The sequence below is a fragment of the Pelodiscus sinensis genome, chromosome 24, assembly GCF_052426305.1.
Source record: "Pelodiscus sinensis isolate ZL-2025 chromosome 24, ASM5242630v1, whole genome shotgun sequence".
NCBI lineage: Eukaryota > Metazoa > Chordata > Testudines > Trionychidae > Pelodiscus > Pelodiscus sinensis.
This window is the reverse complement of record NC_143075.1, coordinates 14,975,723-15,117,949: the sequence shown is the minus strand read 5'-3', so window position 1 is coordinate 15,117,949 and position 142,227 is coordinate 14,975,723. Positions and strand designations below refer to the sequence as shown.

General features: G+C 53.6%; 1 protein-coding gene across 2 annotated transcripts; it reads right to left on the bottom strand.

Annotated features, from left to right (window-relative positions):
* Positions 1–46,503: 46,503 nt before the first annotated feature.
* DISP3 (dispatched RND transporter family member 3) lies at positions 46,504–117,870 on the bottom strand. Of its 2 annotated transcripts, none has more exons than XM_075906184.2 (21): positions 117,774–117,870; positions 81,392–82,325; positions 79,677–79,896; positions 77,776–77,912; positions 76,385–76,519; positions 75,949–76,109; positions 74,823–74,962; positions 73,228–73,373; positions 70,037–70,198; positions 69,423–69,584; positions 67,545–67,667; positions 64,630–64,766; positions 63,740–63,921; positions 61,293–61,423; positions 61,009–61,184; positions 58,932–59,058; positions 56,478–56,623; positions 55,807–55,966; positions 55,299–55,412; positions 53,528–53,694; positions 46,504–52,570 (listed from the first exon to the last, which is right to left on the bottom strand). In XM_075906184.2, exons 2-21 carry the CDS (start codon positions 82,314–82,316, stop codon positions 52,208–52,210), a joined length of 4,014 nt encoding a protein of 1,337 aa, XP_075762299.2. In that variant the 5' UTR covers positions 82,317–82,325; positions 117,774–117,870; the 3' UTR covers positions 46,504–52,207. The 2 variants fall into 2 exon arrangements, with proteins under 2 accessions (XP_075762299.2, XP_075762300.2); XM_075906185.2 differs by lacking the exon at positions 117,774–117,870 and adding an exon at positions 117,188–117,592.
* Positions 117,871–142,227: the final 24,357 nt, after the last annotated feature.

Below are 142,227 nucleotides of genomic sequence, written 5' to 3'. Positions count from 1 at the left end.
TGTGTGTGTGGGCGGGGGTGAAGAGAGAGAGAAGCTGGACACAGGGAGAGTGAATGGAAAAGATGGCCAGCAGAGGAGGGTGGGGAGGAGTAGGAAGAAGGTGGGGGAGGGAAGGGTGGAGTACAGCAGGGTGCGTGTGCAGGTGCAGTGGTAGGATAGGGATTTGTGTTGGTGCCCTACTCTCTAAGCCAGTCTTCAGGGAAATCTAGGGTGAAAGGCAGATACAGGCACTTGCTGAGTGACAAACAGACAAATGCTCGCCAGCAGCCACGGGAAGCAGGCAAGAGGCACAGGTGGTGACAAGTAGCACAGATGCCGGCCAGAGGACGCCGGAGGAGCAGGGGTGGCTGTGCAGTTGGAGGCTGGAGAGAAGTAGCACTTTGAAGTAGGGATGTGTATAGTTAGTGGGTGGTGCTTACTGGTTATGGTTAACCGGCGGCCAGGCTGGAGCAGTTAATGAGTTAAACATAACACTTAGCCAGTTAATTGATTAAACAAACCAACCTTCCTCCATCCCACAGAATGAAAGAGACGAAAAAAATGAAGCCGTGCAGAAACATTAAGGCTGGATTCTAAAGCCAAAGCTGGATCCCTTTGAAAGGGGCTGAGGTGGGGAGGGGCACTGCCAGGAGATCCCGCTGCTTCCTGGTTTCATAGCTCATCCCTGTGTCAACGGCTAAAGGGCCGGTAACTGAAGTGCGACTGGCTTGATGTGCATGCTGCATTTTGTGGGGGTCACAGAGCCCAGCACACAAAAGTAGGATGGCTGGTTCTTGCTCCGTTGGTGCTGGGCTTGGCTGGATGCCCAGTGCCACAGTCCCATGCATCAGCAAAGGTTATGAGCAGAGAATGCTGCCAGCAACCTTCCTAGCCAAAGGCCAGCAAGTCCTGATTCCTGAGTAGCCCCAACAAATAATAATTACTCAGATAAAATAAAAGAGCTAACGCGCGCCTGAACCAGCATCTAGCGGGGCAGGGACATTTAACTGGCAACGTGGTCTACAATTTTAAATGTCAAAGGAGACATCATCTCCGTGCTTCCTGCTGTTTGCAGCTATAAGCTGGCAATTTCGGAGGTTACCGAGAAGCGACAAGGAAATATCAAGGAGGTGCTTTGCATATCCACCCCCTTTCGTCTCCCTGCGACGTAGATTGGCTAGAGGGACGAGACCAGGAGGGTCGTCAGTGTCCCCTGTAAGCTGTGAGCTTGGACAGCCATCTTGGAGCCCAGCTGATTAAAGTGCTCATAGCCGTGGCAGCATGTGTTTCTGTTGGTGGTGCACATCTGTCCATGCCTCGGTGCACGTAAAATTTATTCTGCATACAGATGGAAAAATTAGAGGGAACATTGATGGGGATGTGTCCATATCTGAAGCAGGGGACTACACTCTGCCAGCTCCCAGCTGGGCAGGTTCGCATGCAAACACAGTGGCCCGTTGCCCCAAGTCCTTCACTCTGCCTGCCTGCTTCATTCTAGCAAAACAGGAGCAAGAAGAACACTTGCAAGTGTCCTGGTGCAAGGGGAGTGAAAGGGGGTTCAACAGAGCAGAACCCACAGCCCATCACCCACATGTGGCCAGTTCAAATCCAGCTGGGTGGGTCACGGCACAGAGCTGTTGCTATGCATCAGGTACACGGTGTGAAATGAGTTTGACAGGTCTCAAGCTTCTCCCCTAGTGCTCAGGCATTTATACCATAGCAAGTGGAGCCAGAGAGAACCGCCCCCTCCCCTCCATTTATCCCTGTAGATGGCCAGAGATGAAGCACAGTGGTAGGGGGACCAAGCAGGGTCAGCTGCTCTGCTTGGACTAGACACATCGACGGCACAAGGTTCCGGGCAATCTAGGCCTTTCCTTAGCAGCAAAAAGGTCCTGGTTTCTTTCGGCCCTCTGCAATCACCCCCCAGCAATCCTGCTCTTTTGCTATCTGGCCTGCCCACCAGAAGCAGCCCGGGCAGCGTGTAAGTGCCAAGCCTGAGCCAACGGCGCCCAGCAAGTCACATCAGGCGGATTTCTCCTTCGTCTGCTCAGGGAACATCCCCGATCAGATCTCAGTGCAGACCGTCCAGCTTATCCAGCCATGAGATTAGCGCCTCCGTTGACCGCAAACCACTGACCTTTGAGTGGGGCTGCTCAGCTGTGACTGGCCCAGTCTGTGTTCCCCGATTTCTGTACTAATACCTGTGTGAATTGGAGGCTGCCAGACAGACGGGTAAAGTTCAATGGCCACATTTGCCAGGTGACAGGGCACAGTCACAGCAAACCCCTTCAAACAGGCGATTATCAGCAAGAGGGGGGAGAAATGCTTGGGGACCGGGCGCCGTAGCCCTCCATTGGATGCTATGCAGAGCTGCACCCCCTCTGAGAAGCACAGAGGAGGCTGCACTGCAAACAAACAGTGATCCTGGAGCACAGGTCTCATGCAATTCTCCCACTTCCGGCACACTCTCTAGGCCAGGGATAGTCAATTTATTCCTTGTCAAGGTCCACATTTCTTGCTCAAGGCCCAGACTCCAGAGGAAATCATTTTACAAAATTATCATGAGTCAATAAAAGAGATTTTGGGGTCCTTCTCAAGTCCAGCTCTGGCCCACACTCCACCCATTAATCACCCCTGCTCTACGCCCTGTAGGTCAGTCTTGGAGAGAGGGACGGGGCCACTTCCTCATCTGAATCTTTCCCCCTTTTGACTAGCCCAGGGGTGGACTAAAGAGCCTCTGCGGGCCGGATCCAGCTCACCAAGGGGTGGATCTGGTCTGCAGAGGCCCTGGGCTGGAGGAGCACAGGAAGCCTCCTCCCGCCCTGCCAGGAGCTTTGAAGTGCCACGTGCTGCTCACAAAACGGGGGGTGGGCAGAGCAGAGGAGGCTTTGCATGCTCCCCTGCCCCAAGTCCAATCAAGGCCTGGGGGCGGGGGAGCTGCATGAAGCTTCTTTCGCCCTGCCCCAGCCCTGCAAGGAGCCCGCGGCTCTTCAAAGCACCATGTGCTCCTTGCAGAGCAGGAGGAGGCTTCCTGCACTCCCCCACCCCTAGGCTCTGATTGGCTTGGGGGTGGGGAAGTGTGCCAAGCCTCTTCCAGGGTATGGGTGCCTAGTGGGAAGGGGGGGAAAAAGGGGCAGGATTGGTCTGGGGGTGGAGTAGCCCTGCCCCTTCCTGTTTAGGCCCCACCCCTTCCGGGGTGGCCCAGAGCTACTTCAAAAATTTTTGAAGTGGCGCCCGGGCAAAAATTATTGCCCACCCCTGGACTAGCCGGTCCGTGGGGAGAACACTCTGCGCCCCCTGCTGCCCACGACCAGTGCACTGTCTGGCTGTTCATGCCATCTGCCCAGCTTTAATATGGGGGAGCCACAATCCACAACCAAGCTAGCAGCCTAAATTTCAGGCCCCCTCTTCCAGCCAGGTCCCCACCCTTCTCGTGCTCACGAGACACTCCCCCTGCAGTCAATGGAGTCACACAGGCGACAGATCAGCGCAGACGCCAGCCCTAAGCCTTGCTCAAGCGACTGCCAACAAGCTAAATGAAGATGTAAATAAAACATCAACATGCAGTTGGAGCAGTGTCACATCCTGTGCACGGTGTCACATTAGTCACTCAGTGTGTTGCTGGGTATTTAGACAGAGGCTGACGATTTGTCTCCACGAATGGGACTAGAGAAGCGTTCCCTTTTGACTGCGGAGGACAATGACATTAAATCTCGTTTCGTTGATTGCCTTCCTCTTGCTCTCATCTGCAGGGTCTGGAATTGGTTACTTAAAAACAGAGGCGGGTTTATCAGAGTGAATATAGTGACCTTTGTAAGTGAGAGGGGCACAAGCTGCCCTACCCATATATTCTGCCACCACGGGACAAACTCTTAAAGCATGTGATGAATCAAAGCCTAAACACAGTCCAGTCAAGCACTCACTTATGTGCTTCTAGGCTCTTACTCCGTGATTATCATGGAGTGTGTGCAAAGATGGGGGAGGGGTCATGTATCAAGATCACAAAACCATGTTCATTTAAATACCTAGATCCATTTGTACTGATTGACTTCATTAAGTCAAGGGGACTTAAGCATGCACTTAACGTGAAGCGTATATTTAAATAGGCTTTGAAAATCTGGGGACATAATTTGGCCTTTGCACACATTCTCCCACACTGCCCACTAAGGCACGGACTACACTTTGAGAGTTTTATTGGAGTAACCATGAGGGATGTGATAGCCAATGAGACGTGATTTTTAACCAAAGTTATGCCAGTAAAAACACTAGTGTGGGCATACAGTGGGGTGGGTAAGAGGCTAGCAGTGGGCCGGATCTGGCCCACCCAATCCAGCCCACAGTTGCCTTGCTGGAACCCTTAGACAGAGAACAGCTCAGGCTTTAAAAAGCCAGCTGTTCTCTGTTCAGGATGGCCGGGGAAGGAGGCTTCTCATGCTGTTCCTGCCCCCTGCAAAATCTCATAGCTCCCATTGGCCAGTCTCTCAGTTTCTGGCCAATGGAACTGAGACTTTTTGCTGAGAGCAGGGGTAGTGTAGGAAGCCTTCTCCCTCTGTCCTCGACCCCTCTCCCCCGTCCCATCCCTCATGCCCAGAATGGAGCCACAAAAGCAGCAAGCCGCCTGCAGCATAGTCTGCCTCAGGTTTCTGCTAGTAAGCACCTGCCAGCCAGAGCCTGTCTCTGGCACCTCGGCCCTTCCCTTCCTCAACCTCCATCCCAGACCCTAGAATTCCTAAAAGAGTGCAGCCCTCGACCACTTTCCAAAATCACGGAATGGCTGCCTGTCAAAAATTATTACCCACCCCTGGCATACACCTATACCAATATATGGCACTTAACAGGGGTACATCTTATTTCTCTTTGACAAACCAGAGTAAGGCCTTGTCTACACTAACTCCCCCCACCTGTCGATCTGATCTATGCAACTTCTACACAAATTGCATAACGGAAGTCAACGTATTTACCACAACATCTTTCATGAAGTAAGGTCAGCAGGGGCCGCTCTCCTGTTAACGCTGGCTCCTCTTCTTGTCCTGGTGGAATACCCAAGTCGATGGGAGAGCGCTCAGAGATCGATTTATTGTGTCTAAGCAGATGCGATGTTCAACCACCAGTGGATTGATCGCTGCAGCATTGATCCACTGCATAGTGAAAACAAGCCCTAAGGACCTGTCTACACTTGCCATTTAAAGCAGAGAAAGTCCCTTTTTTGGCTCAAAAAACATAGGAGCATCAACAATTGCTCATGACTTTTTGGAGTGAAACTCAGAAGTTTCACCACAAAAGAAAACCACCTCCATGAGAGGCATACAGCTCTTCCCAGCAATGCTTTTTGGCGAGGTGCAAATGGAGACACGTTCTTGCTGGTTTATAGCTTTTAGCCTCCATGCAATATCCCACAGTGCCTAGGTGACCACTCTAGCCAGCATCTCTGCTGCTCTGACGCTAGGTGAACAGATGTCCACCTTTCCCCTTGTAAAACCATGAGAACTTTGAAACTCTCCTTCCTATTTTCTTGGCAAGTGCTCACTTATCTGGCCAGGCAACAATGCCTGCTCCATGGAGCAAACAATACCCTTCTTGCAGCAATGCTGAGCTACTGGAACTGATCAGTATTTGGAGAGAGGGGGCTGGGCAAGGGCTCAGGATGCCTTGCAATCACCCCCCCACACATACACCCAACCTATTGTCAGAATGGGGAGAGCTGCACTCAGACACACAGGAATATATTTTAAATGGGGGTGCTGAGCCCCTCTATTCCACTTTGAGAGCAAAGCCCCAGCACAGCAGGTGGGACCCCAGGCATGGGCCGGCAGCAGAGCTCCTGGCACACGGGGTGGCAACCAGGAACCTGGCACTTGGGGCTGGCAGCTGAGAACCCAGCATGTTGGGGACAGCAGAACCCCTGGCCTGTGGGGCTCGAAACGGGACCCCAGCATGCAGAACTGGCAGCCAGGACCCTGGGTGCAGGGCCCGCAGCAGAGGCCCCCATTCCATGGGGCTTGAACTGGGACCCCACTAGGTGAGGCCCCCAAGGCACATGGAGCTAGCAGCTGGGACCCCAGGTTTCTAGGCCAGGGGCCCAGGAGTGCTGCAGCAACCCCCGCACTCATAGTTCCCACACCGATGGCTGCAGTGTGGGACAGCTGACCCTCAGGGTGCCTCTCTCCTCGGCAATAGAAGTGCTGCAAATGTAAACGTCCTAAGGGAATACACAAACCAGTGCTTCTCTTTTACCGATTCCCTCTCACGGGTGCAAAAACTCTAAGTGTAGACATAGCCTAAGCTCTACTGGCACTGGAAGTTTTATCCTGGCACTAGAGGATTTACCTGGTATTGCTCAGGTCCTCAACTCAAATAAGGTTTGTTTTTCTTCATCGAAATCATTGTTCCGGGGTGGGGCTGGGAATGAGGGGTTCAGTACGCAAGCTGCCCCAGGGAGAGATGACAAACCCCAAACCTTTCTCACCACAGCAGTTTGGGGCCAAGGGAGAAGCACCTCCCCAAGGCCGTTGCAGCTCCAGCAGGCACAGCTGGGGAGGGGTGCATGTCCCCCAGCTGGAGGACAGAGACACACAGACAAACTCTCTGAAATATATAGCAGATAGCTGTGCCTTTCTCCATCCCAGCCCTCTGCTGGCTCATTGGGGTTATAGCTGTCTCGATCCCCATCTCCAGCCCCATGCTGCCCCCTGTGGTCATTCTACAGTATTACTGTCCCTCTTACCAGAGCCCCCCCCCCCTTTCCATGTTATGAGAAACAATTGGATTTCAGGCACATCCCATTGTCCTGGCACAACCAAACCCTGTCCATGCTTTAAAGTTAGGATAAGAAGAAGCTTCATACCAAATTTGGTGGTCCTCGGTCTTATCGTTTAGAAGGAGTTCTTGAACAAATGGACTCACAGATGGACAGAGACAGATGCTCATTTCTAAAATATATTATAAGAATATGTCTGGCATGTAAGAACCAGTTATCAGAGTAACTTTCAAACCACCCAATAATTCTCTCCTTAACCATTTCCTCCTGCTTGCCCAAACCACCTGCCCAATGAGACCATCAAGGAAAAGCTGAGAATGGAGTAGCTGAGAATAAAATGTATGTAACATAAGAACGGCCATACTGAGTCAGACCAAAGGTCCGTCTAGCCCAGTATCCTGTCTGCCAACAGTGGCCAAGTGCCCCAGAGGGAGTGAACAGAACAGGGAATCAAGTGACTCATGCCGTCACCCATTTCCAGCCTCTGACAGGGGCGAAGCGGATCATTCCTACCCATCCTGACTAATAGCATGTAATAGTATTAGACAATCACTCCTGGGCTAGGGGCAGAGTGAAGATCTGTATCTGGTATGCCCCCAGATCTGGAAACACCTGGCTCAGTTTGGGTTATTTTGGTGGGTTTGTTGTTTTTTTTTTAAATCGTAGAATCATACAAACGTAAGGCTGGAAGGGACCTGCAGAAGTCATCATGTATATGTCTATACACACACAGCTGTTTGCAGTATTTTATATATAAAATATGAATATTACAACTAATTGACCTCATTAAAATATTTCTAATGTTGGATTTTTTTTAATTGAAAAAAAATAGCTGCTTTTAAGCAGCTGAGAGAGATTCAAGCTCTTCCAAAATTCTAAATTTTAATATTAGTTTAAAAAGCATGTACTAATTACATAGTTTAAGCATGTCCCCCTCTTCCCCACTTAATATTTTTATAAAGACAGAGACATACACACATACCACTGAGAATCAGCAATTCTCTGCTTGACAGTGTGATGCCCCCAGGAGCTCATAAGATATCAGAGCTCAACCCTGCTGCAGCTTGCTTAGAGACAAGTGATTATATTTTACCAGCACTAACTCCAAACTACGCACGTCATAACAAAGGGAATCAGGTATTTGAGGCAGAGGAACAGGAAAAGCAGCACCGAGCCAAAACGTTAACATTATACATTTTTAAAAATAAGGTCCCCTTAATATACTGCATAAAGACAAGACATGATGAGAGTGCTACCCGGCTTAGAGATTTTATTAGTATAGATTGAACCTCTTTAGTCCAGCACCCTTGGGACCTGACCAGTGCCAAACCAGAGAATTTGCCAGACCACAGGAGGTCAATATTATCTCGCAGCATTACCAACCCTTCCACTGCTTACTGGGATCTTAGGACATTTTGGGGTAAATTAGAGCTAAACAACAGTACAGAACACCGTGAGCCAGGACTAATGGCTGTAAACAAACTTTACGGGACCATGGGAAACTTGGCCACACCCATGATAAGTGAACATCCAGCTAACTCAAATCATGCCGGACCAGAGAGAGCCGGACTAGAGAGGTTCAACCTGTATTCATTTGCAGTAATATATTGCAACCCTCACAGGGCATGTCTACACTGCAACACAACACCTACAATTTCTTGGGACTGCTAGCTCCAGTGGCAGGGCAGAAAACCGCAGTACAAACATGAGGGGTCAGAGACCAAGTGCCAAATGTCTATCCTGCAATTTTATAGCCCCAGAGCCTCAGCCGGAGTCAGCTGACATGGGCTAGCTGCAGGGGTTTGCGTGCAGCATAGATGTGTACATGGTAAAACTCTAAGGCTATGTCTACACTGCAGGCTTCATGCATAAGAACTATTTTTTGCAAGAGTTCTTGTGCAAAAGGTCTTCCACAAGAGCATGTCCACACTGCCACGTGCTTTTGCACAAGAGCATCCATGGCAGTGTGGACACTCTCTTGCGCAAGAAAGCTCTGATGGCCATTTTAACCATAGGCGTTTCTTGCGCAAGAAATTCATGTTGCCTGTCTACACTGCCTTCTTGTGGAAGAGCTCTTGCACAAGAGGGCTTATTCCTCATGGGGAGAGGAATAACACTTCCGGAAGAAGCTCTGTTTTCTGATGGGCTGTGTCTACATTGGCAAGTTTTTCCGGAAAATCAGATGATTTTCCGGAAAAACTTGCCAGCTGTCTACACTGGCCACTTGAATTTCCGGAAAAGCACTGACGATCTAATGTAAAATCATCAGTGCTTTTCCGGAATAACTATGCTGCTCCCGTTCGGGCAAAAGTCTTTTTCCGAAAGACTTTTGCCCGAAAGGGCCAGTGTAGACAGCATAGTTGTTTTCCGCAAAAAAGCCCCGATTGCGAAAATGGCGATCGGGGCTTTTTTGCGGAAAAGCGCGTCTAGATTGGCCACGGATGCTTTTCCGCAAAAAGTGCTTTTCCGGAAAAGCGTCCTGCCAATCTAGACGTGCTTTTCCGAAAATGCTTTTAACGGAAAACTTTTCCATTAAAAGCATTTCCAGAAAATCATGCCAGTGTAGACATAGCCATGCTGTACTGTAAATTTACTTGCACAAGAACACGCATGCAGTGTAGACGCTCTGCAAGTTTTTATGCAAAAACAGTTGTTCTTGCGCAAAAAGCCTGCAGTGTAGACAATGCCTGTGAGGGTATAAAACTCATGCCACACAAGCAGTAATATTTGGCACTTACAATGGTTGTGACTATTTTCTTCCACTATTTGATCTGAGGAAGCGGGTCTGGCCCACGAAAGCTCATCATCTAATAAACCATCTTGTTAGTCTTTAAAGTGCTACACAGTCCTGTATTTTGTTTTTGCTGTAACCCGGTGAGTCAGCGGCAGCGAAGAACTGAAGCCAGAGTTTCATACTCCCAGAGACACTGGTTTGAATGTGATTTCCCTTACTCAGAAGTGACAGGGCCATGGGGGTTACAGAAGAGTCAGGCTGTGTGAAAAGGAAGTTTCACTCTTAGTTGTCTACGGTTAGACAGAAATGTTTGTAAAATTCAGCAAACCCAGCCTCAGTTCTGAGCTAAGGAGTTTGGAGGGCTCCCAGTAGGCACAGTAACCAGAGAGACAGTAGGAGGGGCTGGAATGGTTAGAATAGGTTTTGATGGGCAACTATGAATGGGATGAAGCAGACTAACCTTTGGAGCATCGTTTGGATGGATGTCACTGAACAGGAGTAGTGGGAGGGGTGGACTAGAAGGAGTGAGCATTACCATCAAGACTGCCAGCTCCCCCCCCCCCCCCCATCCAGGTAGCGCCACTTTTCCATTGTCCTGATCCCAAGACACCCAGCCCAGAGAGGCAATACCCACCTGGCTCATCTCCAGCTCAGCTCAACCACTACCTGGGGTGAAAGATTAGGGTTCTCCTGCTACCCCCTCCTGGACAAGGTTTTTCCTTCCCTACCCCGCCCCCTTTACATTTCAAAGGCTGAAGGGTTTTTTTTAAAAGATTAATTAGCCTTGATGGCCTCAAGGTCCCTTCCAGTTCTAGTATTCTATCATTGTAACAGGGGTGGTCACTGAGCGGCTGGGCTTTGCAAGAGCGAGCAATGGATTTATTAGTGTCTTATCCCACGCCAGGTGACAGACCCCTTAGCAGCACAATCGGCCCTGAATCAGCCGTCCCTCACTATTTAGCAAAGCACTTGTTCACAGGCTTAGATCCCTAGACTTCAATGGATACTAAGCACGTGTTTGAGGGGCTGGCTAAAATGGAGTCTTGACGATTAGGGTATTAGTAGCTGCTGCATATTTATTTGCTACAAGGTCATGCATTTGATGGATTACATTCTTCTCACCCTTCAAGTTCTACATCTTTCCTCGGGCCCCAGTCTTGAAATCCCAGCTTCAGAAGGGTTGCTGACACGCTGCCAGTTAAACACGTGCTCTAGGGACTTTTCTTACCGGATCTTTGGGGCAGGGACAATGTGGAACATTTTCAAAAGCCTGTAAGTGACTTAGGAGCGCCAGTCGCTATATCCCTTTTGAAAACGGAATGTAGACACAGAGGGATGTTTTCCAGAGACTCTTTTTCCACTAGGCACTCTCCAAACAGACTGCAGGCATGGGAGGGGGCAGGAATTTGAGCACTCCCTCCCTCACCTGCTCAGTACAAGTGTGCTGTGGATGGTTCTAACATGCTCCCAACACAAATCAGTGGCTTAGCTTTATTATTACTAATGCCTGGAGCTCCCTGATCTGGTACCCTCAGGACCTGAGCGGTCCCAAACCTGGGTCTTTGCCAGACCAGGGGAAGTCAATGCTCCCTAGCTACTGCCGGCCCCACTCCCACGCCCCCACTGCCAAGAGAGGACTCCCTGGCTGCCAGCGAGGCCCACCGGGTCGGGGCTCCCCAGCCAGCACTGGCCCAACCCCTACAGGAATCTCAGCTGGCTCCCACTCTCAGGGCTCTTTGGTCCTGCAGTTGCTGGACCAAAGAGTCCCAGGTTTGAGAGTTTCAGCACGTAGCAGATTTACCCAGCATTGGTCAGATCCATAATTCAGGGATTCCATCGAGTGTATTTTGTTTCTTCATCCTTATAAAACACAGTGAATGACAAGAGTTTTACCAAAAACAGAGCTATAGTCAATTTGATTTCCAATAACTTTTTCTTCTAGTTTTCAAATCTTAAGCATTGATTTAGTTGTGCCAAAACAGATCCCGATCCCATGTTACGTCTTTTCTGTAAGGGATATCGAGAAGCCATCCTTTCCCAAGGTCATCCTGTTTTTCAGGCTCATCCTGTATGTCTTTCAACATTTGGTCAGTCAATTTTGAGGACTGTACTTGATTTGGTGATTCTGTCTTGTGTCTTTTTGGTTTTATGAGAAGTAGTCACATTCCAGGCACATCCTGGTTTCCTGGCAAAAGCAAGCCCTTATGTTGCTTGAAGTTATGAGAAGAGGAAGCTGTATACCAAATTCGGTGGTCCGTGTTCTTACCATTTAGGAGTTCTTGAACAGACTCACACGTGGACGGATGCACCGACAGACAGATGCACAAACTCTCTAAAATAGACGTATATCGTTTAAAGCAGTGCCTTTTTGTGCTGGTACACACTGGTACAGCGTACTGTCACCTTTTTTGGGGGAGCACTCGCCGCTTTCCCCTGGCACAGTCCCCAGCTGGCCCTGGGAGCACTCACGCTGCGCTGGAAGGAAACTTGCTCGGTACACGTGGCAATTAAAGGGGCTAAGACTGCATTTTAAAGGGTCCAAGACTGCATTTTAAAGGGGCCAAGACCGCATTTTAGCCCAGATCTCCCTGGTCCCTCCCCAACACTCTCCCACCCCCACACCCAAACAAATTTTTTTGAAACCATCTGGCAACCCTAATACCGGCACCTTTTTTGTTGTTGTTTAAAAAAAAAAAAAAAAAAAAAGAGCACTGGTTTCAGTCATTTTGGATATTGTTTTATATTAACGTTCTATCCAGGCAAATTCTGAGCTGTCTCATCCTCGAATCCAAGCCTCTTAGTACCTCTCCTTTAAAAGCCATATTTGCTGAATTCACAGCCAGCCCGTCCCCGCACACCCGCCTCCCCCACTCACAAAGCAATGCTGGAGGCTACCAGGAGCCAAGGCAAAAAAATGAAATGTCACAGCCAACCTTTCCAGCTATTGTACTGTGGAAATGAATTGTGCACATTCAGCAGTAGCTGCGCTCACAGTGAAGGTTAGTTATTAAAATGCACCTTCACTGCCTATTTACAATCCAGAGGAAAGCCGCAGGCTCGAAGGTTTGATATGCATGGCCAGCTCCTGATTTCAGTTACACCAGTGTAAAATCCGGAGCAGGTTCCTCCAGTTGGACCAAATCATTCTCCCAATTTGCACTGGAGTGACCAAGACCAGAGCCTGGCCATAAGAGAGTATAAAATACAGTTTTACTTGTAAAGCCACCTGTCCTGCAAGTCATTGCACACTAAAAATAGAATTAAAATACAATCAGTCATAAAAAAAAGTCACCTCTATTAACATTCAGCAGATCAAGCCAAATTGAGTGCAGGGAATTCAGGTAGAAAAAAATAAAAAGAGGAGGGAAGGTGATAAAGAGAGGACCCAGAGAGGCTGCATCAAACATGCCTTTTAAATCATTTCACCTGAAGGTAAGGAGAGGGAGGAGGAGAGATTTAGAACGCAGGGAAGAAGGAGGAGATGTGATTTCCGCACCCTGTGGCAGTGTCCTCCTCACCTCTCAACCTCCCGTAAAATGTTTTGACTCCAAAACATGGAGAGATGTGTGAATGTGGGTAGCTGTCAAGAAGGGGACAAATCTGGCTAAGCCCTCCCCTCTGAAGGGGAGAAGGGCCAACGCACACTGAAATCAATGGGTGCTTTACCATTTGTTTCCATGAGTGCAGGAGGAATCCTTGTGGAAGAAGGATGCCATAATGCTTGAGGCACTAGCCAGCGACTCTAGAGAGGTCAGTTCAATTCCTGCCTCTGATTCCTCTGCATGATCCCAAGCAAGTCATCTCAGGCCAGAGTCCAGTATCCAGTGCATCCAGAGTCTCAGCTCCACCTCTGTAACCTGGGGAATCAGCCTGCTCCGTTCCCCATCTCATCAATTGCAAGCTCTTCAGAGCAGGAATCTCTTTCCCAATGCAGGCGTATCACACCAAGCACAACCGGGCTGCAGTCTCAGCTGGGTCTGTGAGCACTACTGTCAGCTAAACAATCAGCGTGCAACTTGCAGAGCACAGTGTTTGGAGGTCAGCTGGGAGCACTCCGGTTGTGTTGTGTTCCAACACCGAATGGGTCTCCAGGAGATTCTTCCCAGTGACACAGAAAGTGCCCTTGCGAAGTTAACGACACCCACCTTTTTTTCCTGGCTCTGGCAGGATTCTCCCTCTCCCCTCCCTGCCCGCAGCAATTGTCTTTTGCTCAACAGGGCATCACAGTGTTTAGAGATTTAAAAAAAAAAATCCAACCCTTTATAAAACAATGAGTTGTGCTCCAAATTTATGAGTGTAATTTGCAGGGCCATTAAAGCAGGAGTGTCGTGGTGGGACACAACGGTAGTTGTTTGCATCTCTGTGAACGCGCCAGCGCAGGACACACTGGGAAGATTCCTCCTGGTGGAGGGGGAGGAAACACTGCTGGCCTACATCTTCCACCTGGAAGAGTCTCTCCAACTGAAGAGTGCAGCACTGGCCTTTATCTGAGGGCAAGCAGCGAGGATGCTGAAATCTTAGCCACGGGTAGCAAAGGAGACTCAGGCTTCCGGGGCCCTATGCAGAACTGTAAAACTGGTGCCTCTAAATCCAATGGCAGCTTGCGGGGGGGGGGGGGGTATAATCTTGACCCTCACATTAATGAAATAGTGATAGAAATGTAGCCGTGTTAGTCTGGTGTAGCTGAAACAAAATACAGGACTATGTAGCACTTTAAAGATTAACCAGATGGTTTATTAGATGATGAGCTTTCGTGGGCCAGACACTTGATCTGAGGAAGTGGGTCTGGCCCACGAAAGCTCATCATCTAATAAACCATCTTGTTAGTCTTTAAAGTGCTACATAGTCCTGCATTAATGAAATAGTTTTAAAGCAAATTTTAAAGGCAGGTCCTCTCAACTAACACAGGAAATTCAGAAACCGGCAAGATATACCTGGGGTTAGCAAATGCCTGGTAAACAGCTTCATTCCCATTTGAATGGCTCTTTCACAGGTTCAGTGCTCTGCTCCTAGCTCTGGCCGGCTTTTTCAATGAAGTTAACTAGGTCCTCTCTGGAGGAAGCAGAGCCACAAAAAGAGACTAGGAAGAGGTGGGTGGACATTAAGATCCATGGTGCCCCAAAGTTCTGGGTGTCCTATGCAGCTGCATATTTTGCATATGGGTAAGGACTGCTCTGGAAGGACTCTTTATAAAACGGTACAAGATGCATGGGGCTGCGACCTTAGTAGGCGCAAGTCACTGAAGCTAGCATCCATCGTGACCTGAAGTCAATAGAACTACATTGGTTTCCGTCAGCCGGGGATCTGGCCCATAATGGATCAGAGCAAATACGCACGTGTATATACCCCACCCCCAGCCCTCTGTTGTGGAGCTAAAATGAGGGGCAGCTGTGTCAGGGTGTGTCATTTACACTCTTTGACCAATGGACAGCAGCTGGGTGGGCCCAGATCCCCAAACCGGGACCTTCATTTTAACACGTGCACACAGAACCGTTATGTGTTGCCAGTAGCAGAGAGGAGACAAATTCTAAATAACTGGCAGCATCTAAGTTATAGTGGGAGAGGTCTACGTTGGATATTAGGAAAAATTATTTCCCTAGGAGGGCGGGGAAGCATTGGGACAGGTTCCCTAGGGAAGTGGTGGAATGTCCACTCTAGAGGTTTTTAAGTCTTGGCTTGACAAAGCCCCGGCTGGGTTGATTTAGTTGGGATTGGTCCTGCTTTGGGCAGGGGGCTGGACTTGATGACTCCTGATGTCTCTTCTAGCTCTAGGATTCTATGAAGGAGGCCAGTAAAACAAGGCAGCAAGTGCACAACGCATCTCAGCAGACCACGAAAGAGCTGCAAATAGTAAAGTCCTTTTTGATTAAAGAAGCAGAGCACAGCCAACCAGGCATCTAAAAATTGCCTAGCACAATGTGCCACCTCCCCTGGACACGTAGACCCCCCCACGTGCCCTGGACAAGTGGAACGTAGGGAGCAAACCTATTCCACAGGGAAGAGCCAGACTGAGGCTGCTGCACAAACATCTTCTCTTCCGATTACAGCTGCAGCAGACAGCCCAGGCTGGCTTTCCTCTGCGAGATGGATATAAAACTCATTGAGACCGCCCCCGGCAGCCTGCCCGGCCATCTGCCTGCAGCATTAGCCAGGGTCATCTGCCCTCTAACAGGGCCATTTTTCACCAGTTGTCTCAGCTGCCTCCCGTCCTCTAGCCAGAGCTAGAACAGAGTCACCCAGGCCCAAGGCACCCAGCAAGGGAGGCAGGGCTGTAACGAAGATGGCCCTGGCTGCAGGCCCTGCTCTGACTGCAGAGATGCCAGGCCCAAGCGCACTCTCGGGATGAGACAGCAGGAAGGAGACACAAGGATGGGGGTAGGGAGCTGGTTACGCAGGCAGGGGGTCCCTCTAGGTCAGTGGCTCTCCACATATTTACCATTGTGGGCCGCACACACAGCTGTGTGTAATGGGGGCCAAGTGGCAAGGTACTACCTGTACAGCCCTGAGGAACACACGGCTGGAGCTGTCCAAGCAGGCCACCAATGGTCCACAGTAGGACTGTCCCTGGGCCGGGGGAGATAGGGAGGCCAAGGTCATTTTAAGAAGGTCACAAGAAGCCAGTTAGTGACCATGACTCCAGCCAAGCATGCTACAACACCCCTCTCCCTTTGAAACACAAAACCAAACATTGTTTGTTTAGGTATCCGGCTTTCCAAGGGGATTTTCCCTGCAGCGCTCAGGTTACAGCCATCCAGTGATGGAGGCATTCCTAAGGTTGCCAGGTGTCCAGTTTTCGCCCAGACAGTCGAGTAAAATGTCTGGTATTTTCTGTTTTTCTCAGACAGAAAGCTGGCAGGGGGAGCATGGGGATTTAAAGGCGCAGTGCCTTTTTTTTTGCTTAATAACTTTGGTCTCCTGTTTTGTTTTTTGCTCAACCAACTTTTTCCCCTCCATGTTTGGTATTTTGTGTAACAGTATCTGGCAACCCTAGGCATTCCATCAGGGTTGTGACTGGTTTTCCGGATGGGACAGGAGAAAAGAGGCCAAGGTCAGATTCTCTTGACAGCATCTCTGGTCCCTACCACCACTTGCTCTCCAGAGCAAGGGCAAAGTTTGATGGGCTCCATGGAAGGCAGGCAGCCTCCATACCATGCGGGGCCCACTTGCGCAGGTGTTTAGCCTCCTGCAGTGTGCAGGGTCCCCTGGGGGCACAGGAGGGACAGGTAGAGAGTTCTTCTAAGGATCATCTGCTCGGTCCTATGATCAGCGTGCCCTCTAACTTCTTCCATCCATACGGGGAATACATTTTATTATGTGCACTAAGGCATGTGCAGATGTGCACCACCAGTAGGACACATGCTGCCGGCTGGGGGCGCTCTGCTAATCTGAGGGCAACATTTGAATTGCTCCTGGGCGGCTGCCCAAGCACACAGCTTAGACGGACCATGCCCATGTTACCTGCTGGCCACAGGGCTTCCCCAGCTATTAGAGTGCAGTTGCTGCTGCTGGTCAGAGAGAGACGATTGCTTCCAGTGACCAGCAGAGATGCTGGTGCTGGAAAGAGAACCAGCCCCCCTGGGACATTTCCGAAGACTTCCCTAGGAGAGTACGTGCCCCACTCCCCGGGTCTGGAGCAGTGGCAGGAGCCAGGGGTCAGCAGTGGGGAGACAAATGCCTGCTGGAGAAGACATTTCAGAGAGATTCTCCCCCCTCTTTTTTCCCTCCCCTCTTTTCTTCCTCTTCCACCACCCTCCTACTCTCCCCTTCCGTCCGTGTGCCTGTGCTCTTCCGCCCCACGCTCTGCCTCCCCTCTGCCCACACCCTCCCCTCCTCCCTCACAGCCTCCACCACCTTCTTCTTGCCTCTCCCGTTCTCCCTCCCTCCTGACTGTGAAGGGCACCACAGCTATAAAACGGAATGAGGCTGCAAACCGCCTAATTAAATCTCTTCCCTCTGTTCCAAGGGGACCAGCCATCCCCGCCGTTCCCTGCCTCCCATCTTCAGGTAAAACCCATCATTTCAGGAAAGCCATTCATCATCTTTATGGCCGATTCCACAGACAGCTCTGGCCTAGCCCAAGGTTTCCATGAAACAATCCACTCCCCTAACTCGCCGTGAGCTCCAAAACAGCGTCCCCCTATGGGCTGGAGCCTCGACCGGCATCAAATCAGCGGAGTTCCATTGAAGCTCTTCCATAGCACATTTCACCCGCAGATCTCCAAGTGCTTTACAAAGGAGGTTTTTAACTGAAGGGGAAACTGAGGCACAGGCCAGCTGCAACTTGCCTGTGGTCACCTAGAAGGCCAATGAGAGCCAACAATGGCAGCTAGATCTCCCATAGCCCTGATCACTAACCCACACTGCCTCTGCCCTTGCAGATTAGCACCGTCTGACAGCTGGCCCTTGGAATTGGACTCTGTATGCCACTACACACTCTTGCAGCCCCATTGGATTTCAGCACGGGGCGGGGGGGACTTGCCACGTATTTTCACTACTGTGTTAATCAGCCTGGATTCTATTAGCATGAACTAAGAGGCAGTTGCAGGCCAAGAGTAGAAATGGAAGCTATTCATTTAGAAGCGGGGGGGAGGGGGGAGAAGGTAGGGGGGAGACGGGGAGAGTGGCTTACTTCAATGGGGGGGGGGGGAAAGAGTGGCTTACTTTAATTTGAGAATGAAAGAAAATGTTTGAAAATTGTCCCCCCAAGCACAATTCTTAAGTAAAAGTCACTGGAGTCTTATAAGAAACGATTAGCTATTCTCCTGAGAGGAGCTGGGTATTAAAAGAGATGAGCCTTGATGGAGTTAATGGTTTTTTCTTGTTACCAAGATCCCCAATGACAATGAGAGTTCATTTACATATCTAGCCACTCAGCACCAACCCTGCATTAACTAGCCACCAGTCCTGACCTGAGAGAGAGAGAGAGAGCGCAAGACGGGGAAAACAGAGCAAGAACTGAAGTTAAATATAAGTATCCTTCCCATTTTTCTGCTTTCTGCCTCCCAGTTTTGCTGTCAGCACGGCCGCATACCATCCTTTGAGCAATACCACGTGGCTATGTACGCGGTACTTCTTCACACAAGCCCCAATCAACCTGCAGAATTCATTTCCAGGGGATGTTTTGGAAGGCCAGAAGTGTAACTGGGTTCAACAAAGAATTAGGTAAGTTCATGGAGGATGGGCCCATCAATAGCGAACAGGCAAGATGGCCAAGCATCTGGCTGAAGGATGCTGGGACTGGATGAAAGCGGATGATGCATCAGTCCATAATTGCCCTGTTCTGGTCATTAGATATATCTGGCACTGGCTACTGTCAGAAGAGAGGACGCCAGGCTAGATGGACTATCGGTGTGACCCAGCATGGCCATTCTGATGTACTTCAATGCTTTGTTTTGGGGCCTTGAAGGTGAAAAGGGACAGTTTAAAACCAGGTGGTGACACCGAGAGGAGGTTTTCTTTAAGGAATAGGATCTCTCTGGCTGGGTCTTATTCATCGTTGCAAGGTATTTACCTTAATGCAAAATGTCAATTGCTTGCAGGATACTCCTATAGCAGTAGCTACCCAGAGGCCCTAGTCACTGGTCTACCTCTCCGAAGATCCAACACTTTCGGAGGAGGGCTGCTCCCAGCCATGGGGAGTCTTGCCATGTGTCCAGGGGTTGGATCAGGTGGCGACAACCCAAAACATAAAAGCTCAGTTACCTAATGAAGGCTTTTAGAAGCTCAGCATTCCCAGATCTGCCCCAGGGCGTTTTCACGTATGAGCCTCCCCACGCGTCTCACACCCAAGCGTTAGGGCTGTTAACACAGGGCAGTACTGTCTGCCGATGCACTCCCCAAATGAAGGAAACAGCTCTGACCCAGCCAGTCCTTCTCCCTTCTGCCCTGCCCCAGAGGGGAAGTCACTAGCCCGGCTGCTCCCCAAAGACAGACACTCTTTATATACTAACAAGGCAAAGAAATATCAGCAATGGTAGCCTACAAGTACTGTGACCCACCACGCACCATCCTGCATACTGCCAGAGCGCCGAATTGTGTTCAAGACAGACAGTCCCACCAGATCACAAGTCCTGTGGACATGGGATTCAGGTCTAAAGCCAGAAATAAATCATATGCACTTTAAAGCGGAGAAGCGGAGAAGACCAGATACTGGGCTAGATGGAACTCTGGTCTGTCCCAGTCTGGCCACTCTTATACTTCAGAGTCCAGAGGAGAGGGGCAGGCAGGAGGGTGAGCCTCAGTGGCTATGTCTAGACTACATTCCTCTTTCAAAAGAGGAATGTAAATGAAGCAAATCGAAAGTGCAAATGAAGCGCGGATTTAAATATCCCACGCTTCATTTGCATATTCGCATCTGAGCACTTTTTTGAAAAAGGGTGTTTTGAAAGTGAAAGCGCAGTCTAGGTAGGGTTCTTTTGACAACAAAAAGGCCCTTTTTCGAAAAAACCCGTACTCCTGAAAAAATTAAGAGAATAGGTTCTTTCGAAAAAGGGGGGTTTTTCCCCCAAAAGAACCCCATCTAGACTGTGCTTTCACTTTCAAAACATCCTTTTTTGAATAAGCACTCGGACGTGAATATGCAAATGAAGAATGGGATATTTAAATCCACGCTTCATTTGCACTTTCGATTTGCTTCATTTACATTCCTCTTTTGAAAGAGGAATGTAGTCTAGACATAGCCACTGAGGCTCACCCTCCTGCCTGCCCCTCTCCTCTGGACTCTGAAGTATAAGAATGGCCAGACTGGGACAGACCAGAGTTCCATCAAGCCCAGTATCTGGTCTTCTGACAGTGGCCAATGCCAGGTGTCCCAGAGGGAATGAACCTAACAGGGAATGATCAAATGATCCCGCCTCTGTTATTCATTCTCAACTTCTAACAGACAGAGGTTAGGGACACCATTCCTGCCCCTCCTGGCTAACAGCCATTGATGAACCATGAATTTATCTAGCACTTTTTTGAACCCTGTTACAAGTCCTGATCTTCACAACATCCTCTGGCAAGGAGTTCCATAGATTGACTGTGCGTTGTACGGACTCAGGGTTCTGCTTCTCCATCTCATCTACAAAGCCCATTTCTTTCCCAGTCCCATGCCACTTTTTTAAAATTTCCTCACCATCATCTCCTCCCCACACCCCAACTTTTCCTAGTTGCTTTAATTGACTTCCTCTAAAACCCACTGTTATATTTCACACAAAGGAAGGGAGAGACATATACAAATAAATTGTATTGCATTGTGCTGAGATGGGGCTTTAAATCATTAAGCTCCTCTTCATACACATCTTATGGCATCATTTTTAAATGGTAGGAGCATGTCTCCAGATTTATGTGCATCGTTAAGGTCTAATTTACATTAAAAAATCAAGCTCAGAGCATTCCTTATGCCCTGGAGGTACAACAGACACAAAGAGGACACCTAATACATTAAGAATGTTTGGATAAAACTTATATAAAAAACTCTTACATATGCTAATAAGACGAAAGACTATAATTATGAGCTGAATTGTGTACTCTCAGCAGTGACTCCATGAAATAAGGGATAAAATGTTTCAGCGTCCTTGAAGCTTAAACATATTGCGAGAAGATATTCCCTCATAAATCTATCCTTGCAAATTATTTTCAACACCTGCGGAGAACTGGGATGCATTTCTCGTGGTTTGCATAAAATTTCATCTTTAGCGGGATCACCCCTATTTGAAGGCACCTCCCTCACCTTGTAAACAGCGCTGATATAAAATTAATTGTAGGAGTTCTGGTTTGCATCTCTCTAGTAGCTTTCATGGGAACAGTGAGCCTGAAAGGGGAGGGGAAAGCGCAAAATTCTCTCCAATTCCCCCTGGTCTCCAAATACCCAATCTTTTTATCCAATATAAATTTTTAATACAGGAGGAATTTAATTTTGTTATACAAAGCTGGGAAGCAATAGAGTTTGTGTAAACAGCAAGCCACCGGGAGATTGCACTTCACAAATATGTACTGCCAACAAAATCCATTTCCATGGCTGTTTAATTCACAGGTCACTGTCCATGGCGCTGAAAGTAAAATCCTCAACAACTCTCTAAATTAAACCCAAGTCTGTATCCATGATACTGAATAATAAAGGCCTGCCACTGCCCACTCAGTGACTACAAACTCAGTCAACTGAGGAGAAGGTTGGGCATGTGATTATACCACTTGACTCAAAGTACAGGAGTCTCTTCCCAGATCTGTTTGAACGACACGTTGTGACCCTGGCCCAATCACCTAATTACCTTTTGAATCTTTAGGCCTAACTCCCACTGATTTGAATAGGAGTTAGGAACCCAAACACCTCTAAGGATTTTGGCCTTCAGCTCCTCAGCTCTGTGAAATGGGAATGATAATTTCTTACTTCCTAGAGAATCAATTCTTTAATGGACAACGTATCTCCCTACTTGGCAAGCGTGCCCCGATTTCAGTTTTCCTGTGTGAACCCGGAGTAAGGCCATTTAAGGCAATCAAGTTACTCTGCATTTACCTAGCAGGATCAGTAAGTCGCCCACCATAACTGACCAAACTGAGAGATTAGTTACTCACACCACAGCAGCGCCTGGATGTGCCAAACTTCCATCCCTCTATAAACACTCAGTCTTTGCCTGGGAAAGCTTATTGCTTAGACAAGATAGAACAAAGGAGAGAGGTACACAGCGGTGAAGCGATTTACCCAAGCTAAGTTGCAGAGCTGAGGAAGAGACCTTCATTCTATTAGCTCCCCGCCCTGTGCCCTCTCCACTGGACCAAGCTGGTTTTGCAGCATTACATTTAGCTTCTCAGCCTTTAGGGGTGTGTCTAGACTACACCTCTCTGTTGACAGAGAGATGTAGATTAGGCACGTCAAAATTGCTAATGAAGGATTTAAATATCCCATGCCTCATTAGCATAAACATGGCCGCCACTTTTTTCGAAACAGTTTTTTCGAAAAAAGGCAGTCTAGACACGGATCTGTCGAAAATGAAGCCTTTTTCGACAGATCCTGTATTCCTCAAAAAACGAGGTTTACAGGATCTGTCGAAAAAGGCTTCATTTTCAACAGATCTGCGTCTAGACTACTGGTTTTTTTTGGGGGGGGTAGAGAAAAAAACTGTTTCGAAAAAAAGTGGTGGTCATGTTTATGATAATGAGGCATGGGATATTTAAATCCCGGCTTCATTAGCAATTTCGATGTGCCTAATCTACATCTCTCTGTCGACAGAGAGGTGTAGTCTAGACACACCCTGGGTGACAAAATAATGCATGGCCCTACAGAAGAATGGACCTAATTTCTGCTTATGGTCTGCTAAACCTCATAGCCTTGGGCTGATCTCTCGTTCTCAAAGACTCAGAAGCCACGGAACAACCGGTGAATTGTTTTAAATGCTGTTGGGAAGTACCGTCCGCTGATAGCTGTGATCGCCGGGTGGCTGAATAGCTTTTCATAATATCATAAAAGGTAAGGTTATTTAACAATATCAGATAACTTCAGGTAATGGGCTAATGCATCCGCTTTAACAAAGCAAAAGGAAGTTATTTGCTTTAAAAAATATGCTGAGACTATGGTATGGTCACAAGTTCTCTCCCTCTCCCCATTGGCTCAACCCATAGACACAGTCAGCAGTTTCTATGTATGCAGATCAATACAGCTTTCAAATGTGACCATCAGTCCAATTATCGCTTCAATTACAGAATGAACTGTCAGTTATTTCAACCTTCTCCCCTTTATTAAAACACACCACGCCTGTTGCCCATTTTAAATGATACCCAGGGGAAATAGTTAACCCACTAATTTGAAATCAATTTAAAGTACATTTGCCTAATGACATGAGAATTGTAAATTATCTATAAATTGTTAATTTAGGAGAATGTCACACCAGATTTTTTGTTTTATTAATTGGCTTTTCCAGATGCATGTTATTTTAAAGCTGTATAATCTACGCCTCTTGGTGAGAAAACATTAGACCTCCTTAATAAAGGGGCCTCTTAAGAGCAAGAGTAAAACAAATGTAAACCCACTCTCATGATCATTATAATGGGAGGGTTTCTGTATCCAGCCTGCTAATTAGAGCAGGGAACATCATGGGAAGAAAAGGAAGGTTCTGTGAATCACTGTGCCTGTTTTTAATCTAAGTTGGTTTCCGCCACATTGTGTCTTTTTGATGCACTTCACTCCCTTGCTGAAAGCCAATGCAAGGCCTGTACCCAGCATATGTCCCACTCGTAAACAAGCATCGATCTCTGCTCGAGGGGAGGAGGGGGAATGCCACCTCTCAAACACTGGAGTGACAGATTTTCATAGAAAGTGAACGTCAAAGTTCTCATCGAGGGCCCAGATCTCAAGCGCTAGACTGACAAGGGGGAGCTGTTATTCACAGGCATACTCCAACCCACTTCCAGAGATCTGTTCCTGTCAGTAAGGTCTTCTGAGCCTGGCCCTACAAGACTAGCCCCTGTTGTGGTAGCCAACTGTCTCATGTATCACAGTCATTCAGTCTTGCTCTCACACACGCCAGAATTGCTTGTGCACTCCTCCACTCAGACCAGTCGTAACTAAGCAACATAGCTCAGACCTGGAGTATGTCTGTCAACATGCAGAGCAAAAAATATGGAACCTCTTGACTGAATAAGTCTGAACAGCAAATAATGGGCCGGAGTGGTGCGGAGACTCTCAGAGTCCATGAAGCGAGAGAGGCGACAGCCACCACATCAAATTATTTGTTGCAAATCCTCTGCTTGGCTCAACTTCTGGTGACCATATGCAAGCAGTCAGGAACGAAAGCTGAAGCTTTCAATATTCTGGATGGGAAGGGAGGGAAGTACAATAATTTAATTTTCGCTGTAATTACAAACATTCAGCACATTGTTAAAAAACACTGGATGTGTTGGCTATTGATTCTTTCTCATTACACACTTTCAAAGGGGAAGAGAACTGCAGGAGCTAGCCAGCCAGCTGCCATGCTGACAATCAGCAGACGCAGCTGGGCTAGTCTGGGGGTGGACATAGGGGAAATGTGGCTAAGATACCTGAAGTTAGAGGCCTCGGTCCATAATCTGGGTCTAACTAAGCAGGTGGATTTTCTGGAGCACAGAATACTCTGCAACCCTCAGGTTAAGCTCAGAGCCTCTGAACTCCTGGACATATAGTGGGTCCCATTATTTCTGTTCCAGAGGTTTACACACCCCTGGACTATCTGAGAGAGCCATCTAGCAGGGCAGGGGACAAAGTGGCTAATATTTGACACATGTGATCTGTTCACCTAACTTTCTCCCCCGGAAAGGACAGAGTTTAGGATCAGGTTTGGATTTGCTTAAAAAAACAAAACAAAACCTTGCGTGCTGCTCTGCGTTTATGCTGGAGATTGCACGATCACACCTTGCACTGGGCATGGAAAGTGAGGAAGTTTTTGATGGGCTGTAGTGCCTGGAGGAGTTCATCCCCTAATCTCCGACCAGCCATTGAGAAAACTCCACCTCCTGCACAAACAACCGCTACCCTCATGGGGAGAAGGTCCACTGGGCCCGAGGAAATGAGTGGTCTACAGGAAATGAGTTGTTACAGGAGCATGCAACCCTAGGCAATTATTCAATGTCACAGCCTATACATGCAAGATCACTGTCACTGGTGCTAGCCAATGACTCTTTGTTCCTCTTCACATGCTCTCTGCAGTCAGTTCAGGATCAGTACCGTGGGGAAAGAAAGGGACAGAGGTATGTATGGCCCAGAAGACTTCACAAAGGAGGCCTCACATGTTAGAAAAAAAATTCAAGCCCTTTCCCATGTTGCGTTGTCCAAATGATCCAAGTTTGCTGTTCCCAGCTGTTTCATTCAATAAGTCAGAATTGCTCCAGTCTCCTCTGGTAGAAATCCAGAGTCACTTCAAAGAGGATACTCCAGATTCACTCCAGTGTCCTTGCGTTACAACGGACAAGTCAATTCTCAGTGTGTGATGGGATTATCACTCTCCCATTTTTTCTCCAGCTGGTCTATGTAGGACAGGGGTGGCCAATAATTTTCACATGGGGGGGGCCACTTCATGAATTTGGGTACATGGCTGTGGTCCAGCTCTGGACCCCCGGAAGGGGCAGGTCCATAGGCAGAAGAGGTGGGGCCAAAGGCTACAAAGAGACACTTTGGCTATGTCTACACTCATGGCTTCTCGCGTGAGAAATATGCAAATGAGGCTCAGCATGGAATATCGCTGAGCCTCATCTGCATACCTAATGAGTTGCCATTTTTGCAGAAGAGGCTTTTGAGCGAGAAGGAGCTGTCTACACTGCCCCTTCTTGCGCAAGAAAAACCCTCTTGCACAATGCTGTTATTCCTGAAAATAATTGGCATAATGGCATTGCACAAGAGGGTTTTTCTTGCGCAAGAAGGGGCAGTGTAGACAGCTCCTTCTGGTGCAAGAGCCTCTTCAGCAAAAATGGCGGCTCCTTAGGTATGCAGATGAGGCTCAGTGATATTCCATGCTTAGCTTCATTTGCATATTTCTCACGCAAGAAGCCGCAAATGTAGATAGCCCTGGTGTGTGTGAGAGAGACTGTGGCACAGATTGAGTGTGGGGCAGTATGTGATAGTAACCAGGGGTGGCCTGTGCCTATAGGCAAACTCGGCAGCCGCCTAGGGCGTCAAGTTAAATGGGGCGCCAAATTCCCTTCCACTTCCCCTTCTCCTTCCTGTAACACCTGGCTTCAGCCCCAGAGGAGGAGCACAGAGGCTCCCCTGCGCCGCAGGAGGGGTGAGTCGGCCCCGGAGGAGGAGTGCGGGGAGTTGGCCCCAGGGGAGGCAGTGCACGGGGTTTTCCTCGCGCCACGGGAGGAAAGGGGTCAGCCCCGGGGGAGGCACGTGTGGGGGCTCTCTGTGCCGTGGGGGGGGTAGGCCCTGGGGGAGGAGGCACGCGGGGGTTTCCCCTGAGCTGCAGGGATGGGGGGGTTGCCCTGGGAGAGGCACGTGCCGGCTTCCCTCAGGGGTGGGGGGGGGGGAAATCCTGGGAGGAGGCATGTGCAGGGGACTTTCTCCCCCCACTGGCACCCTGTTCCCTCTCCCCTTTCCCCAGCCTCCCCGTCCGCAGCCACAGAACTCCATCCCCAGCCCCTCCCCCAGCCCCAGAACCAAAAACCTCAGCCTATATCTGCCCTTGGTGTGGGGGGGGGGGGGGCACCGATTGCATGGTTCGCCTAGGACGCCAGTTGCTGGCAGCTAGTCTAGGGCCGCCCCTGATAGTAACTATGTGTATGTGGCACAGGCTCTGTGTGTGAGACAGTAAACAGATTGCATGTGTGCTGGCTGCTGCTGGGTGTTTCTGAGAGAAGCCATGCACTGTCTCTTTAAGGGAAATCGGTCCTGCTCTGTTGTCCCCCCTGCCCTGAACTATCCTCTGAGTCACCTACCATCCATGCTTCAGACTAGAGCAGCTCTGCTGCGTGTCTCCCTCTCCCCAGTCCTCGCTCTGCACAGATGGGTACAGGGACAGAGCATCACCCTGACTTCGGCACTCCCCTCCCTTCTGTACAGCTAACAGGAGAATCCTGGGAGCAGCTTCGCTGCAGGATGGAGCAAGATGGGCAGAAGAGGCAGCTGAACACAGGCTGCCAGCTGTAACTATACACGCTCTGCTAATCAGCTGGGTGGGCCAGAGAGAAATGTTTGGCGGGCCGGATCCGGCCCCCATCCTGAGTCTGACCACCCCGATGTAGGATCTGATCCAAAGCCCATTGAAGTCAAGGGAGACTCAAATTAACTTCAAGTCCCAGAGGGGAAGCCATGTTTGGTTTTACAGATAAAGACTATGAGGAGTCCTGAGGTGCCTTAAAGGCTAACAGATGTATTTGGGCATAAGCTTCTGCGGGTAAAAAACAATGTCAGATTCATGGAGTCATCTGATGAAGTGGGTTTTTACCTGTAAAAGCTTTTGCTCAAATAAATCGGTTAGCCTTCAAGGTGCCACAGGACTCCTCGTTTTTGCAATTAATTTCGGTGCACTCTGGAACAGAGCTTGGGAGCAGGAATGGTTTCTCACTGTGTATTCATGCAGCACCCCGTGGCACCTTAGGATGGAATATACACACCTACCGTCTGAATCCATCCTCACTGACGTATGCTTCATCCATACCAGATTGAGTGACAAGGCCTCTCACCCATGAGCATATCTCCCAGACAAACGCTTAGTAACTTCAGCTCTATAAATATGCGCCGACGGCGGCACGTTGAGAAGGAAGGTTCTGCTGGGTGGTTTGGAAAGCTAGGTGGAAAAACAGGGACCTTTTCCCTGCTCCTGAGTAGAATGCCAGCCAGCTCCTTGGCTCTATAAATCAGCGTAGCCTCATCAACTTCCACAGTGCGATGCCAACTTCACACCAGCTGAGGAGTTGACCCCTAGCTTTCTTTTCGCTAGCAGCTCCCAACGATGCTCTGGCAGGTTGGATGATGGATATAATTTCATTAAAAGAAAAATTGCCAATTGAATACTGGCCCGGGCCCCCGTGAAACCAATCCAACCAGAAAAATGTCTGCCTGCTGATGTGCTAATATTTTTAGTACGCTTTCATTGGCTCCTCCACCCTGATGCATAATGAGGCTCCACTGCATGCCACGTTCCATAGCCCCTGCCCAGCCTGATGGCACTGTTCTGTGTTTCGGACGGAAGAGCAGGGAAGGGAAGGCTGGTTTCCACCAGCCACTGGTTTCCTTGCCCCCGATGTCACTCCAACATATTTAATCTGGTGTCAAGTCACAGCACCACCTGTTCTGAGCATGTTTCTTTTTGAGGGGGGAATCCAACCACCCCCATGCTAGCTGCTCCTGAATCAGAAGGAGTTGCAGTGTGTGCATGGGGTGAACAGTGCCTAGCCACACCTCCTAAGGTCAATAACCCCCAAACACCCACAACTTTCACACCATTGTTGTAGGGCCGGACCCCAAAGTCCACTGAAGGGCCTGCTAGATTCTTAGGTAAAGTTTGGATCTGGCTCCTTGTCAACATACCCAACCCAGCCTGTATCTAGTTGTAGCTAGATACAGAAGCAGATGCTTATCTCCAAACTAACTTCAGTAGGGTTGCCAGATGGATTAACAAAAAATACCAAATGGGCCGCACCACACCGCCCCCCCCCCCCCCCCCCAAAAAAAAACCCACACCAGGAAAAAATTCTGTTGAGGAAAAAAAAGGCGGGGGGGGGGGGAGGGGAGGGAGAAGAGACCAAAGTTGTTAAGCAAAAAAAAATGTTTTAAAGGAGGCTGCCCCTTTAAGATGGACACCATCTTGGGCGCCATTTTTAAAACCCCGCAGCTCCATCCGGTAAGCACAGGAAGCCAGGGGTGGAGGGGAGGGAGCCGGTGGTGTGTGGGGGCTGTTGGGCGGGGAGGTGCAGGAGCGGCTTCACAAACTGTACTTTTGGGAGGGCCACAGCTGGTGTTGAGGGAGGCATCACGTGGCCAGCTCCCGGGTCTCTGCTGGTCACATGGGACAGAGCAGCGTGCGCTCCACTCCCATCCCATCCCATCCCATCCCAGCGTGGTGCTCAGCAAGTGCTCCCTCCTGCCTCCCTTCACTACGACTCTGCCGCACTCCTCACTCCCCCGCCAGATGCGGCAGGAGAAAATTGTCCCCACCGGGCTTCTGTCCGAGGGAAACAAGAATTACTGGACATTTCACATGTGCGGTATTTCGTGCTTTTTTTACTGGACGGAGCCCGCAAATACCGGACTGTCCGGGTGAAAACCGGACACCTGGCAACCTTAAGTGTGACGCTATGTGGCATTACCCCATATTTACACAGGTGCAAATGAGAACGTCGTCTGGGTCAGGCTGCTTCTACAGGGAGGTTGTCAGCTAAAAACACCACACAAGAATTTAAAGTGATGCAAACCATTACACGCACGCGGCTCAGGAACTGAGTGTGCCTCCCCATAATGCAATATGGCTTCATGTCTGCAATCCAACATCACCTCAAACCTAATCCTGCTCCCCCTTGAGGTCAGTAGCGTAACACCAACCTCCCCCGTCTTTCCCCCGCTGCCTCAGTGGCATAGCATCAAGCCCCTAATAAATATCAAAGGCAGCAGGGAAGTTAGATGTTCTCCTCACACTGAGCCAACCCAACTCACAACCAGCTGATAGAGGCCTCCAGGCCCCACCAACCCAAGGAATCTGGGGAACCACAAGTCTCACCCACAATGAGTCAGTGACAGGTTCCTGTTGGTCTTCTTGAGGGAGGAAAACATCTCAGAGTTACCGTTCCTCCACAGAGCTGGGTCCTGCCTCCCTGCTCCCATGGTCATCCCACAGGGATGCCTGTCCCTTCCACAGCAGGCTGGCCCTGTGGTGCCAGCTTCCCCACTCAGATGGGGCGAGGCTGCGTGGCTTGTGACCTGCAGTTTCACCCCTCCGAGTTCAGAGTGACCGACAGACCGAGAATTACACCACCAGTGCAAGTGAGAGGAGAGTAAATCCAGTGGGCCTGACGCCAGAGCTGTCTCTGGCCCTGTGCAGCTAGTTTCATGGGAACTAATAGAAACTGCTAAGCAAGCCCTCCCTCCAGTCTCTTTACACTGGTCCTGTCTCTGCTCCACTGCCTCAGCTTCCTTTCTCTGCTCTTACCCCTTCCTCCTCCAGCCCCTCTCCCCAGCAAGGGGTCTCAGAGAGAAGATGGCATAACTAATAGCCTGCCGCAGATCCAGTCCCATGGCTGGCACCAAGGAGCAGGGCCGGCTTTAGGAAGTGGGGGCCCAATTCGAATCAAATTTTGGTTGAGCAAAATAATAAAAAACAAAAACAAAACAAAAAAACCCAGCACACAAAGGAACAACTCACAGCCCTTTAAATCCTCAGCTACAGGGCAGAGTCCCGCCTTCCGACCAAAAACCATGGACTGACTCCCCCTCCCGTGGCGCACAGAAGCCACCACACTCCTCCTCCGGAGCTGACACCCCTCCCGCAGCATGCCCGGCACACGGGGGAATCAGGCGAATTGCCCTAAAGACGGCCCTGCCAAGGAGAACATAAGAACGGCCATACTGGGTCAGACCAAATGTCCATCTAGCCCAGTATCCTGTCTTCCAACAGTGGCCAATGCCAGACGCCCCAGAGGGAGGGAACAACAGGTAATCCTCGCATGATCCCTCCCATCAACCACCTCCAGAGAAACAGAGGCTAGGGACACCATTCCTACCCATCCTGGTTAATAGCCATTGATGGACCTAACCTCCATGAATCCATCTAGCTCTTTTATTTAACCCTGTTAAAGTCCTAGCCTTCATGCATCCTCTGGCATGGAGTTCCACAGATTGACTGTGCGCTGAGTGAAGAAAAACTTCCTTCTGTTTGTTTTAAACCTTCTGCCTATTAATTTCATTTGATGACCCCTAGGCTGTGTCCAGACTCAGGGGTTTTTTCGAAAAAAGTAGCCTTTTTTCGAAAAAACTTCACCTGCGTCTAGACTGCAGCCGCGTTCTTTCGAAATTAAATCGAAAGAATGCGGCTTTTCTTTCGACGGTGGTAAACCTAATTCCACGAGGAAGAATGCCTTTTTTCAAAAGTGCTCTTTCGAAAAAAGGCGTTCTTGAAAGCAAACAGGGCTTTTTAGAAAGAGAGCATCCAGACTCACTTGCTGCTTTCTTTCGAAAAAGCGGCTTGCTTTTTCGAAAGTTCCATGTGCAGTCTAGATGCTCTCTTTCGAAAGAGGCTTGCAGTCTAGACATAGCCCTACTTCTTATATTGTGGAAATATGTAAATAACTTTTCCTTATTCACTTTTTCCACACCAGTCATGATTTTATAGACCTCTATCATATCCCCATTTAGTCTGCTCTTTTCTAAGCTGAGAAGTCCAAGTCTTTTTAATTTCCCTTCAGATGGGACCCGTTGCAACCCCCTAATCATTTTTGCTGCCCTTTTCTGAACCTTTTCCAATGCCAATATATCTTTTTTGAGATGATTCGACCACCTCTGTGCGCAGTATTCAAGATGTGGGCGCACACCATGGTTTTACAGAGAGGCTTTAGAAGGTTCTACAGTGGCTTCTCCCTTGGTGGAATGAATGGCCTTTGCTTAGTCTCAGGGAATGACAGGTGGCTTGATGTTTATTTTTCCACGTGCTCCTTGAGAGGGAGTGAGAAAGAAGAGACTCATCCCCATCCATCAGGTGCTTCATTGTTTAGTAATAAGACTTATTACCCCCTCGCAGCAAAATAACATTCCAGCCCGCGGCCCCATTTGTTCTGATGGAGCTGCCTGGGACAGCTGTTCATGTCAGGGCTGTAAATACGCCCTTCGCGGGAAAGACAGCACCTTTTACAGCTCTAATAAATGGGCCGGCAGGCTCCTGTGCACACTGAGGGGAGGGGAGTGGGAGCAGCTCATGTCATCACATGGCTGGCTGGATCCCTCGCACCAAGAGCGACGAGAGCTCACAGAAAGGTTCACGTGGAGATGGGGACAGGCACATCGACAGCTGACCGGGCCACTTGCTGCTTACAAGGCCCCCTTAACCTAGCCTGTGGCAGCTCTCAGCTGGGGGAGCAGGGTCATGGGATCAGAGTGGGGGCATGGCAGTCAGAACTGCAGGGGGCTATTCCGGGCTCTGATGGGAATTCACCTCTCTGCCTCCCTCTTCCCCTTCTTCCTAGGAGCATGCCATGCCAGCGTCCCCTCCTGTGCTTGGAGAGCCTAGGGTTAACACTGCTGCAACAAATCCTCTGTATTAAAGTAGCCACGTGTCACTGGTCAGTGAGCCCCCAGGGCCGGGCATACAGAAGCACAGGGGGGTCTGAGCATCTCGTTAGCACAGAGGAAGCATGGTCTCTCATGCCTCCCTACCCACCCACCTGGAGGGGGGGTTCTAACCCCTTTGCTTCTCCTGAAGGTGTCTCTGGGGGCAGACATACTACGGTAGGACAGTTCTGCCCACTTTCATGGGTCACCCTTGTTGCCAGCAGCTTGTGCCGACTCGGATGCAAGACCAAAGCTTCCTTGCTCCTGCTCCCTATAATCACAAGTGTCCCCCCAGGCCAGGATCCACAGGCCTGCCATGACAGTGTAGACGCAGAGGCCTGCAAATCCGTGGATAACCACAGCTCATTTTTGCGGATACAGGGCTCTATGTATATAGGAGAGTGGGGAGAATCAAGGCTCCCATTCATTTGGTGGGCCGGCAATAGGCTGCTCTCGCTTTGTTCCCCTTCCCAAAGCAGGGGGCAGGTATTTTGGTTCCTTCTACCCCTCCCTGCCGAGACGTCTCTGATCATCAGCTCTCTCAGTGACCAGAGTGGAGGGAACAGGTGGTGGGGTTGGGATGTGAGAGGAGGAAAAACCGTGCCTGAGAACTGGAGTGCAGCAGGCTGGGGCAGTGGGCAGCTCCCGCTGGCTGGGTGCCATTCGCCCACAGAATGTGCCTGGCATGTGCTGCAGGTAACAGCCACCAGCTCTTACAACAGGCCCCACAGCAGCACACTCCGGCAGTCAAGGCAACGTCCTGCCAACACCCGCCACTCTCACAGCCAGCGCCAGTTTCCATCTGCAGCCGGGTGTGAAATGAGTGGTCACAAACAACCCATGTGCTCCAGCCCTCGCTGTTTGGCCACAGCAACTTGGCTTTTAAGGTCACATTCTGGCCCCGAAATGGCTCAACGCGCTAGGAAGCAAAAGCTTTTCCTCAGCCTAGAGGGGGACGGTCAAGCACAACTCCAGGTCAGCTGCAGTCTTGCTAGGCTGTTACTATTACACCCCTGGGAAGGGGTTCACTAACCTCAAGAGCCCCTCCTTGTGGTCAGGTGTGGCTCAACCGCCATCTGCCCACATGGTGCCTGCCTACCTCTGGTTGCTCAATTGTCTAGGTGCTTTCTCTTCGGTCACTTTTATCCACCCCTTCTGGGCGCAATAGAGTCCAACGGATCAACAGCCCAAAGCCCGTACAGCAGTCTGACACCCCTCACTTCAGGGGGGTTCACCCCACTTTCCTCAATGGCTGGTAGGGGAACACAGGCCCTCCCCCTCCACTCTGGGCTCCAGCCCATGGACACTATAGCTGTTACCCTTCACATCTACTCCCCCGACTCCTTGCTGCTTCCCAACCACTTCCCCTCTCTTCTAGCCCCCAGAGAAACTTAGCCTCTAGTGAAGAGAAGCTGTTCTGGCTTCATCAGCAGGCCAGCTCCCTCATCATCATCAATAAACCCTGGGTCCCGCAGGCCAAGGGCCGACAGCTCTAGTAATGGGCCTCTTAGGCCCACATTAGCCCCTTCGGAGCCCAAGTGGGGTGCACACCCCATCGCCATCCCATTCTTGAAAAAAGAGGAAGTCCCATCGCCTTCTAAGGATGGTTTTGTGGGAGCAGCCCTGGATGAGGATGTGGGAGATGCAGGTCAGATCCTTGACTTTCCTGCGTGACAGTGGACAGATCACATCATCTCTCTGACACAGTTCCTCATCGACAGAGCAGGGATCTCAGTTCTTCTCCCCCTCGGTTGGCTTGTCTATTTAGAGCAGCGGAGGGCCACGTGTGGCCCATTGGGGTTCTATGCACCACGTGTGAGACACGTTGCTTACCGTGGCCCACGTGCAGCAGTGTCAGAATCCGTGGGTTTCTGTCCATACAGGTTTTCCCCTACTGGTGTTGTTCGAGTGACACACACACAAAGCAAGGGCACATGAAGGGAGGTGCGTGCTGACTGGATGCAGAGGGACACGCACGTCTCACACACTCAAAGCGTTGCTGCGGTGGACTCGGCACACCCCACAAGTTCTAGGTACACACGTGCAGTTAGTCGCCTTCTCCAGGAGACTAAATAAGAACTAGATAGATTCATGGAGGTTAGGTCCATCAGGGGCTATTAGCCAGGGTGGGTAGGAATGGTGTCCCTGGCCCCTGTTTGTCAGAGGACAGGGAATGGATGACAGAAGAGGGATCACTTGATCATTACATGTTCTTTTCACTCCCTCTGGGACTTCTGGCATTGGCCCTGTCAGAAGATAGTTGCTGGGCTAGATGGATCTTTGGCCTCATCCAGTATAGCCATTCTTACGTTGAAACCGCCTTGGTCACAACAGTCTTGCGGCCCCCTGAGATGGAGGACCATTCATGCAGCCCACTCACTAGCCTGGGTTGCCCATCGCTGTTTTATACTGTGAGCTCTTCAGAGCCAGGACTGTTTCTTACTACGTGTAAGTGTACGTACAACTCCCTGCACAACAGGGCCCTTGACCTCAGCTGGCCTCTAGGTACTCATATGACTAACTATAGGTAACATGCCACATTTAGAGCCCACGTAAGGGAGTCTGACTCCACACACTGGGTCAGACCAGGCTAGTCCTCGGCCCTCGGCCACTGTAACAGCGCTGATGTCAGAGACATCACCTCAGGAATGAGTCTGGCCTGCAGCGTCTGCAGCCCTGAACTCAGCTTTGCAAGGGGGGACCCAGCCACGCAGGTTAACGAGAGCTGAGTTTGTTCCTAAGACGCTAGCCTCTGTAGAACATTCTTAGCAGATCACAGGCTGGGGAGCAGAAGTTATTCAAAAGCCAGCGATACAATTCTCAGGGAGCAGAGGGTCCAGTCCGAGGGGGGAAAGGATTAACGGCTTAGCTGGCTGGAGCTCATGAACTGGCCTCACCAGAAAAATGGACTCTCAGGCTACATCTATACAGCTTCCCTCTTCCACAAAAGCCTGTGCAAACGAAGCACAGGTTAGCATATTGCCGCATTTCATTTGCATACTTAATTAGGAGCCTTTTTTGCGCAAGAGGTTTTTGCACAAAACCCCTTCTTGCACAAAAACAGTTCCTAATGAATTATGCAAATGAAGCACGGCAATATGCTAATCCGCACTTCCTTTGTATAGGCTTTTGCGGAAGAGGGAATCTGTGTAGATGTAGTCTCAGGGTGAGGAGGGCTCTGAGCTGCAGGTTTATGACAAACTGCATGCAGGCCTGCCATTGGACGGGGGAGGGGAAAGGAGCAATTGCTGCTGGCCCTTTAAATTGCCACTGGAGCACCAGGCTGCACGCTCCAGGTAGCCCTAAGGACTTGGGGGAGCACCACATTCCAGGCAGTGCAGAGGCCTGACTGCCCTCAGCCCCACTCTTTCCAAGGACTCCCTAAGAGCTTATGGTGTATCAGCCACCCTCAAGCTCCAGTTCCGTGTCACCGCCATTGCTGCCACCAACTTTCCCATCAAAACCAGGCTCCAGAGGCACAGCCAGCATCAGTGAGCAGCAGATGCAAAGAATGCCAGAAGATTCGGGTTGGAAGAGACCTCAGAAGTCCAACCCCCAATCAAAGCAGGACCAGCCATCACACTTATTTCCCTTTCACCATCCCCTACTACAGAATCAAACTGGCCCTGTTCCTGCAGCTTCAGAGAAAGTATGGTCCACGCTCAGGTTGGCATTTGTGAGTCATTAGTTCAGACACCGATTGTTCATTCTCGGCCCTCCACCTGCTCTGCTCTCAGACAGTAGGTGGGTCTGTGTTACCCCACTTGCATTTCAATAGGACTGATGGCAGAGTGAGTTACTGGTCCTTGGGAGAAAGGAAGGTAGAGAATTCATGAGATTAGGTCCCCCAATGGCTACTAGCCAGGATGGTGTCCCTAACCCAGTTGTCAAAGGCTGGAAATGGGTGACAGGAGAGGGATCACTGGATGATTCCCTGGTCTGTTCACTCCTCCAGAGACATCTGGCACTGGCCACTGATGGCCGACAGGATACTGGGCTAGATGGACCTTTGGTTTGATCCAGTGCAGCCGTTCTTATGTTCTTAGAAGCATCGTGCCAGTGCAGAGTGCTACACTCAGGAGAACTGTCCCCCTCCCCCTGCTCTGGTCAAAGCTACAATGGCCGTGAAAGTGACTGGAAAAGGAAAGGGGGAGGAAACACAGTTGTAGAAACTTCCTGATATGGCTTTGACATAGGGTTTGTACCCGGACCAATTCTACCTCCTGCCTCAATTCCAGCCTCTGTTTCCAATAGGAATCAACATCTTTCATCCAGCCTTCAGCTGTGTAGCAGGGGCCGTCCAACAGCGGATGCATTTCAGCCCAGCAACAGCTGCATTTTACTGGTAGATTAAGCCCTGCTCCTCCCTCCCCCGTGGGTCATTGTGGATGACTGTGAGATGAAGCATCCTATGCATGTCTCTCCAAACCCAGCAGCAAAACTCTGAACTGCAAGCAGTCGCCATCCCAACTCACAGTTTGGACTTTGAACCCTTTGAGGACCCCACAGTACAAGTCAGAGGCCCTGCAGATCCACCAGACAGACAGACAGACAGACTAGGCTAGGTCTACGTTTTATCCTGGCTCTGATTGCTTTTTCCCTGACAAGATGACAGCTTAGCTGCTAATATTTCAGCAGCTGGCCTCCCTGCCCCTCGCCTGCTGTGTACAGAGCTACGCCATAGACTTGCGTGCCTTGCTGGAAGAACAATAAGCTGTCTGGAACTCAAGACAAAAATAAAGACAGGCATTCTGGACTGGCACTCAAATATGTGTTGCAAACCCTCCAAGTTTCCCTACATTGCCTGCCCGCTAAACATCAGCCACCCAAATCCATGGCCTTCACCCGTTCCTCTCCAAATACTTCAGTGCACGCAGAATAGCTGAAACACAAAGCCGGGCTCCTTCGGAGAGGGATGAAATGGAGAATTACAAGGGCAAGGGAGCCTGAAAGCCCCTGGGCTCTGTTGTTCTGCATTCAAAAGCTGTTTGTACCACTGAGAAGCGTCATCTAGGCAGCCACGAATTGCCAATGAAAGAAAGAAAGTGAATCATCCTCTTTGACTGACCTTCATGTCAATCAAAGGGAGCAGGTGCTTCCTGACTTACTCCCATGCTGATAAGGAGCCATCCAGGACTGTCTGGGAGCAGAGGACTGACTGAACTTAGTAACTCATTGTGGCCGATAATTGCATCCTGTGACGGACCGGGCCGTGTCTGGGCACAGCTGAGGGCGTCCACTCAGGGCGAATTGCTCAAATCTGGGGCTCCTTACAGCCCCCAGACTGGTGACCTCTCCAAACAGGCCACAAACCAGTCCCACAGAGCGCTTCAGCAGCCTGCCTGAAGCCTCACGAGCAAAACCCCTCCGACACCCCAGCAATATCCATGCCCCAGATGGCCCCGGGCCTATACACAGGTGGGGGGGGGGGGTCCTAGTACCCAATCCCACCTACCCCGAACAAGTTCTGTCCGGTTCCAAGAAACCAGCCACAGATCCCTGGTCAATTTACCCTCTGGATCTTACCCACAAATCATGCTGGGCCAATCCTTTAGAATCTATATCTAAAGGTTTATTATCACAAGCAAGAAAAGCATGAGAGTAAGGTTGTTAAAGAATAGTACATTACATGCACCGAATCTCCCAGTCCTCAATGCAGGCTCTAGCAGAGATGTTACAGCTGCTGGTTTAAAAGTTCTTGTTGCACATCCTAGCATCAGGATGGGTTCACAGGTCTTCCGGGCTCTTCGATCCCTGCAATGCTGCCTCTGGGATGAAGTGCTGAGCTGAGAACAAAATGGCATCGACTACATGGCCTCTTTATACCTCCTTCCTGGCCTCTTCTAGTATATAGCCGGTCACCTGGACAGAGGCCAATCTCTGTGTTCCCTGCTGGCTGCTCTCAGGTGACAGCCCCCATTCTTTAGGTGTGTCCTTGGCCCATTGAGAGCCATTGTCCCCCAGGGCCTCGGTAATTAGCATGTCCACAGGCCCAGCCCTGCCCAATGCTCAACCACATGCAGGGAAATCTTCAATGTCCATACAAGTACATGCTAATAGTTGCATACACAGACATTATACAAACACATGAACAGCGTACATAGGATTATCAGATAATAAGCTTCTATTCAATACCTCACATGGCCCCCTTCTATACCATTTTTTGGGGCCAACACCCCCACCTATGGGTGCATCAGTGATCTGGCTGCTCCCCTCAAGATCCAGCAACGTGACACATCCCTACCCACCAACTCTATTTCCTTCCCACCCCTACTACGTACACTTGTGGAGGTGCATAGGGAGTGGCTGTATATTTACCAGAAGGGGTGTATGCGCACACCCACAGACAGAGTTTGTATAGGTCTGTTTATGGGCAAAGGAAAGGGACCGTATGCTGCAGGGAAAGAGTCACTGATGTTAGAGTATGTAACAAATGCTGTGATGACCAGCATGGCCCAGGGCTCACCTGTAGCACGTAAGGCAGAGAGACCGTGTTGCAGTGGAAGTGGAAGATTCATCGCCCTGTATTTCTCTGTATCACACACACGCGAATGGCAGGAGAGCAAGAGCAGCAGGGTGGAGGGTTTGAAAAAGAAGAGCTGGGGAAGAAACGGGGTGGGTCAATCTAACAACCACCAGAGTGAAAACTGTGGATTGACAGTGGGGGAATCCAGGGCGGAATTTGTTCCTAAATGTAGCGCTGTCTCTCCATGCGTAGGGCTACTCCCATTCCTCCCACAGTGGGCATATTACAGGGTCCTCCCTAAGGTTGCCAGGTGTCCGGTTTTGAACTGGACAGTCCAGTATTTGAGCTTTCTGTTCGGGAACAAGTTGAGAAAATAGAAATGTCCGGTATTTTCTAAATAAGATGTCATGTCGATTGTGATGTCATGTCAAATGCGTCCGGTATTTTTGTTGAAGCCATCTGGCAACCCTAGTCCTCTCCTGTGCATGCCCTGTCCAGCAGAGGCTCCCAGAGGTACTCCACATTGGCCAAGATCACCGACTGAGTGCTTTCAGAAATCCCGCCCCACGGCCTGAGCCAAAGCATCCTCAGCAGGAACCACGCCTTTCACACCCAGTGGTTTCAGCTGGGGCTCTCTGCACGTGCCCCCTCCCGCCTTGCACCTAGGGTTGTCAGGTGTCTGGTATTCACCCGGACAGTCCGGTATTTTCGGCTTCTGTCCGGTAAAAACATTCAGAGAATACTGGATACCTAAGATGCCCGGCATTTTCGCCTCCGGGCCGAGGAAAAGGAAAAAAAAAAAAACAGAAAATACCAGGCACCTGGCAACCCTACAAACACTCGGCACCCAGCCTCCCCCGGCTCCCAACACCCCCAGCCCCCCGACCCCAGCCTCCCTGCTTACCTGGTTCCTCAAGGCTGCCGGCACAAAATGGTTGCCGGCCAAAAGAGCTAGGGAAAGCGCTTCCCCTGGGTCTTAGTGCTCAACCACTCCCCTGTTCCTATCCCTGCACTCACTCTTAAAGGGGACATGCTTTTAAAGATGTTTTAATTTTTTTTGCTCAACAACTTTGGTTCTCCCCCCCCCCCTTTTTTTCCTTCAACAGAATTTTTTCCTGTTTTTTTTTGGGGGGGGGGGGGGGGCATGTACAGTATTTTTGTTTCAACCGTCTGGCAACACTACTTGCACCTCCCATGTTGTACAAACCAGGACCTGCTCCGAGTTACACTGGTGTAACTCACTCTTCCCAAGCAGGATTGTCAGATACCTTCACAACAAATCCTGAACATAGCAGGGGGAAAAATTGGTTGAGGGAAAGAAGGTAGCAGCACCTTTAAATTCCCATGCTCCCTGCTCCCCCTTCCCTCCCAGCCACGGCAGGGAAAGATGTCCCTGCCAGCCTTTCGTCCAAGAAAAACAGAATATACCGGACATTTTATATGTCCGGTATTTTCTGGGTTTTTTTTTTAACCGGACAGAAGATGCAATTACCGGACTGTTTTCCATTGATTGAGTGGATTATCATTGTTAGGATTTGCATATGCACAGTGGTTCAGTAGAGTCTACTGACAACACTGACTGTACTTGGTTTAACAATAAACCTGGCTAGGCACCTTCAATCCTTATCTGGTTTGTGGTCTTTGGGGGCTCTCTTGGAGTCCTCTGTGGAGACTAAGTGCACAAGTCAACACGGCACACATCACTGAGCACACACACAAGCATCCTTGTGGTTATAATCATCAATCAACCCAGAGACCTGTGAGGACACCTTGGCAGTAAATTCTTACTCCTCTGAACTAACTGCAACTAGGGCATGTGACTTTCCTTCCTCAGGCCTCAATTGTCTCCTTCTGTAAAATGGGGATAAAAATGCTTCCCCTCCTTTCTGAGGGGCTCGGAGAGCTATGGCTATAGAGTGCTATGAAGCCAGATGGGTGTTAGCTGTATTTGACATTCAGAGGATGCCTGGTCTCCCTCGGTGTGTCCACACTGCAATGAAAAACCTGTGGCTGGCCCATACCAGCTGACCCAGGCTCATGCTAGAGGGGCTCTTTACGCTGTAGAATGATGCTCAGGCTTGGGCCAAAACACCTACAACTAAACAGTCCCTTGGCCCAAGCCCCGCTCCAGCCCACAGCAGGTTTTTCATTTCACTGTAGACATAACCCCAGAGATCAGGACCCTATAACAGCTGGCTCTTATGCCCCTGTCTCCCCTACAATCCAGCACCCCATGCCAGGTGAGGTGCCAGGTGCTCCTATTTAGCTGAATGGCATCAGGTGCTTCAATTAACTCAATAGCCACAATGGAAAGAGACTTGGAGAGATTCTCAGCCCAGCAGGCCCTGTTGGCTCAGTGGAACTGCCTTTCAATAGGGGAAGCACATTAAAGCACTGGAGACGAAACACGGTGCCCCTGCCATTGTGCATTACCTCAAGGTCCCCGTACTGTGCAGCAAATGGTAAATCAGTGGCGCTCCACCTTTCCATGCCACTGTACCCCTGGCAGGAGGCAGATCTCTCTTGCATGCCCCCAAATTGCACTTCATCTAAAAAGGTGCTTGCTTATTAAAATCAGACCTAAAATACAAAAAAGCGTCACAGTGTACAGGTACTGAAGTGGCCGGCTCTCTTGTTTTTACCACGTATAGGAGACCTTCGCCATTTGCAGTTCTGTGTATTCGCAGAGCTCCTGGCCTGCGGAGGGCAGCCAGGGGCCAGGTACTGTGGGGAAACGCGCCACTAATACCAAGAGCCATACTGAGTTTCCCCTCCCCCAGGTCCCGGCTCCCAGCTGCTGCAGTGAGTTCCTGGCAGCTTTCCCCCTCTCCCCCAGTGAATTCAGGATACGTCGGGAGCAAACTGCAGGGACTGGGAACCACAGCTCCCAGTATTCACAAATTCCGCCGTCGGTGGTAGATGCAGGATGCATCCAGCGTGAATGTGGAGCGTTTCCTGTAATTCTAAAGCAAATCAACTGGAATGTAAATATTGTTGACACATTTCAGTGTATGGTATAGAGGAGTAGAAACAAGTCACCCTCTGTATGAAATGTTGGTTTGCACAGCCTTTGCTCGTGCTTTTACGTAGCCTGTTGTAAAATCAGGCAAGTCTCTAGCTGAGTTGACGTGCCTCCTGGAAGATCTCGGTACCTCCAGAGATACTTACCCCCGGCTGAGAACCACCCACCTAAATCCTGCTGCAGTCCCCAAGCAGCAGGCTGGAGCATCTATGGCAGCTCCTGGATCCATTTGAAGGAGACAAGGGTTTTTATTGAATTAAATATGAGGATGAATAACTCCATCAGCACTGCCTATGCCTGCTGGTTTTTAATGCTGTTCAACTCTGTTTAGCCTACGCTGCCCCCTACATTTTTAATTTGCAGCCGGCTGCACAAGTCAGAGGTTCGTTCTAAGCAAGTTTGCAAGGAGGAAGCTGTGGAGTTTTCAGCACGAGGACAGATGGGGCAAGGGGCGGCCAGGAAGGAGGGAGCAGCAGTTTGGGGCTGCACGAGGAGGACAATCATTGGATGCCGAAGTGAATCAAGAGTGAAATGGCTAACAATGCCGATGCTGAAATCTGCCGCACTGGATGTCACTCCTCCGGGAGCCATGGTGTTCAAGCCCCCTTCGGACTCAGGCAGACTCAGAACCACTCGATTCACATTTGGAAGCTTTGCCGAATGAGCTTTGAGGATAGAAAGCTTAGGCTCTGGAGCACAAGCCTTCAGCCAGAGGCCGATTGCACCTTCGGAATCACGCAGAAAAGGGGCCCTGGTTATGTTTTCATATCTAGGGAGCAGCTATGCTATTGGCGTACTTTAAATGGCTGGATACAGCAGAACCTGAGTTATAGACAGACCCGTCCATCACACCCCTCACTCGGAGCCAGAGGCACACAGTCAGGCCTCAGCAGAGACCAAAAAAAAAAAAGCAAACACAGTCCAGTGTTAGACAAACTACTAGAAAGGGAAAGGGACAGGGAAAAGGACGTTTCTCTTCTGCATAGTCAAGTGTCAAAGCTGCACTAAGTCAGCGTTCAGCTGTAAACTCGGGAAAGAGCCAGGCATGGCTCAGCGTCACAACGCTTGCAGAGCTTGAACCACCTCCATTCCAGAGGGGCTCAGATCTCTGAGGTTCCACTTAACCAGGCCCTCCCCTGGCAGGGCAGGGGGCAACTGCCCACGGGCCTGGGCAATTTACGAGAGCCTGGAGGGGCCCTTTTAAATCCTCCAGACAGGCTACAGGCATGGGCAGCAGTTGGAGCACCCCTTTAGGGGAGGCTGACCCCCAGCTCCCTTCCTTCTACCCAAACCTTCCCCCGTGGCCAGAGCTGCAAGACACCCTCCCTCTGCCAAACCAGCCCCCACCCCCAATCCAGAGACGTTACAGCCCTCCCTGCTCCATCCAGAGACGTTACAGCCCACCCCTGGCCAGCACAACAGCAGAGCCGCCCCTCCCTTCCCCAGACACAATCTGCTCGGGGGGAAAGCGTCTCTTCAAACATACTTTTGATACGCCCCAGGCAGATTTTGGAGCATCTGAGTAGCAAATAGCACTGGGTTGGGTCTGGGGAAGGAAGAGAACAAGCAGGTGCAGCTGGCATGGGGCTCCACCAGGCAGGGGAGATAGGGCTGAAACCTCAGCCCAGAGGGGTCCTCTGGTCCGGGACGAGGGGGGAGGGGAGAGGAGTGCTGAAGGATTCTCTGGGAGGGGGAGGGTTGTGGCTCCAGCCAAGGGAAGGGAGCAGGCAGGCAGCCCATTGATTGTTCTGTCCCGGGGCCTGGAACTGCTGTCCAGGGCCTGATTAACACCACAGCAGCAGCTCCAGGAGGTGGCTGCTGTCTGCTCACAGAAGCAAAGTCCTTCCACATGGACAAGTGCAGGAAAGAGGAGACGGGGGCGAGACAGGAAGGCCCAACATGCAGCACGTTGTCAGGACGTACCCAGCGCACCATCCCCTGGCCCTCAGCAGGAGGGGGCCAAACGGGTGAGGAGGTGCTGCCAAGTCAGCCCAGGAAATTCTGACCTTTACCATTATGACGGGGGCCAAAGCCTCCCCTCAGCCCTTGCTTAGGCAGCGCTCCCATGGACATCGAAGCCACCCCCCAGCTGCCACCCTTCTGCCTTCACCGGAACCTCCCCAGGCCCCCAGCGAGGGAGATACACCCGCACGGCTGTCTCCATCCTGACACCCTTCACAGAGGGACCTGGGTCCCACATCACTGCAGGCACCAGCCCAGCCGACCCAAGAGCCTTGCTCCCATCCCCTGCCCTAGCCCCCCAGCGAGGGAGCCACTACGCCCAAGCAGGTTTCACCAAAGCAAGGGGTGAGCCAGGAACTACTCACAGCCGCAGAGCAGCAGCATCTGCTTTCCTCCTTGGACCTCCAGACCGCAGCTCCCTCTCTGGCTCAGCATCTGGCCACCTGCTTCCATCACATGGGTGGGCAGAGCTGCAGCCACACCCCTAGGCCCTGGGTTTGGCTCCTCCCACTACCTGCAGCTAACCAGGCCCATCCCCTTAAAGGGACCACACCCTGTTCAGCAGGGAGGAGTCGCATTCTTACCGTAAGCCAGGGCTGGGCCAGATCCGGCCTGCGGACTGCATCCTGCTGCTTTCTGTTTATATCCTGCTGCCCGTGCCACCGAATTTCCAGGCAGTGGCTCAGACAGCAGGATCCTATTTAAATCCCAGCAGGGGATAGAGCCGAGAGGCTTCTAAGTAAGCACAGCCACCGCAGGCAGCTTCCAGGCAACACAGAAGCCACGGAGCCAAGAGCCGCGAGCCCTTTCAATTGCTGCTATTTAAAGGGCTTGTGGCTCCCCACCCCACCGCTACTGCATTGCTCAGCAGTTGCCTGGGGTTGCTGTGGCTATTTAAAGGGCTTCTGGTTGCAGCGCTACCCTGGAAGGGGCCCGAGCTGCAAGCCCTTTACATAGTCACAGCGACCCCAGGCTGCTTCCGGCCACACAGGAGCTGCGAGTCCTTTGCTTTGTCTTTACTTCAAAGCGGCCTGCCCCAGACAACTCTGGGAAGCTGTAGATCTAGCTCTGGCACGTCAGACAGGTCATTTGCTCTTGCAGTGTGCCTCGGTCTCCCCATTCAAAGCAGGGAAACCTCTATTTCCCAGGGCGCTAGGGGGCGGAGCTGAGGTTCACAAAGTGGTGGGAGACTTGGATGAAACAAGAGGCTGCTGTTATGCTCCATGTTCCATTGTGAGGAGCTGGGTGAAAACATGTAATGGGCGGAGTCTAACCCTCGTCCAGACTGAGGTGGGAATGGGTCCTCCGTGCCATACCATTGTAAGAGACAGTAAAGGGGCCACGCCTCACATGAAGCCTTCCAGGGTATGTCTGCCCAGCAGTTACACAGCTGTGGCTGGCCCATGCCAGGCAGCTCAGAGTTGCAGGTTGTTTCATTGCTGTGTAGAAGCCCCGTGAGCCCGACTCAGCAGGCATTGGCCAACTGCTGGTTTTTCTTCGCTGTGTGGCTAGACCCCTGGGCTATGTCTACACTTGCGGCTTCTTGCGTGAGAAATATGCAAAGGAGACTAAGCGTGGAATATCGCCGAGCCTCATTGGCATGCCGAATGAGCCACCATTTTTGCAGAAGAGGCTCTTGCACCAGAAGGAGCTGTCTACACTGCCCCTTCTTGCGTAAGAAAACCCCTCTTGAGCAATGCTATTATTCCTGAAAGTAATCGGCGTGACGGCATTGCGCAAGAGGGGTTTTCTTGCGCAAGAAGGGGCAGTGTAGACAGCTCCTTCTGGTGCAAGAGCCTCTTCTGCAAAAATGGCGGCTCATTAGGTATGCAAATGAGGCTCGGCGATATTCCACGCTTAGCCTCATTTGCATATTTCTCACGCAAGAAGCTGTGAGTGTAGACAGCCTGCGAGCGCGCTGTGACCCTGGGAGAAACAGGAGCAAGAGGCTGCTTTTGGGTCTGCTGTTGGCTGGACGGAGTTGGGGGCCAAAACCAAAGCCCACTCACTGCTCCTTTTCATCTTGGTTTCCTTCTCCGTTTAGAGGCACAGGACTTTTGTACGTTCCTTGTAACTAAACAAGACTGCATCTAAGAAAATACCAGACTCCATCGATTTCTCCTTCCAACCAGCATGTCCCCAGGGCCCTGAACTTTGATGAGCGGCTCAGGTCAAAAAGGAGCAACAATGTTTTACTTCCTTTTGAGGAGATGGGTAACATTGGGATGGACTTGAATGGGTGGGAGACGAGAGGGCAAAGCAGCACCACTGCTCATGACCAGCAGCCCTTGAGCAGGTAACTGGGTAATAAAAGACGAGGGACAGCAGCAAAGTCCTATGATAAGACTCTGGTCACTGCATAGGATGGTCATCAGCCACCCCTTGTGTTGGGAATGGATTTAGGAGACCTGTCTTTTCTTACCAAGATCCCCAACTAGAGTTAAGCATCCTCCTCCCAGCCGGCACAATCCATGCAGAATTATAACCAGCTATAGAGCTTGGTAACCCACGAGAGCCGCAGTCACTGACTTCAGAGCCAGAAGGGACCAAGATGATTATCTAGTCTGACCTCCTGCACACTGCAGGGCACAGCACTTTATCCACCCACTCCTGTAATGGGCGCGGAACTGCTGGTGGAGATGCTGAAGGCCTCAGATCTTGATCTCATCCTGACACTCGTAGAGCTGGTCACCCCAGTGCAAGGGAGTACCATGTTGGTGCGAAGCACTAGTAAATCAGAAAGCAATCCGGCATGCACGTTGCACTTGGGTACATGGTGACAGCTCAGACAGGGAATCTGACCCAGAGTTTAGGGGATCCCCAACTGTCGCCAAACTGTGGTGCAAGCACTGAAACAGACCGACCAACCGAGGCACCAGTGTGAATGTCAAAATCTTTTATTTACAACAGTCTCCAAAAGTCAAGGAACACCGAAAGTAGTGCTGGCAGGAGAGGGCCTAGAAAAGTAACGCGGGTACATGGCATCAGGGATTGTGCTACGTCGGAGAGCCAACACTCTCGCATCTGCCCACAATAACGTGAAACACGAGGCAGCCCAGCCCACAGCTCTCCACCCACCCTCTGCTCCAACTTCCCAGATCACACGGGCTCCTGCTCCCCTTTCTGTGCCCTCCCTGCGGCCTTTCCTGCCACGGGGGGATTGCCATTGGCCCAGGTGCAGGGCAGAGGGAGAATGGGGCCCCGTGCAGGATAGCTGCCTGCTCACAATGGAGAGAAGAAACCAGATCTTGGTGGATGTGACCCCAGGCAGCTCGGAACCTAACCTGGGGCAAATGGCAAATTAGCTGATGTTCCCCCCCCCCTCCCCCCCCACACACACGACTGTGTTAGCTCGGGCCGAGCTCTGTGGCACGGAGCCTCCAGGCGGATTAAAACACGTGAGCTGAATCGTAAATGCTGCCCACCGTGAGGCAGGGTTTGAAAAAGAATAACCGGGAGGCTTTGCGTGTGCCCTGCTTGGCTGTAAATCAATTGGCGCGGCTAAGCTACTGGTGAGGGCGGGAGGGTTTCTGTCAGTTGCCGCGGTAAACAAACAGGCCTTTTAGAGCCTGCCAGGGGAGCCGGATTCTCCAGCCAGAAAATTCAGGGCCAGAAAAGTCTCTAGAGACCGGGAGCTCCCAACACAAGCCGGCTCCAGCGACGCCACAGGCGGCACTCCCAAGAACGACCATCCCTTCTGCCCTCTGTGGGCTGTTGGCCTGTCCCTCTCTCCTCGCCCAGCCAACGCTGCCGTGGTTTTCCCCATTCCTTTTTCCTACAGGGTCTGGCACCAGCCTTGCCCGATGTGACTATGTCCCATAGGACAGTGCCAGCACCAAAGGGCTGTGCCCTCAGACCGGGCAGGAAAATCCTCCAAAAGGGAGTTTGGACACCATGCCCCACTTGGCTCCACGTCTGAACCTGCCACCAGAGGAACTTTTATGCCCATCTCGATCTGGGCTGGTACTATCAGCCCAATGCAGGGGATACCCAGTGACTCAAGGAAGGCTCCAGACTAGGGGTGAGCTCTGGTTGGGTTCCCAGCTTTGCCACTCACCTAGGCTGTGTCTACACTGCAAGGTTTTTGTGTAAAAACAGCCACCTCAAATGCATGTTTGTGCAAGTAAATCGGCAGTAAAACGGCAGAACAGAGGGCTTTTTGCAGTGTAGATAATCTCCTTTTACAAGGCATCGCCTTGTTGCGCAATAGCTGTAGCGCAAAAAGGAGGAAGTGTGGATGCTCCGCAGGGGTTTCTTGCGCAAAAAGAACCTATCTGAAAAAGAATAGGTGATCTGATGGCCAGTCTGTGAATGACCATCAGAGCTTTCTTGCACAAGTATGTCCATGCAGTGTGGACGCTCTCTTGCGCAAAAGCACATCGCAAAAGCAATGCGCTTTGAGGTGTGGACGTGCTTTTGTGCAAGAAATTTTGCACAAGAACTCTTCCGCAAAAGACTTCTTGTGCAAAAACCCTGCAGTGAAGACGTAGCCCTAGTGTATGACCTGGAATAAGTGACTTGCCCTCAGTTTCCCCTGCTCGCCCCCATTCACCATAGACTATAAGCTCTTTGAAGCAGGGACTGCCTCCTAGCGTGTGTCTGTCCAACACCTAGCACAATGGCGTCCTGCCCAACTTGGGGCCGCTTGGTAGCGTGAACAAAAGTTGCATTCATACTGCCCACAGTACAGCCGTGCCATTGTAATACAAATAGCAATATCCATCGGTGCCCACCTACGGCCGAGCGATAGGAGGCACCTGCTCGCTGCTAGGAAGGAGTCGGGTTTCTCATTTACGGGAGGTTCCATGCTTTTGGAAGGCTTCCTCCTCCCAAACTGAATCATAATGAAAACTCCCAGTTTTGAAATTTTCCCATGAAAAGAAATTCTGGAAAAAAAATAAGTTGGAGCCAATTGAAATGTTTCATCTGGGGAAAGTCTAATCGTTTTGTTCCAATAATGGCCTTTATAGGATAGTCTATATAAAATTCTTACATTTTGTAAAAAATTGGGTTTTGAAACAGAAAAATCAAAATGGTCCAGGCTGCAACAGTGGAACCAGAGCGTGCATGCCAGGGAGATCAGCGAGAGGTAAAAGCGAGAGGGGCCAGAGATGTTGCAGCTGGGCCCCTGAGGGAAGAATGGCTAAAAGCAGGCTGAGACGTGATTATCACCAAGTTTCGGGGGCAGGGCAATTTAGAGGCTATGAGCTGGGTGGTCTAGTGGATAGAGCACCGTCCCCTGGGGAGTCAGGAAACCTGCATTCTATTCCTGGCTCTGCCACTGGCCTGCTGGGTGGCCTTGGGCATGTCCCTTCCACAGCTCCGTGCTTCTGTTTCTCCCCACTGTCCCTCGCCCTGGGTCTTTCCCCATAGAGGATCTCTCTGTGGTAGGTTTTGTCTCCCACTGGGCACTTACATGGCACTGACACAACGGGGCTGCAGCCTCCCCACTATCTAACTTATTCTGCTTTTTGCTCTCACTTGTCCTTCCCCGTCTAACACCTTCCAAAGCCACAAGCAGAATGTCACAGCCAGCCCCTGACAGCCTGCCAGAGCTGGGATGGGCAGAAAGAAACAATGGGAACTCCTCTGGATGCAGGCCCCAGCCCTCCTGCGGATTGGCCCAAGGGACCATCTCTCAATTAATGACGACACTTTTGGTGATTCTTAAGACCTGCCCACCCTTTGTGACACACACACACAAAGCGAAGCGCCTGCTCCCCACAATGCACAGCACAACGTATGGACAGCCACTCATCTTGCGGGGCCCTGGATGTCCGACATGTGGCAGCCCTGCCGGGGAACCCAGCACCTCACCAGATTGGACCTGAGAGATGCCAGAGGTTTCCGGCTGCTTTGTTTCACCTCCTGGGGGCGGCTGAGCTGGTGATCCTGGCGTGCCGTTCCCAGACATGACTGGAGGGGGAAGGGCTCGCACCAGTCGTCTTTCTATAGGCTGCGTAAATGAAGACCACGCTGGGCTCGCATTCGCTCTGATGCGCCGTTTGCAGGGCTAGACACAGTTCTCTGTCTCAAGTCAGACATGCCAACCCCTCTCCCCCTCCGCACAGTGGGAGTGACTTTCTCCAGGGACTCTCTGGGGTCGTCTCTCCCCCACACATACACTGGCCCCTTTTCCGCTTGTCTGATCGCTGACCTGGAAACACATGAACAGGGACTTTAATCAGCCTCAGGAGGCCGATGCATTTGCTCAGTTCACGTCTCGCTGTCAGGCCAGTCATTGCTTTGGGGAGACGGTTCAGTGCCATCTCCTCCATGCTCTCCCGCTGTGTCGCACGCACACGCCTGTGTCCCAGCCACGCTGCCACGGGGCTCAGTGCACGCCAGTGACACGCCGAGGGCTGGTTAATTAAGCTTGGTGTTGGGGTGACAGAGCAAGCTGGGGCTCGGAAGCAGCACAGGGAATCAGGGAGCACAGGGCTCCAGAGCGCGGGGGTCAGAGACAAGGAACCTGCCCCTGCTGCTGTCTGAGCTAATGAGGACTGACTAATGGGCCCAGGATCCATCGAATGCCCAAGCAGCTGTGGCAGGAAGAGACAGCTCAGCTGGCAATGCAAGCCCTGGGTCGGATTCTGCTCTCGCACCAGGGCGGCTTCTCTGCCTCCAGTAGAGTGGCTCCTCATTTCCTCTGGCCCCGGGACCACAGACAGGCTGAGCCGCCCAGGAGACATCTGGGAGCTGAATGGATAGGGGGTGAAAGGGATGAAGGGCCCAACCCTGCAAGCAGAGGACTGCTGAGCCCTGCCGTGCTAGCCAACGGAAGCCGAGCACCTGGGACGGTCTGGCCCTACATCCAGGGGGAAATCATGCACTTCACAAGGCGCCAAGAAATGCACAAAGTGAATTTAGCACGGACTCCACCAGGGACCTGACCTGGGGGCACTTTCCCAAGCAACGTGACCACAGGCCCAGGGAGCAGACTGGTGGGAGGGGGGACAGGGGATCCACCCCCCTGAGGCGCTTACATTTGAAAAATCCACATTGCAAACCCGCCTCCCCCGGGGCTTCGGCATCTGCCAACCAGGGAAGAGCCCAGCCCCGCTCCTGCTGTCGCGCCTCCTGGTAAATTACGTTTGGTGCAGCTCCCCGCAGGCCTGCCCCACGCCCCTTCTGCCAGAGACCAGATGTGGTGCCTACCGATGCACGCCTGTCGCGCTTTCCTTTTTAAGACGATGATGGAATCAGCGATGCCTAAAATGTACTCGCTAATGGCACCGCTTTGCAATTTCATTTCATAGGAACCATCTGCTCCAAGCCGGCAGCTGCCAGGGGCTGCACCGAAGCTGCCACGACGGATGATTCCCCCTCCCCCCTCCATGGGATGCGGGCTTGGTGCATCATTGCTACCCAAGGCAGAGGCTGTGGTGTGGGGTTGGAGGCTCGCAGTTCTCCCCCTGGTGGCGATGGGAGGTGTTACACACGCAGAGCAGCACAGGGCAGGGACGGGAGCGGCAGGCGCCGGCGGCTGTTACTGCCGGAGCCGCATGGCCGGGCCTGGAGAGACAGGGCAGGTCACTGCTCTCCTGCTCGCTGCATTGCTGGCTGCGAACCCGCCCGGGATCCAACTGCCCAGCGCGAGGGAGGGAGCAAGGCGGGAGCGTCGGTCCATTCGCTGAAGCCGGGTTTGGCTCTGTGGTGCCTGCCGGGCAGAGGGGGAAGATGCTACCTGCCGACAATCTCCCAGCTAATGACCCCAGGCTGCTGCCCCAGAGTGGCTCACTGGGCAAAATGAAGCGAGCCCAGGGGTGGGGACAGGTCAGAGTGTGTATCTGGGACTAGTGAGGAGGCAAAGTGGGAGGTGGGTGGAGACGCTCATGGCCCTGTGAGCTTCACCTTCGCTCCAGGACAAGGGAACAAGTGCCCAGCAGGCTCATCCCCCGCACACAACACAGGCGCAGGAAACGGGACCCCAAATCCCCACTGTGCTCTCCAGGCTACTCCTGAAAAGGACGCCCTGGCAGCTGCATCCAGCCAAAGCAGACAGAGAACCTGACGCGACAAGCGAGCTCAGCCCAGAACAGCCAAACCCAGCTGGTGTCCGCTAGAGATCCCCAGAGCCTGGGGCTCGCACCAGTGGCAGCAGATGCTTCCTTAGGAACCAACTCCCCTTCGAGAGCTCCAATGCCCCCACCTCCCTCGTCTCGGAGGGCCAGACCCTCGGTGGGTGTAAATCGGCAGAAACAGATTACCCCTGCCAAGGATCGGGCCCAGGGGATGAAATTCACAAGGCCTGCCTCTCACTTAAGTCCTATTTTGAAGGATGAAGTGGAACGGGGCGTATACATCACGGGGGTGTCCTAGAGGGGACGGGAAGCCAGGGTCTCCCACCCCTCCATTGGTTAACGGAGAAGGCGGGACCCTCCCCCCTCCACACGCCCTCACTGCCGTCCATCCGTCACCGCCAAAATAAATACAAGTTTAGAGCAAAACACAGTAGAAAATAAAGTGCCTCTGGAGTTGAAAAAACGTCCAGAAAAAAAGGGATTTTTTGTTTTCATTTCTACAAAAAATATCCTTTAAAAAAAACAGGGCAAAAGAGAGGCGGGGGCGGCTCAGGGCAGGGACTACAGGGACGTCCCGGTGGGGAGGGGGATCTTCACGCCGCTCTGTAGCAGTGCCAGGCAGATGGCCAGACCCAAGACGCCGGCCAGGAGCACCCCCGCCAGGGCCTTGAGGAAGGAAGTCCTGCTGCGGGTGAAGGTGCTAGGCCCCAGAACGCCCAGCAGGGCGGTGCTCACAGTCAGGGTGTACAGGATGGAGACGCCCGTGTTCAGGGCCACGATCTTCCCGAACTTGGCAAAGGGAGCGATGATGCAGAAGAAGAGCGGGATGGTGGCGATCACCGTGGTGACGGCGCTGGAGACGATGGCCACGCCCACATGCCGGACGGCTTCGATCGTCCTCCACTGGCGGCAGGAGGCGGGGTCCTGGCAGGGCAGAGGGCAGTATGAACGGGCGGCAGGTGCTTGCACCCAGGAGGGCTGGGGCCTAATCTGCCTGGGGAGTGTAGCCAGGAAGCTCAATGGTGCGCGTCATTCGCCCACAGCCCGGCCTGATCCCAGCAGAGACGAGCCCTCTAGGGCAGCATCTGGTCTCAGCTACCCCTGCGTCCATTCGGAGGGACCCCCAGATGCCAGCGGAGTCCCTTCCAGTTTGAGGGATGGAACGCTGACCCTTCCATTGGAGATGCCCCAGCACCTCGGCCCAGTCGCCCCCGGGAGCGGGAAAAGCCTGCACAGGCCACAGACGCGTTAGGAGGCACCTCATGGCCCTTCAGCTGTACCGCCCCGAAGACACGGCCAAGCGCAGCCAGGCAGGGCCTGTGTCTATGCTGCACTACACGCCCCGCAGGCCCTGCTAACTGCCTCAGGCTCGCAGGGCCAAAACCAGCACAGAGCCCAGGCGCCAACACCCTCCCCTTGCAGGTCCCCAGCCTGAGCCCGGACAGCAAAGCTATTTCCAGCCCCGCAGCCAGAGCCGGGCGTCGGGGCTGCGGTGCTCTGGAGGCTCTACAGACACACCCATAGCGGGAGGGAAGAGAAGGGTGAGCTGGGCTTAGAGACCACCCAGTGCAGGGCCTGTCCTCATAAGGGCAAAGAACCGGGAGAGGCCGGTCCCAGGGACACGGGCACCAGCGCGCAGCAGGACACTGCTATGAACCCCACTGGGAGTCGCTGCACAGCTGAGTCCCGTGTCAAGGCCTCAGGGCACTGCCTGGGCACCAGGGAGCTGATCTGGGGCTGATGGGGCAAAGGACTCGTCCCCCCCAGCGCTGGTGCGGCCCAGGGAGGAGGTAGCCTCCCCAGCTCCATGCGAGGGGCGGCCGTGGCACAGCTCCATGGGCCCTCGCGTCCGCGTGAGGAAAAGGCCGGGGCGGAACTCACCTCTACCTGGTGCAGGGGCAAGTTCTCCCCCGCCAGCAGGTAGCCCTCCACCAGGTGCACGCAGTAATCGACGGAGGAGCCGACGAGGATGGAGAGAGAAATCGCCTCAACGGCTCCCATTTCCCAGCCGGCCCAGTACATGATGGTCACCACCAGACAGACAACCCCTGCACAAAGAGGCCAGAGGGGAGCAGTAAGTGAAGCCAGACTTTGGGCTAGATCAAGCCATAGATGCCTGGACCAAACCGGATGCCAGTGAAGTGGCTACAGTCCTGGGACCCAGCTAGTCTCATTTCTACCAGCTGATCCCTTCCTCCCCACATCAGACGGAGAGAGACGTTGAACTAGACCCGGGCTCGCTGCCCTCCTCCCACGGCACAGACGTTTGCCGAGCGTCGGAACGTTCTGACCGTCGGGCTGGAGAGCCAACACCTCAAAAATATTCCAGCATCTACAGGCCTCAGCATTTTCCATTTCAGCCCAAGGACGTACGTTTTTCAACAAGATCAACATCAAAATGAAGTCTTTTTTCCGTCTAATCAGCTTACATTTCAAAACAGAAAGTCCCTTTCCACCAGCCCACTGGAAGGTCTCATTTTGTTACCATTTTTTCTAGTTGGGAGTTTTCGAAATAGCCCCTGGTCCGCAGCGGCTGTCTACACATCTGAATTGGTTTGGCAAAAAACATTTGGCTTAAAAATTCCCGAGCATCTCCGCTGAGCAGCTAAGGGCAGAGAACCCAAATTGTGCGCTCAGGTGCTAGGGTAATGGGCGGGGCACTGACAGGCAAAGGGGCGGGGCCTCACATAGAAGGGGCGGGAGCAGGGCAGCCAGCCCTGAGCGTTGTCTGGCATGTACCATGCCAGCCCCCAGCGCCACCCAGAGTGCGGCACGTCCTGACTCCAGCCATTAGCACTGCCGGCAGCAATTTTAACGGCCTGGGGCTCCAGCCGCCACTGCTGCTCCCCTGAATTACCATGCCTGGGGCAACTGCCCACTTTGCCCCCTCCTGTGGGCAGGCCTGTTGATGCGGGACAGTAAGAGAGAGACAGACTGCGCATGGGGGTATCCAGCCGGAGGGCCACTGGCAATCTTGGAAGCACAGCCCAAAAGGGAAAGGGGGCGCCCCCCTCACACAACCCTCTGGGTGTGCTTGTCTGAGTTACGCGCGTTTGGTTTCTACAAGAAAGTGATGTTTGTTTGTGAGTCATGAGTGGGAGGCACAGTCAGTTTAAAACGATACATTTGCTTTTTTAAAAAGGGAAGTTTAGCAACATGCTCGGTCCATAATATCGTCAAATCACCAGCCAGGGAGCGGGAGGCTATTTACAAATTTGTTTAAAATACTAACAAACCCACTAAAATATTCAGTGTTTATAATCCCCCACTGAGGAGCTTTGGAAAGGCGAGCGATTGTTATGCAGAACACGTGGGCCTTAATCACATTATTATACATCCGAGGCAGGGCTGGAGTTTGTGTAGCTAAAACCGTTATTTAAACCAGCAGAGGAGCTTGTGTAGAGAAAACCAGATAGAAAAAACCTGCTTTTAAGATGGGGACCCTTCGCTCACATGGGTCCAGAGTTTCCTCCCACTCACCCCCGGGGAAATGAGGAGAGGGGCCAGGTGAAAGGGGGATCGGAATCAGACCCCTCGGAGTCGTGCTGCTGTGCATCAGGAGTCACACCGGTGCAACCCCGGGAGCACAGCCGCGCAGGTGAGAGGAGAATCAAGCCCAATTTGGAGCTGAACGCGTCTGGGGGCTACCTACCTAAAATGCTGAGCAGCACTGGCAGCAGCAGGAGCAGGTGGGTGGTGAACACGGCGACCGCGGCCACGCAAATCACCAGCGAGAGGATGAGACCGTACAGGGCGCTCTGCACACCTGGAAGAGAACAAGCGGCAGGGTTCCAGCCCCGGAAGGCAGCAGCTGCTGAGCCGAGCTGTGGGGAGATCATGCCCCTAGGAGCTAGCTCGAACTGGGGCAAGAGGGAGGATGAAGGGGATGGGGCAGTGGAGTGAGAGTCAGGGGAGCCAGGTGGCTGGGTGACCCTGGGCAGATCTCTTCTCTTCAGGCCTTGCTTTCCCCTCCCAGCCTGGCTCTAGTCTCTTTAGCCTGTGAACTCCTGGGGCAGGGTCAGCGCTCGGGGGGTGTTTGTTCAGCGCTCGGTGGGGGCCACAACGCACGCAAATAAGAAAGCCATGGGGGAATCTAGGGGAGGACCCCGGGGGGTAGGAGGGCAGGCTGCAGAGGGGTGAGAGGAGCTGAAGGTCCCTACCTATGATCTCCATGAAGATCTGTTTCCAGTGCTCACAGGTCTGGAAGCCGCGCCGGAGAGCGGAGCTGTCTGGGAAGAGCTGGAGCTGCTGCTGCAGGAAAGTCTCCCACTTCAGGTAGTCGGCGTAGGTCTGGAAGGAAGACTTGCCCTTGTAGGTCGTCTGCAAGGAAGCCGATGGGTCAGTCTGTGGAGGGGCTAACAGCCCCAGTGTCCCCCATGCACACCTATCCCCCCTGGACCCGGCCCACAAGAGGAGCAGCTGAACTGGTCTGCAGACCCCCCCGGGACAGGCCGGCGAGAACGGCTCCTTCTGGGGCAGCACGTCCGCTCCGGGCCCGGCTCAGCCAAACCCTTGGTGCGGTGCCCCGGCTGCCGCAAAGCCAGGCTGCTGGGCCCGCCCGCGATCACCACGGCCTGGCCGGCTGCGGGGGCTGGCGAGGAGGCAGGGGGGTTTGCAGCTCCCAGGTCGAGTCTGCAGCGTGGGGAGCGGAGGAAAACCCTGGGGCTCCCCAGGCCCGCTCTGCAGCCTGCGCCCAGCCTGGCCTCCTTGGTCGGGGCTGCCTGGAGGGCATGACCGGCGGCCGTAGGCGCCCTCGCTCATTCTCAGCTCCAGCCAGCCCGACGCCCATCTGCAGCGGGGGAAGGGACGGGGAGCACGGAAGCGCCCTCACCGATTCAAAGGCCATGGAGATCCACTGCACCTTGCCATCCTTCACGCCCACGGCCCCGTGGGAGAGCTGCCCGGGGAGCAGGTTGGGCTCTGGGAGGTTCTTACACTCAGGGTGCAGCATCTGCAGAAAGGAGGAGATGCTGTAGCCTGGGGAGAGAGAGAGGGAAAGAGTGGGGCGGGGGGCGGGGCACACAGGAGCAAGGGGGCAGAGAAGACAGAGTTGCAGTTCTTGCTCATGAACGGCTGCTTCTCCCATCGCCTGTGTGGCCCTGGCTACAGACTTGGATTCTTAGCACCAGCCGGTGCCTTGCGGAGGCCGAGAGCAGAGGGCATTTGCGACCTCCCAGAATGGGGGGTAGGCCAGTGACCCCTCCGGCCTCAGCTGATGGGGGTCGGCACCGCTCGCCTAGAGCCAGGGCAGGGCACCGCATTATGCCAGCCTAGGATCGGGGCCATCCGTAGGCATGCACAGAGTACGCGGCTGCGTAGGGCACCTGAGAATGTGGGGCACCAGATGTTTGGGTGCCCCTATGTAGCCATGTGTGATCAGGAGACCACAGACAGCCCTGCCCATTGTCCGCTGGTTCCCCGCTGGCCCAGCCCTTCCCCACGGCTGCTCTCTCAGCCACCAGCTGCAGGGCTGCCTTCGCCCTGCCCCTTCCTCCCCCCGCCATGTGCTCAATTGGCCAGCTGCCAGCAGCCTGGCTGGAGGGGAGAGGAGCCTTCCACCTCTGCAGCTCCGCAATGACCCAGGGAAGCCCTGAACCGTGGCAGAAGCTGTGAATGGGGGAGGCAGGGAAACCACAGGGCGCGTGTGTGCGAGGGAACCTCCAGCCCTGGCAGAAGTTGTGCGCAGGGGGATGGGGCAAAGGAAGCCACGGGAGGGGGGTATGAAAGAGAAACCCCGAGCACCGACAGGAGCCACGTGGGGCAGCCTTAGGTAACTTGTGTAGGACTCCGGGCCCTGCCTAGCTTTCCACCTTCCTGCCCTAGCTGTGAGCGGGTGGGACTGGCCGTCAGAGAACCCCGCTCCCCCCGGCCTTTACACTGGTGTGAGAAGACAAAGGGAGACAACACCCCAAATCGCCAGGACACGTTTGCCTGCTGGTGAGTGGCAGGTGTCAGCAGGCAGGGGGGCACCTCCACGAATGTGGGCGGCCTTGCCCTCCGTTCTCGGGGTGCCTTTCTGTGCTGCTGCCTAAAAGCATCCTGGGACTCCTCCAGATACGAGTTAACTTGCAGCTACAAAGAAACATGCTGCATCATCTCCACCTCGGGCTACTGCCCTCCAGGCCCGGGGACGTGTGTGACATGCCGGGAGAGCCACTACGAAGCGATGCCACGGACCCACGAGAGTTAGCGGCTCAGTCTCCACTCCATGGGGACTGGGACCAGATCCTGCTCTCCCTTGCACTGGGGTAAAGCGGAGGACCCCACGGACATCCTGGAGGGAATGGACTGGATGATCTAGTCCATCTCCAGACTCCCTGATGGAGCTTCTAGGAACGAGGCCACAGATACACACAGCCCAGGGAGATGGATGAAGCTGAAAGGTACCTTGAGGCTGCGATTCCTTCTGCAATCCCTTCTTGCCTGGCTACGGCAGGGGCAGGCAAAATGCAGCCCATGGCTCCCTGCCTGCCCCACCCCACACACTGCTCAAAGCGAACAGTGCAGGGATCACGAGCCTGGGGAGCGGGGCAGCCTTTCCACACTGCCCCCATCTCCAGCACAATCTCGCAGCTTGCAGAGACTGGCCAGTGGGAGCTGCCTGGACTGTATCTGTGGGGCAGGCAGCATGCAAAGTACCCACCACCGGGGCTTGCTTGGAGCTGGAGAGCCAGACCGAGGGACCTGCTGGGCTGCTGGCTGGGAACCACTTAGGTAAGTGCCTTCTGGCCACAGCCTGCACCTGGTACCCCAGCCTCTCCCTCCCCAGCCCTACATAATCCAAATCCTCTGCATACCTGCTCCTGCACCCACACCTCCTCCCAGACCCTGCACCCCCTCCTGCACTCCTCCTCCCGGTCAGACTCCTCTCCTACACCCGCGTCTCCTCCCAGACCCTGCACAGCTATGCACCCAGCCTCCTATCTTGAACTCCCTTCTGCACCCAATCGCTGTCCCAGACCCCACCCCCTCCATTAGTATCATAGAAGAGTGCAGCCCTTGACCACGTACCAAGTTCTGGGAGCAGTCTCCCATTAAAAATGATTGCCCACCCCTGGGCCAGGGCCAGGTCTTGCTCACCCCCAGTTCTGAGCACAGCTAAAGGTTAGCAGCTGGGCCCAGCATCTATACATGACTTCCCCTCCCGCAGCAGACAGGGCGAGGAGGCCGGGAGTTCGGGTTCGCAGATAGCAGGACCGGCTCTTCCCAAGCCCAGCCGCTGCGCCTGCTTGGTGCATAGCTGTGCCCGTGTCCCCGGGATCAGGCCAGGCGGGGGCCCACATACCTGAGGGCAGGCACTGGGCCCCGCCCGGCTTCACCAGCTCCGCGTTGCTGGCGATGGCCTTGCAGATGCGGCACAGGTTGCCAATCTCTTTGAAGAGGTCAAAGCTGTCGTCGTAGATAACGCTGCCCTTTCACAAGGAGACACCACAGCGAGAGCGAAACACGTGAGGCACTTGCCCAGGGCCTGGGGGAGTTGTGGGGGACTGGGGGGGGGGGGGCCCGGGCCTGCGGCTGAGCTCACGACACCAACTGCCCCTTCTCCATACCCCACACTGGGCACCCAGTCTGGGGCCCCAGCGTTGGGCAGAGAGAACAACCGGCATCCTCGCTCCAGGAGCCGGAGTCCTGCCTTGGGAACCAAGAGCAGTGGCATGAAGAGGCAAAGTGGGTGGCTGGGCAGGTGTCGCTGGGGCACCCCAGAACCCTGCCTGGCTCGCAGCAGCATCCAGACAAGTCCAGCGAACCAGCCCGAGCGCCAGATGGGTCACAGCTCTGCCCCACAGGCTCTTCTACACGCAAGGCTACATCTACACTGCGGGTGTTTCGCGGAAGAGGAAAATGCAAATGGAGCACTCATTTGCATATCGCACGCTCTCATTTGCATATCTTCTTCCGATCCTTTATGCGGAAGAGGTTTTATGTGACAAAAAGCGCCGTGTAGACGGGGCCATTTGTCGGAAAAAACGCCTTTTGCGCAAGAGCCTGTAAACCTCACTTTCGGAGGAATAAGGGATCTTGTGCAAAATGGGGTTTTTCCTGACAAATGGCCCCGTCTACATGGCGCTTTTTATCGCAAAAACCTCTTCTGCAAAAAGGATCGGAAGAAGGTATGCAAATGAGAGCGTGCGATATGCAAATGAGCAGGGCTTGACAAATAATCCTTATCCATGGGCGAGTAGATTACAACCCGGAAGAGCCGGCGCAGAGTGACCTGCGTATGCACAGAACCGCGCAAAACCGCACGGCTGGTGAGTGGGGCTCGCCGCCGCTTGGCAAGCCCTGCAAACGAGCACCCATTTGCACTTCCTCTTCTGCAAAACACCTGCAGTGTAGACGTGGCCCAAGACTCAGGCCCCATCTACACCCCAAAGGAGCCCCCCGTTCACTAGCCTGGTGTCGTTAGAGTGGCACATGCCCTCCCGTAAAAGGGTACTTGCAGCTGTAGCATTAATCCGTGCAAAGGACGAGGAACCGTGATCCTGCTATCGCTGCGTCCACACCAGGGGCTGGACTGATTCAAACCATCTCCTACCCAACCTCATGCAACAGGCACAAACCCGGGGCAATCACACCCCCAAGCTAGACAAGGGGAGCGTGGGCAAGTGGTCGCCCACCACAGAAGCACTGGCACATCACGCGGGATCGGATGCTTGATAAGCAAACTGACTCCCGCCCCCTTGGAGGAGCAGTCCAGACAGCTCCTGGTCTGACCTCCCGCTCTGTCCCCTGGCTGCCTTCCAAGCGGGGCTGGTGGGCAGAAAGCGGCAAGGGCTAGTTCTGCCCATACTGCTCCCCCACTGTACTAGGGGAAGCCACCCGGAAATAGAGGGAAGCGGATGTTGGTTGGGAAAGCGCCATCCATGTGCCCGGCTAGCAGACGGGGGAACTAAGCTGCACACTGACAAATCAGACTGAGTCATCTTTAAGCTAATCCCTCTCTGCAGGCCAGCCACGAATGACACAGCAACGGCTAGCACCCCTCCCCCCGCCCGTCAGCGAAGTGTCCCCTCTCAGCCTGATTTTGGGAGCCCCTGTAACATCCACGACACCCCCCAGAGAGGTCTCAGATGTAAGTGGTTGGCCCCTGGGCGTAGGTGGGGTTTTTCTGGAGAGTGTGAAATAATTTCAAGGAGGGCCCCCGAGTTCCATCTGGAGTAAGCTCACAGATAACGAACAGGCTTTCTTAAGGGCCTCATCCCAGCATGGCTGCTTCTGCTCTTTTAGCCGGTCGGAGGTGGGGAGCGATTGCTGGAGGGGGAGGAGTGCAGGTGAGAATTCGGGGGATTAGCCCCGGGGAGGTTTGCCTGCATTCACCACCCCAGGGCTGGCTGGGCCCACAGGCAGGAAAGCGGGTGTACCATGTCTCCGATGACGTGGTTATCTGGGTGTCGGGTGTGATTCACCCCGCGGATGCCGAACACCACAAACACCATGGCCCCCGTGTCCACCAGCGGCCGCACTGCCGGCTTCCCGCAGCCCGTGTTCCCGCACGGGTTGAAGCCCGAGGTGGCCGAGAGCTTCTCCTTGGGGGACGCTGCCAAACAACGAGGGGACGGTTACAAGCCAGGAAAGCAAGGAACCCCCGACGAGCCCTCCCAGCGCAGCCAGGCCCACGCGCCCCCGGCAGCTCCCCCCAGCTCACCCTTCTCGCTGGGCACGTAGAGGAAGCCTTTGTTGGGTCCGTCTGGGCTGGAGCTGAGAAGGCAGCCCGGGGGCGCCACGCACACTCGGCCGTGGTACGGAGGCTTGTGTGACTGGGCGAAATAGAGTTTCCTGCGAGGCAAAGAGCGGGGCATGAGGGAGAACCCAGTGCTGCTGCGCAGTGGGCGCGAGAGGCCGGCACACAGCGGCTCCGTGTGGCAGCACCCTTGGGACACCAGCGTAGGGGCGTGGCAATGGAACGGCACGGGGGGGGGGGAGCGGGAAAGAGGGGCCAGGGATGAGGGAAGGACGGAATCTGGGGAGAAAGTGACTCCGAGGGGGCATGAGTACTGCCCACGGGCGCAGAGCCAGAGAGAGAAGGGACCGGAGGCCGGGAGCCCAAGAGAGGGATTTTCTCTGGCACCAGCAAACCCACCACACTAAGACCGTCAACGATCCCGCCCTCTTGCCCCCAGGGGCCTTTGCAAAGGTGGGGGAGGATCCCAGAGTATGTCTACACTACCACCCTAGTGGAACGAGGGGTACCGGTACTTCGGAATAGGAAGCCTAATCCGAACTACCTAGTCCGTGCCGCGTGTAGCCGCGGGCACAGAGTCCGAACTAGCGGACATTTAAAAATGGCAGCGCCCGGCAATATGCAAATGAAGCCTGGAAAATTCAAATCCCGGGCTTCATTTGCAACTCCGGTTGTCTACATTAACCACCCTAGTTCGAACTAGGGTGGTAGTGTAGACATACCCCCAGGGAACTCCTGACTTCACAGATCCACCTGGCCAGGGTGCTGCAGCCATGTGCAGGCTGGAGAGACCAAACTCATTCCCTCCTGTTCCAAATACACCGGCCACTGCCACTTGAGCTAGACTCTCCATTAGCCATAGGTGGCGTAGGCATAAGGGGCTATGGTGCCTGGCTGAGTAATTCCAATTTGACCCAGCAGAGGGTAGCAGCACACAGCATGTAGCGGAATTAGACCCATTTTCTTGATGAGGAAACCGAGGCACAGAACAATGAAGCCTCTTGCTCAGAGACACACAGAAAGTCTGTGACAGAGCTGAGAAGAGACCCAGGATTCCTGTCTTCCCCTCCCTTGCACTACCTGTGAGGCAGCGCCATTCCCTGGCAGCTGAGCGTTTACGGCAAGGATGGGGAACCTTTTTCGGGTCAGGGACTGATGACCCACAAACAAATCAGTTGGGGACCACACAAAAGTGAGAAGCAAAAAAAAAAAATACAACCCACCCCACATTCCCCTCACACCAGAGCCTGGGGGGGGGACGGGACACAGGCTAGTAGATTTTCTGGCCCCCCATGCTCTGATACAAAGCCAAAATGAGTTCAGGATGTGAGAAGAAGCTGCTGGGAAGCAGGCTAAGGGGGGGGAGGGCTGGGCGGGAGGTAGCACACAGGAGCGGAGTAGGGGCGGGAGGTAGGGCGCAGGAGCGGAGTAGGGGCGGGAGGGCTGGGCGGGAGGTAGGGCGCAGGAGCGGAGTAGGGGCGGGAGGGCTGGGCGGGAGGTAGGGCGCAGGAGCGGAGTGGGGGCGGGAGGTAGGGCGCAGGAGCGGACTGAGGGCGGGAGGGCTGGGCGGGAGGTAGGGTGCAGGAGCGGGATGGGGTGGGAGGGCTGGGCAGGAGGTAGGGCGCAGGAGCGGAGTGGGGGCGGGAGGTAGGGTGCAGGAGTGGAGTGGGGGTGGGAGGTAGGGTGCAGGAGCGGGATGGGGTGGGAGGGCTGGGTGGGAGGTAGGGCGCAGGAGCGGAGTGGGGGCGGGAGGTAGGGCGCAGGAGTGGAGTGGGGGTGGGAGGTAGGGCGCAGGAGCGGAGTGGGGGCGGGAGGTAGGGCGCAGGAGTGGAGTGGGGGTGGGAGGTAGGGTGCAGGAGCGGGATGGGGTGGGAGGGCTGGGCGGGAGGTAGGGCGCAGGAGCGGAGTGGGGGCGGGAGGTAGGGCGCAGGAGCGGGTTGGGGTGGGAGGGCTGGGCGGGAGGTAGGGCGCAGGAGCGGAGTGGGGGCGGGAGGTAGGGCGCAGGAGCGGGATGGGGTGGAAGGGCTGGGTGGGAGGTAGGGCGCAGGAGCGGAGTGGGGGCGGGAGGTAGGGCGCAGGAGCGGAGTGGGGGCGGGAGGTAGGGCGCAGGAGCGGGATGGGGTGGAAGGGCTGGGCGGGAGGTAGGGCGCAGGAGCGGAGTGGGGGCGGGAGGTAGGGCGCAGGAGCGGGATGGGGTGGAAGGGCTGGGTGGGAGGTAGGGCGCAGGAGCGGAGTGGGGGCGGGAGGTAGGGTGCAGGAGCGGAGTGGGGGTGCAGGGTCTTGGCGGAAGGGGGGGCCACAGGGCTGGAGCGCAAGCTCCCCAATGCTGGTGGGGGAGCCCCGAGCCTTGAGGGCCAGATCCAGGCAACCCAGGGCCGTAGGCTCCCCACCCCAGTTGACAGGGCTGTTACCGCGTTCGCTGCTGCTCCTTGGCCGCGACGTAGAAACTGAAGTCGAACTTCCAGCCTCTCCTGGTGTCGCAGGACAAGGCGGTCATCATCCACTTCCGGGGGCTCGTCTGCTGAAGCAGCCCTACTGTGGACACACAAGCTGTCAGCTTCTTGGTGAAGTTACCGAAAGGAACTCTATACACCTAAGCAATGGATTAACGAAAACAGACACTTAACCGCACAGTGCCGCAGCCAAGCCACGGGTCAAAGAGACGTTAGACACCGCCCCCTTCCCCGGAGCCCTCCCCGGGCCAAGGGAAAAGATTCTGCAGGGGGGAGCTAATCCATTGCCACACAGACCTCACCCTCCGGGGCCTCGGCCTCCCGCCCAGACCGAGGGCAGCTGGGGACAGCCAGAGCTCAGCTGTCAGGGAGCCCCCCTACTGCAGCTGGAGCGACGAGCGCTCAGCCCCACTGCAAAGGGGCGATCTCCACTGGATAGCCCCCAGGCTCCTTGTGCAGGCTCCACTCAGCTGCCCTGCCTGCTCCTGGACGGGGGGTCAGGAGCGAGAATTGACCCCAGAACGGCTTAGAAACCTCCTGTGGGCCAGTTCATCTGAGGAACCCCCGGCAGGCCTTAGCTGCCCAGTAACCCTCGCCGCTCCCGCCTGCTCTCCAGCACCGGCCCAATCGCAGCCCAGCACTGACACGTGGCGTCCCAGCAACGCCGGGTAGGACATACACAGTGTCCCTGTCAGGGCTGACTGGGAAGCCAGCGCTGCGAGCTTCCTCACAGCAGTGCCCCATTGATGCCACCTCTGAGCTCCTGTGACCTGCCTGTGGGGCAGGAGGCTCTCAGACGCAAGCACCTCGCATGGTGTGCGAGGGTCTAACGCATCCACTTAACTCACCTGGAAGGAGGGCACCTCCCCATCTCCCGGGGACACCATCTGCCAGGGGGCAGGAAGGCTGGCGTTGAGGGAGAACCTGTAGACGGCCGGCCTGCCCTGGCCTTTGGACTTGGAGACGTACACAGTCCCCTGGGGCTCTGCAAAACAACAGGGGCGCTGGTGAAGCCGCTCGGCTAACGCCACAAAGCAGGGGAGCGAATGCAGAGGGACGCCCGGCCTAGCCTCTCCCCAGCGCTAGCCCAACACCACAGCCCGGCGCCATGGCCACGGGCTCTGAGAGCGTGGGGCCGGACCCTGCGCTAGCCTCCGGCTGGCCCCAGGGCTCCAACGTGCAGGATCTGACCGGCTGGCTAGTCCATCCTCCCACCTGGGGGCAGGCTAACACCTCCCACGGGCTGCGTCCAGCCGGCAGACCGTTTGGATCCGGCCCAAGGCAGCCCCGCGGGACCCGGGGGCAGGCTCCCTGGGTGCCATCCCCTCCCACCGCTCAAAGCAGACAGCCGCTGGGGCCAGCACGTGTCTCTCGCTCCGCGCCCTGCCCCCACCCCCAGCACCGTCCCAATGGCCGAACACTGGTCCATGGGAGCGCAAGGTCAGTGCTTGTGAGCACTGGCAGCACACGGAGACCCGCTGCTCCCCTCCCCCCGGGGTGCTCAGAGACACACACGCTGGCCCCAGCATCTGGCTGCTTTGAGCGGCTTGAGGGGCCACAGCACCCAGGGAGCCTGCCCAAGGGTTCAGCTAGGCTGCCGGCCAGGAGCTGCCCATGCGCCTCCCGGCCAAAGCCTACACCTGGCATTCCACCCCCTCTCGCACCTCCCTGTCCCAGGCCACATCCGCCTCCTGCACCCAAACCCTCTGCACCCCTGTCCCAGGCCACATCCGCCTCCTGCACCCAAACCCTCTGCACTCCTGTCCCAGGCCACATCCGCCTCCTGCACCCAAACCCTCTGCACCCCTGTCCCAGGCCACATCCGCCTCCTGCACCCAAACCCTCTGCACCCCTGTCCCAGGCCACATCCCCCTCCTGCACCCAAATCCTCTGCACCCCTGTCCCAGGCCACATCCCCCTCCTGCACCCAAATCCTCTGCACCCGTCCCAGGCCACATCCCCCTCCTGCACCCAAATCCTCTGCACCCCTGTCCCAGGCCACAACCCCTCCTGCACCCAAACCCTCTGCACCCGTCCCAGGCCACATCCCCCTCCTGCACCCAAATCCTCTGCACCCCTGTCCCAGGCCACATCCGCCTCCTGCACCCAAACCCTCTGCACCCCTGTCCCAGGCCACATCCCCCTCCTGCACCCAAATCCTCTGCACCCCTGTCCCAGGCCACATCCGCCTCCTGCACCCAAATCCTCTGCACCCCTGTCCCAGGCCACATCCCCCTCCTGCACCCAAATCCTCTGCACCCCTGTCCCAGGCCACATCCGCCTCCTGCACCCAAACCCTCTGCACCCCTGTCCCAGGCCACATCCCCCTCCTGCACCCAAACCCTCTGCACCCGTCCCAGGCCACATCCCCCTCCTGCACCCAAACCCTCTGCACCCGTCCCAGGCCACAACCCCCTCCTGCACCCAAACCCTCTGCACTCCTGTCCAAAGCCACAACCCCTCCTGCACCCAAACCCTCTGCACCCCTGTCCAAAGCCACATCCGCCTCCTGCACCCAAACCCTCTGCACTCCTGTCCCAGGCCACATCCGCCTCCTGCACCCAAACCCTCTGCACCCGTCCCAGGCCACATCCCCCTCCTGCACCCAAACCCTCTGCACTCCTGTCCAAAGCCACAACCCCTCCTGCACCCAAACCCTCTGCACCCCTGTCCAAAGCCACATCCGCCTCCTGCACCCAAACCCTCTGCACTCCTGTCCCAGGCCACATCCGCCTCCTGCACCCAAACCCTCTGCACCCGTCCCAGGCCACATCCCCCTCCTGCACCCAAACCCTCTGCACTCCTGTCCCAGGCCACATCCGCCTCCTGCACCCAAACCCTCTGCACCCGTCCCAGGCCACATCCGCCTCCTGCACCCAAACCCTCTGCACTCCTGTCCCAGGCCACATCCGCCTCCTGCACCCAAACCCTCTGCACTCCTGTCCAAAGCCACAACCCCTCCTGCACCCAAACCCTCTGCACCCGTCCCAGGCCACATCCCCCTCCTGCACCCAAATCCTCTGTACCCCTGTCCCAGGCCACATCCCCCTCCTGCACCCAAACCCTCTACACCCCTTCTCTTGTACACCCTCCTCCTGCACCCAAGCTTCTTTCCCGCCCTTGTCCAGGCTTCCTGCATTCCTGCCCCAGGTCAGAACCCCCTCTTGAAACCCCCTCCTGCACCCCAATCCTCCCCAGATCTTCCTCTCCAAACCCTGCACTGCCTCCATTCATATCATAGAAAAGTGCAGCCCTTGACCTCTTACTCAATTCTTGGAGTGCTCCCCCCCATTGAAAATTATTCCCCAACCCGATCCAACCCTGGTGGGTGCAGGCGAAGGAAACAAGCGGGTTTAATGACCTGCCCACAGCCTGGCAGCAAGTCAGTGGCAGAGCTGGGACGAGGACTCTGCTGTTCCTGGCTCCCAGTCCCACACTCCGACCACTGGACCACACTGCTGCTTTGTTGCATTGTTCTTCCCGCATGCCTGTCTGCTGTGCAGCTCTGAAGAGCTGAAGCACCAGGAGCAATGAGGGGCAGCAAGTCGGAAGAGGGGGAAGGTCGTTCCCAGTAGCCGGGCACCCCCAAACCATCCAATGCCCAGCATCCAAGGAATGCAGTAGAGAGGTGTCTGCGGCAACATCCCTTTTCGGTCTGCTCAGAGCCCACCCCTGTCATGTTCCTTCCCAGACTGGATCTCAGGCCCAGCCTGAAATCGGGGACAGGACAGATTGACTGCCGGCCAGTCCCTTGCTCACTCACCCTGCTGCACAGCATCAGCCGGGCCCCCTCTGCTGCCCCAAGGGGGCCCCGAGCCCCGTTTCTTCTTCTCCAGGGAGGTTCGGATGTTGCTTTGCAGATTGTGGGGCTTTTCCTGAAACAAACCTGTCCCACAAGGTTAGTCAGGGAGGAAAAGGCGAACGGCATTGGCAGAGTTTGGCAAGGCTGCGCACCGGGGCTGCTAACACACCGGGACCCCATGGCTCAGCCCCACTGCCCAGGCAGGTAACACACCGGGACCCCATGGCTCAGCCCCACTGCCCAGGCAAGTAACACACCGGGACCCCATGGCTCAGCCCCACTGCCCAGGCAGCTAACACACCGGGACCCCGTGGCTCAGCCCCACTGCCCAGGCAGGTAACACACCGGGACCCCGTGGCTCAGCCCCACTGCCCAGGCAGGTAACACACCGGGACCCCGTGGCTCAGTCCCACTGCCCAGGCAGGTAACACACCGGGACCCCGTGGCTCAGTCCCACTGCCCAGGCAGGTAACACACCGGGACCCCGTGGCTCAGTCCCACTGCCCAGGCAGCTAACACACCGGGACCCCGTGGCTCAGTCCCACTGCCCAGGCAGGTAACATACTGGGACCCCGTGGCTCAGCCCCACTGCCCAGGCAGGTAACACACCGGGACCCCGTGGCTCAGCCCCACTGCCCAGGCAGGTAACACACCGGGACCCCGTGGCTCAGCCCCATCTCCAGCCCTGCTGCCGTCTCTTCCCCCTGGGCAGGTAACACGCCAGGACCTCCCTCTGCTCAGCCCCACCTCCTAGGCAGGTAACACATGGGGACCTTTGTCTGCTTGGCCCCACACCAGTCCCCGGAGGCGGCAATGCAGAGAGGGGCTCTGCAGAGAGCGAACGTCTCCGTGTCTCAACCCACGGCTGTGCTGGGGCGGCCCGGGCCTCAGGGGAAGGCGAGTTCCCACAGAGGTGCCCCCATCCGGATCCCCGCTGACGTGGGCATTTCTCACTCGGGCAGGGCAGAGCGGTCAGCTGCCAGACACAGCCTGCCCGGAGCGCGTGCAATTTGTGCTTTCCTTCCCCCAGCCCCAGGGCCGGCAGGCTGCCACCCCTGCCCTACACAGCTCCTCTAGGTCTCCGAGCTGCCAAGAGACACAGGCTTCATAGAGACCGAACCCACCTTCTGGGGAAATGGGCCAGGCCACGGGCAGCCCCGGCTGTCCAGAAAGGGGTGGTTTCGCTCACAAGTGTGGGGCTGACACCGATCCCGAGGGCAGGAAGGGAACATTTGCACCCCAACCCCTGGGTTATTCCTTCCTGGGCCTCCGCGCTGGGCTCGCCAGTGGGGCTACGTTTACACTGCCAGTTTTTGCGGCTGAAGATATGCTAATGAAGGACCCATATGCATGAGTCACAATCTCATTTGCATATTTTCTGCTGATCTGTTTCTGCACTAGGGGTTTTTGCGCAAAAACAAGCCGTGTGGACGTTTCCTTTTCCTTATGCCTCAGACCGATCTTGCGCAAAAAGGAAACGTCCACAGGCTTGTTCTTGCGCAGAAACCCCTAGCGCAAAAACGGAATGGCAGAAAATATGCAAATGAGATTGCGACTCATGCAAATGAGTCCCTTGTTAGCATATTTTTCTGCCGCACAAACTGACAGTGTAGACGTAACCGGAGTGTGAGGAAAAGGGGCACGACGCAACAGGAATCGGTGTCCCGCCTGGATTCTCTTGGGCTCGTCTAGCGGGCGAGGGGGCCGAGAGAGCAGCCAAGGAGGGCTCAGAAGGCGGCACGAGACGTCAGCCCCGCTGGGAGGTTTGCACGGGGAGTGCAGATGCCCTGCGGCTACTTGCCCCCTCCCTGCCCCCCTCCGACCCTCGGGAACTCTCACCTGAGCAGGTGACGCAGGAGATGCCCTCGGCGCTCAGGTTGTATTTGAGGTCCAGGAGCACCTGGATGTTGGTGTCGGGCCGGAAGAGAAGAGGCGCCCGGCTAGCTGGGCGGAGGCGGCTAGCGAAGAATATGGACAGGATCAGGATGGTGACAAAGAGCCCTGCAACGAGAGGCGCGGCCAGCACATGGGACTTGGCTCACCCACAGAGCTCTCACCGGCAGGGAGTCCCCAGGGATGTCCATGGCGGGGTGCTGGGGGTCTCCTGGGCTAGCAGGGAAGCGACAGGTGCTGGATGCAGAGAGAGCCATGGGGATGCCAGGCAGAACACAGCAGCCCCATGTCGTCCTGGGATGCCACGTGGCTGGCGCAGGCCAGAGGGGAGCCCCGTGCCAGCTGGAAACGGGCAGTGTCCTCTGCCGCACCCAGAGCTGTGGGGAGGAATCTATGTCCTTCTGCTTGTGCGGCCATTCCCACGAGGCTGGAGGGGTGAGGCAGCAACCCTGCGCCCAGCCTCGGCCTCCCCTTGCCAGGATGGCTGAGGAATTCTGGGAGCGCTGCCCAATTCCAGTCCATGGGATGCCGCCTGGGGGCGGGCATCCGGCTGTCCTTACCCACAATCACCCATCTGCTCCTGCCCGCTGACCACAGCGCCCAGTGCTGGAGGAGCTCTTGCAGGTGGGCGATCAAGTGACCCCTTGGGACCTTCTCGGCCGGGAGCAGCAAGTTCTCGGGCAGCGCTGACGCCAGCGGCACGTCCCCCAGCTCCAGAGCCACTAGGGGAGAAACAGGCCAAAGGCAGGCTCAGTGCTTGGCTCAGCCCCCAAGCCCCTCGCAGGGGCCCACGAAAGGCAAGTTCTCCTGGAGCTCAGAGGAGCCAGGCAGATGGACAGACTGAGGGATATTCCAGTCACCTGCACCCTTCAGTGCCTCAGACCCACTGCCCGGGCCGAAGCTGGACAAGGAAGGGTATGTCTACACTACCCCGCTAGTTCGAACTAGCGGGGGTAATGTAGTCATCCGCAGTTGCAAATGAAGCCCAGGATTTGAATTTCACGGGCTTCGTTTGCATGAAGCCGGCCGGCGCCATTTTTAAATGCCGGCTATTTTGAACCCCGTGCCGCGCGGCTACACGCGGCACGGACTAGCTAGTTCGGATTAGGCTTCTAATCCCGGGCTTCATTTGCAACTGCGGATGACTACATTACCCCCACTAGTTCGAACTAGCGGGGTAGTGTAGACATACCCGAAGTGTCTCCGTGCCTCTTAGAGGCATGTGCTCAGCAACCCTCCCCCGCCCTGTGGCTCTCATCCACGTGGTAGGGGCTGCACAAACTCTTATGAGATGAGCTGGTGGGAGGGGACCAGAGGGGCAGGGCGGTGAAGTGGCTGAGCGAGGGCACACGGCAGGTCACTGGCAGGAAAAGAAGCCCTCAGGGCCTCGTCTAGTGCCCTACCCCCTCAGGCACATACCACCCTGGCACAGGCAGCAACCGCCAGCCCCCGGGAGGCGTGGTTTGCCCTGACAACATCTTGGGGTTTAGCATTTCCAGGGCTCCCCCTCATTCTTGGCTCCGACGGGGAGGAAAATGTTAATGACATACTTCTCCACACCTAATAGATTTGACATCCATGAAGGTCCCCAGTGAAGGTCTGGGTGAGTTTTTAAATTCTAACAGATAATTCAGCAGGTCTGTGGGATCTTCATGGCCTTTAACAATATTTCAATGGGCCCCCAGCACCCGTGCAAGATAGGGAAGTACCATTATCCCCTTTTTACAGAGGGGGAAACGGAGGCACGGAGAGGGGCAGCAACTTGTCCATGATCACACACTGAAACCAGCAGCGAACCGGGAACAGACCCCTACTGTCCCAAATCCCAACCTTATGCTTTAAGCACAAGCTCGTTCTTTCCCCGCTTCGGCCTGAACTTTGCCATCAAGATAGTACACGTGTGGATCCAGGCAGGATCTGACCCTGTGCAGCAGGGAACTTACCAACCTCTGGGTCTCCCCCTTCCAGGATCACCCCACTGAGATCTGTGGCCACAAATGACCAAAGAGGAAATGAATCCCTATTCTGCCACTAGCATTCCCTGGAAGCTGGGCACTTGTGCAGCTGCTCAGGAGAGATTCAGACGTCACCCAGCTGATTAGCAGAGCACCCCCGGATGGATTTTGTGTGTGTCTGGGTGGTGCACATTCACACCAGCCTTCGTGCACATAAAATGTATTCCACACATGGATGGAAAAAATCTGCACATGGATGGCAAATATTAGCGGGAACAGTGACTGACTCCCTAACTGACTCCCTCTGCTCCCACTGCCTTTGCTAGGGTGTGGGGGTGATCAGCAGCGCAATCCGTGCTGCAGAACGCTGGGGGTCAGTGAGAACCCCTTCCCACATCGCAATCCCCAGCAGCTTTACAAGAAAACAATGGTCCCGCCTGGCGCCTCCTGTGCCTTCACCCCCGGGCTGCGACCCCCAAGGCTTTTCCGGGGCAGCAGGCGCTCCGGTGCCTTTAGCTGGCGGGTGAACAGCTGCATTCGGTCTCCACCCGACTGCCATGGGTGCCCTGGAGCCCACAAAGAATCGGCCTCTCATTTGCAATTGGCAAGATGGAGCTTTCTCCTGTGGGGTTAGCGAGGGAGCCAGGTGCCTTCCAGCAGCCCTGGCAGGCTCCACGGGGCCTCCACACAGAGCCACGTCCTCGCCTCGCTCACGAGCCCTACAGGAAACTCTCCTGCTGTTTCGTATGGTCCAGGGACCTGGCGGACGAGCTATTTCCATAAATTACCATCCCGCGCTGCTCTGGCATACTGAGGAGGTTCAGGGCTTGCAGCGGGAGCCCAGCAGCATGTTAGGAGCAGCCTGACCTCTGCTTGTTCTGGGACTGCGAAATTCGCCAGCCCGGGGCGGTGGGGAGAGGGGTTGGCAGACAGAGAAGGTTTAAACCTGCCCTAAGGACACAGCTGTCACCAGGCCAAGTCTGTCACCATCCCCAAGGGAGTGTGCTGAGTGTGCTCCGGGGCTGCGGTTTCAGCCAGGCAGCGCTAACAGCCAGCTTTCAAACCCACGGGTACAAGGGCCCTTCCCAGTGAACTAGCTCCCACCCTTCACTCCAGCCAGGGCGAATTGGACAGTCTGGTGATTGAGGCCATCAGGACTCCTGAGTTCTCTTCCCCCTTCTGAGCTCATGCAAGTCACTTCCCTGCTCTGTGCCTCAGTTTCCCCGCCGGTAAAGTAGGGATAATAGTACTGGCCTGCCCCACAGCTGGCCGTGAGGCCTCACTCTCTATGCCTGTGAAGTGCTCGAAGGCCTCAGACACAGAGCGCTGTAGAAGGACAAAGTACCTTTTGTTCCCATGTGCCCACCTGATGTTACATTAAAGACCACAGAGGGGACTGGGATTTTAGCTGAATAAAGCTTCTCCATCAGGAGACTTGAACTGCTGCCCAGGTGTGCTAGGTCAGATATTTTCTGGCCCCCTTCATAGGGTCATTAGTTACTTTGGCCAAAACGGTTTCCTAATTGGAGCCCTGAAGCATAAAAACTGCCATGCCTAAAGTAATATTCAGGCAAAGACTTCACAGGCATTAGGGAATTCGGATTCACAGTGTCCTCCCCCCACACCCCAGGTGGTAGCAAAGGATCGTTCGGACCAGTTCACATCTGGGGAAACTGAGGCACGGAGCAGCCCAGTGACTTGCCCAAGGTCACCCAGCGGGCCAGTGGCAGAGCCGGGAGGAAAAGCCAGGACTGCCACTCCCTTGGGGGTTGCCCCATGTCCCCAGGAAGACCTACCCGGCTCCTCTTCCACACTGAGCAGTGGGATGTCATCATCCAGGTACGGGAGCGACCCTCGGTCTGGACCGGCTGCATCCTCCGAGGCGAGTAACAGGTCGTCGGCGATGGGCAAGGCGCTCGTCTCCCCGCACCTCTGACTGCAGCTGGACGGGGAGGGAGGCAGCGGTCGTGAGCCGCTCTGGGCTACGCACCCTGCTGCCTGGCCCCCATCTGAGAGGCAGGCAGGGCTGGCAGTACAGCCTGTTCCAGGGACCTGCTAGGCACGCCAATGCCAACGCCTCGCCGACCCCATCCACTGCTCAGGAGCCCGGGGGGGAGGGAGGGAGAGCTTGGCTGCTAACGCAAATCATCAGATGACTGGGCGAGATGTGCAGGGAATTCCCCGCCAAGGAACGAAACCAGCTGGCTGCTGTACAACACCAGAGGGGGGTGGGGGGAAGCCGCACTGAGATACAGAGATACAAAGCTGCGTCCCCAGGTCCCTCTGCAGGGCCTGGGACAACGTCTCTGCAGGTGTAAGAGGCAGAAACCCCTTGGGAGTCCATGGGGCTGCCCCCACTGACATCAGCAGAGAACCTGGCTGCTCTGATTACAAATCTAGAGTCAGTCTGCAGCAGCCACCCTGTGTCTACACAAGCAGAAATGAGGAGCAGGCCCTTGACTCCTGGTCTGATCCCAAAGATAAAGAATCAACCTCCTCTCCCAGCAAGGGCAGAATCCTGTGGCCAGTCTGCCAGCCCCACTGCCCGGGGCGGGGCACAGCCTGGTGCATTCACCTGCTCACTGTCCGCGTCCGCACAAGGGTGAATGGCCACACCCGCCAGCCGCACACGCAGTAGCTGACAAAGCCCCGGCGTGCAGGACGTGGGATAAAGGACGCAGCTCGCTAAGCAACCCCTCAAGCCCCCGGGCTGGGCAGAGCCCAGCATTCCCTGCTGCCCCCAGCAGCAGGGGACGGAAAGAGCCCAGGGAAACCTGGTGCCATTTCCAAAGGGGAAATGCCCCTCGTGGGAAGGTGCAGCAGAGCGTGTAGATCACACGCTGCCTCCTCCCCACCAGCTGGACTCCCACTAGGAGGAAGCTGCCTTCTCTGGTATCCCGAGTGGAGGGGATCACATGCAGAGCGGAGGCAGGGCGTGTGGGGCGAGGCTGTTGCTCGGGGAGAGGGCTCGGTCTCCGCTAGGCGCATGACTGGCTGGGCTGCCTGATACTCAGTGCCGGACAGGGCCTGGTGCCCACACGCAAGGGCACTTTGGATGCCCCGGTTGCAACACCTGTCGCTCAGGCCTCCGGAGGTGGCAGCTGCTTTGCAATAGCCACCTTGACCTAGATCCCACAATGCACTGCTGTGCCACAGGGCTGAGCACTGCGGGACGGCAGCTCCAGCCTTCCCAGGATGCAGTGGTACAGCCACAGCCGCACGGCACTGATACTCTGCCATGTGGCTGCCCTAAGCCATGGCCAGGGCAACCCAGCGACCAGCCGTCCCATGGACTCTGTGCCCAGGCTGTAGATCCCTTGCCTGGCATAGGCAGGCTGCTGGGGGAGTCCGTGCCCTGTCACTGACCAAACAGCCCCGTGAGGACACCCACCTGGCCTGGCAGGCGCTCTCCAGGGGGGCCACGTAGAGGGTCCATATTCCAAGGGCTGCCGGCATGGTGAAGAGCACGGCCACCCAGCAGCAGGACACAATCAGAGACATGAAGAGACCGAAGTCGTGCACCGCCGGGATCTGCGGAGAGAGCGCTCAGCTAGGAGGGGGGGGCGGATCCCAGAGACGTTCCAGCAAGAGGCCCCACTGGGACAACCCAATGGAGGGGAGCGAACCCAAGAGGGAGTAGGGGACCGGAACACGGGCCGGTTCATGCTGCTCAAACGCCAGGAGGCCAGCTGCCCCCGGGGAATGCGGCGAGCTCGGCTAGCGCCAGCCTGGGGCTCAGCTGCATGGCTGCACACGATCGCAGGGCACTGTAGACACGGCCCATGTGGTCAGGGCGCTCCGGCGGCGGGGGCCTCTGCATTGCGAACAGGCTGGGGGAGGGAGCTCTCCCGCGTCTCCGGCTCTGGGCACATGCAGGAGAGGGGGCCAGTGGCTGGGGGAAAGGCCCAACCCTCCTCTCTCCTTGTGCTTGGTGACCACAGGGCTGTCAGGGGCAGCAGCACCAGTGTGCCCAAAGCAGAGGGAAAACCTGGGATGGAATCTGCAGCGATTCCTCCCTCTGCACCTGGGCTCAGGAGTCTGGAAGGGACACATTCCCAATCTGTTTGTGGAGGGACTCTGACCCTTAGACATGCTGGCTCTGCTTCTCCCTGAGCCCCTCCTCCCAGCTGGAGCAGGGTGACCCAGACTAGCAAGCCGGGCAGAAGCTGGCAACATTCGTCACCTGCCCCCTTTCCTCCCAAATCCAGCACATCGCATGCACCACAGGCCTGGGGAGCAGACGTCTCAGCCCATCCCTGGAGCCCCAGCCCCTTGCCAAGTGCATGGCCCAAAGCACCAGGGGAGCTGGCTTTGCCACAAGTGCACGGCAACAGCCTGGAGTGAGTCAGTCTCAAGCGGGCAGAGGTCCCAAGGAGCTTCCAGATGAGGCGGAGATCTCCAGAGCAGGCCCGTGGCTGCCCTCTTGTGGGCAGGGGAACCACAGAAAGGCCGGTGGCGATGGCTTCCAGCAAGGCGGCCGTGACACGGGGTGGGGGGCGCTGCAAAGCCCCACACACCTGCGAGAAGATGTTGGCGGCATACGCCGCGGCCGTGGTCAAGGAGGTGAAGAAGGTGGCCTTCCCGGCCGTCTGGATGGTGTGGATCATGCGCAGCTGCAGGTCCTTCAGGTGCGTGGCTTGGCGGTAGGTGTTTATGAAGACAAAGACGTCATCGACCCCTGGGGGAAAGGGGCGGGAAGGGGGGGTCAGAAGTTAGGGTGAGAGACGCATGAGGCCAGCTCCTCAGTGGAAAGAAGGCACCACAGACCCATTGAAGTCACTGGGGCTAGACAGATTCACACGAGCAGGCACTTAGCCCCCCCTGCGAAGCCTGTGCCACCCGTCGCCCAGCAAAGGAGGGCCAGACCGTTCTGCAGGCTGGCACGGGCGTGGCAGGGCCTTGGGGGAGCCACTGGGGCAGAGCAAAGGAAGGGGAAGGCTAGGAATGGCTTACCAATGCCCACGATGACGAAGGCAGCCACGCCGTTGAGGATGCCCAGGTACTGCACCCCAAACACCACGTGGTACAGGAACAGCGCCACCAGGCAGCTCAGCCCGATGCTGGCCAGGCCAAAGAAAGACAGGAACACTGTGGGAGGAGAGCCACGCTAGGAATCTCAGGTCAGGAACTGTCAATCCCCTGCCATCCCATGGGGCGTGGGCGCCTGGCCTGCTCCCGCCCGGGGAGAGCTCTGACCTGGCAGGGCTGTCTTGCTCAGGAGTAGGTTAACCTCAACAGGTGAGGCTTACTGGTTCCGGTTAACCATTAACCGGTGGGGGCTGGAGCAGCTCCCCGCCTGCTATGGACAGGGGCTGCTCCACCCGTGCAGCGGGCCTGCTGTGGACAGGGAGCTGCTCCACCCGTGCAGGGGGCCTGGACAGGGGGCTGCTCCGGTTGTCCAAAGCAGCCCCTGTTTGTAGTGGGCCCAGGCGCCCCGGGGGCAGGGGCTGGAGCGGCCCCCCAACCTCCCTATAAATCGGTTCACCAGTTAAACGATACATTGTACATCGCTACTCAGGAGGGAGGGATTCCAGTCTGGGCTGGCTGGGGCAAGCCCCGGGGATGTTTCCAAAGACGGGCGAGGAGTCTGAGGCCCCGAGGGCCTGCTACCTAGACATGCTGAGCATCCCCTTCTCCTGCGGGTGCCCAGGGGAGCGCCGGTTCTACACCTCTGGAAATTAGACCCTCGGAGTCTCAATTCAGGGCCCCAAAGTCAGAGGCTGCTGGGGACGTTGGTGGCCCTAAGGAGCAGGGAGGGTCCAGACTGGGCAATGGAACGGGGAGCTTTCCACCAATTCAACCCTCCTCCAGGCCAGTAGGAAAAATGGCCCGCCCTGGACTCCATGACACCGGGGGCAAGCGACAGGGGCTCGGCTGAAGAGAGTGGAGCTAGGGGGAAGCAGAAGTTGCTTCTCAGTTGGCCACATCCCCCCAAGGGACCCTTTCCATTGCCCCCTCCCCCCAAAATCTCTGCTTGGGGCCATGTCTCTGCGGCCATGGGCAGCCTCTGTAGAACGGCGTTGCTAGGGGCAACGGCCTGCCCAGGGGTGCTCCATTGGGCTGCTCACTGCAGCCCCTGCTCTGCTTTGGGGAAGGGAGGGAGGCATGGGCAGCAGGGGAAGGCCCAGCAGGGGAAGGCAAGCCCCAGCCTCGCCCCTTCAGCAGCCTCCTCCAGCGGTGCCAAGCCCAACCCTGAAGCCCGATCCTTCCTGGCCACCTAGAGGGCCAGGGCTGCCGGGCTGTGGTCCCAGCCCTGCTGGGCAGCCAGGGAGCGTGGTCAGTTTTGGGAAGGCAATGCCCACGTTACCAGCTGCCCACAGAGGGAGGGTTTGAAGGCAGCCTACCCGAGCAAGAGGTGAGGATATAGACCAAGACTGCGATGCAGCTACTGCTGATGAAGGCCAGCAACATGTCATTATTGAAAGTCCGTCTCACTTCGTAGTCAAACAAATCCGTCCCCCCGTACAGCACCTGCACTTTGCTGGGCAGAGAGAGAGGAGGGAGAGAAGGCACAAAGGAGACAATCCAGTGAGCAGCGTATCAAGCCACATACACGTTCCCCAAAACCCGAGGAGAAAACCCATGTGAAGAACTGGGGAAGCAGCCGAGCGCCGGGATCGGGTCGGATTGCAAGGAGGGGCGGGTGAGGTTTGCAGCCGGAGAGCAGGCAATAACAAAGAGCAGGTCTCCGATTTTTAAAACTCCTCCAGCGCATGCGGTCATAGGTGTTAATAGAGTTCCCGCTGCTGGTAAACGGCTCCTGCCGCTTCCAAAGCCAATTCCGTCTGGAATCTTAAATCACTGCTTATTACATTAAGCACATACGTAATAACTGGCAGATGCAGGCAGAGCCCGGGCCTGTGACCTGCCACATGATTTACCAGCCTCTGCTGCTGGAGGCTGGTTTTGGGCAGAGGTAATCGGAGGCCATTAAAACCGGGAATGCAACAGACCTGTGCTGCAGGAGCATGCTTGGAATCCAGCCTTTTTAAGGGGCTTCTATGTATCCCCTCCCATGCCCCTTCCCTGGTCCCATAATTGCAACTACGGAGGTGAACAGGTGACCGGTTAAATCAGCGTTTCCCAAACTATGGGCAGTGGCCCGGTACCGGTCTACGGGAAAAAAATACCGGGTCTCAGCATGGCTGCCAGGGTTTCCGGGCTCCCGGAGTTCCCGTGCAGCGCTAGGTACCCCAAGCCCTGGCCCGGGCTGGGCGGAGGGTGCAGCCAGGTGAAACAGTGAAAATTTATTATTTTTTTATATGCGTTTATATTTTTGGGCTGCAAAAAACTACTGAAAAAAATGGGTTCCAATTACAGTAAAAAGTTTAGGAAACTCTGGTCTAGCCAGCCCTCTATCCATCTTACAGTCCATTTATCCAATCCATATTCCCTTAACTTGTTGGCAGGAATATTGTGGGTGACTGTATCAAAAGCTTTGCTAACACTGGCACTGGGGGCTTTGGGAGGACCAGAAACAACTCATTTGCATATTCATCATTTGCTTAATTAATATGCAAATATGCACATGAATGTTACCAGTCCTCCAAAAGCTCATGAATGGATTTACTGGTCCCTGTGTCAAGTTTGGGAACCCCTGGGTTAAATGATTAGCATCCTCCTTCCTGGGTGATGCCTACCGGGTAAGGGTTAACCGGTTCCCTGGGAGCAGCCCCCGCCCATGTCTGCTGCAGGCAGAGGGCTGGAACAGCTTCTGTCCAGGGGAGTAATTCTGCAGGGCACTTGGCAGAGCTCCCAAGCCGACCGCCATGCCAGTTGGTGCTGGACGGAGGCATCCGCTCCTTGCGCCATCTCATGCACACAGCTGGGGCCATGTGGACACGAACAGGAACTGCGTGAACCACTCGTTGCCGCGTGCTCCCCCTGCTCAGCACCAGCCGCAAGGGCCTTGTAGAGGCCACCCAGGCCGGGCAATGATCTGATCCACCCTGCCAAATCCTACACTCCACCTCTGAGGACAGCCTCCTAATCGGATTCCCCCCGGCAGGGGCTAATAGGTGCCTGGCGGTTGGCACCTGCGGAATTAACCCCAGAGCCTCACTCCCCAGCCTCAGTGCCAAGAGTAACAGCTAAAGGAAGCTGGTTTAACCCCTCGTGCGCCCAACAAGCCACCTGCTCCTCTGATTCAAAGGAAAGACAACCCCTCGCCCCGCCCACTCCTCTCCAGCCCCCTCCACTGGCTGGATGCGAAGCCCCCAGGCCCGGCACTGTCCTCCCGCCTCACCTGGTGGACTGCTTGGCCAGCATGGCCACGTAGGTGACCACGAAGCTCTGGAACTTGCTGCGCTGCTCGTCCCACCTGTCCTCCACCGAGTAGTAGTTGGGCAGGGGCGCCCCGAACAGGATCTCACTGCGGAGGAGGGAGCTCTTCATGTTCTCCGCCGACAGCCCCTCATCCACGTACCAGTAGAACTCCGGGTGGGTCATGGCCAACTCCAGGGACCCTGCGGGAGAGACCCGCACAGAGCCCTTGAGCTCAGCAGGGCCAGCCTGACGCGGACAGAGCCGAGCATGCTCTCGCCCCCTCTCTCTCAGAGAACAGCCGGCTCGGGGGGGATCTCTCCCTCCCCTCTCCAGCCTCTGCTCACCCAGCCAAGGAGCCAGGCCACGAAGTGTCAGGACCACGCTGTCTCCACGCAGTTGCTTTGCTCCCCGTGCGGCCCGACTCCGGAGCCACAGAGCAGCCACACCAGGCTCTGAACCCTGGTCCCTGTTACCCCCCCCCCCGAGCTGATCTGAGGAGAAGCTTCTGAGTGCAGTGATATACGCAGCACCCCCGGCAACTCCTCCACCGCTGTGGACATCCAGCACTCCCTCCGAGTACGCCGACACCCCCGCCCCCCTGCATCTGGGGAGCCCACAAGGGGAAGACGGAGCCAAACATTCACAGTGGGCGCTGGGGAGGGGCCGGGAGGAAATTCTGCCTCTGCAGGAGGGGAAGCCAGGAGTGGCTGCTATATGGCGGGGTGGGGGCGGGGAGGGGGACCCTGTACAGCATCAAATACTGCGCAGGCCAGAGACCATTGCTCGCGGGGTGGCCTTGGCCAATCAAGCGCGGGGATTCGGCTCCCCCCGACTCAGGGGAGGAGCGGGGATTCCTGCGCACCCTGGGAACAGACCTGCCCAGGGAGGGTGCGTTTCTCCCAGGGCTCTGCAAGGAACCGAGCCGGGCGGCTCCGCGTCACATCTGTGCCCTCCTGGTTGCAGGCTCCAGCCGGTACCGAGGAGCAGAGCTGCTCCTTGCAGGAGAGCGGCGGGAAGAAATCGCTTGCCTGCTCCCAGCACGCTGCTCCCCCTGGCTGGCTTTCAATCTGCAGCATATGCCTGAGAGACAGATGGAAGCTGCTTCCCACAGCTACAGCCCTCCCACGGACTCGCAGTGATTCACCTCCGGCTCGGCTGCACCCCTCCCTGCCGGAGGGCTGGCATTAGCACTGCAGCTCTTCCCCTCACCCCTCAGCTCCTGGGGGGGGGCTCATAGAGAGTCATTTCAGCCCCACAGCAGCTAGCAGAGCTACGATCAGCCGTGCTGCCCCTGGCACCTGCCCGAGCCCCCAAACTCCCCTGCCCATCCACAATAAACCCAGCCCCCAACGCTCAGCAAGATGCCAGAGATCGCCGCTGAGGTCAGGCCACCCGGTCCACCCTGCTGGCCCGTTTCATCCCCCCAACCCCCGCTGAGGCAGACATACTTGCACAGGGGTGGGCGAAAATTTTTGAGCGGGGGCCACGTCAAAAAATTTTGAAGCAGTCACAGGCTGCCTTGAAAGGGCGGGGCCTCGGGCGGAAGGGGCGGAGCCATTAAGCCTCCCCCGGGGAAGATGGAGACCATCACTCCTGTTTCTATTGTAGCTGGGACCCCAATATGCGAGGCGCTGCCCAAGCACGCGAGGGGCCCACACCCGCCTCAGTCCAGGCCACCCAGCGCCCAGGGCCCACCTCGGATGTCGGCCAGGTCTTGCCCCATGCCGTCGTAGTAGATCTTGCCTCCCCTTTCGGTGGGGAAGAAGTATGTCAGGAGGGAGCTGGGTGGGGAGCAGTACGAGTAGGAGCCCAGGGGAAGGTCCTTCAGGACCTCGTGAGGTTTCCAGCAGAACTCCCGGAAGCGGGGGTGGTCCATGATCTTCCGCTCAATCTCGTGGATGGTGAGCAGGCGCTCGGAGGTGAAGATGTTGTTCTCGGTGTCCCCCCGGGCCAGGAAGATGAGTTCGATGCGCCAGTGGGCGTGCGTCTGGGTGTTGGCGCTGACGTAGGTGCTGGAGTAGTCCCAGTGCGGAGCGCCCCGGGCGAGGCGGGAAGTTTGGTTCACCGGGCCACGCCGGGCATCAGGCCTCCCTCCGCCCGCAGGCAGCGCTGCACTGCGCTTCGGCCTGGCGGCGCCGCCCAGCCGAGAGGCGTTGGGGTGGAGCTGCTGCAGCTGCTCGAAGATCAGCCGCTGCAGGGTCTCCGAGGTGAACTCGGCCAGGTCCCGGCGGTTCCGGCCCCACGAGCCGAACTGGGACTTGAGGGCCAGGGTGAGCGCGTCGAAGCGCTGCGAGGACGCGTGGTTCCGGATCTCAAAGGCGTTGTAGGAGATGTCGATGTCCAGGGCCGGGGAGTGCAGGAACATGACGATGGCCAGGGCGGCGGGGATGCTGCAGCCCAGGAAGAGGATCACGCCGGCGCAGTACGGGTTGGTGAAGACCCAGCCCAGCACGTTCCAAAAGCCGGAAGCCGGCAGCACGGTCGGCAGCAGCCTGGGATTCCACTGGCATTTGCCACACAGCGGGGGACCCTCCCGCCTCTTCCGGGGGCCGAAGGCAACTTCCTCCTCTTCCTCATCCAGCCAAGCGTCTTGCAACAAGGGGTCATCCTCCGCGTCCATGGCCAACACCTGCACCGAAGGGAGAGAGACACAGGAGTCAGCAGGGCCCCTGCGAGAGAGGGAGGGAGGGAGCGCTGCCTGGCCCAGAGCCACCAAGGGGCTGAGGAGGAGCCCAGGGGAAGGCCCTTCAGGACCTCCTGAGGTTTCCAGCAGAAGTCCTGGAAGCGGGGGTGGGCCCTGGGAGCGTTACAGTCATGGCAATGGCCTAGACATGCTGGGGAGTAAGGGGGCTGGAGTTCCACCCCGCCAGCCCCAGTTCGGGCAGACAGCAGAGCGCTCTTCTATTCGGAGGCCTCGGCCTCAACCTTGCTGCTCCCCTGCCTCATCGCTAAGCTCCCATAGCAACCAAATGCTGGGACCCAGCCTGGCTCCAGCCGCGCCGGGCGTTTCAGACACAGGAATCCGAACCAGCCGGCGCCACTGCTCCGACTTCCCGCACTTTGCCCCCGACGGCCAGCGCACGCAGGCTGGAGGGAACCCTCTGGGCACACACCCAGCCGGGAGCCTTCCTGTCGCTGGCTGGCCCTTCGTGCCAGGAACGGCTTATGCACCGCCAAGGACACCTCGCCCAGAGGTGGAGAATTGCTTCCCCCCGGTTATCGATCGCTGCGTTACGTATCTTCCCCGACAGCGCACGTGCACAATGCAGCCTGGCCCTTGGTCGATCCCCCAGCCTGGCCAGCGTGGGAACAGGCAGCCCGACAGGGACCTCCCAGGAAACACATGACAAATGCTGCTAACTTCCGGGGCCACCACATGGTCCCCAAGGGCAAAAGCACCAGCCAGCTCCACCAACACTGTGGCCTAGAACTGCCCAGCCTGGGGGCCCCCCAACCTCTAGCCGTGGGAGTCAGTCACCAGGGTTTATTGCATGAATTTGCATCCCTTGCTGTAGAACAGCGGGGAGCTAAAACAATCCCTGGAGCTAGGCCTTGGGGGAGAGGTGGGCTGTGGGGAAGACAAGGAGGACACGCTCTGGAGATGGATGGACACCTCAGTGCACAGCTCGAGCGGGACAGCGTCCTTCCATAAGTGGCGGGTGCTTGGCAGAAGCAAGCCAAGGTAGTGGGAGCAGAGCAGGGATGCTGGGGGTGGGGAGGGGAGGCGGGCGGGAGCAAAGCAGGGCTGTGGCGAGGGGCAGAGGAGCAAAGCGGGGCTGCCGGGGGGCAAGAGAGTGGCAGGAGTAGAGCGGGGCTGCCGGGGGTGGGGGGGGAGGCGGGCAGGAGCAGAGTGGGGCTGCCGGGGGGCAGGAGGGGGGCAGGAGCAGAGTGGGGCTGCTAGGGGTGGGGGGAGGCGGGCAGGAGCAGAGCGGGGCTGCCGGGGGGTGGAAGGGGGGCCGGGGGGCAGGGGTGGGGGGGAGCGGCAGGAGCAGAGCGGGGCTGGGGGGGGGGCTGGTGGGGGGGGAAGGGGGGCGGGAGCGGGCGGGAGCAGAGCGGGGCTGCCGGGGGGCGGAAGGGGGCGGGAGCAGAGTGGGGCTGCTAGGGGTGGGGGGGAGGTGGGCAGGAGCAGAGCGGGGCTGCTGGGGGGCGGAAGGGGGTGGGAGCAGAGCGGGGCTGCTGGGGGTGGCCAGGGAGGGGAGGCGGGGGGGCAGAGCGGGGGCCGGGGGGGGGAGAGGAGGGGTGCTGGGGGGCGGAAGGGGAGAGGGAGGAGAGTGGGGCGGGGGGCAGGGCGGGGGTCGGGGGGGGAGGGGGGGGAGCAGAGCGGGGCTGCCGGGGGGCGGGGTTGCCGGGGGGGGGGGGAGAGGAGTAAAGCGGGGTTGCCGGGGGGCGGGGGGGAGGGAGGGAGTGGGGGGGGGAAGGAGCAGAGTGGGGCTGCCGGGGGGCGGGGCTGTCGGGGGGGGAGGGGGGGAGAGGAGTAAAGCGGGGCTGCCGTTCGGGCCTCGCCAGCTCTTACAGGATTTAAGCTCCAATTTTTTAAGTCCAAACGAAGGCCCCAAACGCCGCACCTGCGCCTCCAGCCGAAGCCGACAGGAGCGGCGGGTGCTTGGCCCCTCTGGAAGGCTGCGCCCTCACTGCATCAGACTGAGCACCCCAAGCACAAGGGCCTGTATCAGCAACGACTTTGGAGCACAGCGGCCTCGGCACTTCCCCGTAACACCTCCCCAGACACACTGCTCAGAACTGCCTGGCCGCTGCGGGAGAAGCCAGCCTGGCTCGCTGCCCCACCTCCACCCTGGGCTCACTCAAGGCCTCTGTCAGGAGCTCCCGTCTCCCCCAACCGCCTCCCGCTTCCAGCACCAGTGACACCGGGAACTGTCACAACACGTTAATTGTTCCGCCCACCTGCCGCGGCTGCAGAGGGAACAGTCTGCTCAGCGGCAACACACACGCACAGTCCCCGCCTACCTGCCTGCCTCTGCCAGCCTGCAAGGAGCTGTGCACAAGGGAGGGGCACTTCCACCTTGACCCAACTCCCAGCCTGCCCTGCCAGGGTGCAGCCTCAGGGGGCACGGCTGATGCCCAGACAGCCACAGTCTCCCTCTCACCAGACACTGACTACGTGCCTGAGGCTGCAGGGGATGTCCCTGGCATCTGCCTCGCACTCTGCTCCATCTCCGTGCCCTGAAAAGGAGTCACTCTAGCACTGTCCTCCCGGGGAAGGCAGGGGCAGGAGGGGGCAAGAAGCAAAGGGGCATCTAATTAGAGCATCCAGGAAGGTCCTGGACGTGCCAGAGGGCTCAGGATGAGCATTCCCGGCATGCACACTTCTAAGCAGCCCGGGCACCATAACGTTTCACTGCCCATCCGTGCGCTGAGGCCTGGGGTTGAGGCCCCGGGGCAAAGCCTAAAGCAAACTGACAACACTGAGCAGTGAGGCGACTGTTGCTCACATGGTCAATTTCAAGCCAGGCCCCACCCACCTGATATTTATGTACAGATGTGTCACGGCTCAATTCCCCAACCTGGCAGGCCGGCTAGCAGAATAAACTCTGTGGCTATGTCTACACTCGTGGCTTCTTGCATGAGAAATATGCAAATGAGGCTAAGCGTGGAATATTGCAGAGCCTCATTTGCATACCTGATGAGCCACCATTTTTTGCAGAAAATGCTCTTGCACCAGAAGGAGCTGTCTACACTGCCCCTTCTCGAGCAAGGAAAACCCTCTTGTGTAATGCTGCTACGCTGATTATTTTCAGGAATAACGGCATTGTGCAAGAGGGTTTTTCTTGCACAAGAAGGGGCAGTGTAGACAGCTCCTTCTGGCACAAGAGCGTCTTTGCAAAAATGGAGGATCATTAGGTATGCAAATGAGGTTCAGTGATATTCCACACTTAGCCTCATTTGCATATTTCTCGTGCAAGAAGCCGCGAGTGTAGACACAGCCTGTAAGAACCTGTCTCTGTAACTCCCAGAGACAAACTTGTCCAATCTCAGTTTCCCTGAGATCTAAGACAAAAAAATTTGCTGCCACCACCCAAGTGTAATTTTAAAAAATATATAAAATAAACCCTTTTCCAGGGAAGAAATCACTTGTGAATCCCCTCCCTGAGGCAAAGCTCTCCCCTCTCCCCCAACCTCCCTTTCGCTTGGAGTTGGGAAAACAAACAAAGGGAATCCACAGAGAACATTGGGGCTCTGCTTCTCCCGGGTAATTTAGACACATAAATCACAAAAATCAACCAATACCGGCTAATCAAAACAGAAAGGAAAACACTTTTATTATCAAAACAAGACTACTGTTGCAAGCACAGTAAATGACTGGGTGTTAAAAGCGATGGAGTGAAACAGACTCAGGGGAAATTCCTAGGTTGTAATCCTTAGTTACAAAAGAGAAAAACAATTAACCAGCTCAGACATGATTTCCAATGCCCCAAACAAAGAAAACAATAAAAGTTGATGGACTATCTAAACTGTTCCATGCTTACACATTTCAAGAAGTCCATTCCTGGGAGAGCCCATCTCCCTTGTTACCTTGGGAAAACTGCTCTGATCTCAAAACAAAGGAAAAGAAGGGGAGAAAAAACCCTCTCTCCATCTGAAATTCCTATCTGCATATCATTGGCTAAATGCCTGAAGCCTCCTCCCTCAGGGCATCTTCGGAGTTGCTTAACCCCTTCCTCATTCTCCAGGTAAGTCAGACTCTCCTTAGCAGCTTCTATTCACAAGAAGGTGCTAAAGATCCTAGGTTCACATGATGATGATACTGTATGAATGCTATTATCTACAACCCCATCCCTCTGACCTCCCATCCCACTGCCCTGGAGACAGGAGACCCACCAGACCCAGCCAAGGGCAGGTATATAATTTTTTTTAAAATAATCTTAGTGAGAAAGCAAAGTAAAGAGCTATAATCAGTCCCCATATATTGAGCTTCTGAGAAGAGGAGGGGAAAGCCAGTAATCCTAAATAGAAGTGCCTGTGCATGACAAGAAAGGGAAGATAGGGTATGTCTACACTACAACGTTAATTAGAACTAACTTAGTTCAAATTAGTTAATTCGAACTAAGCTAATTCAAACTAACGGATCCAGACTAAAATACTAGTTCGAATTAGCGTTTTGCTAATTCGAACCAGCATGTCCACATTAAGTGGACCCTGAACCGGGGTTAAGGCTGGCCGGAAGCAGTGCTGGCAGGGCATCAGAGGAGGACTTAGAGCGTGGAGATGCTGTCTCAGGCTAGCCGAGGGCTGTGCTTAAAGGGTCCCGACCCCCACCCCGGACAGACAGTTCTCAGGGGTGCCCCGCTTGCAAGCAGTCCTGGCTTGGAGTGCCCGGACTACCCACACTGGGCACATCACAGCACTCGGCCATCAGCCCAGCTGCACTTGCCGCAGGCTGCCATCTGGGGAGAGGAGGCAATTGGGGGGCTGCAGGAGAGCTTCCACCCCCAGAAGCCCAGTCCTCCCCATCGGGGGCTCGTGCCCCATTCCTCCCTCACCTCCTTCCACTTACCCTTCCCTAGCCCCTCTTCTTGATGTACAAAATAAAGATAACGTGTTTTCCAAAATGGAATCTGTCTTTATTGAACAAAACTGTGGGTGACTGGGAAAAGGAGGTGGGAGAGGGGAGGGCAACTACAATGATCAGAGGTTTGGAAGAAGTCCCATATGAAGAGAGGCTAAAGAGACTGGGACTTTTCAGCTTAGAAAAGAGGAGACGGAGGGGGGAGGACAGGATAGAGGTCTCTAAAAGCAGGAGTTGGGTGGAGAGGGTGCATAAAGAAAAGTTCTTCATTAGTTCCCATAAAGAAGGACTAGAGGACACCAAATGAAATGAATGGGTAGCAGGCTTCAAACTAGTAACAGAAAGTTGTTCTTCACAAAGCAAAGAGTCAACCTGTGGAACTCCTTGCTGCAGGAGGGTGTGAAGGCTAGAACTAGAACAGAGTTTAAAGGAAAGTGAGATCAAGTGATGGAGGTTGGGTCCATGGAGTGGTATTAGCCAGGGGGTAGGAGTGGTGTCCCTGCCCACGGTTTGTGGAAGGCTGGAGAGGGATGGCACGAGACAAATGGCTTGGTCACTGTCTTCGGTCCATCACCTCCAGGGTCCCTAGGGTTGGCCGCTGTCGGCAGACAGGCTACTGGGCTAGATGGACCTTTGGTCTGACCCAGGACGGCCATTGTAAGCTCAGGGCTCAGGGTCAGGGGTCTCAGTGGCCCCCCTTGATTCTCTTGCACACCTGCTCCTGGGTGGCCAGGCTGGCAGCTCTCCTGCCCTAGCCGGCCACTTTCCTGTGCCTAGTGCGGAGGTCGTGGACGAGGTCCACAATGTCTGCACTAGCCCAGGCGGGTGCCCGCCTGTTGCGGTCCCGGGCAAGCTCCCAGGAGCCGCCAGCCTGGTCCCGGGAAGAGGGGGAGGGCTGGGGGGCATCGGGTGGCTGGCTTGAGCCGTGCCAGGTGCAGGGTCTGCTAGCTGGGTGCTGGCAGGTTTGCACCTGGCATGGGCACCGTAGCCAGCCCGTGCACCTTTAAGGGGTCCGGGGCCGGGAGGGGGGCAGAAGAGTTTCCCTGGTGCTGGCCAGAGTGGCCACCAGGGAAACCTGGGGAGGGCTAGCCTCCCACTAGTTCAAATTAAGGGACTACACACCCCTTAATTCGAACTAGCTAGTTCGAACTAGGCTTAGTCCTCGTAAAATGAGGTTTTCCTAGTTCGAACTAAGCGCTCCGTTAGTTCGAATTAAATTCGAACTAACGGAGCGCTAGTGTAGCGCCTATGAAAGTTAGTTCGAACTAACGCCCGTTAGTTGGAATTAACTTTGTAGTGTAAACATACCCTGTTATAGTCCTAGCCTTCAGAGCCTCCTCTGGCAAGGAGTTCCACAGATTGACTGTGTGCTGTGTAAAGGAGGACCAGTCTAGGGATGTTAAAAGTCATGTGTTAGGGCAGGGGTGGGGAACCTTAGGTCCAGGGGCCAGGTGCAGTCCCTGGCTTGCCTGGATCCAGCCCCCAGCGCTCTTCCCCTCCAGTATTGGGGAGCCCATGCTGGCACTCCAGCCCGTGCTGCTCCCCGCCAGACTGATTTTTCTGTGGGTCAGTGACCGACACAAAAAAAGGTTCCCCAGCCCTGTATTAGAGTAACCATGTACCACTGAAAATCTCAGCAGTTACAAGGTTACTCGCACTTCGGGCTCTGCAATATAAAGATTAGCTTTATTCGGCAGAGCCCCCGGTGAAGAAGCACTGAGTGTAAGCGACACTGTTTACTCTCACACGTCCCTCGACCAGTCCTCTCTGCAACCACACAGTCTGGACACTTGCTTCTAGGCTGCATGTGGGAGGCAAGTGCAGCAGCTGCAGGGGTATGGAGAGCCCTGGGGTTCTTCGCCGGGTTACACCAGCCTGATTCACCAGTGGGTTTACCCCGGGAATGTGTGGTGCAGAGAGAAGCTCCTTTGTGCAATGGGAACTGGGGCCACACAGCCACATGCCCACCCCCCTTTTCTAAGGGGCAGGGGGACCCCTGAAAACTCCACGGGCCTGCCACTGTCCCCAGGACGTAAAAGGAGCACGGCTGCTGCCTGTAAAAACAGATACAAGCCATTGCAAGGTAAATGCTGGTTCATTCTGCGCAGGAGGAAGGGCCCCCTCGAAACGATTTTGTTCCCCTGGCTCAGCCACTCCATCTGCATGCCTGGAACCGCCTGGAAGCCCGCCCTGGCCACCCACAGCAGGTGAAAAATCTGGTTTTCAAGCAGCTGCTAATCTCCTCAGCTGATCTGCCACAACTGGCTTGTTCCACTCCCCTCCTGCAGCCTGCCCTGCAGTGTCCTCCTCTGGGCCGCCACTCCCTGCGCTCCCCCACAAACGCCCTGGCTTTCCGAGGGCCGCGTCCACCAGGGATGCCCATTCCGGGCAGGAGTCGGGAGCTGGAGGAGGCGGCGTGGAAAGGGACACGGATGGAGGGGCTAACACTGAGCAGATGTTGCTAAGTGGGGTTTCTTGGCACTTGGGAGGTGAGCAACATTGGGGCCATGCTAGTCAATACCTGCCACTTGCCCGAACTTGTCCCTGGACCCCCCGCTACAGCACACAGTGTCGATTCCTGCTAACCCACCGCCCACAGGCCCCCTCACCGCATGGCACTTGTGAGGGGCTTCTGCCCAGTAGGTGCTAGGGATGTAAAATCCCGATCAGGCATTTAACAGGTTAACCGTGGCAAGGCACACCCAGCGAGAGCAGGCCCCGCCTCCCCCACCGGCTGGTTAACCGGTTACCCAGGTAAGCATGCTGGTAAGGGGCATGTTCACCAGGTAACCATAAACCCTTTACATCCCTAGTCAGTGCAAGTGTCCACTTGGCCCCAATAAAGCAGCCCCCGCAGAGCACCATGCAGTGGAGATCCAAGCTCTGCGCCTCAGCAGCTTTTCCCACCCGCTCCCGGGGCAGTCGCTGGGTGGAGATCTCGCTTTGCTTCTGTGTCTTGGACACGCAGCCGACCTCGCCCACTGCAATCTGGCCCCGACCGCTCGTCTGAGCGGCCTTCCTCGTCCCGCCAGCGCCCCATGAGGACGACAGATGCAGATTCAGCAGCAAAGCAGAGTGGGGAGAGACCTGCAGGAAATGATCTGCCCTGGGGAGCAGGTGGGGGTGGGGATAAGTCCCTCGCCAAGCAAATAAAAAACCATTGTGATTCCTCAGCAGCCAGCCCTAGGGACGAGCGCCAGCCACCATTCCGTTCCATTCAGCCTCGCGGGAAGGCTGCCAACATCAGGGGCCTCGGCCTGCCCCCCCGGGAGGGGCGGGATAGGGCACGGTCCAGAAGGGATCAAGCGCCTGAGCCAGTGTAAAGGATCGCCACTCTCCTAAGGACTGGGCAGCCGATAAAGCCAACTGGCACCCGCGGCGGATCTGCCCACACAAGCAGCTCAGAGGAGATGCGTGTTCTGGGTTGTGCCTTGTACTGCACTGCACTAGGGGCAGGTCCCGTCCCTGCACCACAGCCAGGCTGCTGTTCGTTCTTGGAGGGGAGAGACATCACGGCTGCTGCTTGGACCTGATTTCTAGTTTGGCAGGAGAAGCTAAGACCTCACCATCATGGTGGGCCCCGTTCCCTCTTGCCCCATCCCAGAGGCTCATCACCTGTACCTAGGCAGAGTGGGTGCCAAACACCACCACCAGAGTCCCACCGCCCTGCAGCATGGGCGCCGAACCAGGCCCACAGCTCCCTTAGGGCCCAAAACCCCTCGGGCTGTAAAACCCAAATCTCCTCATTCTACCTGGGGGCAAGCCAACTGGCCTCTTGCTGCCATTTACCAGGCTGACTCTTGGTTAATTAGCTACTGCAGAGCAGGGAAGCACCAGGCTCTGAGTAATTACCCCTATGGCTCTAAGCATACGCGGCTCCCAGGCTGGGCCACGCTGGAATGAACAAGAGTTTTTACCAGTCACTGGAGCGAGCAGAATCCGGCCCTATGGCTTGTGCCCCCAAAGATCTGTAAGCACCATTATTCATTCACCCCCAGGCCCAGCAAAACCTCCCTGCAGCTTCTGCATGACAAAGGATGACTTCTACTCCATAAACTCTGGGATACAAAGCAAGTCCTCACCAAGTCAGGGAGAGGCAGAGACAGACAAGGAAGCTAATTACTCCCGATCTGACTAATTAATGCCGACTTCCAGATTAGAAAAAATCCTTGCTAGTGTTCCATTTCAATTACTCGCTTGTTCCTTTTATAGGAAAGGGAACCGCGCGCACCAGCGATACCAAAAGAAGCGGAGACAGAGAAAGAGGCGAGAAGTGGGAGGGAAAGACAATTTCTGTAATACGCGAGATCCCAATCGACAAAATAATTAAACTTCATATTCACTGCTCCCCCTGGGCAGAGCTTCCCGGCCCAACGTACAGTTCTGAGGCTGGATTTGTATTCCTGAAACTTCACAGAGTTGCTACAGGCGGCAGCTTTCGGCCTCTTCCCTCACTTGAATAAAGTCTCTGTAGGGGGGCTCTGTGCCTTCTCACACAGCTTGCAAAGTTATTGGATCAACTTCCCACTCAGAGGAGCAGCGGCAGGGCCAGGCAGAACAGACAGTCCCACCCTGCGCCGATGAGGTTCACGTCTTCGCTGGCCTCCCCCTTGCACTTATGGCCGTCCCCTTCACAACAGGCCACGTGCAAGAGGGAAGGCTGACTAATCTCCCAGCCCTTCTGCCAAGCGCAGTCTCCTCGGTAAGGCCTTCTCTCAAACCAATGGCCATTGCCCCACTTCCATTAGCAGCATGCTGGGTTAGCATCAGCGCAACTAGGACTGAAAGAGACCAGTTAGACGGAAGGCCCTGTCTCCTCTAGGCTCCCAAGAGCCCCTGGAGCGTGCAACACCGTGACCTGCTCCCCATGCAACTGCCACTCGGCTGTCTTACAGGTGGTGATCTGACCTGCTTGTGATTCCACACACAAATCCTGGCGTAAAAGAATACGGTTGCCAAGTCAGACCCTCCCAAGTTAGGGAAATGCCAGAACGGAGGTTGCTTGTATAGCCTTGATTCAGTCCCCTTGTACGTATGCTCTAATAGAAGGGTAGGCAAGATCCAGCCTGCAGGCCACATCCGTCCCACCAAGCCTTTGGGTCCGGCCCATGGCTCTCCCCCTCAGGGTCCTGCTGGGCTGCTGGCCAGGAACTGCCTAGGTAAGTGCCTCTTGGCCCGAGCCCAGAAGGCACCCCACCCCCTCCTGGACTCCAACTCCCTGCCCCAGGTCACCACCCAAACTCTCTGCACCCCTCTTCCCCCAGATCACAAGTCCCTCCCTGACCCTGCACTCCCTCATACTCCCATCCCTCAGATCAGAATCCTTTCTTTCACCCCATGCGCCTGCCTTGACCCTGCACCCCAATCCCCTGCCTCAGGTGACAACCCTTCCTTCACTCAAACTGCCTTTCGGACCCCACGCCTCCTCCTGCATCTCAGTACCCTACCCCAAGTGTCCTTTTGCACCCAGTCTCTCCCGGACTTCCACTCCTCCATAGAGGAGGCCAGCTCTTGGCCACTTACCAAAAATCCTAGAGTTGGACCCCATCAAAAATTGCCCACCCCTGCTTTAATGCAGACAGACAAGGGGACTGAATTAATGCCTGGTGGTCTTTAATGCCATGATCACATACTATTATTTCCTGCAGGTTTCCCCCCGAGCCAGTGTACTAGATGGCTGTTGCTCCCTGAATCAGCAGCGAGTCAACAGTCCCAGGTAGGGTTGCCAGATGATTTCAACAAAAATACCAGACACACTTGACATCACATCACAATCGACATGACATCTTATTTAGAAAATACCGGACATTTCTATTTTCTCAATTTGTTTCCCAAACAGAAAGCTCAAATACTGGACTCTCTGGTTCAAAACCGGACACCTGGCAACCCTAGTCCTAGGCCTTATTTACTGCCCACTATTCAAACGCTGCTCTGAAGACATTAGCGTCCGCCCAGACTTTTCTTTGGAGCTCATCGCTCTAGTACAGCGACGGGCAACCCAGGCTAGTGCGTGGGCTGCATGAGTGGCCCTCCTTCAGCACAGTGGGTCACAGGGTTGTCAAAACCCAGATGGTCTTTCAGGTTAGGGTTGTGATGGGGGGGCTGTCACAGAAGATCCCTTGCGGCTGCTTCCCAGCGTGCTGATAAAGCCACTGACACTCATCTACTTGTTCTCAGGGCTTCTCACCAGCGCTCCCGCTAAGATTTTCCAATCATGAGCAGAGTGAGTTTTGGCTTGTGCACCAATATTGAGGTCACATGTGTCGGTTTGGATGTGTGCCACGTGGCACCCAATTTATTAACACACACACATTCCTGGCTGCCGGAGCAGAACCCCCTCCGCCCGCCACGCGGCAGGTCCTGTTCCCGGCCGCCAGAGCAGACACACACCATGCGGCAGGTCCAGTTCCCGGCCGCCAGAGCAGACACACCGCTTCCCCCGCCATGAGACAGGTCTTGTTCCCAGCTGCCGGAGCAGATCCCGCCCCCCCAGCCATGCGGGAGGTCCTGTTCCCAGCCACCAGAACAGGCCTTGGCCCTTTCCTGCCACTTAGCAGCCCTGGCCACGGGTGCAGGCCGCCCCTGAACCACGGCAGGTCCGGCCACCCCCCCCGCCCCAGCGACTCCCTCACCACCCCATCTCAGCAGGCCCTGCCTGCTGCGAGAGTGCTGCTGCGCAGCTCTCCAGAGGAGATGGGCGGGGGAAGAATTTTTGGTGCACGGCTGCACAGGCACACACCTTAGGGGGAGCTATGCTTCTCAGCACCCAGCCCTGCCAGGCCAGATCTCCTGGTCTCCCCCAGCCATGGCACAGAGCTGCGATCATGTCCCCTCTCCCCCCTCTCTCTCCCCAAAAAGCAATGCAGACACTGATTCACTTCAGCTCCGATGAGAATGCAGTTTCAGGCACAGCATCCAGGAAACCACCCCCCAAATGGGCTCAGAACCCCAAATAAACCATCCAGGCAACCCCCTTTAACAATGAATGGAGGATGTACACACTGATTGCTCCCCCAGGTAACAATTATTTATACTGGCCTTAAAAAAATTACTTTTATTTACTATCAAGTACAAACAGTAGGATTCAAGTGGTTGCAAGTGAAAATGGACAAAGCAAAGGAAGTCACAAATTTCAAATAAAAGAAAATGCATGATTAGTTCTAACACACTAAAACTTACTGCAAACTTACCCTACCCTTATCCTATTCTTATTTTGGCTAATCCTCCAAACCAGAGAAGATCTTTTCTCCCTGGGGTCCCTGGCTATTTGCTTGGGTGTGTCATGCCAGCCAAAAGATGAAAACTTTGCATCTTAAAATACGACTTCCTTCTGGGCGGGAATTCTTTGTTTCTACATTCCCCCGTTTCCATGGAAAATTACCTGGTCAAACCCTACCAACTGGGGTCACATGCCTTCCTAAAACCAACCACTGCTTAGACTTAAAGGCCAAAGGTGGCTGTTTTCAGTGACCACCCAGTATTGGAAGCACCCTTGATGATGGTTTTCATTTGCACATTTAAAACCATGAACTATTCCCTACCCCATATTGATAACCTCACATACAAGAATGATCCATACACCAAAATAAGATACAGCTCCAGCAGATTATGACATTAAAATTGCTAGGGTACAAGAGGTATTTTGTCCAAAGCATCTTCGAGTTTGTCTTATGGATACAAATTTGCCTATTTCATAAAGCAAGGGGAGGGAACTGTCACAAGGATAGTTTTGCTCATTACACTTGTGTACCTAGAATTTGTGGGTTGTGCCAATTTCCCTGGAGCAGCGTTTTGATTAGACGTAGATGAGCAGGCAGCTCTCACAACGTTGTGTGCCATCAGCACGCACCTCCCTCCGTATGCCCTACTCTTGTCTTATGTACATGGCACTTTAGTACCACTGGGAGGAAAAAGAACTACGAAGACAGTAACCAGCAGAGTCTGGCAAACCTGCGTGTGGGCAACAGCAAACAAAACGTCTCATGCACCATACACAGAAGGTTGCAGGGCCGCAGGTTGCCCACCACTGCTGAAATATCAACGTTTCACAAATGTAAAGAAATGTATTTTCAAAGTACCCCTCCAAGGGAAGCTGAAGCAAAATGCAGGACAATGTAGCACTTTAAAGACTAACAAGATGGTTTATTAAGTGAGCTTTCGTGGGCCAGACCCTCCAAGGGAAGGGCGCTATTATTCCCATATCACTGATGGGAAATTGAGACCCACACAGATTAAGGTAAAAAGTATCCATTCATTTTGGGTGGCTAATTTGAGACACTTCTGACTTGATTTTTTGGAATACTTTAGCAGGGCAGCTAGGGGGTCTGTCTGCACCAGTGAACCTGAACCAAATATCGTCCATGGTGGCCCAGAATTCTGATTTCAGGAAAAGTCCTAGTCAGCCCCAAGTTGGAGCATATACTGTGCAGCTGGAAAGTTCGGGAAAGATCTGAGAAATTTACAGTGAGCATGTGAGAACTGGGATTCTTGGCTGTTATAAAATCTGTGAAAAATGTGGGTGGATTTGCACAGGGACAGCAAAAGACACATCCATGGTACAAAGCACCTGCCTGCCAAGTGTCAAGTTGCTCCTCCAAAGCGTGAAGGTGTGAGAGTGCTTCAAAGAAAGTCACCAGCACTTTTTTTTTAAAGGGGGGCAGGAGGAAATGCTGTCCTCAAAAACAGCTGACTCATTTGGGCTGAAATTCAAAAGCAAAATAATAATGATCAGCCTGAGGCAGACACTCGGCATGGAAAATTTCAGCCCAAATGATTAAAATCTGGCAAAGTTACAAGAAACTGAAAACAGGGTCCTTCCTTGGGAAGCATCAGACAACCTTAACAGGCAGCACCACCACCCACTTATTTTCTGGTTCAATGGATCATTCACTGGACTGGGAGCCAGGAAATTTGGGATTTGCACCCAGCTCAGCCACTGACCTGCTATGTGGCCCTTGGGCAAGTCATTTCACCTTTACTTGCCTGTCTTGTTTATTTCTGCATCTATCCAGCACCTAGCACCAGTGATCCCTGGAAGCTGAACACTTGGGTGGCCACCCAGGAGAAAGTCAGGCACCGCTGCCCAGCTGATTAGCAGAGCACCCACAGCCAGCAGCATTTATTTATACTGATGGTGCATCTCTGCACGTCTTGGTGCACATAAAATTTATTCTGCACATGGATGAAAAAAAATTAGAGGGAACATTGCCTAGCGCCAGGGAGCCCTGACGTCCACTGGAGCAGCTAGGCACTACCACAGCCCAAAGAATAAAATAAAGGACAAACAATCATTTCTCCTCAGAGAGCATTTTACATCTGAAATGATGCTTGAGCTTAGGAAAGGAGATGGATGTTGGCTAAGAAAATTAATCGTGTCTCTCTGGGATTATTGGGGGTGTTGAAACCTAGCATTAAACCAGGCACAAATAACTCTACCAGCAAACACGGCAGAAGGGCTTTCGTATGATTAAAGCCAGAGGGCTACCTGGAACTCAGTCTTGTGGCACTGTGGTGGGGTGGACAAAGCCCCAATACCCCCTACAGGAGGCTAGAGGCCTTGCCACACCCCATCCCAGCAAGAGGAGCAGAAGAGAGGTCCTCCAGGCAGGAGAGAGTGGCTGTCTCTACAGCAGCCAATCAGGGCCCAACAGACCAGTATAAAAAAAGCTGCTGGGCTAGGATCTAGAGTTCCTCATAGGAGCTCAACTCAGGCAGGTCTATATGCTGACTGGGAGACCAGCAGCACTATGGGCAGCCTTGAGCGTGAGCTGAACTTAGACCTGGGTAAGGCCCAGGTCCAGTGGCCGAAGACTGGCCACGAGCTTAATAGCACCGCGGACAGGGCTAGTCAGATCCTAGCCTCAGAACCCTGAAAGACAACCAGACAGGGCAGCATCTGGGGAAGTGACCCTGGGAACAAGGAAAATACCAGACTGCCAGGCAAAGAGCTTCCGCAGCATCCCTTTGCCACAGGGGGGCCACTCACAAGCGGGCGGACCCCGTTGTAGGCACATAGAGTCACGTCTACATTGCAAGTGGGTAGAGAGACTTGCATTAGTGGAGCTTGTGCTAGCATATTCAAAAGAGCCACGTGGACCCGCAGCACCAGCAGAGGCACTTGCCAGCCGCACAAGTTCGGCTCCGGGGGCTACGCTGCTTTTTGCATGCTGCCACCAGCCACACTAGCCCAAGGCTGTCTACGGAGGCCGAGAGGCCGGCTCCCAGTGGCAGTGCAGTCGGACCTTTCCAGGCTTCCACCCAGCAGCACCCAAGCCCCGGAAACACTTTGGAAGTAACAAGCGCTGGGACTGCCTCCCTGTCGCTGAGCGACTCACTCCGCCATCTGCGCGTGGGGCCCGCCAGGACAAGCTTGTTACGGGTGCCTGGATTTCAGCGCCTTCCTGCATTGAGAGCCACACACCAGTGCGCTAGGAAAGACCCAGCTGCCGAGCAAGGCGCATCGCTCTGGGAAGGAATCTCACACACCAAAGTTCTCATGGGACTCCCGCTTCCCCGCGCTCCTGCTTCACCCCACCCTTGACAAGGCAGTGCGCTGCTGTCAGCCCCTCTAGTCCGCTTATTATTCCGGCCCACGCTCCCTGGCTCCCCGGTTTACGTGACCAGGGCAGCAAGGCCGTTCTTTGCTCAGCTGCCTCCTCGTGCGTGCTTCTGAGCTCTGACCTAGCTCCCTGGCACCTGCTTCCCAGAGGGCTGGCAAGGGAGTACTGACACGGGGGAGGCTGGCAGTGCATTGGCCTCTCTCTGCAACTCCCCTGCAATAGCATGCTCGTTAGTGCATGGCGACTCTGGGGCTAATCAATATACACTCGTCAAAGTTCCCCTTTTGAGAGCCTCCCGTAACCTGACAGCAGGGAGAGCAGCTGCCCCCTCTCCAATATAGCAACCCCTTGGTTACTAATACAAAGAGCAAAGAGGAAAATCTGTGGGTCTGATCCTTCAGCACAGACCATTGATTTGCAGTCTATCAGCAGAACAATCAGCCCCTGTGCCGAACTCAATCCACCTAGGCAGAAATCACCCAGTGTCAGGAACTGAGACCAAAATTAGGGGGGCTTCTGCCACTCGGCCCCGCTGGGCAGGCAGAGCAGGAGAACACGGGTGTGCCTGCAGACGATGGGGTCTGACTCCGATACCCCTCCATCGAGCCTCAGCGGTTTTCACACGGTGACACAGAGCTGCCGTAACAGCCACGGTGTCGCCGACCGGCCTGGCTTTACAGCAACGTTTGCCCTACTCGGCGCTTTTCCTCAAACCGCAGCTCCTGGTGTCCCGCGAACGCGTGCGATGCAGCTTGACCATTTCATGGATGCAGAGAAAAGCTGGGAAATTGTGACTGCGTCGAAGCTCAGGAGCCAAAAGGCAAAAAGAAAGAGGTCCTGCTGTTGGCTGTAAAATTGTGATTTTTCAATCAAACGATTAGGTAGGGCAGCTCCTGCTCTGAGTGCGAAGAAGAGCAGGGAGCCCGTTTTGTGCCCCACCTCCTGCCTGGCTCTTTGTGCCCTTGTGCAGGATTTCGATCACCAAAGTCTTCAGTTCCACTGGGGGCCAGTCTGCAGCAGGGCTATTTGTACGAGCATAGCCACAATGTGGCCAGGCCTCAGTGGGGGGTGGGGAAGACCAAGGGGGCAGTTGCCCTGGGCCCAGCGATTCAAAAGGGCCCAAGGCTCCTGGCCCCAGGCACTGCTACCGGAGCCCCAGAACCTTTAAATCGCCGCTGGAGCACGTTCCAGGCAGCACTGAGGGCTAGCAGCTCCAGCCCCACCCCTTCTGGGAGTGCAGAGCCAACCCCCCTCCCACTTTGTCCATGAACCCAGCAAGTCTGTCTGTCCCTCCCTCCCCTGACTGCAATGCAAATCCCTACCATTGGCTTTGTCACACAACTACAGCAATGCAGCACCCACGCTGCTGTAACACCATCGCACAAACCCTTCCTTCCTCAACATGAGGGAGCTTTCCACTGCCCTAGCTAATCCACCTCCTCGAGCAGCAGCGGCTGGGTCCCAGGAAGACTTGTTTTGTAAATATAAGCACATCTGCCCCAAGCTTAACTACAGCCTACAGGGTGGAGATGCACTGAACAGGTGTAATTCACAGCTTGCAATGGTACGACACACGTATACCTCTGTGTTGCTGCATTGCTACTTCAATCCCAGTTTTTATTATTTTTATATGGAGATAAACCATCTCAGAGCTGGAAGGGACCTTAAGGGGTCATCGAGTCCAGTCCCCAGCAGGACCAAGCACCATCCATGACAGATTTGCCCCAGATCCCTAAATAGCCCCCTCAAAGATCAAACTGACAGCCGTGGGTTTAGCACGCCAATGCTCAAACCACCGAGTTATCCCTCCCAACTCCTCTTAGCCCTCAGCCACTGCCTCATCTGAGGGGCTGCCCTGCCTCAGCCTCACAAACTGAGGGCTTCTTCTTTGCTTTTTTTAAACCTGGCCTCCATTTGAGATAGCTCTCCCAGTTCCGCCTGCCCGCGGCGCAAGACGACGTTAACTTGCGGAGGGAGGCGTGTCCGAGCCACACACCTCGGCAATCCCTCATTCCAGACACAATTTAACCTCCATTCCACATGAACTAGAAGGTCTCGCTTTTATTGCGGTAATTGACTGACATCAGAAATGCCAGACTCCAGACATCAAGGTCAGAGGGAACATTTCCTGTGCGAGAGAAATCGATCCCAATGGCACTTTAACAGCACTCCGCTCTTCTATGGCACCTTCCACCCGGAGATCTCCAAAAGCAAGTCTATCTGTGGCATTTATCTGCCCTCTCCCCCCCCCCACACACACACACCTGAGCGCCCCACCGTCTTTAACATAGTTATCCTCAATGTACTCCGGAGTGGTAGGGAAATGTTACTACCCTCTTTTTACAGAGGAGAAACTGAGGCACCAAGAGGCTGAGTCCCTTGCCGAAGGTGTCACAGAATTCTGTGGCAGGGCAGGCGTTGAACACAGTTCTGAGGCTAGGCTGCTAATCCCTGGTCCATCCTTCCTCTCAGCTGCCCCAATAATTCTCCTGTGTCCCTGTGTAACCCACTATTCAGTGTACATCTGTGGTGTCCCTTCTGCCAGCTGGTCCACAGAGGATAAGAGTCTCCTACATCTGCCAGGCAATGGAGTTATCACTGGAGCTCAAGGGATGGAGACACACTTCTAGGGCTGAGGTCCTGGGACGGTCACTGGGACAACCCCGCTCTCACTGAAATCAAGGGGAATGCTCCCTTTGGACCCAGGAGGGCTCACAGCATCCTGCATCTCGGTCCTGGCAGCCGGCAGGGTGCGGTCTAGGCACACGTATCCCTCGCCCTTCGCCTTAGAGATGTGTTCAGCCAGCTGCTCCCCTTGCATGGAAACCACGTCCAGAATTAGATTCATTAGCACTAATTTCTCATCTTCCCAGGATCAGTGAGAAATCTGGAAGCAGAGGCGTAAAACCCAGAGACAGCTCTGGCCAAGCGCGGGAGGGAGGCAGCATCGTGACTCACCAAATACTTCCCCAGGGATGGGGGCAGAGAGGGGGAGAAGATGCCTCAACAGCCCATCTGCATCTGCCCTGCCCGGACAAGGGCTTGGGGCCCCAGCCAGCTGTGCCTGCCCTGCAGTAACTCACATGAGGGGCTCCCGCCCTGCAGTGAGCACATCCCTGCAGACCGTTCGCAGAGGCTGCCACTGCAAAGAGCTACCCCCCTGCCCAGCGCTTGCCTGGCTAGAACCTGAGAGCCAGGGGCAGGTTCCCGGGCGGGTCAGGCCCTAGGCTGCACTCTCCAGAGCACAGGGTGGGAGCTGCTGCCGAGGAAAGCTGGGCTGGGCAGGTAGGTGAAGAAACAGGAGGATGCTCCCCCTTGTATCCCCTGCCCCCCCGTACACAGCCCTGAACCCCACAAGAATATGGCTGATAAGTTTGTACTGATTCCCCTCCAGTCCGCAAGGGGTGCTGCCTGGAAGGGGAAAAATCACCCCACAGGGAGCCCAGCTCCTGCAAGACCCATGCTGACCACCGGCCAGGCTGTGGTGCGTGGGGGTACAAGGTCTCTCTCCAGATGGGATGGAGCAGGGGGCAGCCTCCCTTACCACACACTCAACGGATTACAGGGGAGCCTCCCAAATCCAGACTCATGGGCTATGTCTAGACTGCAAGCCTCTTTCAAAAGATCGCGTCTAGACTGCAGATCTTTCGAAAGAGAAATCCGCTTTTTCGAAAGAGCACCCAGCGAGTCTGGATGCTCTCTTTCGAAGACGGCCTCTTTACATTGAAGAACACCTTCTTTCGAAAGAGGAACTTTCGAAAGAGGCGTTCTTCCTCGTAAATTGAGGTTTACCGCCATCGAAAGAAAAGCCGCGTTCTTTCGAAATAATTTCGAAAGAACGCGGCTTGAGTCTGGACGCAGGGGAAGTTTTTTCGGGAAAAGGCTACTTTTCCCGAAAAAACCCCTGAGTCTGGACACGGCCATGGAGTTTTCCCCTAGCCTCTATGCAGTGCAACGACCCAGCACGAAGGACACGAACAATATCCCACATGGTACCTGAGGGGACCTGCCCAGGGGACGCATCCTACACGTGCCCTCTGAGAGCCCTTCATAGGCGGAGACGCTGCTTCCCCTTCTTACTGAAGGCCAGCGGCAAACGCTGTAGCTAGCTAGGGGCTGGCCTTGTGGGTAAGGCGCAGAACCGCAAGCCCAGGCAGGCCTGTGTTCTCTTCCTGACCCTGCCACCCGTTCACTCACGTGGCCCTGGACAAGTCATTGGATGTGCAGCTCTTTAAATTCCATCCTTTCAGTGCTGGCTCCCAGCCGGTGTAGACCCAGCACTGGCTGCCTGCACAAGGTGCAGATACAGGTTGGATCTCCCTGGTCCGGAGCCCTCAGGAGCCGAGTGGTCCCGGACCAGGGAGGGTCAATTCTCCCCTGATGGCTTCCCCGCTGCCCGCTCCTCTCCTTGCAGCTCCTGCCTTCCTGCTGCCTGACTAACCTTGGCCAGCCAGGGCTCCCCCCGTTGTCCATCCCGATGTCACCAGGGGTTCCCGGCAGGGCTGCCTGGCCACTCTGGCCCCACTGCCACTGGGGGTTTGCAGGGATCCCTAACCACCAGGCCCCACTGCCACTAGAGATTCCCTTGGTAGGGCTAGGGCTGGAGCGCCTCAACCGCCTGGCCTGCTAGCCATGCTACCAGCAGAGGTTCCCTGGCCCAGCCAGGTTTCCCCAGCCCCTTCGTTCTCCCGGCTGGCTCCCATTCCTGGCTTCTGGGGCTCTTTGGCTCAAGTCACAATGCTGCTGGACCAGAGAGCCCCAGATTTGGGAGATGCAACCTGAGCCACAGCTCCCGTTGGAATTGAGGGAGCTATCAGGCCCTCAGTTTACTGGAGTCCTGTCAAAGATTTGAGGCCAGTAGAGATGTCTTAACCCCGTGAGTTAGAACACCTAGGAGAGAACACAGAGAGAAGCTTTTCCACTGGAAATGTCCTCTCAGACATACTACCAACGCTGCTCTCAGCCTCGTTCTCAGTTACTGGGGTCTAAACAAGGTCCAAGGCAAGTTACCTGGCAAACCTCCCACGTAACTACACAGTGACTGTCAGAGGAATTTGCTCCATGTAGCAGCATCGGATTTACAAGGAAACTTATCTGCAGAAGAAGCGGTTCCATCGGAAATAAAATGCTTACCGGCCGGTGTAGAGCGCGCCCGAACGGTGCTTTATTCCTGCATGTGATGCTGCAGAATGTTTAGCGTGCTCCGTTCTTTGGTGTTTAGATACCAGTGACAACAACAACAAAAAAGCAACACCAAGGACCACAGCCTCTGTCCACAAAGACGCATGGCCCACTAGAGCCGAAATGTGGGGGTTAGCAGTTAGGTGTGAAAGGGCGGTTGATCTAAGAACTTTGAATTCATTTGATTATGTAAAAATGGTGGTCGTGACATGCATTCCAGCCTCCAAAGAGAGATTTCAGAAGAGGAAGCAGAACGCCACAAAGTCTCTATTGAAATGCAGGCATGGATCCCCATACAGCGTCCCAGACACTGCAAAAAGCCCATGAGGTCCAGAGACTCAAACATCTCTGCATTCCACAGGCCCAGTACCAAGGTGCTCCAAGCCAGCAGGAAGCACCAGAAAGACCAGCGTTCAAGCAATTGCACAAGCTCTACAGAGAAAATGGATTTGGCTTTTGAAACAAGCTTTGGCCTGGGTTATTCAGCTTCCCAGGCTCCGTTTAAATGCAGTCCGCTGTTTTAGTGAGTCACTTTCATGCTCTCGTGGGCCTGTCCGCCTTTACATTTCAACTCAGCCAGGGAAATTGGCTTGGAGATGAAACTCGACGCATGAGTGGGAGAGCGAGTGCAGAGGGAGAAGGGGGGAAGGAGGAGGAGGAAGTCTCAAGAAAAACTGTTTGGGTTGGTTTTGATTTACAAGCAAGAGCGAGGCTTGCACTTTGCATCTCTCGGGCTATGTCTACGCTACAGAGTTTTTCCGGGATACTGGAGGTATCCCGGAAAAACTCTGCCACATCCAGGGATTGTGGTTTCTCTTCTGAAATTTTTTTTTGGAAGAGCAGACACACTTTTCGGCATCCTTGTAAACCTCATTTTACGAGGAAGAAGGAGTGTTCCAGAAAAGGGTTTTTTTCCGACATTTGGCCCAGTGTAGACAGGCCAAATGTCAGAAAAACTTATTCCGGAAAAAGCTACGGAAATTGTGAACTGCAATTTGCATAGCTTTTTCTGCTTCTTTTTTCGGAAGAACAGTGTAGTGTAGACATAGCTTCAGAGGCCTTTCAACTCTCCCACGGGCTAGAGTTCAATTGCAGCTCCTTCTTCCCTGGGCGGCTGTTTGGCTTCTTTAAATAGGGAACAAAAAGCTGGTGCTTGGATTCAGGGAGGTGGGGGTGGGGGACTTTCCTCCCAGTAAAGGAGAGAATCAGGATCTGCTACAAGCTCTTCATAGATTCTACCCCAGCATTAAAACGCCGATCCCTCACAGCGAGCACCGGGTTACAAGGACCAACCTGCCAGCATGCTGCAGCTCCTTCTCGGCGCAGCCAACACTTTGCATTGCTGAATCCTATCCTCTTACCAGAGACAGTGCAAACCTTTCACTCACACCCGTGGGGGGACTGCACCAATGTGTACACATGAATGAATGAAGCACCTCCAGTCAGGCTCTCCTGACCTCTTCCCGTACGGATCCCCAGATGTGTCTCCTCTGCCTCCACTACAAACGCCCTGCTGACCTCACAAGGAGGAAGGTCGTTCCTGACTTTGATAGGAGAGACGTCCCCTCACTCATATGCATGAACTGTGGTGCAATGCGGATCGTGACCACCCTCCTCCCTTAACAGCACCGAGCACTTTACAGACAGTGGCTCGGATTAATCTCAGTCAGCAAAAAGTGTCTTTTGCCCCCTTCGCAGGCCGGGAAGGAGACTCAGGCAAGGCTGGTAGGTAGCTTGCCCAAGGTCAGTCAGCAGAGCGGAGACTCGACCTCAGCCACATGGCTAAGTAAGTGTACCGAGGGCTCTTGTACCAGCTACACGAGTGCCAGGCAAAGGCATGCTGGGAAGGAAGGGAGAGGGCAGCTGCAAGCAGACGAAACTGAAAGCCGCCACACAGTGATCCGAGGGCTGGATTCCGAGCGCACGTATCCCATGTGAATCCTGGGGTGACTGAGACCAGCATCCAGGCCCAGCGGCGGTAACGTCCAAGCCCTCGAGGGCAGAGTGCGCAAGCAAACGATTCTCACCTCTGACTCCCCGGCACAAAGCAACAGCTACTCAGAGCTATCAGCAGCTTTTAAAAAAAATGACAGACGACTGTCGGAGCCTCTATTTTTGTACCCTGCTCACACGGCCGCCTCCCTATCTCCATAGCATCCATGGAACGTGAACTGCCGTCAGTCCAGCAGGAATGTTCCCTATTAACAAGGTTTGGCAGAGATCAGAAATTAACAGTGCCAGCTCGTGCGTCTGATGCCTTAAGGCAGATGGCAGGGAAAGTATTCCAGCCCTGCTCCCCTCCACCTCCTCTCCCAGCAAACACAGAACTCTAGACAAGAAGAAAGGGGGCAGGTGTCCAAGGTTACAGCCATCTGCAGCATCCTGATTTTAGCAACCAGCATATGCAAGGTCCCCTGTTCTATGCCATGCGTGCTCTGCGCGGAGCCCTGGGGCTCATGAAACCCTGCCCCTCTCGGCTCCTGCCAGGCCTTTGGGCTGATGGCAAGTGCATGGGACCGCTTAGAGGTCTTTGCTGGCTGCCTTCTTCACTCTCAGCTAGGGAGAGGGAGACCCTGCTAGTCTCGGGAAGAAGACAAGGAAGTAGTGCTGCTCCCCATCAAAGGCGGGGCGGGGGTACCAATGACCAGGCGAACCGGGCCCTGCATTTGGAGGAGGAAGGGAAATCAGGCAGTATCCAGTTTCAGACATCCCTCTTTATACAGCTCCCAACGATCCCAGCGGGATGAGGACACAAGCTAACCCCTGTGGGTGGCTGGCCCACGATGTGTCGGGCCCTCAGCTTCCAGCGAATACAGACGCTGCTATGTCACTACTGCTAGGTCCAATGGGAGTGGAGGGCGCCGTGCTTCCAGCACACGGTGGCTCTGACCCTGCTCTCTCCAGTCAGCTGCAGCTTGGCCATTGACATCAGTGAAGGCAGGCGGGGTCCCAAACGACACCCTGCTCTGTCCTATGAGGAGCTGAGCACCCAGCTCCCTATGACGTCAAGAGGAGTCAGGTGCACTCAGCACCTCGGGGGTTGAGTCATTATTCTACATGTATCTGTTTCACAAAACAGCAGGTTCTCTTAGGGTGTTGACTCCATGCTTCCTAAGGCCCTTAGCCCCATGGGATCTGCACAGAGACCCTCATCCCCACAGTAAAGCGCTGTCAAGATGGTAGTACTCTCTGCTGAAAGCTGAAGGGGACTAGGGGGGAGTGGGTAAAGCTGCCTGCCAGATAAGAGGCACCCAGGACAATGCCCCCCACCCTCACAGCTTGAGAACTCAGAGCGCCGAGATCAAGAAGGTCCAAACACCAAACAAAGGCTGTTAAATCCTAATTCTGCTGCTTGTCCCAGCTGCTGTCTGGGTAGAACCATTTACTCCAGAGACCTATAGAAAATAAAGCTACTCCACGCGCCTTAATAGACAGAAGCGCAGGCTGGTGAGCGCAATATAAATAGCTCATATTCAGTAATAACTATAGCCTGCTGATTGTCATCTTCCCATCCCATGTAATTCTATCCAGACGGCCACTCGCTCACTCACCCAAGGACCAAATTAATATCACAATGGAAAAGCTGGATGTTTTTACATCCAAAAATGAAAGTGAGGTTCAACTCTTTCATCTCTGATGAACGGTAAATCACAAAGCCACAGCTGTCTATGCTGCACAGACGCCAAAGTCTCTTCCCAAAAAGGGACGGGTAGGAGGAGACGGGGTACCTGTTTGTTCTGCCGGTTCCCAGAATAGCACCATCACATGCCAGCTGCAAAGCAAGAAACCTAGAATCTTGCCACACCTCCATGCCAGCCTCTTTTTCCCCAAACCCACCAACAGCCCTATCAAGTGGTGAGCTTCTTACATCTGATCTATGGGGCCAGGATGAATCCCAAAAGGCACAGCACTAGCATGATCCAGAACCACCTCTATGTCTTGCCACGCCTTAAAAAACAAACAAAACAACCCCCCCCCCCCCACACACACACACCCTGCAGTGCTACAAGAGATGCTTCTTCTCCCCTGACCTAAAAAGCAGCTAATTCCTCTTTCCCTCTTCCACCCTCCTTCTGAAGATCTAGACTGCCATTTGCACCAGTGAAATGAATGTGCTGGGTCTCAGTCACAAGCAGGGTGGATTAAAAAAAAACAATTATTTAAAAATATTTGTATTTAAATCAGATTTTTGATCAAATGTTTTGAGGAAAAACCTATCTAAAGATCGTTTTAATGAAGGCGTGTTGTCACTCGCTGATCTCTCAGCATGGAATAGGGATTATAAATTCTAATTCTATAGTAGAGATGATACATGTCATGTAATGGTTAAGAACATTTTTGTACATGAGTTCCAAGTTCATGGATTAGGGACCCACTCTTATGGGGTTCCAAAGGCTTCTATATAGACTATTTAGGTTAGTCTTTCCATCTACCCAATGAAATTCAGTGCTCAGTCTAGAAAATACCATCAGAGATGCTTAGTTTTGCAGTTCTCAGACTGCGAATTTGGGTCTTCAGAGAGAACATGCTTGTTAACAGCAAAAACATTTTTAAATAAATTATAGAGAGATGAGAAATAGACTTCCACTCTACTGTCCCTCTGCAAATTTGTATACACAGAATCAATCCCTATTTTAGTTAAAGACTTCCACTCTACTGTCCCCTCTGCAAATTTGTATACACGGAATCAATCCCTATTTTAGTTAAAAACAATTTTAACAAAGACAGATTTTAAAAATCTTGAATGTTTAGCTAAATTCAAAAATGCATATGCTTGTTTTGTTAAATATTAGAGGTTTGCTGTTGAAGAAAAAAAATCTAGAATACATAATGTCGTTATTTTAGTTAAATAAAACAATTTATGTGTCTGTCTGCTCATGTTCTTTTAATACCATTTGGCAAGAAAATGCTCTGAATACTAATGATTAACCTGTTGAATTGGAGATAGTTCACCACCCAATTGTTTCATAAATATCTGGTTCCATTGCCTTTGGTAAATGAAGTAACCAATCATTCATTTTCTGGTGTAGCCATAAAACTAATCTGAAAAGTTTCCAAAATAAATCACCGTTTAAAAATGTATAGTGTGTACCTTCTAAAAATGAAACCTACATCTCTCTCGGAGTTGTGAAGTATATGTAATAAGGTTATAACAACCAATGAGAACACACTTTTATGTAGAAAACCATGATTAAATCAAGTCTTCCTGACGAGTGATTTAAATCACTTTGATTTAAATCAAATCCACCCTGGTCTAGTTTTGCTGCACACTAGAGTTTCAGGCTCTAGCTCAGTGGTTCCCAATCTTTTTGATACTGGGAACCAGTAAACCCATTCACAAGCTTTTGGAGGACCAGTAACATTTATTTGCATATTTGCATATTCATTAAGCAAATAAATTGTGTCACTGGCCCTACCTGTCCAGTGAGTTGTTCCGCCCTTCCCCCCTCCTGGTCACTTTATCGGCCAGCACCGGCTCCCACAGGCATTCTGCATCGATGCGCCTGGCGCCCGGCCTTCTCCCTGGGTCCTAGCGCCCGCCGGATCTAGCCCCGTCGCCCAGGAGCATGCCTAGCAGAGATGCCGTGGCGGCGGGCTCTCTCCCATGAGGGCCACGCCGCCGTGCTTGGCAGTGCGGGGTGCTGCTACCCCATCACACAAATTAATAGGATCGTGCGTGAGAATTGTTCTAAGGACTGGTATTTTTTTTTCTAAGGACCAGTACTGGGCCACAGACCACATTTTGGGAAACGCTGCTCAAGCCCTTTCCATTGCATCTGCATCACCTTGAAACAACGGGACAAACTCTGACCCCATCAAAGTCTGCAGGGGACAAAACTTCCACAGTTCATCCTCATAGGGGAACTATGATGATTTTGATTCACTATGGGGCCTGACGTGTGCACGTCAGCCACACTGCTGCCACGGAGACATTGAGCCATAAGGCAAAACAGGTCATTATTCGCAGAGAACGCAAGATGCTGCATGTACTCAAGAGGAGCAGGTTTCCAGCTACTTTCATTAGCACATCCAACTCCAGCCACAGGAGGCTTCCAATTAATGAAACTGTTGCACAGCTTTTGAGCAAAGCCACCCCCTGCCACCACCATCTCAATTAGCTGTCCGCAGAGAGCTGGCACCTGGCCAGAAACGGGGCCTCGGAAGGGAACGGTCTATGGACTCCACGCCTGCTGGAAAAGCCACAGAGCTCAGGGACGTTTGTGCCCTTCCGGGATGGAAGGGATGTCTGAATGGGTCAGAGCAGAGACGGAAGAGCCTGTTGGACACCACCTTCCAGATCGCCCAATCCCACTGCCAAAACCATCTGCAATGAGCATGGGAAGAGACCCACAGACAGCCTGGATTAGGCATCGTAGCTGGAAGTCTAAGAAGAGCTCGCGTTGCATGGTGGAGTCCCCCCACAGACAACCCCACAGCTGTTCAAGCGGTGGAACTAAACAAGCCACCTGAGAGTCACAGCCCTCAACAGCTAATGCTCCCACTCAGGGACCAAGATCCTACCCTCTTGGGCTGTGAAGGGGTAACTGTGCCAGCTGATGCTTACCAGGTTAACTGGTTCCCCAGGATCAGCTCCTCACCCGTGGCCTGCCATAGGCAGAGGGCTGTTCCAGCCCCAGCAGCCAGCCCCAGCACCGGGTTGGTTAACCGGTTAAATGTTACCGACCATTTAACTGGTTAATTCGGAGTGGGGAACCTCAGGCCCAGGGGGCTAGATGCAGCCCCCAGCTTGCCTGGATCCAGCCACCGAGGCTCAGGGCTCCCCTCCTAGCATTGGGGATCCTGCACCTACTGAGGGACTGGCGCACACAAAATCTCCCCTCCTGGGCCCCACTAGGCTCTGGTGTGCAAAGGAAATGAGGGGCGTGTCCTTCTCCTTCTCTGTCAGGGGCCACATCAGTGAGGTTTTGGAGGAGTTGGCTTCTCACGTGTGTGTGCCCCCCCCCCAACTGATTTTTCCCATGGGTCAGCAGCTCCCCAATTCAAAAATAGGTTCCCTGCCCCAAGTTAATTGATTAATTGGGATTTTACATCCCTACTTCACTCAGGCCCAACTACTGAACCCAATGGAAGTTGCATCAGAGCACGGCTAGCAGACTCAGGTTTTCTCTCTGCACAGGTGAATGGCGACAGTCTTACTGTATTTTCTCTCTTTCGGAAGCAGTTCCACATGCAGGATGCTCAAGGACCTTGGAAGCCTGCACTGCTCATCTGAGAGCACATTTCCTCCCCCAGCCTCACAGGAAAACCTGGCACCTGGGAGCACAAAGTAAGTCCAGGGCTCGGACAGCTTGGGGGAGAGAGTTTATTGAGCCACAATACAGTGTTGATTTGGTAAACAAGTTCAGGAATATTGGGAAGCAAGCCAGGTCCACAGGGTAAAGCCCCTTCGAAAGGGTTGGCTGTTCTATTCAAGACGGGACAAAGAAAGCAGCTCTGTGTCTTCTCTTGGGTCAAATAAGATTGTCAGGTAGGAACTTGGAATTGCTTTGCTGCCCTTTCTACATCCATGGGCTCTGGTTCAATGTAGGGATGTTAAATATCGACTAATTGACTGATCGAATCGTCGGTGCATTTCACATCGACGATTCAATTAGTCGATAGGGAGCCTCCGCCTTTGAAGTGTAGCAACAGCCCTAGGGCGCTGCCACTTTGAAACGCCACGTGCAGCCTGGGGACGCCCCAGCTGGCCCTGGGCTGCACACAGCCTTACAAAAGCAGCAGCGTCATGTGGAGTCCAGGGTCTGGCCCCAGGCTCCAAGCAGTGCTGTCGCTTTGAAGTCCCCCTTCCTCTTAGAGGCAGCAAGAGGGAGGGGAAGCGACTAGTCGACTCGCCTGTTGACTAGTCCTTCACATCCTTAGTTTAATGAATGGAAAACAGACTTTTAAAACGGGTCCGTTCTTTCCGATCCTTTTCCAAATCCCATCGGGCTCCATAAAAGTCATTCCATCAGCTAGGATTGGAATTACTGCAGCACTAACACACCCCAGCCAAGATTAGGTTCCTAACGTGCCAGGCCCTGCACACACACTTTCACACAGCCCCTGGGCCAGTGAACTCACATCCAATTGGCTTCCAATGAGTCTCTTACCTGGTGGAATGTACCTATTTTAGGACCCTGTGCAACAAAGCATCTAGGCATAGGCTTGAATTCATTCTTATTCATTAATGCACATGCTTAACTGCAAGCTCCGAGAGCGTGCTTGAAGTTAGGTGTTACACCAACAGGCGGAACCAAATCTGGGACCTTTGGAGCTTAGTGCATGAGCCTCTACAGCTTCAGCTAAAAGCCAGCTGACTCTCAACTCACATTGTAGAGCAAACTCATTCTTTCTCTGTATAAGTGGTCTAGGTGCCACTACAGGAGACAGCAGATGTGCCGGTTACACAAGCATGCACTTAAGTGCTTTGCTGACCTGGGATGAAGTGAAAGGTCAGGGACAAAAATCCAGCACTGAAAAATACACAGGTAAAAAAAAGAAAAAAGGTCATGTTTTCTTGAAACACCAGACTATTCCAACCACTCAGATATATTCTTATTTTAGCCTTTATCTGGTGTCTGGAGTGAGAATCTGCTCTGCTCTTCCTCTCAAGGAAGAGTTTTTTAACTCCTCTAAAGGGATGCTTCCAAGGAATAGATTGCTTCTATTTTTGTCACCAGTTTAGCATTTTTATTTCCACACACACACAAAGCCCCACAGGTCCTACACAACCAAAATTACATATTTGTGGCTTGTTTTGACAGTTTCTTTCAAAGATCTGTATTCCCCTACCTCCTCCATTTCTGGTATAACACTCTAGTTGTCTATAGATTATTCTGCATGACTCAATGTGTGATGCAGAGATCTCATCCAAAAAACAAACCCACCACTTACCTGATGATGCTGCAGAAGTGTATTAATGGCAGCATCATGCAGAATATCATCATCAATGCTCTTAGAGAGATCACCAGCTCTTGGGTCAGAAAGGCTGTCTAGCCACACCTAAATCTTTAGTACATTGCTTTCAGTAAAAAAAACTAGAGGTCACCCAATGAAATAGGAAGCAGGTCTAAAACAAAGGGTAGTACACGTACACACACACACACACACACACACACACTTAACCTGAGGAACTCCTTGCCAGAGGATGTTGAAAAGGCCAAGACTATAACAGGATTCCGAAAAGAGATAGATAAATTTATGCAGGATAGGATCATCAACAGGCTATTAGCCACAATGGGCAGGGATTGAGTCCCTAGCCTCTGTTTCTCAGAAGCTGGGAATGGGTGACAGGAGAGGGATCACTTGATGATTCCCTGTTCTGTTCATTCCCTCTGGGGAACCTGGCATTGGCCACTATCAGAAGACAGGATACTGGGCTAGATGGACCTTTGGTTTGACCCAGTCTGGCCATTCTTATGTTCAGTAGGATGACTCCATGCTCACAGTTAAACACGCACTTATGAATATTCTGGATCAGGATTGCAGAACCCAGTCTAGGCCCATGAAAGTCAAAGGAAATGAACAGAATTCAGCGGCAATGGGGACTGGGGGTATGCCTACACTACCACCCTAGTTCGAACTAGGGTGGTAATGTAGGCTACCGGAGTTGCAAATGAAGCCCGGGATTTTTCATGTTCTTCTGTTATTAGTTTAGAGCCAGATTTTGCCTCCCTGACTTGCCCTGGGATTGATTCACAGCCCCTTGAAAGCAATGACTCTTCCGTGATTGCTGAGTCACATCCGCGGGGTAGCTCCTTACTGCTGGAGTGACACCCCATCCTGAATTTAGAAGTACGGTGCTGCCCAATGTGAATAAGGGAAGCAGAATCTGGCCCTTGGAAAAGAGATTCATGAGGACAGGGACCAGACAGGGAGAATTCACCCAGGTGTGCATCTCCAGCAAGATGACTGAACTGTGCATCAGCCATTAAAGAGAGAGTATTAGGGTTGTGTGTGTGTGCGTGTGTGTGTGTGTGTGAGCGCACGCACGCTGAAAGGGGCCATTAGAGCTAACGTTTCATTGCTCAGCCTCATGGACATACAATCCCCTTGCCCTTTGCTGACACGTATAGACCGCCGTTCTCCTGCTGATGACTCCATTATCTCTCAGCACAGTAAAATAAGAGCATTGCCTGTTCCTCTTGATGTAAAGGAGACAAGAAATAAATGGGATTTCTCCCTAAGACCTACAACTCCCACGGTCTCCCTCATATGCCAAACCAGCAACAGTGTCAGATTCTCAAGAGCGGGGGATGCCATGCAGATCTCTCTCATTCAAACTTCACTGGCCTGAGCTTTTAAAACAACTTACATGAATACTAGATAAACATATAGAAGAGGAGACCCAATTACTGGGTACCTTTCACCACCAATCCTGTATCCATAGTTAAAGGCTGTTAGACAAACAATGGATAATAAAATAAGCCTATGAACCAAATGAAAGGAGAAATCATACGCTCTACACAGACAAATATAATAGGGTTTGATTTTTTTTAAAAAATGAATTAAACCACTGAGTTCTAATTTATGTCATCGCTTGATAAGATTAGAGGATTAAACCAACTCCATGCTAAATGTTCCCTGCTAAGAGAACCATGCCAGGGCTTATTGTGCACGGGCATGCACTAAGATCGCAGCAACATCACTCTGAGACATGGGGGCTCACGGTATGCCCAGCTCTAATTGCAGAAATAAAAATCACTGCTTATCCACATATTCCATAGGCAGCCAGGGCCAGAACACCAATCCCACTCCAGTTTCCAATAAGCTTATTCACTGGGTACTTGTACACAACAGGCAAGTTTTGTATAAGCAGCGGACTATTTATCTTGAATTTCTGGCATCATAAGAGGATTTTGTCATAGCAGAGAGGGAGGAGAGCTCACCGACACCCTCCCACATGCTAACCCCATATCCACACCCACAAATTAACATCCTTACATAATTTCTCACATTACCACACCCACCAAGCCTACCCCTACACACTCATACCATGCAAAGTATTAAACAAAATGCAGTTTTCCGATCTGTAGGCAATGAACGATGAACACCCGAGAGAGAGAGAGAGAGAGAGAGAGAGAGAGAGAGAGAGAGAGAGTAAGGTTTTTCCTTGAACACAGTGACTAGCTCTAGATAAACCAAGTGAAGGCTCTGTCCATGTCAAGTCAGTCATTTAATTGTGCACTATTTAAAACACTGAATTTAGATCTGTGGTGTCCAACCAGTTCCGAAGCAGTAGCTACTATAGTGGCTACTGCTATAGCAAACTAGACACTTTATTCTGAAAACGTAAATAATTTTGTGATCCAACTATCCACATTCAACTGGCCAAATAGCCACTTGCGGCTAGTGTGTTGGACACCATGGATCTAAAGGCTCGGGTTCTTTCGCCCTTACTCACCATGAACAGTGTCATAGCACACTCAGATCAAAGGGTCCAGTCCCAGGATAAAGTCCCTGCATGTAAGAATGTCAGATTCCAGCCCAGAGAGCTAAATCTATCCATGATGTAATGAGCACCTTCAGTTTAGTTACACCAGGGATGAATCTGGCCCCATGTATTGCAGAAACAGAATCAGATTATCCATTCTGGTGCATGACTGGAACAATACGGATACTATTTCCCGCGCCCCGATGAGGATCGCACATATTGTGCCATTCAATATTGCTTTGGGCCATTTGTCCCTTAGCTTTTCCTAGTGTGTATCTAGGGGAAACAGTCACAAATACTGATGGCTAGTTTCCCCTTGAATGATTTTTCTATTACATACGAACTGTCCCTCCCCACTGAAATGTTCCCCTCATAGGAACAGCAATCTTTCCAGGGGGAGCGACGTGGGCAAGCGGGAGGCAGATCTTTCACCATACCGAAGAGACTTATCCCATCTGTTGTCTCTCTCACCAGCCCACGTCTGTATCATTCCCAGCTCTGAGCCTTTCGACCTATAAGCCTCGGCAAGGTGCTAAAGAGACTGGCTTGATGATTCTAGCCTCTGAAGATGTTCTGAGTATGATAAAAGAAATCCAGTTATTGAAACGTTTCCCCACAATACAGTTACTGTGTTGCTAGGTTTCCATTCCAGACTCAGCCTAAAAGAGCAATCAGAGAGAAAGAGAGAGAAGCTGCTGCTGCAGATATCTTTATCAGTGCCTGACAGGGGTGCTGGGAGGAGGCTTGGGTGACATGGAGGGGTCCTGAATGAAGTTTGGTCTCATAAGAAAGAACAGAACCAAGTTCCAAAATCGAACTCCAATTTTGGATAGAGGGTTTTTTGTATTGAATTTGGTAGGGTAGTAAATTGTGTGTGTGTGTTTATTCTGTCATCTGCAGCATGTCTGATTCAAGCACAACAGCAGCAAATTGATGGAATTATCCCCCAACACACACCTCCTCACCCCGTTTCATTGATCCTGCAGCCTCCAGATGTAAAACCGGGCATGAACCAGCCTGCTTTTAAAAGGTTCTTATTTGCTGGTATATTACATTAAACCCTAACAGACTCGGTTCAGCTGTCAAAATGCTATTCCAGTAATTGCATAAGCAGAAGCAAAATAATTGGCATGCTACTGCCGGGAGCAGTACAAGGACAGCTTTGTGTGAGACACCAATGGAACAGGACAGAGCTAGAGCTCCATACAGGGCATGTGTAGCACCCAGCACCAGTCCTAATGGAGGGTTTTGTCTCGGATTCTCATGGGCCCCCATTCACAAAAAAGCCTCGTCCCTAGCCACCCTAGAGGCAGATTTCCAAGAGAGCCCAGCTCCAAGCAGCTCTTTGTTTTCTGTGGGTGCCCAGCACTTTGGAAAGTCTGGTCGCTCCAGCCCATTTCCTCACACTTTAATAATAAACAGTAAAATGTTTGGGAGCAGGAGTTCGTCCTGTTCTGTTTGTGCAGTGCCTAGCACCATGGGGTTTTGCTCCAGGACTGAGGCTTCCAGGAGCAACAGCAATACAAAGAAACAATACACAATAATCATCAACAATGGGGCTCGTTTGGGGGGGCGCACACATTAAGATCTGCACAAAGCCGGTCTCTTAGGGTCTGACTACACTGGAACTCAAGTTCCCAGACCCTGCGTTTGTTAATGGAGGACTCGGGCCTCTACGCCATTTGTAACCTCAGGCTGGAACTGTCGAACCCTGAACCCCTGCCTGGAGCTCCAGCATCTGCACTGCGTTACGCCAGCCCGAGTCCAATCACCCACCTCCCAGACTTCCCAGGACACCGCAGCTTTCCCGAGTCCTTTGTGCATGGTGCAGTGTTGGAAAACTTGACCGTCCACCCAACTGGGCTATCCAGAGGACAACAGACGTCAGCCCATGGCCACTCCGAGAGTCCACCCAAAGTAGTCCACTGAGGTTGCTTCTACATTGCAAAGCAATGAGGTTTGAACCCTGGGTCCCAGCTTGCTTCCCGGCTGCACCCTGCATCCTCAGGAGGTCCTGGGTCCAAGCCTAGGTTAGCAGGATTTGTGTGTGGACGGAAAGGGGATAGACTGTGGCACGAGTTAAACCCCTGGACTTACACTGCAGCGTCCCTATGTCCTGTGATGGGAGCCCAGTGACCTGCGGGCTCTTAACACCATCCTCTGAAACCCGGGGGGCTGGCCACTGTCCAAGACAGGAGCCTGTCCCAGCGGCACGTTCAGTCGGGATCAGAGCCCGATTCTCCATAACCCCCTTCCCCACACACGCACACGGGTTTCCCTGACCCCCGTCTCCACCCTGCTGCTAAGCCTCCCGCACAGCCTGGGGCTCGGCGCTGCTGGGTCTGCCCCAGGACCAGGGGAGCCTGCCCCAGTCACCGCCTTGGGAAACTTCGCAAAACCAGCCCAGAGCCAGCCCAGGGACGATCAGCTGCAGCCATCGCATCCCACACTCAGGCCTGGCAGTCCAGCCCCACCGGCACTGGCAGAGCCGGCGGGGAGGAGGCGAAGCGCTGGGACCGGGAGGCAAGTGACCAAGGGAGCCCTAAAGTGTCCGCTGAGCCTTGGAGCCGGGGCAGCTGGAATCCTGCTCCAGTCGTGCGCTCCTGGCACCCCCTCCCGGCCCCTAAAACGCCAACCTAGGACCCTCCTCCCCACCCGCTCCCGTCCACCCCCCTGCAGCTGCAGCTCTGCCGGTTCCCTCTCCTCCAACTGCAGCCCCCCTGCGGCCGCATGCTCCTCCTCGGCAGCCCCGGGCTGGTCTCCCTCCCCTGCGCGGCGGGGACAGCGCTTACCTCGGCCCGGCCGGTGGCCTGTGGCAGGAACGGAGCGGCGGGCCGGGGGAGAGGCGCTCTTCTCAGCGGGCGCCCGGCCGCCGGGATGCTGGATCCTCCCCCCTCCCGGAGCGCTAGGTACCCGGGGACTGGGGTTCCCCTTCCTGCCGCGGGACCGGAGCGCGCCTCCTCGGGCACCGGGAGCTCTGCGCCCTGCAGGGAGCCAGCCGCTGGCACAGCTCGGCCCCCCTCCGCTCCCGGGACGGACTGAGGGTCCCCGGAGCGCACCGCCCTGCCTGCGCCCCCGGCGCTGACTTCGGGCACCTGGAGCGCACGTCTCCCCTGCCGCCCGGCACAAGCCCCGCTGCGCACTGCCCGGGCGGCTGCACAGCCCCGCACCCCCAGAGCGTCTCCCCCGCACCCAGCCCGGCCGGCTGCCGCCGCAGCCTTTTATTGCCACCCTGCTTTGTTTTGGTCTCGGCTCCTACCATTGCTTGTCGGGCCGCCGGGGGGTGGAGGGCAGCACTCAGCCCCCCCCGCGCGCCCCATCCGCTCGCTACCCCCCCACACCCCGCCCGCAGCCCCGCGCGTCGGGATACAGCCCTACCCGGCCTCGGCCCCAGCTGCGCCGCGCCCGCGGCTCCTTGGCTCCGGCTCAGCCTGTCTCTCCCCCTGCAGGGACCGCGGCGTTGGTTCAGCCGAGCTATATATTCTGTCGGCAGAGGCGGGCGCTGGGTAGTCGCGAGGTGGAGGGAGGCAGGGGGCAGAGCGTTCGCACGGTGCTTTCCTGAACCCAGCCTGGCTTCCTAGGTCTGCTCTTTCCCCAGCTTACCCGGGGCAGCTCGGCCAGCGCTGTCAGCTTGTCTGCATCAGGAGGTAGCAGGCTGCTCCCCCGCTGAGGGGATGGGGAACCTTCCCCATCTCCAGCAGTCACTGTGCGCCCCAGTGGTGTCCTTTGGAGATGTTTCAGGCCTTCCTCATGAAGCAGCTGGCAGTGGCACTGCAAAGGTTGTGCAATACCAAAGCCTCAGATCTACTCGTGGTTCTCTCAGTTGCACTTTGCACCAGCCACGTTGGCTACGTCTAGACTGGCATGATTTTCCGCAAATGCTTTTAATGGAAAAGTTTCAGCACTTTTTGCGGAAAAGCATCCGTGCCAATCTAGACACGGTTTTGCGCAAAAAAGCCCCGATCGCCATTTTCGCCATCGGAGCTTTTTTGCGCAAAACAGGTTTTAGCTGTCTACACTGGCCCTTTTGCCCAAAAACATATCCAGAAAAGAGCTTTTGCCCGAACGGGAACGTCAAAGCATTTACGCAAGAAGCACTGATTTCGGACAGTAGAACGTCAGTGCTTTTGTGCAAAATCAAGTGGCCAGTGTAGACAGCTGGCAAGTTTTTGCGCAAAAGCAGCCACTTTTGCAGAAAAACTTGCCAGTCTAGATGCAGCCTTAGGCTAGTCTACATTGGCACCCCTTTCCGGAAAAGGGATGCTAATGAGACGAGTCGGAATTGCAAATCCGCGGGGGATTTAAATATCCCCCACGGCATTTGCATTTACATGGCTGCCGCTTTTTTCCGGCTTGGGGATAAGCAGGAGAAAAACGCCAGTCTAGATGCGATTTTCTGGAAAATAAGCCCTTTTCCGGAGGATTTCTTATCCCATTCCTTTCAAGTAGGATAAGAAATCCTCCGGAAAAGGGCTTATTTTCCGGAGAATCGCATCTAGACTGGCGCTTTTCTCCAGCTTATCCCCAAGCCAGAAAAAAGGGGCAGCCATGTAAATACAAATGCCGTGGGGGATATTTAAATCCCCCGCGGATTTGCAATTCCGACTCGTCTCATTAGCATCCCTTTTCCGGAAAGGGGTGCCAATGTAGACGAACCCTTAGTGTTTAACGTGTGCCAGGGCTGAGCCCAGCACCTCTGGGCCTGGCAGTTCATAGCCCCAGCACCTCTGGGCCTAGCAGTACATGGCACCACCTGGCAGGCCCACCAAAGGGGTGAGGGGCAAAGGGGGCAGTTCACCAGGGGCTTGGCGATTCAAAGGGGTCCAGGGCTCATGGCTGCAACTGAAGCAGCTGCAGAAGCTGGAGCCTCAGGCCATTTAAATCGCTACCAGATTGCCAGCCTTGCACTCTGTAAGCCTCTGATGGCTGGGAGGGAGGGGCACCGTACTCCAGGCAGCAGTGAGGGCTGGTTGCCCCACCTCCACCCTTCCTGCCCAAGGCCACGCGCCATTTGGGAGCATGGAGCTGCCCCCTCCCACACACACACACTTTGCCCAGGGGCCTGTGGAGACTCTGCACCCCTGCTTCTAGGCCCTTCCGTTCATAGCCCCTGTACCTCTGGCCTTGCTGCTTCAGTTATGAATGCAAAAACCACTTGGGCCCCTGCACCCCCTAACCTCTGGCTCAGCTGTTCACCTGTAAATGGGGGGAGGGGACTTCTGCCTTTCATTTGAGACTCAGACCCATTTCCACACTGGTAAAGGAGGTGTCAAACCTCACGAGGCAGCTCAATAAAATTCTGATTTTTTCCTGAGCCATCGGAGGTTGCTTTGAGGCCCAACGAATGGCTGGCGGCCACAGTGCGTTCCAGAATTCCCAGGAGGATAGGTTATTGGTTTATCATCCCGCCCCCAAGCTGGCTCTGCATCCTTTGCCCTGTTCAGTTTGGGAGGCCCTACCTGGCAATAGCTGCCTGTCAGCATCATGGGAACACAGAAGCCTTTCCGCCACACCCCAAGGGGAGTCAATAATATTACCCTTATTTTATAAATAGGGAAAGTGAGGCACAGAAAGGCTACACAACTGGTCCAAGCTCACACCAAAATTCCTAGCTCTGATGTAGGCTAGAACCCAGATCTGCTGGGCTTTAGCTACAAGAGTCTCTGTTCTCCCAAATAGTGCCAAGATTCACTAATTAATGCTGTAGGGAGCTTTGAAGGGAGTAAATGTTTTTATTAATGGCCACAGCCAGAGGCAGCACACTGACAGACTAGAACAGTGGCCGGCAACGGCCCGAGGACCCCTTGACTGCTCCCCTCCCCCAAGAGCCCTGTACTTCCTACACCTCCCTCGCCCTCGGAGCACTTTCTGTCCCTGCTCCTCCCACTCCCTCCCATCCACAGCTTGAACACTGCAAATCAGCTGTTCACAGTGTTCTAGCCCTGGTAGGGAGGTGTAGGAGCGGGGATGGAGCGCAAATCAGGTGACTGGAGGGAGGGAGAAGAGAAGGTAAGTACAGGGCTCCAATGTGCCAGAGGTGCGTGAGAGAAGGGGCAGACGGGGGGCCACAGGTGGAACCACAGTGGGCCACAGGCTGCTGCAGTCCACTGAGGTGAAGGAGATCCACTCATGTGGCCCACTCACTGTTCATGGTTGCCCATCCCTGGATTAGAAGCACTACCCGTGTGGTCGTATGAGGTAGGTTTTTTTACATTCTTTCTCTCACTAGCACAGCTATCCAGCCTGCATGGCTTCTCTAGAGCCTGAGCAATGGTCACTCATCTTGGGGTTCTGGATCTAATGACGGAGAGGTGGGAGGGAAGGTAATTGACAGCAGGTGCTGTAGGGAGAGCACCAGAAACGAGTTTATCTACAGCCAGGGTTCTCGATCTTCGTCTTTCTGAGCTCCTATCCCCAAGGAGCAATTCAGATGCTGTCCACCTGATAAGCAGAGCGCCCAAAGCATACGTTTCTACTGGTGATGCACATCCACACATGTCGTGGTGCATACAACAAAATGTACTATGCACATGTATGGAAAAACGTAGAGTGTACACTGGTCTACACTCTAGGGCTACGTCTACACTGGCCACAATTTCCAGAAAAGGGATGCAAATCAGGTAAGTCAGGATAGGGAAATCCGCGGGGGATTTAAATATCCCCCGCCGGATTTAAATAAACATGTCCACCGCTTTTTTTCCTGCTTGGGGAAAAGCCGGAAAAAAAAAAGCGTCTAGACTGGCGCGATCCTCCGGAATAAAGCCCTTTTCCGGAGGATCTCTTATTTCTACCTCAGGTCTGCGGGAAGCAGACTGCCTATACCGATGGGAGAAGGCCTCCCATTAGTGTAGGTAGCATCTTCCCTGAAGCACTGCACTGCAGATGTGTCGCTGCAGTGTTAAATCTAGATAAGACTCAGGGGGGCCAACAGGATTTCTGGGCTCCTGGGCAATGGGGGAGGAGGGCATGGCTACTGGAAGAGGGTGATCCTTGGGTGAAAGGGGTGGAGTTGGGGCAACCAGCCCAACATGCCTCTTCCTGCCAGCCCAGAGAGCTGCCTGGAGCATGCAGCCCAGCACTCCAGCTGCAATTTAAAGGGCCCAGAGCTCCGTACAGGAGCTTTAGGCCCTTTTGAATCATTGGGCCCCAGGGCAATAGCCCCATTTGTCCCCTCCACGCCCATCAGCAGGCCCCCAGCCCGTTACCTGCAGGAGGCACTAGACAGACATTCAGCCTTCACTCCCCATTCAGCTCCTGGCCTGTCTGCTAGCACTGCTAATAATGGTGCCAGTACAGTGGTGTGGCCACCCGCAGAGGGCAGGTTACTTCACACAGGCAGCCTTTGGATGGTAACACCTTTAAATCCATTCTGGCCTAAGCCAGATGGCAAGTGATGAACTAAACATGTAAATCTCCATCGTATGTCCAGTGTACCTGAGCCTACCAGGGTTTCTGACTCTTTCTACACAGACACCCAGCCCCTAACTCAGGGATGGGGAATCCGGCCCTCGGCTAGCCTGGATCTTCAGCCCACAAGGCTTGGGGCTTCCCCCAGTATTAGGGAGCCCACGCTGGCACTTCATCCCTCCCGCCCCCACTATCCTCCCACGGTGCTGGATCACAGAGTCTACTAGCCTGGGCCCCCCTAGGTTCTGGTGTGCAAGGGGAATGTGGGGAGTGTCGTTCTCAATCAGGGGCCACATCAGTGAGGGTTTGTTTGGGGGGGGGTTGGTTTGATTTTTTTGTGGGTCAATGGCCCCCAACCAAAAGAAGGTTCCCGTCACCTGCCCGAACCCATCACACAGAGATGTCAACAAAGAACATCCAGAGAGCAGCTGAGCAAGCTGGGAACAGACCTGAGTCACCCTCTCCAAGCAGGCGGTCTGTAGGGGAGGTACTGAACTCTTCCCAGCGCGTTACCCCCCGGGATGAGGAAGCTGTGCAGCAAAGCCAGGCCCATCGGCTTGCGGAGGCGCCACTGAATGGGGCTTGAATGAGAACAATCACATCCCCCCAGCTCAGCGCCTGTTGGCCAGGGATGGAAGGTTCTGCGGAGAGGGTGGCACTTGCGAGTTGGCACTGCTGTTGAAAGTGGAGAGAGTGCAGGAAATGAGGGGGAAATCCCGGTCGCTTTCAGGAATGTGTGATGAGCCCATGCTGGCTGTGCTCAGTCACGCAGCAGAGCCCCAGAAATAGCCCTGAGCCCTTATGTCCATGCTGCACACAGGCAACCAGCCCAGCACAGTCCTCCTCAGCAGCATCTCTGCCCGCACAAGTCGGCAACTGCCTGCAAACCCGATCTCCCCCTGGAAACCCAGTCTGTCCCTTAAACCTTCTCATAGACTTCCCCCTGCCACCTGCCCGAGAGCACACGGCCCCGCCAACAGAGTCACAGGGCAGCTCACATGTACACAAGCTGTATCAAAATCTTCCATACCCCTTCATAACAACACACAAACATTGTACGCTCAGACATTAGACTCGTCCTACGTTCCACAAGACAAACATACAATACAGCAAATGCCTCCTTCCCAGCACATAGGTATTAGAATTGGTCAGCAATCACATGCAAGCAATGTGCCCTCTAATTTTTTCCATCCATGCACAGAATACATTTTGTTATGTGCACTGAGGCATGTGCAGATGTGCACCACCTGTAGAAACACATGCTGCCTGCTGTGGGTTGCTGTGGGTGCTCTGCTAATTAGCTGGGCAGCATCTGAATCTCACTCAAGCACCCAGCTTACAGAGAACACTGCACACAAGGGCTGTGTCTAGACTAGCCAGTTTTTCCGGAAAATCAGCTGCTTTTCCGGAAAAACTTGCCAGCTGTCTACACTGGCCACTTGAATTTCCGCAAAAGCACTGACTTCCTACTGTAAGAAATCAGTGCTTTTTGCGGAAATACTATGCTGCTTCCGTTCGGGCAAAAGTCCCTTTTGTGCAAAAGTTTTGCGCAAAAGGGCCAGTGTAGACAGCAGAGATTTGTTTTGCGCAAAAAAGCCCCGATCACAAAAATGGCGATTGGGGCTTTTTTGTGCAAAAGCGCGTCTAGATTGGCCACGGACGCTTTTCCGCAAAAAGTGTTTTTGCAGAAAAGTGTCCGTGCCAATCTAGATGCTCTTTTCCGAAAATGTTTTTAACGGAAAACTTTTCTGTTCAAAGCATTTCCGGAAAATCATGCCAGTCTAGACGTAGCCAAGATGTGTATGCAGGAGAAACACCCCTACTCTACTGTACACACAGACGTACCACAGTTCCCAGTGACCTCAGCTACACTTGAAAGCACACATTAACATATACACGTGCAGACATTCAAACTCGAGCCATACACTGCACAACAGATACACAAATGGTATTGCACATAATCACCTCCATATTTAGCCACCCACTGGTATTAGAAATGCATTGTAAACCAAGCAATATTACAACTGCACACCCACACACCTGGGTAATAGAACTGTATTTTAAACATAGTGCCATTAAACATACTGTACCCACACATTAGACCTGTATCCCAAGAATATTCACACACACTATCCTAATCTACATTCTCAATACACACACATTAGGAGAGCTATTAGCACTATGTTGCAATCTGTACTGAGAACACACACACACACATAACACACAGAGAAACAAGAAAGAAGAGGACTGTGAATAGATTAAAAAGCCCACTGAACCATTGCTAGAGAATGTATTTGGGGTTAGGGAGGAGGGAACTTAAAGCTGTGTCTACACTTGCGCTTGTTCGACAAAACTTTTGTCTTTCATGGGTGCTTAGCTCCCTTCCCCACAAATGACAAAGTTTTGCCGCAGCAAGTGCCCATGGGACGCTGCTTTGTTGGCAGGAGCGCTCTCCTGCCGATAGAGCGAAACCTGCTTATTGGGGGTAGAAGTATTTTATCGGCCAAAGAGCGAGAAATCAGTGTTCACACGCTGACTGTTAGCAACAGGGCTTTGCCGACACGTTGTCACTAAAAGCTGTGTGGTATAGACATACTCTAATTGGACGCGTTTCTCAGCTGGAAACATTTCCCTCCTCCAGGCTTTCTGATCCTCCCCACCCCCACATCAGGGCCAGCTTCCCCGCTGAAATGAAACACTGCTGGGCATTGGGCACATGGATATTTATGACTTCTTCTTGAAATTCTGTCTGCTCATCTATGCAGAGTAAAACTACCCAAGCAATCTCGCCAGTTCAGGTGCTCATTACCCAAGCGCTTGACATCACCCGGCAGACTCACTCAGGCCTTGTAAATTTTATCTGGGGGACATTCTGCTTCCACTAGGTCTATTACTGCCTGACTGCCTGAAAGGCTTGTAGCCAGCAAAGCACAGAGAAAGCTGGGGACCATCCAAGTGCCGAACGTTACTAAGGAGGCTTTGTGCGTGGGAGCCAGACGCGGATGGGTACGTGCGTACACGGAGCCTGCCTGCGCGCCCCTGGAGTGTACATGGGGCTACGAGCCTTTGCATGATGAAGTGTGTTGCGCCTGCCAGCTGCAGGGAGACGAGAGAGAGGAAGGTGATGGTCCGCATGAGCGAGTGCAAGACTGTGTGCGTGTGAGCGTGAAAAGGAGCATGCCCGTGTCGGCGGGCCAGATTCTGGGCTCGGCAGCAAGCTGGAGTACCTCCCGGGAAGACAGTAGAGTCATTCTTGGTTTACGCCACAGCAGCTAAGGGGAGAGTCAGACCCGGGGAATCTCCAGAGCCGCTATTTGAATAGCTTTAGCCATCTGCCAATCAAATTGGTAGTGCTGGATGTTACAAGGAGGGCTCACAGCAAGGGGAAGGGAGAGGGAAGGAGGCGGTTTGAGTGAAGCTTAAGCCAAGGATGAGGTCATGGAGAAAAACACAGAATGAGTCTTCCACACACAGGACAAGGAGAAAAGGCCCTATCCACCAACAAAGGGAGGTTCTGCTTCTCCAGCGGCTGGCAACAGGTCCCTGGATCCCATGCAGGTGTCTCTAGCAGAAGTTGGGGGCTGCTGCAAAAAGGCGCGCTCTCAGAACAACCCCGAACCAAGCCACACAGTCTGCTGAAGTTGGGACATTTTGAAAGGGGCAGAATCCCTGCTCAGAAACCTGTTTCCAGTGCACCTTTCAGTCCCCTGGGCAAACTCAGACATGAAGGGACAGTGGGGGAGAGGTTCTTTGCTTCCTATCAGCTCTCCGGTCCGAGTACTCCTCTCCTGGCCCCTCATCTTCCTAAGGCTGTGTCTATACTGCAGGGTTTTTGTGCAAGAAGTCTTTTGCGGAAGAGTTCTTGTGCAAAAACTTCTTGCGCAAAAGTGTGTCCACACCTCTTGCACCTTCTTGTCACGTTACTGGATTTTGAGGGGAGCAGCCAGATCACTGATGCACCCATAGGTGGGGGTGTTGGCCCCAAAAGTGGTATAAAAGGGGGCCATGTGGGGTGTTGAATAGAAGCTTACTGTCTGCTAATCCTATGTATGCTAGTCATGGATTGTATAATGTCTGTGTGTGTAGTTAGGAATCTGTAATCTGTGTAGATACTGAATATTTCTCTGCATGTAGTAGAGCAGTGGGCAGGGCCCAGCCTATGGACATGCTAATCAGCGAGGCCCTGTGGGACAATGGCACTCAATGGGCCAAGGACACACCTAACGAATGAGTGGGGACTCATACCGAAGGGCTACCAGCAGGGAACACAGGAATAAGCCATGGGCCAGGTGACCTGCTGTAGCCAAGAAGAGACCAGGAAGGAGGGATAAATAGGCCATGTGGTGGACTCCATCTTGGTCTTCAGCTCAGCACTTCATCCCAGAGGCAGCAATGCAGGGATCGAAGAGCCGGAAAGAACTGTGGACCCATCCTGATTCTAGGATGTGCAACAAGGACTCTTAAGCCAACAGCTGTAACATCTCTGCTAGAGCCTGCATCGAGAACTGGGAGATTCGATGCATGTAATGTATGATTCTTTAGCAACTTTACTCTCCTGCTTTTCTTTCTTGTGGTAATAAACCTTTAGAGGATATATTCTAAAGGATTGGCTCGGCATGATTTGTGGGTAAGGTCCAGAGGGTAAATTGACCAGGGATCTGTGGCTGGTTTCTTGGAACCGGACAGAACTTGTTCGGGGTAGGTGGGATTGGGTGCTAGGACCCCCCACCTGTGTATGAGGCCCGGGGCCTCCTGGGGAACGGATATTGCTGGGGTGTCGGAGGGGTTTTGCTCGGGAGGCTTCAGGCAGGCAACTGAAGCGCTCTGTGGGACTGGTTTGTGGCCTGTTTGGAGAGGTCATCAGTCTGGGGGCTGTAAGGAGCCCCGGATTTGAGCAATTTGCCCTGAACAGATACCCTCAGCGGTGCCCGGACTGGCCCGGTCCGTCACAGTGTCCACACCTCTTGCACAAGAAAGCTCTAACAGACTGGCCATCAGAGCAGCTGTGCTTTTTTGGATAGCCTCTTTTTCCGCAAGAAACCCCTGTGGAGCGTCCACACATGCCTTTTTGCGCACGAGCTGTAGCACAAAAAGGAGCGATGCCTTGTAGAATGAGGTTTACCTACACTGCCAAAAGCCCTCTGAGCTGTCGATTGACTGTAGATTTTCTTGCGCAAAAACATGCTTGAGACGTGGACGCTCCATGGGTTTTTGCACAAAAATGGCCGTTTTTGTGCAAAAACCTTGTAGTGTAGACGTAGCCTCAGAGTGAAATTCCTTTTCTGTGGACCAATCCGGAGAGTGAAATTCTCTATGTACAAAACACAGAGCGGCAGTGCAGGCTTCCCTGCATGCTGCCTGTGGGCCTCAGCCCTGGCTGGTGGGACCCACATACAGCACAGCTGGGGTGCTCAGTCTCCATGGCTCACTCAGACCTTGGCCTCCGTCAAGAGTCTCAGTGTGGCCCCTGGTGGAGATTGTGCTGGGGACATCTATGCCCTGCTCTCATCAAAGTGTGGGGGAGTCACTGGGCCCCACACCCCCATCCACAGTCAGCTGTGACGCTCGGCCAGCAGATAGAACAGAAGGTTTCTGAGTCAACAGAGACACAGCATAGAACAGACTTGTCAGCACGGTAACCAGAAGCAGCCGGCACAGTCCATCTTGGGCAGAGGGGGGCCTAGAGCCCAGATCCTCCCCCTGCACTCCAAGCCAGCCAAGACTGACTCACGGCTAGTCCCAGCCCCCAGCCAGGTCCTCCTCCAGCCTTTGTCCTGCTTCCTGAGCAAAGGTGTCACCTGGTCACCCCCCCTTCCCGGGCTCAGGTTGTCAGCCATTGTGAACATGCAGGAGGCTATCACACCGGGATTCCCATCACCAGCTAGATATTGGTGCCGTGCTCAGGGAAACTGAGGTACACACACCGGGCCGTAGAACTCAAGAGGCGATTACAATCCCCACTTCATCCCACCTGGGAACTGCACTCGGTCCATGAACTAATTTCTCCCCTAATCGCCCTCAGGAGAGAACCACAGACTCAGATTGGGATTCAAACTGCCAGCCTAGTCCCCAGATATTGGGAGCACTCAGTGTGCCGGGGGGCTTCCGAAACACAAGGACGGTCCCTTCCCCAGAGAGCACAAAGGGGACATCCTTCATGTACTTCCTAATATGGGGTTAACCGGCCCTTTATGCTGCTCAAGGCTGGTGGCGGGGAGACGAACCAGTACGGGGTTGCACTGACAATCCAGTAAAGCTTTCCCCATGGTGACTAGTCCGACCCTATGAGTCTGGTGACAGGGAAGATCTCCCATGGTCTGGAGAGTCTGGAGCAGGGATAAGCCCCAGAGGAAACATCAGAGAAAGAAAGAAAACAAGACAGCACGACAGACCGAGTGTGTTCATGCCCCCAACTGAGTTCAAGGCTTTTTCCTTGCAATTAAGTCTCTCTAATGGTTTTATGGGAGTTGTTTGTTTTAAGAGGCCTTCACTGCGCTGTGTAATGATGTTTCACCAGTGCTCCCCGAAGACTCTGGGACGCCATTAGTATCCCACGGCTCCCATCCTATCCAAACAATTCCCCCACCCCGCTGTGTTTATCCTGCCCACAGCATGGAGTCCAGCGGCGTGCCGGGCTGCCATGCTGCCTGCACTTGCTTTTCCACTGGAGTCTCGCAGCCCCAATGAATATTCATGGCACAAACATTAGCAATAAGTATTGTGCAATTTGGCCCCAAATATATTTGAGACAGAAGAACGAGCGCAAGAGAGGGAATTTTTTATTCCCGGGCTCTGGGAACATCTGAATAGCATTTTCCTGTGCTGTCACTGGGGTTTTTTTAAATGCAAATCAGTCTCTGGGTTTTGAAAGACACTGTAAAGAAAGAAAAAAAAGACCGACGCAAGCAAAGCTTTATCATCTCATAACAAACTCAGAGTTTCCAGGGCCCTGTGTGTTCCAGTCAATAAAGCGCATGCTGGGGAGCCAGGTGATTTGAGTCCTGTTCTCAGCCCTTCTACTGGGTCCTCGGCAACTTTGGGCCAATCACTGCCCTGCACTGTGCCTCAGTTTCCCCATCTGTGCCAGAAAGGGCGTGGGAGATAATGATGCTTGTCATTGAGGGTTATCTATTCCAAGTTATTATGAGACCAATGCCAATGAAGCAGCTGCAGAAGCAGCTTAAACATGACCAACTGACAACAACAATATTTTGCATAGATTGGATTGATCTTTCTCTGTTGGCTCCAACCCTCCCCCCCTTGTCCATCCTCTCATCTCTGCCTCAGCATCCAACTCCTCCCCATTATACCTCCCTGCCCTTCTTCACAGAATCACAGAATCCTAGAACTGGAAGGGACCTCGAAGGGTGAGGAAGTCCTGTCCCCTGCCCTCACAGCAGGACCAAGCACCCTCTTCTCCTCTCCTGTCTTGTCCCCATTCCCTTGTGTTTCTGCTTAGCTGATCCCCTCCCCAATCCTCTCTCCACAAACAAAGCCTTGGAATCAAGTCGCCATCACATTGATCCCTGTGTGTTATTCCTTCCCCTCCCCTGGGGCTGCCTTGTCTATTTAGATTGCAGAGCCTTTGAGGCGGGATGGGCTTGCTGCTCTGTGTCTGTATAGCACCTCACACAAAGGGGCTCTGATCTCGGTTGCTTTCTAGTCAGGACTGTAATTAACATGATTACTAATAATACACACTCGCCCACCAGGCAGTGAAACCTGCACTAAGGACCATCTCTAATATGCAAACCCTTCTCCTGCACCTCCACTTGGAAGTACCCGCCACCTCTTTGTTTGCCCTTTCGTTAAAAACCTACAAATAACTAATGAGAGGCACCCTGACTGGGCTGGAATGAGCATGGGAGTGGGGGTGGATCTACCACAGACTCATTTCTCTTCCTGGCAAGTCATAGCGCCACACTGTGACTCAGTTTCCCCATCTGTCAGGTGAGGATAATAATCCGAGTTCAGTGTGTAATGCATAATGAATAATCTCTCTGTTGCTCTGGGGAAGTCCCATTGTACTCATGGCACAAGGAATTGATCCTAGAAGGGGCTCAAAGGGTCAGGGGTAGGATTCACTGTCACAAATACAGCTTGAATTCCATTTTTTAAAATTATTCATCTGATTATGAAATAAAATAAATCATTATCACAGGCTCTGGCCAGGCCAGTGGGCAGGGCAGTCAGGAGATCTGAGCTCTCATCCTGCTGTTTGACTTTGGGCTGCTCCTCCACATGGTGCCTCTGCTCTTCCTCCTAGGCTTGGTCTGCCTTGTCTATTTAGCCCGTGAACTCGAGGGGGGGCAGGGACTGTCTGGTCCTATGTGTCTGTACAGCACAGGAGCCACATCTCAGCTAGAGCTAGCAGCGTCTGTCTCCAGGGCAGGCAGAGAGGCTGATTCAATGAGCCTCTAAAGTGCTTTGAAATCCTCTGGCCCAGCGAGCCTGGTCACCTGTCTCCTGAGAGTGCCAAATGCCAGGAGCCCCGCAGGGAATGAGCAGAAGAAGGTACCTTCAAGTGATTCATCCCCCTGTCGTCCAGTCCCAGCCTCTGGCAAACCGAACAGGACCGGTGAAGGGCAAAGAGCTACTAATGCAGCATGCTGCCCATGGCTGCGGCAAATCCTGAGACAGTGAGAGAGGCTCCGGGGTGCTTTTTTATTGTGGCCCGGTTGCCTTCTGTTCTCTCCTCTGAGGCTCTGTCTGTAACCCACCCCTGTAGGGGCTTGGAGAGGAGCACAGGCCCAGCAGTCTCTCTGTCCAGAAGAGCTCTCTTATGACCCTGTAATATGGTGTGACTCACTGCCATGGCGCCTCCTGCTGGTCACATGGGAATAGCTCATTTCAGCTCTGGAGCGCCCCCTTTCAGCCGGTGTCTTGCCTGCGGTTACTTTTTTCCCCCCTCTGCCACTTTGGGTATGTCTAGACTACAGGCTTTTGTCGACAGAAGTTTTGTCGACAGATACTGTCGACAAAGAGCGTCCAGACACATTCAGTTCTGTCGACAAAGCAAGTTGCTTTGTCGACAAAACCCTGTAGTCTAGACACAACCCTAGATGCAATAACACCTTCTGTTGACAGAACTCTGTCGACAAAAGGCGTTATGCCTCGTAAAATGAGGTTTACCAGTGTCGACAAAACTGCTGAGTTCTGTCGACGTTATGTCTACAGAACTCAGCGGTAATGTAGACGCAGGTATAGTTTTGTCGACAAAAGTCCACTTTTGTCAACAAAACCCTGTAGTCTAGACACACCTAGACTACAGGAATTTTTCGAAAAAAGTGGCCTTTTTTCAAAAAACCTTTACCTGCATCTAGACTGCAGCCGCATTCTTTCGAAAGTAAATCGAAAGAACACAGCAGTTTTCTTCAATCTCCTATATAAATATATGACAATATTTTGAAACTATTTTGAAATATTTGCCTGCTGTGTAGATGCGGACTAAGTTATTTTGGAATAGCGCTAATTGTTTTGAAATAGTGTGGCAGTGTAGACGTACCCTAGCTATATAAATAGCTATTCCCTCTCTCACTCTCCCTTGCCCCACCTTCTGTACTGAATCTGAATTGTCAGTTTAATAATGTGTTCACTTTTTTCATTGTATTCCTTTGGTATAGATGGTCATGCCAATTCTCTTCCAGAATATGATCTGAGGAAGTGGGTCTGGCTCAGAAAAGCTCATCACCTAATAAGCCATCTTGTTAGTCTTTAAAGTGCTACAAAGTTTTTCTTTTTGTTTTAGCAAGATCAGACTAACATGGCTACCTCTCTATCACTATAAAACGTGCAGATGGTATCACGAGCTTGCGTGGACACAACCTACTTCTTCAGATGACCAGAGTAAAATGAGTCTTGATCCCATGAAAGCTCATGATTCCATCTATATGTTTTGTTAGTCTTTAAAGCGCTACTAGACTATTTGTTGTTTTTTAAGTTTTTACTAAGACGGGGGTGGGGGGAGGGTGTGACGAGTCCTCTCCCTGCAGCTTAGAGCATCTTCATTAAAGCATTACAGTGGCACAGCAGCATTGGTGCAGTGGAGCCAAAGCAGCCTTTTAAATGTGGACCTGCTCTCGAATTAAGGGGACAAAACCTTTCCAGAGGCAGCTCTCTCCTGCTGGTTTTCCCACCTGTGGGAACTTCCTTACTGCTTGATGACTCTGTTTACGGCTTAAGATGCAAATTAAGCAGAGCTCACTTTTGTGTGAGACAGACCTGTCTGCCAGCTTCTGTCTTGGCAGGGCTGAGGTTTGGAAAAGGTGTTACCGATACCATAGAGTGGAATCTGATAGGTATAGCAACACTGTATGTAAAGTTGTCTTAGCAGAACAGTATTGACCAGCAAATGATGGGTTTTCAAATAATACCTCAGTAGGCATATTTTGCACGAAGGTTACTACGATACCGTGCTGTGGGGAATGCCAGGATTCACTTCAGGGTTGTATTCTGCCACCCTTCCTGGGCATGGCATTTCACTCCCACTGAGCTCTGTGTGGAGTCAGGACTGCTCAGAGCTCAGAAGGATGGCCAAATCTAGCCCTTAAGAACTAGGCTGAGTCAGGAGTGGTTGAAACTCCCTAAAAGTAGGAAGGGTCACCGGCACCCAAACTATGGTCCCGGCCCCCCATGACGTCCTGCCCTTACACCACCCCTCCCCCCCGCCGCTCACCCTATGACTGGTATAAAGCGATGGAGCCGCCATGGCTGTTCCGGCTCGCCGGCTGAGAGTTCACCACCAAGATCATTCTGCTGCTGGTAATGGCATTTAGTCATTACCCATAAGAGATGGATGTGAACTTGGGACCCAAAGCGGACGAGCTCTTTAGTCCATTACCAGCCCCTGGAGCCCCCCGGTCTCCCCAGAGGGAAAGCTGTTAACTGAGCTACTCAGCTGCATTTTCACTGACAGTGATGTTCTAGCAGCTGCTTGACCTAAATGCAGTAGGAATCTCAGATTGCCTCAACTGGTGTGCACCACAGTCTGATACATTTCAAAACCCTCAGGAAAGTCCCTGATGCATGATAGACAATAGAAATAGATACATATTAAAGGCAAAAAACCCATAGGAGTAGTGCCCGGCAAATCCATGGTATCTGCTTTATATCTGCGGGTATCCGCATCCCCAGATGTCAATGTGGATATCCACGGCACATTTTTGCAGATACAGATGCAGATACAAATTTATGATCTGCTCAGGGTTCTCCATTTGTGTCATCCAATGTTAGAGAAAGAAATCAAACCCTGAAAATCAGGACTTTCCAGAATTAAGGGACATTTTCCAACCAGGGTTTTTTAAAGCTAGAGTCCCAAAGCCATATTTAAACACCTAAATATAAGAGGCCTGCAGCTCCCATTAACTCCAATGTTATTTGTGGGCGTTCAGCCCTTCTGAAAATCGGGTCTCAATTGTGAATTAGTGCCTCAATTTGAAAAACAGAAGCTTTAGCTGTCTGGGAAAATGCTTCATTTCCATTTGAATCCTCAAAAACTGTGGATGAAAATCGAAATATGTCAGTTAGGGGCTGGAATATTTTGGGTGTTTGCTTTTTTTTTTCTTTTGCAAAAAGTAATCAGCATTTCCCACCAAAATAAGACATTTTGGGGGGGGAAAAGTTTAGTCAAAAACTCAATTTTCTGTCAAAAAAATAGTTGAAATGAATTTTTTTCAACCAGTCTTGATCGGAGCCTACATTTAGGGCCCCTCGTATAAAAATGCTGGCTTTGATTCCCAATACATTCTGGCTCTGATTCAACACAGCACTTAAGCCAACTCAAACAGGTGCTAAAGTAGGTGATTCAAGTTAAGCATGAGTTTATGTACTTTGCAGAACTAAAGCAGAGGAGCCTGATGCACTGCTCATTGAGGTCAATGGAAAGACTCCCATTAATTTTAGAGAGTACTGAATCAGATCCTAAGTCAGTTACATGTGTTTCTCGACACAATCAAATGAAGTGTAATATCATAAGTCTGATGTTTGGCAAAGAATGGTGTACACATGTGATAGTGTTATAGACACCTAACCTCTTGGAATGTTCTGACTTTTGTGTTTCTCAACATTAATTTTCCAGTAACAATAAGGTTTTGTATTTAGAAAGAAAGAAAGAAAGAAAGAAAGAAAGAAAGAAAGAAAGAAAGAAAGAAAGAAAGAAAGAAAGAAAGAAAGAAAGAAAGAAAGAAAGAAAGAAAGAAAGAAAGAAAGAAAGAAAGAAAGAAAGAAAGAAAGAAAGAAAAATGTAATACATTTTAGGCATCCTTAAGGGAAACATCCTTGAATGTTCCCTTAACTTGGATAACCTTAACTAAAGCAGCCTTAACTCCTCCTGAGAGAGTGATGCTGGAGAGGGCATATTGGAAGGGGGAGTAGTTCTTAAGGAGCAGGGAGGGAAGGAGTGCAGGATGTGAGAGGTCCAAATAGTAGAGACAGAGAAAAGGAGTGAGTGGAGGAAGCTCTGGGGGAGAAGGAGCAGCTAGACAGAAGTGGGTGGATAGAGGGAAATAGGAGCAGATTGGGGAGCGGCAGGTAGGCAAGGGAGAACAGGAGCTGAGGTGGCGGATGGTGATGTTATAGACTGGGAAAGGAAGAAGGAGAGGGAGGATAAGAACTGGATGCAGGATGAGCAGCAGAAACAAGACAGACAAAGGAATCTATCAAGGGAATGAGAGGTACATCAGCTGGACACAAGAAGTTACAGCTTCCCATAGGCTAGTATGAGCATATCAGTTGGGAGCCATGCTCTTGGAGAACAGGAAGTGCTTGCCAGCTAGTGGGCAAGAAAAGGGGTTGTTGGATAAGGAAGAGCCAAGCAGGGGAGAAGCTGCAGAACTTGCATGGGGGAACTATCTCATGGGATGCCCTCAACCACGTAGGCACAATGGCGACTGGTAATATATAAATACCATGGATAAGAGATGAACTAGATGATATACAAGAAATGGCTAAATAAGCTAGATATAGGAGAGAAATGGATTAGGCAAGAGATTAACTCAGAATAACTAGCTAACTAGATGAATAGATAAGATAGAGATCATGTGTGGATACATAAAGAAGACAAGTCATCAAGTTAGATAAAGACAAAAAGAGAGGACCCAGAGGAAAGCAGCAGGCTGGTCGATGAAATGAGACACTTGCAAGGTTCAGATTTCCTTTACTTCCTGCAGTCCAGGAGCTCTGGTCTGTTGCCTGGCTTATGCCCCAGAATGACTTGTCTCAGAGACTATTTGGGGAGGAGAGTGTCGGGGGGGAGGGGGTTCCTACATTCAATACCTCTTTAGAAAAGCAATGGTTAAATTAAAGGGGAAACTGCTTAAGAAAACTCCAAAAAAGTTTGGTAAACCCCAAAATAGTACCAAAAAAAAAGTTCCAGAAGGCCAGCAACACACCTAATCGAGTAACCCCAGGCTCTGCCGTCCCGTGCTGAAAGGTCAGCTTTGTAGCCAGAAGGTCATAGAGACCAAATGCAGCCTCATTACTGCCTCTTGCTGCGAGGGAGGTGAGAGGCCTTTACATTCCCCCCTGTTTCCCATAGCGAGACTCCGGGAGCCTGCCAGGCAGGTCAGGAGTGAGATGTCATCTCCTGATTGTACATCTACTGTCTCAGGGAGAAACAATAAAGCAAAGCACAGTGGCCATCTGGTTCCTAGCTACTATGCTGAAGGACACACAAGAAGACCTGCAGACAGGAGCTTCAGGCAGGGGTGCTCAGCTCGGGTTTAGAAGGAATATCTAGGAAAACTTTCATTTGTGAGAAAAATGAAAAGAAAATCCAAGAAAACAGAAGGCCCAAAAACTAGCTGTTAAAAGCCCAGCAAGCTCAGCTTGAGGGATGCTTGGGACGCTATGAAAATCCAGGGCTGACATGGCTGGTGGGTAGAAGGAGGGAGGGAGGGAACTGGCGGCTGCATGTGGAAATGCCATGAAAAAATCGGTAGCTGCCAGGCCTAAATGTGCTTCAGCCACCTGTGAAATCTTAATGCCAAGGCCATCCATTTCCCAGGCTCTCCCGGCCCACTGAGCCATGCTCTCCCAGGGACTGTTTGCATTGGAGGAATGCTGCTGACACACATAATTAAGCCCTGGGAAAGTGGCCAGCAAGAGGATCAGAACTCCACTGCTAGTCAGAGATGATGGACAGTCCCCTGTTAGTCTCCTGTTGGGTAGGGAAATCACATTATCCCCATTTCACAGTCAGGAAAACTGAGGCACCCAGACATTCTGGGAAAATGAGCCAGTGGCAGAGCCAGGACTAAAGCCCAAGTCCTCTTCCTTAACCGCTAGGCCCTGCTTCCTCCCTCTGCTGCTGGAGTATGGGGGGGAGGAACTGGCAGCCTGACCCCCAACCATACAACCTGTACACGTGCCCAGTTTGGTTGGAGGTGGAGGTTAGAACTAAATGCCTCTTTTTCCCATTGAAAAACCCCACAGATTCAGCAGCACTGGAACATTCCATGAATTTGTGTTGGTGCAAAGTGTGCTCAGAGCCCCCAGCTCCCCGAAAACAGCCCAGGGAAAATCAAACTGTTTCATTGGGACTTTTTCAAAACAAAATGTTGGTTCCGACATTTCCTTTAAAATGTTAAAAAGAAGGCTGAGAAAATGGTCAACATCAAAATAACGTTGTTGCTGCTTCAGTGCCCCGAAAAGTTTGACATTTGTCGATTTCAGATCGACCCAAAGTGATTTTTCATTTTACTTTTCAAAATTGCCAGTCCAGCCCAGAGTCCATTACTAGCCCAGCTGTGATGGTAGCTCCGCTCCGAGTCCATGGACCCATTCCCAGGCTCCTGCCTGCAGAGGGGCACAGGGGCCAGGGTGAGGGGGAGCCCCACAGCCCAGACAGGTACAGGGACAGCAAGAGACAGCAGCTGCTGGAGCTATTAGTGACATTAGCAAGACTTGCTCTACCCAAGATGCCCTGCGGTCTGGGAATGGGGCTTGCCTAGCTATGACCTGTGCTTCCACTGAGTCTGGAAACAAAACCTCCCAACTGCAAGCAGCTCACAGAGGCTCTGCCGCCTGCTCCTTGAATGAACCGCACAGCACGATAGGGAATGAACAAAATCCAAGTTATTAATTGTCTGCAACAATTAGCCAGGATGCCTGGGCCTTCAGGCACCTTGGTGGTTAATATGTGGGAGCCAATTAGAGCCTCATACATATTCATGCTCCCCCAGCCCTCCCCCGTCCCCCATCCCTGCCCCAAGCCGGGAAGGATGGAAAGTTTCCTTTCCTTGCACATTAGACTAAAATCAAATATTTGATGTGGCTATAATGAAAGGGCTGCACCGTGCTCTTCTGAAAGGGCGGGATTGGAACACTCTGAGGACTCCCTAATCTGGGTCACTGGGTGCTGGAGCCCGGTTTGCAGGCAGACTTCGCTCCCAGCAACGCGAGAGAAGACAAAGGAGCGAGTCAATTGCTACATGCGAGTTTTACAAGACTTTCTGCTGCGCCTCTCTCTGCAATCCCCACGCTCTGCTGCCCAGGCGGCCAAGCCATGGATTCTCAGGCAGCCTTGCCTCTTTCTAAAGATCCTGAAGAGCGAGGGGACGCTGCTGCTGCTGGCAGCATGGCCAGGCCTTCCAGTCACCTAACTCTCGACCCTGGGGTCAGGGTCTGATGCTCCGTGGGTGTAAATCAGTGAATCCAACTAATCACATGGAGTTGCACCAGTTTCCACCAGGGAAGCCCTGGTCCGGGAGTGCTGTCGGGTTAGCACCTTCCCACGAGGGAGTAATTAAATCCTGATCAGGCCCAGCCAGCTAGCTCCAAGAGTCTGAGAGTGCAGAAAAGCCCCCGCTGGGGATGAGGCTCGGGTGCTGGCGGGCGTGTGCTCCCAGGGCAGGCGGTTCCAACGCTCCAAGGGGAAGGGCACAGATGAGGCTGAGCCCCGTGCTGCATATGGAACAGCGCGCTCCAGAGTGGGTGCGAACGCCCATAAGCCTGCACTCAGCAGGGCTAGCGAAGAGGGCCCTCAAGGGAAGGAGGCTACGGGGCCATCTCTGAGCCCTGCGTGCTCGAAACTAATTAATCGCCTCTGTTCTCGAGATGGATGGGATGCTCCCGAGCACAGGCCTGCTGCTATTCATCAATGCTGCAGCCAGCTCCATTAGTCCCTCACTTTAACGAGCCCTGAAGGTACTGATACATTATTGAGGGAATCACAGGAGAGGAGTTCCCCGGGAGCCATCGGGCAGGAGGCCAGAGGCAGAATGGAGCACCCCACTCCAGGAGAACTTCCCCAGCCATACGGAGCTCCCCGAGTTCTCATAACAATGCTCTTTATGCAACATTATTGGGCATGGCTTGGTTTGGGGTCCTCTGCAGCCACACACCTGGATGCATCTGGCATCAAATCATGATGGGTGCAGAGAAAGGGAATAGAGAAGAGTTATTTATTCCTTCCCATAACACAAGCACTAGGGGTCAGCAAATTAACAGGCAGCAGGTTTTAAACAAACAAAAGGAAGTACTTCTTCACACAATGCTGTCAACCTGTGGAACTCCTTGCCAGAGGATGTTCTGAAGGCCAAGACTATAACAGGGTTCAAAAAAGAGCTAGATACATTCATGGAGGAAAGGTCCATCAATAGGCATTAGGGAGGATGGGCGTGGATGGTGTCCTTAGACTGTGTTTGTGAGAAGCTGGGAATCGGTGACAGGAGAGGGATCACTTCATGATTCCCTGTTCTGTACATTCCCTCTGGGGCACCTGGCATTGTACCCTGTCAGAAGACAGGACACTGGGCTAGATGGACCTTTGGTCTGACTCGGTTTGGTTGTTCTTATGGTGGCTGTTTATCCCATTTCCCATCATCCGAATGGGTGAAATTCACCCTTGTTGCAGAGAATTATCACAAAGCCCATGCATGAGCTAAGATCTTCTTATGGCAGATGTGCAAGGTGGGGGCTGTAGGAATGCAGAACTAGTCTTGGTGAGATTGGACCCCGGAGCCAGGCTCACCCTAGGGCTGGAGAACAGCCTGGTGTTTTGACTGCTGCCTTTGTAACACAAGCCTCCCCCCTGTCTCTGTCTCATCCTCCCACAGCTCTCTCCCTGTAACGATCCTCACTCGGTGGGTGGCATGGCCTAGTGGTCACAGCAAGCTCCAATGACCAGCCAGGAGGCTGTCGGTATGGAGCCTGGGCCTTCCCACTCCACCAGGCTCCAGCCCAGTGCCTTTGGGGCTACTAGTGATCTGGAAACTGAGGAATGCTGCCCTCCCTGGGCCACTTCCACCCCCTAGCTCAGTCCAAGGCCCTTCTCCGCTGGTGTAGCCCAAACTAAGGGATCACCATTGTCCAGGGGACTTATGCAGGGGAGAGGGGAATGCTTCCCTCTCTGACTGCCCCTGGGGTGGGTCCTTCCCTCGGGGAGGGCCTGGGGCAGTTATCTTAGCGACTGTGGCCTTCCCTCTGCTCTGCAGGAGCTGTGGGTCTGCCCCCAGGTGAACTGTTTCCCCATCCCAGGTGCAGCATTTGCTGCAGGTGTGGCAGGGCAAGACTGGCTGGGCCCAAAGTAATTTGTTGCCCCCTGGTGGCCCTGTGTGAGGTTTGGATACCCCGTCATAGGGGGGTTCCGATTCCTGGCTGAGCTGTATCTGAGTCTACCCTCCAGACTGCACAGACAAAGGCACGGCAGCGGGCCTGCCTTCTTTTCTCACTGCATATCTCCCTGTGTCACAATGACCTCCCTACCAGCCTGCTCCTCTGGATTGTCCTTTGCAGAGGCCCATCTAGCCCTCTTCTCCCAAACAAGCTCTCACCAGAGCGACTCCTAGTTCCGGAGAGTCAGGAAATGCTAAGCCTACAACTCTCCGTGGACCTTGTCAGGGAATGGGCCACCAGACTCGGGGGACTGTCTGCAGCTGCCAGTTAATGTTCACACAGGCAAAGCAAGGGGTTAGACATCGAGATGCTCTGAACAGGCTGCCCACCCAGGAGAGGTTCAGGCAGGCTCCATTTGTTCTGGAGTGGTTGGCTGTTGATTTAGTTGGAAGAGTTGCCCATTTATAGCCACGATTCCAAAGCAGGTTATACCTTGGGTAGTTTGATTGCCAACTGGCTACACTGAGATTGGCATGAAGCGTTTCCCTCTCTTTTTGCATAGCTGTAAATGACACTATGTGCAAGGCAACAGATCAGGCCTGACAGCTCCGCTTCTTGCATTGAACCCTTGCGGAGCATCGCTGCTGCCTGCTGTTTCAAAGGTGCATCCCACCCAGAAAGCATCTGCATTCCAATGAGGATGAAGTGTTTCCTGAACTCATCTATCGTCTGTGAAGCATTTTCGAATGAAAAGAACTATACAAAAGCAAAGTATTATTATAGGATTCTATTCCTAGACAAGCTAAACAACAGAGCTTTCCCTTTCTAAATCTGCCACATAATAAGAGGAAAATGGATAGTTCCCCTGTCACACTGAATTGTTTACATATGGGTTTGTACAGATAGTTCTGAAAGGTCTGAGAAGCCTGGTTTTCTTCATATGCTTGCCATGCCAAGAACTTGCCGTCCCAATTTTTTAAAAAAATCTTAATTGGAGCATAGTGGAGAGACTGTTCCAAAACATGAATCATGTTTCCTGATGAACAAAATATGCCAATCAGGAATTTTTGATCCTTTTCCAGTTATAATCAGGGCTTTTATACCATTAGGGTAACTTTTAATGTTTTCTGAAGTTTGCAAAAATGTGTGGCTTTCCATTTTATCCTTAACTCGCTGGTTACTTTTGTTTCCCTCCCGAAAGGAAACAGAACCAATGAAGAATCCTGCACTGAATTTAGACTAACAGTTGGGTTCAGTGTGGCAAGAATAAGGAAAGGCGCTGCCCTTTTTTATACATTTCTAAAATATGGGAACAGAGAGCCATGAGATCACAGATCTATGCAACGATCACATCCTAGGGCATGTCTACACTAGGAAATTATTGGGAAATAACTAAATTCGAAGAAATAACTCTCGAAATAACTATTTCAAAATAAGCTTATTCCACAAGGAAAGCAGGAGTGCAGATTTCAAAATAACCAGCCTGTTATTTCGAAATAATGGGCTTGATAGTGTGGACGCGCCGCTTATTATTTTGAATTAAGGGTAGACCAGGGCCTAGAGGCAGCGGTTCCCTGTGAGCTGAGCACTTGGGCAGTCACCCAGGATAGGCTCAGGTGCTACCCAGCTGATCAGCAGAGTGCCCAGAGTGCCCACAGCCTATGTTTGTATTGGTGGTGCACATCTGCACATGCCTTGGAGCACACAACAAAATGTATTCCTCATGTGGATGGAAAAAATGAGAGGGGACATTGCCTAGAGGTTCCCTACATAGAACACCTCATATTCCTTCCCTGTTTCTTTCCCTTTCTCGGCCCAAATTCAAAGGTGATGCAAATGATGGTACAAACTGGACCCTCGATAAATAAAGGTGAGTGGAGATCACTTATGCGCTAATGGGGCAGTTAGGCAGGGCTGGGGCAGGAAAAGCAGTTAAGCGGATAGTAAGATAAGGCGATTCAGCAGACATACAGTATTAAGCTCATCTGTATCACTGTAATCCAAAGCCCTGCCCAGCCTCAGGTTCAAACCAGTCCTTAGAACCAGAATGCCAGCCTGTTTCTTCCCAGGCCATCTCCGCTCCCAGGCTCCCTAAGAGGCAGTCCCATTAGCCCCTGCCCTAAGCCCCGCTGGGAGTGGAGAGAAGCCAGTTAACCACTCGCTTACTGGGGAACAGGGATTGCCCCTATACCCGCATTCTTTACCTTGGTTAGTTTCTTGCCACAGCCCCCATCTCCTGCCCCTTCAGCGCATGAGTGACGCCAGCAGCCACTCTCTAAACTCTGGGTATGTCTAGACTGCATCCCTCTGTCAGCAGAGGGATGCAGATTAGGGAGGTCGACGTTGCAAACAAGGCAGGGATTTAAATATCCCATGCCTAATTTACATAAAAATGGATGCCGCGTTTTGCCAACTCAGCACTTTGTCCGCAAAAAGCAGCAGTCAAGAAGGGGATCTGTCGAGAAAGAAAGCCTTTTTCGACAGATCCCTTATGCCTCCTGCAAGGAGGTTTACAAGATCTGTTGAAAAAGGCCTTCTTTCTCAACAGATACCCCTCTAGACAGCTGCTTTTTGCCAACAAAGTGCTGAGTTGGCAAAACGCGGTGGCCGTTTTTATGCAAATTAGGCACAGGATATTTAAATCCCTGCCTCATTTGCAATGTCGACCGGCCTAATCTGCATCCCTCTGCCGACAGAGGGATGCAGTCTAGACATACCCTCTCTGACCAGTAACTTACTTGCTGTTCTCATCTCCTCTGAATGCAACTCTTGGCCTCTCCTGTCTTGGGCCATGTCTCCCCCATCCAGGGACAGGGAGGAAGGTCTCACCATTGTGTTCATCTTGTGTCACTTTACTTCTTGTATCCCAAAA

What these genes read in the sequence shown, in the direction of transcription:
- DISP3 (XM_075906184.2), bottom strand. Translation starts at nt 82,316, where the DNA reads ATGGACGCGGAGGATGACCCCTTGTTGCAAGACGCTTGGCTGGATGAG. An exon ending in GAGAGCGCCTGCCAGGCCAG is followed by an intron (nt 73,374 to 74,822) that starts GTGGGTGTCCTC and finishes CTCCCCGTCCAG; the next exon opens with CTGCAGTCAGAGGTGCGGGG. An exon ending in GGCCCAGTGCCTGCCCTCAG is followed by an intron (nt 56,624 to 58,931) that starts GTATGTGGGCCC and finishes CTCTCTCCCCAG; the next exon opens with GCTACAGCATCTCCTCCTTT.